Source organism: Tamandua tetradactyla, chromosome 8 (assembly GCF_023851605.1).
Source record: "Tamandua tetradactyla isolate mTamTet1 chromosome 8, mTamTet1.pri, whole genome shotgun sequence".
NCBI lineage: Eukaryota > Metazoa > Chordata > Mammalia > Pilosa > Myrmecophagidae > Tamandua > Tamandua tetradactyla.
This window is the reverse complement of record NC_135334.1, coordinates 16,110,888-16,255,066: the sequence shown is the minus strand read 5'-3', so window position 1 is coordinate 16,255,066 and position 144,179 is coordinate 16,110,888. Positions and strand designations below refer to the sequence as shown.

The following is a 144,179-nucleotide window of genomic DNA, read 5'->3' as shown; positions in this document are numbered from 1 at the left end:
CAGATAAATAACAATGGTTTTAAGTAAGAAATTGGGACCAAATTGGAAAATTGAATGGACTTGTGCTTCCCATAGACATATGGTAAAGAAGGTGCCCTGGAACCCAGGTTACACTTTTGACTCAAAGAAAGGAAGCATGTCCTTCTTCTCCTTCTCCATGCATAATGCTCTAAAACTTCCAGATGTGTTAAAAAATACATTTTTAAGTTTCCTGGATGCGGAGGTGTAAAATGGGTTTGGCCTATATGTACAGACAATGAAAATGCTAAAGAAATATTTTATACTATTTCATTATTTTGATAAAACAATTTGACCTTTCACAGGGTGCCAAAAGTTTGCTGTTTGCTATGGAATCATTATTAACCTCCCTACCAATCAGGGGAAAATGTGTGACGTTTGTTTTAAATACCCCAGGGATCAACATGAATGCAGCTACTGCCAATAAATATGTACTCTGTAATTGTTCCTTCCCTATAGTTTCAAACTACTGGGATGAAGAGCCCTAAGGGGAACATTTGCTCATAATCATCTCATTCAGGTTCAAATGGATGTAAATAAAATTTTTCCTCTCAATACTAGAGGTCTGAAGGTCAGTAAGATTACTTTTTTTACTTTGCTTGGTTGGTCTTTGATTGCTATTCTTCATCAATGTTCCCTGAATTCCTAAGCAGAATCATCTCCAGCATTCCACCAGGATTGGAAAATGCAGGGCTGTTACTGTTTGATGATAAAATTCTCTTGTAATTCTGTGTGTGTGCACTATGTGAGGCCGAAGATATACAATTATATAGAAACTGCTGCACTTTCTCTGATGAAAATATTCAAGTAAGTCACAAAATTCCAGTTGTCTTTGATAAGACGTTGCAGTTGAAACTGAATTTTGAAAGATGGTCACTGATGGACCTACTGTTTATGCCCTGTAGACAGGAATGAACAGGCAGACAGTATCCATTTCATGTTATGTGGGCACAGAGTGTGCAATGCGTGGGGCCCCTTTCTCCTTCCACTGGTTCCATAGATATATTCTTTGCCTCACACTCTTGCCTTTCTTCTCCATGTAAAGCCCATTCAAATTAATAGTCTTTCCTTTCTAGTGAACTTTGAGGTTTAAACAATTCTCATGACTTAAATAGTATAGCATTACAATGCTATAGAGAGATAAATGTCTCTTTTACTAAAAGGACACTGAAACTAACCTATTTGTATAGCAGCTCTGATTGAGTAAGGGATCAGTCTATGAGCAAACTCATGCTCTTGAATCTTATTCTACTTCATAAACTCCACAAAGGTATATTGAAGATTTTAAATGCTATCTTTCTTTACTTCATGCATTTCCAAAAGTGGATTCAGAAAAGTCCCCAAACCTACCCTTAAAAATAAAAGAAAGGGACCAACCCTAAAACCTATATTTCAACAAACTGGCTTTTGGGTTTGCCCTTCTGTCCTGGTTGCGGTTCTGGGATGAGAAACCTAGTCAGCATTTCCATTAAATCAGCTGCTTCCAACCCAAACCAACTAATGTTTATTTTTTGAGGTTTGAACATCCTGATCCTCAAAAAGACTTCTTTAATATATTATTAAATATATTAAATAAACTTCTTTAGTAATAGTCACACTTCTGGAAACACCATCACCCACAGCTGCTACCATATTAAGCGATCTTAACACTTTGTCAAGGAAATAATGATCTGTTGTTAAAGTCATATTCCACACAGAATGTGTTTAATATTTTTTTCTGAAGTTTATCAACCTGGGAACATAGCACTGAATTACATTTTGTCACTATGTGTGGTACTAATTATTTACATCTGTCAAGGAAAATCTAGACATGAATCCATCTCCAACCCTGAGCGATCCTTTCAAAGACACAAGAACATACAATATTTTACCAACTTCAAACTCTTCAATAAAGTCCCATCACAATTAGGATAAAATTCATAGTTGTTACCAAGGTCTGTACCTGATATCAAGCTCAACTGATAACCCTCCCTCCTATCATTTTCTTCCTTGGTCTCTGCTCCATCCACACTGGTCTTCTGGCTGTTTCTCAGACAGGTTAAGCATAGCCTGTCTTTGAGCCTTTGCATTTGATGGTCTCTATTACCAGAACACTGTTGGAGTTCCTCTTACGTGATTTAGGACTCACCTCAACTGTCTCCTCTTTAGAGAGTCAGCCTTGAGTACTCTCCCAAATTACCAACTTCTTGTCTTGTACAAATTAATTTACTTCACAGTATTTCCCCCGTTTGACACTAAATCCCATATCTATTTGTCTGTGTGATTAAGAGCTTCCCCCATCAGAATATAGACTTTACGAGAACAAGAATTTGTCTCATTCAGTATTGTATCATTGGCACACAGAAGACTCTCAAACCAGTGAGACTAGATAGCTGGTAAGAGAATAAATGAATGAACTGTGGTGAGAATTACAGATAGGAATCATTACCTCTGTTTTATGTACTAGGAAGCTGGTTTATACAGGAAAAGTAACCAATCCAGAGTCATACAGCCAGAAGGTGGCCATGCCTGAAAATAAATAAGATTCCATTTGACTTCAAATCCTCAGTCTTTACCACTCACAAAGACTAAAACAGAACTATAAGATAAGAAATTACAAGCTATATGCTCTAACAGAGCTTCAAAGTATCTTTGATGGGAGGGAAGAAGCCAAAGAAATATAAATTACATGGAATTTAAATTTGAGGGAGGATTAGACTCATAAATGGCTTTGAGAAAAGGTGGGTTTTTACCCAGTAATAGAATGGCAGTTAGGTTAAGAATATGAGTAAAATTAAAGAGGATGTTCGGGAGTCTGAGATACACTGATAAATCTGATTTGACCAGAGGAATGCTTTAGAAATGGTAGGGAGTAAGTCTGTTCACATAATATCCAAGAAACCTATATACAATATATGATATTTCATAGTTCCTCTACCCATTTCCTGCAATGTTTCATTGGCCTCCATCTAGTCATTGTATCCTTAGTCTTGTTACATGCAAGCCTTGGCCACTTGAGGTATATTTTAATAATCTTTTTCTTATTGTCTTGAAAGAGGCAATGTTTTCATTCACATAATATTCCTAAATTGGAGAATTAAAAGGAAGAGCTTGCATAATCAATTTTTTTGTGTTATTGCTATAGTTTTATCTAGCAAGCTTGCATTTTAGGAATTGGGCATAGGGAATCACTTTTACACATGATAACTTCGTAAGTGTAAGTATGCACATGCACATCTATCCTTCCTATTTTTCTGTGTTAAGGTTGATTGAAAGGACAATAAGATTGTACTAAAATACAAGGAAAAAACTTGTTAATATTTATTCAGTTTTACATTTTACAATTTTAGTGTCCTCAATAAAATTATGGAGAAAATGTTAAGTGAAGTGATTTAACATTAATAAGAGCAACATAATAACTTAAATTGCACAGAAGATACCATAATATCATTGGAAAAAAAAAGAGTGGTTTACAGGGCACATGAAGTTTTTAATGAACAGACAATGGTTTTAATACTTAGTGGCTGTGTGACCTTGGAAAATTCACGTAAGCTCATTTGTAAAACAAAAGCTTTATAATTTAGAGCATTTACTTAATCTCCTTTCTCTCTGTCTTTCTGTGTCAATCAGTCCATTTGCAAAATGGAGACATTAGTGGTATCTTTTCATGAGGCTTTTAATAATAATAAATGACAACATATATATAACATCATTACATCATGCTTTGCCCATGATGGATGCTCAGTCACGCAAGCAGCATGTGCTATAATCCTCAGTTTCTTTCAACACATGAAAATAGCTTACTTTCTACGATTACTTCACCTTATGACATTCGGCATGTTTCATTCCTCTCATATCTCTATGATAATAAGGGTGTAAGTAAGGAAACACAAATTTAAAACCAGTATCTCAGAGGGATATCAAAATCTTTGAAGGAAACCAAAGCTCTCTGTGATTTGGAGTTGGGGACTGAGTGAGCAAATGCAAAATGCCAAGCCTAAATAGAAAAGTCACGGGTCATCATTAAGGGCGAAGTCAATTTCTAAGATAACAAGAGAAAACATGTTGCAGATAGAAAACCAACAAAATGGTATAACTGCTCCATATAGAGTTTCTATAAAGGTGACTGAATGACTGAAGAATTATTTCTTTCATTTATAGCAGAAGCTAAAACTCAATTTATGGAGACAAAATGGTTATCACTTTTAAATACCACAAGAAATAATAAAAACTGAAGCCAAATGAAACATTACTCTTTGGATAATGGCTTCAATTAAAAGTATGTTTTATTCTCTTGTTTCAGACTCCTGAAATTCTGCCTAAGTTGGAAATTATGCCATTTACCAGATTTTGGTTCACAAAAGGTTGTCAGATGACAATGTTTGTCTAATGAGACTCTCTTCCTCAAACCACTCAACCTATCACAACTGGGAGAAGAATGGATAATAGAAATCATTCTTCAGTAGCTATGTTTGTACTTGAAGGGCTGACAGAGCAGCCGCTGCTCCAGCTCCCCCTCTTCCTCCTGTTCCTACTGATCTACATCGCTTCCGTGGTGGGAAACTTGGGCTTGGTCTTTTTAATCAGGACCAGTTCTCAGCTTCATACCCCCATGTACTATTTCCTCAGTAACTTGTCCTTCATAGATCTATGCTACTCCTCTGTCATACTCCCCAAAATGTTAGTAAACTTCGTGACAGAGAAGAATTTCACCTTTTTTCCTGAGTGCATGTTCCAGCTTTTTTCTTCTGCTTCTTTGGTATTGATGATTCCTACATGCTCACAGTTATGGCATATGATCGCTATGTTGCCATCTGTAACCCTTTGCTCTACAATGCCACCATGTCCCATAGAGTCTGTTTTATGCTGGTCTCCAGTGTGTATACAGTGGGGGCTATAGGGGGTTTGGTTCACACCAGCTACATATCTAGTCGCTCCTTCTGTGGAACTAATGTCATACACCATTACTTCTGTGATATCCTTCCTCTTCTGAGTGTCTCCTGTTCAAGGGACTATACTAAGGAGCTTTTGGTGATGATCTTGGTGGGCGTCAATGTATTTGCATGTGCTCTGTCCATCTTCATCTCTTATGCCTTCATTCTTTCCAGGATTCTGTGCATCCACTCAGCTGCAGATAGATCTAAAGCCTTCAATACCTGCAGCTCCCATCTTGCTGCTGTTGGGGTATTTTATGGTTCCATCATCTTTATGTACTTTAAACCATCATCTACCAGTGGCACCATCCAGGAGAAGGTGGCCTCTGTGTTCTATACATCAGTGATTCCCATGCTTAACCCCCTTATCTACAGTCTTAGAAACAAGGATGTCAAAGAAGCCTTTAAGAAGGCTCTGAAGGGTGGGATACTCTCCACATCTGTGTAGACAACCGCAGCCTCAAAGCTTCTGTCATGTTTTCTTTTTTTTAATCTCTGCTTTTTGTAAGTGTGACTAGGTTCAAGTCAAGGGCTGTACTAAAATAAAGTAAACTGTATGAGTGGTTTATTTCTGATGGCCTTCACTTCCTTTTTTAGTCAAAAATCAATGCCTTTTCTGTCACCCTACCCTCCTAGCCACAAAGGAAGCAGTCTATCTGTGCTGTTCTCTACTCTTCAAGTACATATATATGTGTGTGTACACACGCACACACACACACACACACACACATGTTTTTACCTCAAAGTCCTTATTCTGCTAATTGCTCTTGCTAATAAAATCTCATGGCCAAATCTATTTTAAGGTCTTAATGTCTAATAATAGCTGACTGTGAAAATTCTCAGTAATATTTGCCTCTTAATAAGGTTCTGGAATCGACATTTCTTAATACAACTTTAAAGGAATATAATTCCTAGTAAAAGTGTATTATCATGAAACTTTCAGCTCCTGCTATTATTTTTGAAGATTAGATTTGTCTTGTGAAGGTCTAAAATGGGTTAAAATTGGTCTGGAAGGTGGAGAAAGAAATAAAGTCATTTTAATTCTCATTGTAGTTTCATTTAACCTCTTTTCTTTTTAACGTGTTGCATACTGTGACTCCTCTACGTTAGATCTAAAGCTCACTTCCTCTAGGATAAGTTCTGTAATTGTTTGCTGTCCATTTTCCAACTATTCAGAATAATCCCTAATTCTTAGTACTTCATTATAATTCATTGATTCATACAATCATTCAACTAAACAGACAAAAATATTTACTGAGCAACTATATGCCAGATATTGTGAATACAGTAATGAACATAAACAGAGAAAAATCCTCACCCTTATGAGAAGCAAATAACGAACAAATGAATAAGGAAACACGTAATACAGCCAATGGTGAGAAGTTCTATATGGTAGCTAAAGTGTAGTAGAGGTTGGAGTACTATGATAGAAGGAGACTTGCTCTATTAAATATTCATATGAGGGGTTAAAAAAAGCTGATATTTGAGTAGAAACCTAAAGGAGAGGAATCAAGCTAATTGAATGTCTGAAAGAAAAGTATTTCAGGTACAGAGACAGTAAATTCAGTCTCTGAAACAGGCCTGTGTATAGTCAGTCATGGAACAGCAAGTTGGAAGATATACTTTGAGAATGGTGGACACAGGGAAGAACACAGGAGGTGCCATCTAAGAGATGGTTGTAGGAGTTGGCATAGAAACTGCAAGGTAGTAAGGGAAAGTTTCAGGCCTTGATTGTCATTGTGAGTGAAATGGGAAACCACTAGAGGGTTTGAACAGAAGAATGACTTGTACTCTGCCCATTGAAAGCACCTAAAATAATGAAATCCAAGTGAACAACAGAAACAAAACAAAACAGTACCTATCAGACAATGTTATTTGGATCTGAATACCATTTCAAGGCAGTCACATGAATTCAAGGAAAGCCTGGAACACTTTATTATTCCAAAGACTAAAACAGTAATCAGTAATTACGGAATCATGTCAAAAAGACAGTGATTCCAGCTTGAAGGGGTTCTTACTGGCCAAATTTAGAAAAATCTGAGAATCAAAATGAATGTTAGGGGGTGCTGTGATGGTGGCTCAGTGGCAGAATTTTCACCTGTCCATGCTGGAGACCCACATTCAATTCCTAGTGCCTGTCCATGCAAAAAAAAAATTAGGAATGGCTTATAAAGATCCTTGGATCCATTTTGATCCCAAAATAATGACAATGATAAAGTAAAAAGTATTAGAGAAGGGAAAGCTTTCTTTACAGAAGAAAGAAACAATAGCATTAGATCATCACTATATTGCAAGGAACATAATAATGATTGATTTAGGTAAGAATCATCAGTGAAAACTAAAATCACAGTGTAAAAAATTATCAGCCAACAAGGATAAGATAGGCATACAGTCTCACAGTATTATGTTACAGATTAGTTAATAAAAAAGGGTGAGGGATATATTTTCAATGGTGGAATTCACTGGAAACTATTTTTACTAAATAAAGTTCACCACCAATGATGGAGCAATTTCCATTATGTGCTTCCTGATATGATTTTCTATGTAGTTTCTATGTAGTTATCTGGGGAATAAAATTGTAACCTGAATCCAATAATAAGGAAACAATAATTTTAATCCAAACTAAGGTATAATCTGTGAAATAACTGTCTATGATTCTTTAAAAATGTCAGTGGCATTAAAAAAGGAAATAGAAAAAAAAGCTAGGAATGGCTATAGATTAATGTAGAGCAAGGAGACATGATATATAATAGTTGTATTGTGGTTCTGCAGGGGAATTTTCCAATTCATTGGAGACAGCAACTGAATTAGTTAAAGAGGAAGTGGCATGATGTCTGTAACCATCTCTCAAATGGTACAGCATATGTGTACATGGTATGTGTGATTGCGTATGTGCATGTGTGCGCATGCATGTGTGCTGTGTGATGTGGAAAAAGAGAAATCTACAGCAAATGTGGCATATGTTAACAATTGTTTAATTCAAATAAGAATATCTGGATGATCTTTGCAAATTCTTGCAAATTTTCTATCAGTTTTAAATTGTTCAGGATGTGGCAAGAAGAAGAGAGATCAGTTAGGAGGCGATTATGTTAATCCAAGTGTGAGATGAGAGTAGATTGGACCAGGGCAGGAACAGTGGAGGCAATGAGCAGAGGTGAGATTCTGGATATATTATGAGGATCAAGTCATTAATATTTGTCCATGGTTATGATGCAGGTTGCTAGAGAAGAGAGTAATGAAAACTGACTGATGATTTTGGCTTTAGCTACTGGAAGTACAGAGTTGCAATTTCAAGATGAGAAAAGTTGTGAGAGGAGCCAGTTTGGTTGTGTATATTTCCATAGCATGTATGATGATCACGCCTTCCTTACTAAACCAAAAACCCTTCTGAGACAGAAATAATTTAGTATATTTCATTTCCATACTGTCACTTATTATTTTAAAAATGTACATCTGAGAAATAGAGCAGAAAGAGTCTAGATTTCATAAAAAGTATCAAACATCATCAAGAAAACTAAGAAGGGGAACTGTTATTGGCTGAGTCCTAATTATAGAGATAGACACTTCTGAGAAAAATATATTACTTAAGTAGATTTTGCATTTAACACAGCTTTTCTGCTGCCAAACAGTGGGACCAAAACTAGCAAAAGACATAAAAAATGAACTGATGTTGAAAACAGGAGGAAAGGATAGAATTGAAATAATGTACTAACTTTCAGGTATTTTGGCTCTTCACTCTGGAAGGAATCAGAAGAAAATCACTATCTTGGGATTTAGAAGCCATCAACAGAGCTTCAAAATAGCTCGTTAACCACGGGAAATTTTCTATATATCTTTGGAATATAATTTCCTTAATTTCAGTAAATTCCATTCCAGCCTCCAGGTTCCTAGAAGCAAAAACTTTGAGGCCCTCAGACATAAATACATGGAAGTCCAAATTTCTCCTTCATGCCATTTGTTGCAAAAGTATGTTAACACAATGCTGACAAAGTTGCGTAATGCCTGTTTACTCCCCTGTGACAAGAGCAACCACATCTGCTTTCTATGCCGTTGTATCTCCAAAGCCTAGAACAGTAAATGACATGGTTGTTCAACAATACTTATTGAATCAATCAATAAATGAATATCTAAAGATAAGAATTATAAGCAACAACAACAACAAAATAACATAGACAACTTAGGGAATGTATCCAAATTTCCAGATACATGTATGGCTCTCATCTGGGAATATCTCTGATATGACTCTGATTTTCATGCCTTCATACATCTCCAAAGACTATCCCCCCCACCCCCGCATGACTGAAATTAAGAAGCAAGATTAAAGTGCTGCCTTGACATCTTATATGCTCACAGGATCCTAAGGGACTAAGCATGAGTTCCTCTGTTCTCACCAGATACACACCTTCACTATGGAAAGTGTCTACATCAGGCTGGTTTCCCTCTCAGTCAGAGCTGTACATCACTCAGTCCTCAACCTAATGACTTTCACATCTCTGAAGGCCTGGAAAATATTTAAACATGTCAATCACATATGCCTTCAGGAACAAAGGGACACCTCATCTTCTTTTCACCACAAAGCCCACACCCACAGTCCCTGTTGGTTCACTCTGATCCCTAGGGCAAGCCCTGTGGGGTCTTGCATGTGGGGTCCTCCTCCTCTGGGTTGTGAGTATGTGTGGCCAACAAACTGCTGCCAATCTCTTCTGTTCAGTTTTGGATGTCATGTGTTCAGCCATCCCATAATATCTGAGAGGGAGGATCCCTACTTCAATAATGAAGTGTGAAGGAGTTGGTTGAACAAAGATGTGTGGAGATTCCTGGCCACATTGTAAAGGGGAGACTGTAAGAAAAGGATAAACTCTGTCACCTAACAACTCAGTTTTAAACATGAGTAGCTAATGCATTGCACAGTTATTTTAGAGAAATTAAATTCCTAAGATTGTGGTTCTTTTTCTCATTTTTTATAGTACATAGTAGGAAAATTGAGAATCAGAGAGGATAAGTGACTTACCCCAAAACTCGCAGTTAATATCTGCAGAACAGGAACGGACTCAAACTTAGTCTCTTGGACTCTAAAGCCCAATCTTTTTACCATTGTTTTGATTAAGACTTGGAAGAACCTCTATAAAACTGTTAATTTTCTTCACTCAGGCTACATGGGGAAGAAAGAAATAGAAGCTTTCTTTGTACTTAGGGTATATCTTCAAACATTAGGATTCTTTATCTTGCTTTTTAACTAAGCCCTAAATTATTAAAACACAGAACATTCTAGAAAACTAATAAAGATCTTTAATACTAGTGAAGTGTATCTAATCTAACCTATTATTTCCTAATGATAAAACCAGAGGTTCAGAAGGGTTAACATTTTACCTAATAGAGTAAAACCAGCATGCATGCACCTGACAGATCATAAAACCAGCCATGTAAACCCAGATTGTCTGTCATCAAGACCAGAAACCCTTCCACTACTCTATGCTTACTATGCAAATTGCAGCTCATGATCACTACCTTTCTATTGATATGTATAGATGTCAAGCCTTTTCAGATGAAATTCATGATCAGCATTTCATTTCATCTTAGATACCACTTCTTCTGGCGCTGTCAATCTTTCTGCTCTCAGTTGACAATGCCCTTTCCCTATTCATGGTGGTATATAACCCTACACCTAATTTCTGCTCCTCAGACACAAAACCTTTCCAGCTTTTATACCAACCATCCTCATTTCTTATAAAACTCTGCCCCAAGATCCTCACTTGCCTAGTCATTTCTTTCTACTCAGATCCTAGTTTAAATAGCAAATGTTCAGAAAGCCCTTTCCCAATCATTCAATTTGAAAAACCTCACATTGTCATAGTATATCCTACTGTTTTCTTTTCATTTTTTCATGTATTACTACCACACATTTTCTTGTTACTTTGTTTTAGTGTTTGTCTCATCTGGCTAAGATGTAAGCTCACACTACATATTTCTTGTTCATTGCTGTCTTCACAGTGTCATGAGGATGCCTGCACCTACCTCAATTAATATATATTGAATGAATTAAAATTGTATTTACTAGAATTTAGGGCACGGATCAGGTGATAGACCAGTTTTGCAAAGCTGATTATTATGAATTATTGGAGCAGAAAGACTGGAATACATTTTCTCAGGTGCAGCTGGCAAAAGTAGAGGTGTGGGGAGAGTAAGACAAGATTACAATGGGACCTGAGTAGGAAGAGAGGATCAGTGAAATGGTAGAAATTAAATATGCCTTCAAATATCCTCTTTCCCTGTGAAAGTCATGAAGTTCTCGGTGTAATTCTTTCTTTTGACAGATTCTCAAGTTCATGTCCACAACTCACCTTTATTATTTTTTTTTAAGCATAACCCTCAGAAAAATTCTGAGTCACATTCAATCTCACTCTGTTCTGAACATATTTCTCAGATAACTGACCATAAAAGCTTTCCTTTTTTTAGATGTACAGACTTTAGGAGAAAATGGGCTCTCTATCTCTAAAATAAAATAGTTTATGCTGCTATTTTGCTTAGAATATCAGACAAAATAAAATTAATGTCAAAAGGTTTTAGAAGAGACAAAGAAGGACAGTATATGTGATGGTTAGGTTCTGGTGTCAACTTGGCAAAGTTATTATGAGCAGTTGTCCAGTGAGGCAAGCACTGGCCTCACCATTGCTGCAAAGCTATTTTGTGGCTGGTTAATAAACTGGAAGGCTGGTGTATTATGTCATTAGTCAGTTGATTGCATCTGTAGAAGATTACATCTGCAGTCAACTAAGGTGTGTCTCCCATGCCTCCAACCACTTGAAGGCTTTTAAGGAAGAAGAAAGACTCTTTGCTTCAGCCAGCAAGCCTCTCCTGTGGAGTTCATCCAGACCCTTCATTGGAGCCTCTGACTTCACAGCCTGCCCAATGGATATTGAACTCTTCATCCTCGCAGTTACATGAGATACCTTTATAAATCTTGTATTCACAGATCTTTCCTGTTGGTTCCGTTTCTCTAGAGAATTCTGACTAACTACTATATATTAATAAAAGAGGTAATCCACCAAGAAGGAATAACTATCATAAATATTTATGCACCTAACCACGATGCTCCAAAATTCCAGAGGAAACACTGACAAAACTTAAGGGAGAAATAAATGTCTCTACATAATAGTTGGAGACTTTAATCCATCACTCTCATCAATAGATGGGACATCTAGACCTAAGACCCATAATAAAACAGAGAAATTGAATCTTGAGTAATATGTAAAATAAGCTAGACATAACAGACATCTACAGAGCATTGTGCTACAGAACAGCTGATCTACATTCTTCTCAAGTACTCATAGATTGTCCTCCAGGATAGGCCACATATTGGGTTAAAAAACATTCTTGATATATTTTTAAAGACTGAAATTATACAAAACATTTTCCCTGACCATAATGGAATGAAGCTAGAAACCAAGAAGAGGCAGACAACTGGAAAATTCACAAATATATGAAGGTTGAAAAAACATACTCTTAAACATTATCAATGGGTGTTTTAGTTTGCTAGCTGCTGGAATGCAATATACCAGAAATGGAATGATTTTTAAAAAGGGGAGTTTAGTGAGTTGCTAGTTTACAGTTCTAAGGCCGAGAAAATGTCCCAATTAAAACAAGTCTAAAGAAATGTCCAATCAAAGGCATCTAGGGAAAGATACCTTGGTTCAAGAAGACCGATGAAGTTCAGGGTTTCTCTCTCAATTGAGATGGCACATGGCAAACACAGTCAGGGCTTCTCTCCCAACTGGAAGGGCAAATGGCAAATATGGCATCATCTGCTAGCTTTCTCTCCTGGCTTCCTATTTCATGAAGCTCCCCGGGAGGCATCTTCCTTCTTCATCTCCAAAGGTCACTGGCTGGTGGACTCTCTGCTTCGTGGTGCGGCAGCATTCTCTGCCCTCTCTGAGTCTCTCATTCTCCAAAATGTTTCCTCTTTTGTAGGACTTCAGAAACTAATCAAGACCCACTCAAATGGGTGGAGACATGTCATCCCCTAATCCAGTTCTTAACTAAATCTCATCAATCAGGGAGATGATCTCATTACACTTTCAAACATGCAGTATTGAATAGAGATTATTCTAAGTTTATGAAATGGGATTTATATTAAAACATGGCTTTTCTTAGGGCGCATGCTTCCTTTCAAACCAGCACAATGGGCCAAAGAAGAAATTGCAGAGGACATCAGTAAATATCTCAAGATGAATGAAAATGAAAACATAATATATCAAAACTTATGGTGTATCTCCCCACCAGGCACCCCAACCACAGGAAGGAAAAACAATTTCTTCCAGTGGTTCCCAAGAGAAGGCACCCAAAGCTCAGGGAGTACTTAGGCCACATCTATGACTGATGACACTGTAAACTGTGATAAAGGAGAGTCCTCCAAGAAAACGCTACTTTTTCTAGTGTGATAAAGAAATTGAGCACTGGAATATGGTGACGGTGTCATCATGCTTGTCTTGTTGTGATTGTAAACCCAGAAGAAGACAGTTGTCAGATGAGCTGTTAACAATGCAGCCATTGGAGAACTTGAAAGATGTAGTTATAGAATTCACTCAGGAAGAGTGAGCCATGCTGGATACATTCCAGAGAAAGCTGTTCAGAGATGTGATGCTGGAGAATACCAGTCATCTTCTCTCAGTGGGATATCAGGTCTGTAAATCAGATATAGCTTCAAAGTTGGTTCAAGGAAAGGAACTGTGGGAAGAAGGAATTGAATTGTCCCAAAACCAAAATTCAGGTGAGTTCTTGGGACATGTGCATCAGGACAAGGAGGAAACTTGTCAATGAGCAAGGAAAGTAGTTTTAAAGATCAAGAGATGTTATCCATGCATCATATCTGTAGGAAAGAGATATCTGCCATCATATCATTTGTAAGCATTATGGCTGTAACCCTGGCCTTCCAAATAGATACCTGGGAGTGGAATACATTAAGAATTCAGTACAATCACTTACCTAAGCAGAATTCTCATACTCAAAAGAATGGCATCCTATATAGTGAATTGCCAGAAGAATGTGCTTACACTCCATAGTGACTTAACATGTATTAACTCACAGGGGTAAGGAAACCCTATCTCAGAAATCTGTTTGGACAAGCCCCAAAAGACCAATCATCTTTTAACCAACAAAAGCATTTTTACACTAGAAGTAAGTAACGAATGTCATGTAATTGAGAAAACCTTTGTTCAAAATTCTGGCCATATATATTATAACGGGACTCATATTGGAGAGAAACCCTTTGAATATCATCTATGTGGGAAAGCATTTACTAAATATTCTGAACTGACAAAGCATGAGAGAACTCATATTGGAAAGAAACTATATGAATTCCATTTACGTGTGAAAGCCTTCACTGTGTTCTGCCCTTAGAGAACATGAGAGAATGCACATTGGAGAGAAGCCCGGTGAATGTCATCTATGTGGTAAAGCCTTCACTCATTATTCTAGTCTTAGATAACATGAGAGAATTCACATTGGAAAGAAACCATATGAAGGCCATCTATGTGGGAAAGCCTTCACTCTTGGTTCTTATCTTAGAGTACATGAGAGAATTCACACCGGAGAGAAACCTTATGAATGTCATTTATGTGGAAAAGTCTTCACTTGAGGTTCTACCCTTAAAGAACATGAAAGAATTCACACAGAAGAGAAATATTATGAATGTCATCTGTGTGGTAAAGTCTTCACCCATTATTCTAACCCTAGGCAGCATGAGAACACTCACACTGGAGAGAAACCCTATGAATGTCTTCTATGTGGGAAAGCCATCAGTTTTTGTTCTTATCTTAGAGTACGTGAGAGAACTCACACTGGAGAGAAACTGTGTGAATGTCATTTATGTGGGAAAACCTTCATTCAACGTTCTAACCTGAGAACACATGAGAGAATTCATACTGGAGAAAATCTTATGAATGTCATTTATGCTAGAAAGTCTTCTCCCTTATTCTAACCTTAGAAAACATAAGAGAATGCACACTGTAGTGAAACCTTAGGAAGGTCAGCTATGTGGGAAAGCCTTTCCTCAGTATCTTAACCAGAGACAACAAGTAAGTACCTTTGTCTGTAGCATTCAGCCTTGGCTAAAGGACAGTCAGTCTTCAGATTTCCCAGGTGATGGAGCTCATGCGCAAAATTGAATCCATACATAGTGCTGTTACCACAGCATCACAAAATCATTCATAACACTGAATACAAAGTGGCCATTCATATACTATTCATATACTATTCATTCATTACCTCCTTAATTAAATTCAAACTCAGTATTCCTACTTTGATTGGCATGGATTTATGTAGCTTAGTCTCTATAATAGGATTTAATCATGTTCTCCCTTAATGGCATGGTATGACATGGTAATTAATAATATTTTGAAATAATTATTGAATGTAGAGATTTTATATATACAATCTTGTAATAACAGAGAACCTCTGGTCTGCTCAAATTCCCAATGGTTATAGCTTTACTACATTTACTCCTTAACACAAAATACACGAGTGTATATTTCCTCAAAACAGGAACACTCCCCTAAGCAACCACACAAACCTAATCAGTAAATAAAGTGTTTTCCATATTATGATCCAATCCAGGGATTAAGGGATGCTGCTTTCTTCCCCATTTTTACGATCTTGTCATTCAAGTGAAAATGGCAAAAAAAAGATCTGTTTGGGGTAAGCAGAGAATGTTAGTAGTCATAAGAGGTGCCAAGTTTCCTTTTTCTCCTTCTCCATGGAGGTAACTCTCACTCTTATAGATTTATGGCTTTTAATCAGTGATTTGGGGCAGCTACTGAACCTCTCCCGGGCTTTAGTCCCTTAGTTTGGATCCTGAGACATTGCTTATGATTCACGCTGTGGCAGGTTCTAACCTGAAAGAGAAGCCAGAGCCAGATTGCTAGGGCCTCTACCTCCAGTTTTCCTGGTGAGGATGGGTTCAGGTGAAGGACGAGATGCTGAGATGAGATTGAACGATTCTGTCTGGTCCTTCTCCCCTATTCCTTGGTTTATCTATCATTCATCTTTAGTCTGGCAGAACTGGTTTTCATTTACAGGCTAATCTGGTGGTGCTCTTGGCTATATTTGGCTTAATAATATAATAAGAACTCACTGTCACTCAATATCCTGACAGTGGTAAAGGCAGATTCTATTGTTCAGGTTGAGCTAGTCTCATTCAGTCCTACTTATACATACCATCCTGTGGGAAGGGATATTGTGAGAATATCTTGGTTGCCCTCTGATATAACCCTTTTTTTCCTTATCCCACAGATACCCCAGAAGAGAATGTCTTCTGGAAATGGCTCTTTTGTGACTGAATTTATTCTGGTGGGAATAACAGAACACCCACATCTCCAATGCCCTCTGTTCTTACTTTTTCTAGCAATGTATATATTTACCTTGTTGGGAAACTTGGGTTTGATAACTTTAATTTTCCTGAATTCCCACCTTCACACTCCCATGTACTTTTTCCTCTTTAACTTGTCTTTCAATTCTTTTGAAATAAAGAAGAATAAAACCTCTTTTATTCTTTTATTCTTCTGTTTTCACATCCAAAATGCTGATCAACTTCATATCAGAGAAGAATGTTATCTCCTACCAGGAATGCATGGCCCAGCTCTTCTTTTTCTGTTTTTTTGTCATTTCAGAGTGCTACGTGCTGACATCAATGGCCTATGATCACTATGTGGCCATCTGTAATCCACTCTTGTATAACATTGCTATGTCAGCTAAAGTATGTGCCAATCTTATGTTTGGTTCATACCTGATGGCATTTTCTGGTGCTATGGCCCACACTGGATGTATGCTGAGACTGACCTTCTGTGATGCCAACACCATCAACCATTATTTCTGTGACATCCTCCCTGTGCTCCAGCTCTCCTGCACAAGTACCTATGTCAATGAGCTGGTGGTCTTCATTGTGGTGGGCATCAACATCTTCATGCCCAGTCTCACCATCTTTTCCTCTTATGGTTTCATTCTCTGCAGCATCCTTCACATGAATTCCACTGAGGTCAGATATAAAGCCTTCAGCACCTGCAGTTCTCACATAATGGCTGTTTCTCTGTTCTTTGAATCATATTCATTTATGTATCTCCAACCATCTTCTGCCACATCTATGAATGAGGGAAAAATCTCTTCCGTATTTTATACAATTGTGGTCCCCATGATGAACCCCTTAATATACAGCTTGAGGAATAAAGATGTTAAACTTGCCCTTAGGAAAACACTGCATAGGAAAAATTTTTTGTTATAAATAATATCTCCTCTGTGGACTCTTTCAGACAAGAAGGTTCAATGTGTTTATTTACAATATATTTGTTGGAAGCCTCTCATTCTATTTATTTTTATGAGGAAGTAAATTTGAGGCTTCTTTCAATCAATTATTTCCAGTGCTGATAAAGTATATTGTCATCTTTTCCTCACCATTTTTTCAATATCTTTATCTTCTACCTCTTTGCCTGTATGTTTTTTCATTATCATTGAAAATTTTCTTTCTGCTGAAATATGATGAACAATTATTGCACAATGGTTGAGTAAAGTAACACTAAGGTGACATTTTGTCCTTGAATGGGCCAATCCTTGTCCAAAAGTTGGAATGTGTCATTTGGAACATGAATCAATATGTTTGCATTCCTGTAATTCCATCTTCACTAAGCAGGATTATGTCTCCTCCAAATGCCAATGTTACATAGATATAGAAGATCCCTTATAGACAATCAACAATGAACCCCTTTGCTGATGGAAAACCATGCAGTAAATTCTTCTTCAATATTGATATTTGTTTACACCTATATACGTCCATATTCAATAGTTAATATATGCTTATATTGCTAGAACAGGAAGATGAAACCCATAGAAACTGACTTTTTAAAAAAGTAATATAAAAATAATTTGAAATGTATCCTGGTGCTTCTGTTCAGAGAACACGGTGATTGGAGGAAATTGTTAACAAGCAACATGAAATGATGCTAGTTCCCAAAGAGATGCATGGACAATAATGAGAAGCCCTTGGGTGGGAACAGTCAAAGAGGGATTAGAAACTACATTTTACTTGAATTTGTATCCTGTGCTCTAGCATGCTGTCTTTGTGTCCACTGTTCATAAAGCTTTGATAAAATGTATAATTACCAATGAGTATACATTGTTAGTACTGTTTTACAGAATGAAGGAGAAAAAGTTCTGATCACCTTTTTAGGAATCAGGTAGAAATGGATAGCAACTAGAGGAGATAAAATAGCAAGTAGTAAACAAAAATTAACTAAAAATTTAGAATGTAAAATGATGGGACATTAAAATATCCTTCTCACTCCAGCCATCTTCCTTATCGCAACACCTAGAAAGATTATGGAGATCACAGGGTTTTTCTGAATAGGATGATGGTTTGTTTATTTGATGTTAAGGAAATGTTTAACCCATAGGGCTGGAGGACCTAAGGAAACTAAATAACAGCTGCTTTTGTCAGCTTCCATCTATTACGTGTATGTATTTAAGTGATAAAAACACAAATGCAGCTGATATAGGAATATAATGCAAAAGAAGCATTTTTGAACACAATTTTCACAAAAGTCTTCTCCAGAATAGGATAGTGGATTATTTTTATTTCAAGAATAAAGGCAAAAGATAACTACTCCCATAGTCCTTAGTCTGGTCCTTTGGGGATTGATTTCTGTCCCCATTAAAGTCATATTCTAGTCTCATTCAACATTGCTGTGGGTATGAATCGATTTGTAAATAAGACCTTTAAAGATATTATAAGCTATGGTATGGACTCATTTATGAATAGGGTCTGTGAAGATCCTATTTAGAGGAGCCAAGTTGAATTGAGGTGGGCTTTAATCTACATGACTGGCATCCTTATAATCAGAGGAAATTTGAACTCAGTCAGTTAAGAGAAGAACCGGGGGCATTGTCATAGTGCCTGCTTCTGCTGCTATGTGTCTTTCGCTTTTCCTGCCACCCCTCATTGTCTTCATTCTGTTCTCCTTTTACATCTCTTCATCTTTCTTTCTAATATATCTTAGAAGAATTTTCAATGTAATGCCCTTTCTCATTTTCATTGTAACCAGGGAGGCCCTTTCCTGAGTTCCAAAGTCATCCTCAGTCCCAAGGAGCCCCAACCTGACTTCTTCCTTTCTGTCAGATGGACATCCTGCTTTAATTTTGTTACCTGTCTAAAGATTATTCTCCTTTCCATTTTTTTTTTTTTTTTTTTTTGGGTGCCTGACTCTCTCCCATCCAAGGTAAGCTGCAGATTGGGATTCTGTCTGACCAGTTCATTTCTTCTTTTCTTTCTCTGAAAAAGTTACAAAAGGCCCTTTCTACTTCAAGTGTTGTATTACTTGTAACTTCATTAAAACACAGAAGCAATTGGCAAAAAATTTGTGGACATGATACATGTGTAGAAATTTCTAGAATTTGTGAGGGTTTTGTTAGGAATGTTTCTTGTTCCAGACTCTCAGCCTCATGTCTGTAAAAGAATGGTCTCTCTTTTTGGACTCGTGTTTTTTCCATTAATTTTCATCATTTATGAGAACAGGTGAAGGTTACCACTCTGCCCACCTTCTTAAAATCCCAGCAATGATAAAGATTTAGATAGTTCTTGTGAATGCATGTATTTTATTGCATTCTTTAAATGATACATTGCTATATAGAATTGAAATTTCATCAACTTCTCCATCTATCTGTGGAAGATGTGTTATTTTATATGAAATATTTACCTCTCTATAAGTTTTCCAGAATTCATAAGGAGTGTCATGAAATATCGCACAATGATATTCTTGGCTACAGACTAGAATGCCACACAAAATATTAAGGTTCTTTGCTTTCTCAGCCAAGTATCAAGTGTTCCTCTTTGCAAAGGAAGAATGTTTACTCATTTAAAAAACAAACCAAAATATGAAAATTATCTTGTCCTATGGGCATATATTCCTTCAAAATACACATTTTATTTCTCCATCTTCCTGTTTTGTGTGATATACAGAAAATAAATTGTTCATCACTACTTTCAATGAGATTAGGGAAAGTTTCCCCTCACAGGACGTAACTGCAGAGCACAACTTCAGTGTGCATGCAATTTCTATGTTTATCAAAGATATCATGAGTTTTGAAAAGTTTGAAAGCACTGATGTATGAAAATAGGCTTAGGATATAGTGATGACAATTAAAAACATAATTTAATTCAAATTACATTTATTACTCTAAGAGCAAAGCATCAGATATATACATGTACTATAATATTTATTCTTTATAATTTTTATAAAACTATTTCTCTCCAAGTAAAATCTGAATGTATAGTATCTACTTCTCTTCGTTTTTTTGTTATACCTATTAAAATGTCTGGGTAATAACTTAAAATTGTTTGATTTGGTTTTTGCTCTATGGCACATATTTTAAAATTTTACATGTTTTCATAAAGACATAAACTAAGGGCTGTATCATCAAATTCTTAAATTCTTGGTAATTAACCACAAATGTCTCTTGAGTGGCAGATATTATACAAACCTTGTGATCTGAGTACTAGATCATATTCATTAGCATTCCCTATGAAATGTGAGTCAGTAGATCGCCTGGCTTGGTTCTGTGAAATCCACAGGCTTATTTTACAGAGTGAGTTTATATTCTTTATTGACCTTGAAAATCTAATCACTTCCGTTTTTAAATTAAAATCACATTTTATAATATTAATAAATAAAATTGATGGAATTCAATAGTAATGTTTCTAAAGTTAATATAATAAGAAAAGAAGATGTAAAATTATTCAGAATATGTAAGTTTAATTATAACTATTGAATGTTTGGAAATATTCTATCTGCAAATTGGTGTGTTTCTTCAATATATGAATATTGTCATATAACTATTTCTTATCCTCATTGTTGTATCATATATACTCACTAAACAATTTAAGTTGAAGAAACTCTGTTTTACTTACATTCAAGCCCATATTAACATATGCCAAAGCATATAAAGTATTTTTTACACATACCCTTAATTACATCAATTATAATTTTATTTTGAAGAGTTTAAATAACATTAACTTAAAAGGGCAAGATCTGCAGGTTGAACTTTCAAGGAAAACATGAAGTTAGAAATTTCAGAAACCTATTACATTGGTGATTATGGAATGGTGCTGGTTAATTAACCTAGTTAATTCCAAAACCAAGGAACTAAAATATTGGGCCTTTGATTTTATAGAACATCAAAAACGCCTTATTAATGTAAATGATTTTAGGTTCTTCTCCCCAAAGGAAGAATGAGTGTGGGGTCTTTTGACTTCTTTTTAGTGTTAATCATATTTCAGAAATTTGATGGAGGTGAAGGGCACCTGTATTTGTGAGGGATGAGGTGTACATCTCTGCTGAGTAGGGTGATCTGTGGTTAATATGAGGTCCTGCCTTACTTCATCCTTTGGTTAGCAGCCAAGGGAGTCATTTACAATTTACAGGTGGAAATTAGAAAACAGACAGAGAATGTCATATTTTGTTGGCAGATTTCATGGGTCACTGGTGGCCTATTGAAGTAGCCAATTGAGAGTGTCATAATAGTATACTGACACTTTGAATGTCATATTTGAAAATGAAAGCAAACTGAGCTTGATTTGCTTTGTAGCTTGGCATGGAATAAAACATGTTGGCTAAATAAATAATAGCAAATTAATTGGGATGCATTTAAACTTTTAATTTATGGAAAATTAATTGGAAGGATTTTGATTTTCTAGTAGAAGGGCTTTGTAAAGCATATCCTTGCTGGGGTTGGTGTAATTAATCATCAGCCTCCATTTTTACCCATGTCTAAAATATAAATCAGGCTGGTGAGTGAAATGGTAAGATGGCATATTTTAGAATACATGCTTCTACCATGTTGCATATAACTGGTCATATTACTTTTAGCTTGCTCTTTGACTCAATAGGGTACAGTGTTAACTGCATGGAGGATTTGGGGCACATTATTGGCCCTCAGAGGCATACTTGATATCATTTCAAAGAATTTCGGCTTAGCATATGTAGAGAGCTGAAGTGTCAGAATGTTCTTGACAAAATTAGAAAATGTCAGCTGAGAGGTGGGCAACAGGAATATTTGGTTATAGGAGAAAAGTAGATATTTCTTTCAAGGTGACAATGCCCGGTGTCTCAGAGTTGCCCCCTCTCAGTCCACCGCTCTGTGGAGGTGGACATTGCACTGGTGAAGGAAGGATCAGATTGGCCCATAATCCAGTGTCTAATAAGGTCATGAAAGTTTGTGGATTTTGGGATTCCCAACATAACAAGAGCTTGGTGAACAGGGAATTACTCTGTCCTTGAGTTCCTGGGAATGATATTGGACCTCCCTGTCAAGCAACAGTCAGGCCATGGTTGAAGGTTTGGAGAGTATTTCTCCTTTTTGCACTGATGCATCATGTCAGCATCAATGAGAGTCCTGAGATGTCAGAGATGAGCCAATTAAGAAGCCATCCTTGGCATTGCTGCCAGTAGAGGTGCCATGATTCACCTCTGGGAAGCTCAGCTGTAGATCCCACATATGGATTTCCCTGAGAAACATATTGCCAAATTGTTCTGGTTTGGGAGGGCTGGCAACTGTTTTGAACACCTAGAGGATTTTTTTTTTAGGGTTGTGAGTACCTGAAAGGCACGATTTATTTATTTATTTATTTATTTATTTATTTATTTATTTATTTATTTATTCATTTATTCATTTATTCATTTATTTTGGCCACAAGGCCAATAATTTTTGCTTTTCTTGGAGTGAGGGCTCCTCTCAAAAACTACCGTTAAGGCATTGGGGCCAGAGAGGCTTGTTTAGGAATTCTCTACCATTTTCCCCTTTTGGCTAATGATGCTGCTATGAACACTGTGTGCAATATTGGTTCAAGTCCCTACTTTCAATTCTTTTGGGTATATACATTGAAGTGTAATTCCATACTTAACTTTCTGAGGAACTGCCAAATGGTTTTACACAGCATCTGCAACATTTCACATTCCCGCCAGCAATGAACTAATGTTCCTTTCCCTACACCTCCTCCCTAACACTTGTCATTATGTCTTTTTTTAATAGTAGTCATTTTAGTGGGCGTGAAATGATTCTGAATTGCATTACCTAATGGCTAAGGATGTTGAGCCTCTTTTTATATGCTCATGGGAGTTTGTATATTTTCTTCTGAGCAGTGAATATTCAAGCCATTTGCCCATTATTTTTTGGGGGGGGGTATTTGTCTTTTAATTGTTGAGTATAGGAATTCTTTATATATTCTGAATATTAAAAACTTATGGGGCATGCAATTTCCGAATATTTTCTCCCAATCTGTAGGTTGTTTTTTTACTTTCATAATGAAGTCTTTCATTTGCAAATGCTTTTAAATTTTGATAAGGTCCCATTATCTGTTTTTGTGTGTGTTTTTACTTGTGCTTTTGAGTAAAATCTAAGTAATATATTGTTAACCCAAGTTCTTGAAGATGATTCCCTGCGTTTTCTTCTTATAGTTTTATAGTTCTGTTCTTATATTTAAGTATTTGATCCATTCAGAGTTAATTATTGTATATGGTGAGATATCTCTATTATTTGCATGGAGATAATGAGTTTTCCCAGCACCACTTGTTAAGAAACTATTCTTTCCCCATTGAATGGACTTGCCACCCTTCTCAAAAGTAAATTGTTCATCGATGTGAAGGTTTGTTCGTGAAATCTCACTTCAATTCTTTTTGTCTATATTTCATTTTGTTGGTGGAGGTGGTTGTTATTCTATCATCGTTCTCCTTACGGTCTATGTTCTCGTCCTCCTCTTTGTCCTCCTCTTTCTCCTTCTTCTTTTCATGGACATCTGAAAAGAACATCCATTATTATAATTATTATTATTCCAGCCTCGTTATCTTAGAGGTGCATTATTTCTCCTTTGAATTTACCTATATAATTAGTATGAATATATTGACTCTGTGTTTGCAGGTTCCTGTATGGACACTAGGTTCCATCTGATCAATCTAGCCATCTTTTTTTGCCAATGTCACACTGTTTTGAAGTTTCTTCAAAATCTTTCCCCTTTTAAAGGACTCTGGTAAATTAATCAAGACCTGCTTTGAATGGGTGGAGTCACATATCCATCGGCCACATATTTGTGGAGATAATCTAATCAGAAGGCCACACCCACAACTGTCAACATCATCTCTCTGGAGATAGTCTAATCAAAAAGGTTTCCACCCTACAATATTGAATCAGGATTAAAAGTAACAGCTGCCCCCAATAGAGTGGATTAGGATTAAATCATGGCTTTTCTGGGCTCCATAATATTTTCAAAATGCCGCCGATGGTCATTTAACAATAGCGTATTTTTCAATCTGTTGTAATAGTTTTCTGCCCATCTATATAAACTTCTACGATTATTTATATAAGCATTTTGCCTCCTGCGGTGGACATTTTATGTACATACTTTATTCGATTTTACCTAAGTACTTCACGGTTTTGGTGGGTTTCTAATGGTATTGCTTCTTAAACATTTAAGTTCCAAAATTTTCACTACTCATATATAAAATATGATTGATATAATATTCTGGGCTTTCCGTTTTTGAGAAAAATTTTTGGGATTTTCTTCATGAACAGTCATTTTATTTGCTAATAAATACAATCTTATTTCTTCTTTTATAACCTCTATGGCATTTGGTACTTTTCCTTGCTGTATTGGACTGTCTGGCAAAAAACGATATATAAGTAGTGGGAATAGAAAATCTTTCTATATTTTTGAAGTTGGTGTAAATGATTCTTTCTCTTTTAAGTGTCAAATTATATACAGATTTGTTTTATGATGTGAATAACACTGATTTACATGTCTAAATTAAATGAAGTGTTCATTTCTGAAATACACTTTAATTTGCATTAATGTTATTGGTAGATTCATTTTGGTAAAATTCTGTTAATTTTTGAATTTACATTAATGAAGAGTTTTCATTCCTTCATTCTTGTAAATGCATTACCTGCCTTTAATATCAGGGTAATGCTTGCTTCATGGATATAATTGTGATATTTTCTCTTCTTTTTAATGTTTTGAAGGAATTTGTGCCAAATAGATATTTTTTTATTTTGTAAATGTTTGGTAGAATTCAACAGCAATATTCTGAGCCTGAAGTTTTCTTTGTAAGAAGCTTTTAAAGTAAAATTTTAATTTCTTTAATAGTTGCACAGCCATTTCTTCTTAATTGAACTTTGGTGATTAGTGTCTTTGAAAAGATTTATTCATATAATTTATTGACTGATAATTAACAAAAATGTGTTTATAATATTACCTTTATTTCATTTTAATGCCTTTGGATCTATAGTAATGTCCTCTAATATTTCTGATATTTGATCATTTCTGTCTTTTCTTTTTTGCCTGATCAGTCAATGTAGAGCATTATCACTGCTGTTGATGTTAAAATCACAGCTTTTTTTTTCATTTTATGTAATGTTTTTGTACCCCATGTTACTGCTTTTGGCTGTCATTGTTTTTATTTCCTTTTCTGCTTATTTTGGGTTTAACACATTTATTTATACATGTTGATAAAAAGCTTACTTTATATATTTGACTTGAGACTTCTTTACTTTTTCAGTATAGTTACTTAGAAGCCATAAATTTCCCAGTGAAATAATGATACTACATGCATTTTCATACGTTGTATTTACAGTTTCACTGACTTTAAAATGCTTTCTTATTTTCCTCTCTGTTTCATCTTTTTGTAAAGAGATAATTTTATTATTTTCAGGTAACCATTTCACTGAGATATAATTGAATATTCACTCATTGAACATGTATAAAGGAATGATTTTAGGATATTTACGGAGTTGTGCAACCAGTCCCACAATCAAAAGTTGGAAGCAACAATGTAATGGACAGATTTCTGTTCAGAGACAAAATGGACTATAAGCATATATGGAGAGGATTTCCCACACTGAAAGTAGGGCAATTCAATTGAAGTTTTACCTAATGAATGTTGATAGCCCTAGGTTTCTTATTCTACTCAGCACTGCTAACAGGTTTCTGAAAATTGGATTTTCCATCCAGAAAAGCCCTTTGCAGGGTTTCAAACAAATCAATAACAGATCTAATGGCATTGCTGCTAGGGTCATAAACTGAACTGGCCAGAGAGGGTCACAGTTTCCGAGCATATGTCCCATCGTGGAGATGGTGGTCTCATCCAGAATCCTTTCTTAATGTTAAGGCATGCCCTAACTGCTGAGAAATTCAAAGAAATCTCTTACATAAATTAAACACACTGAACAAAGAAAAACAATTTTAAGAAAACAGACAATGCAAGGAGAATAAAACTCAAGATAAAGGTTTCACATTCCACATTCAGAAGTTTTATAGGGTTGTAGGGATGGGGGATGTTCAATGTTTATTTTCATATAAAATAAGTTCTTGACTTATAAAAAAAGATAAAGGCTTCATAAAGAGACAAAATATACTCTTAAACATTAAAAATGATACTAACACCAAAGTCAATAAACATCCTAGAAGGCAAATTTGAGACTGTGTGCTGGTGAGATTAAGTAAGAGTAAATAGAACCGAAAATGAAATACAGAAAGAAGAAGTTCCAGAATTTGACATTTTAATAATGGATAGTTAAGAATGAGAACAGGAAGAAAAATGAGGGGATAATCTTAATTTGTATAATTTTAAAAACATTTTACAGAACTGAAAGACTTACATGTCCAAAATGGAACTAATTAATTATCTTCCAAATGTATAAAAATGGGCACATACTAAGCATTGCATATACTCAGAAACAAGCTTTCAGAATGGAGAAAAGTAAGCAACTAGTGATACTCCTAAAAAGTATCAAGAATGAGAAAGGCATTGACCTTCTCCCTAATGGATTGTGTTTTCAAGCTATTGAGGTGAAAATGACTTACAAGTTAGTAGTCTATTCCCCTGCAAATGTCCAATAAACACGAAGGTACAATTAAGGCAGTTTCAGGCATACATGATCAGTAAAATGAGCATCTCATGCACTTTTTTTCAAGAATTGAAGGTGATATATGTGCCATCAAAATGGGTAAGAAATTTAAAAGTCGGCAGAGATGTGACCTAGGAAGTAGAGGACCCAGCACAAGAAAGAGAGGGAATCCCTAGAATGATGGTAAACGATCTTAAGATGTCAGATTTGCATCACAACCAGGGGGCAACCTGCCAATCCTGGAGTGGTCGGGAGTCTCTTGGAATGACCTATGTAAACAGATGAAATTGATTGTATGGCAGTGGTTGGATGTACTGAGAGAAGATTTATGAATAATGGGGTAGAAATTGGGGATGGATCAGTGAAAGTCTATGGGATAATAAACAAATGAAAGTATAAAAAATTGCACAATAGACAAGACATATTATGAAGCAACCCAATGAGAGCATATCCTATTGGGTTTTTAAGAGTAGACTTTATACTGTAACATAGTAATATTGATCTAAATTAATTTATGATTAAAACCATATTGGTAGAAATGTAAATGTGGACCAGAAAGAGAAGGTGTGTGAGTGTGCACATGTTCATGCAATAGAAGGATAGGGGAACTACAAAACAGTCAAAATTTCACTTATGTAGGACTCTAAGGTAGAAAAACCATTGAAGTAAAATGAGCCTGAGATGCTAGACGAGTGAGATGAACAGAGAGACCAGAATTTCAAGGAAATGGATTCTCCAAGACCTGGAGACTGCATGAGGATTGTTAGTGAAAAGGAAAAACATAGAATGGCAGTGCTCCTATGTTTAAGGATAGGATGCCCTGAAGGAGGTGAAAAGGACTTAGAAAATGAGGACTAGAGGATAATCAGAGCTGGGAATCAGAGAAAATGCACAATTTAGTTAGGGGCAATTTGAGCTTGAAGCAGCAGTTAAGATATAAACAGAACTGCCTGAGAGGCAGGTAGGGCCAAGTTCCAGGCTCTCCATAGAGACCAGCTCTTTTCTAATGTAGGTGATTTTGGCTCTCTGGGGTATTTGACATTGTTCCTGATAGTCTAGAATTTTTTTTTCTTTATTAGAGAAGTTATGGGTTTACAGAACAATCATACATAAAATACCAAATTCCCACACACCACCCTATTACTAACATCTTAATTTAGTGTAGAACATTGGTTACATTTGATGTAGCATACTTTTATAATTGCACTATTAACTATATTCCATGGTTTAATTTAGGGCAGAATATTTTTATTCCCATAAATGGGGCAGGGGTGTAGTATTGACATGTAGTCAATAGAGGTCAGGACGCTGTGCATCTGTAATACACAAGGCAGTTCCCTGCCTAAATTAGAAATGTCAAACAGTGCCAGATTTCAGTAGTGCCAAGGTTTAGAAATGTAGATATATAAGAGTATGGAAGAGGAGAAAGGGAAAGAGTTCTAATACTTCTCAGGCACTTTTTGTCCTGCCCAGCCTAGTACTAGTACTTGATGTGAAATAATTCATTTAATGCACACAGCAATCCTATGAGATGGATCTTAGCTTAGCCCCATTTTATAGGTGATGATAGAAAATTCAGAGATGTTAAATTACTTGTCCAAAATCCCACAGTTAGGAAGTGAAGAGGTCTGGATTTAAGTTCAGTCTGAGTGAGGCACTAACTAAATATAAAATTCGTTGCTTACAAGCTTCTGCCTTTCAACTGACATCAGAATACAGTTCTACCATATTCTCTTCGATTCTACAAGGACCTTCAGTTTGTAATCACACGTTCATCCATTTCTTCTATGGCCTCACCAATAGCAACTTTGCCATTCATGTTTCAGACATTCTGTTTATGAAATGTCTATTTTTCAAATGACAGAAACTTTACCTCTCTTCTCACTTCTTTCCGAGCACACACCAGAATTGCCGTTCAGATCCATGTGTTTGACAGTATCTTCAAGATTAATCAGACTTTTCTATCAAATGATTCAAAATCTTCTGGCTTCTACCTATTACCAAATTCCAAATGTAGTCCAAAGTTTTAGGCATTTATCACAGCAGCATCTGACAAAACTTTTCCCTTTTATTCTCTCCTAAATGTATTAATGTTTTATGCTTTACATTTAGATCTGTGATTCATTTTTGTTAATGCTAAGTATGAATGGGGTCTCCATTCTTCTCCTCTTCTTCCTTTTTCTTTCCTCCTCCTCCTCTTTTTTCTTCTTTCTTGTTCATCTGGCCTGGATATCTATTTGTTCCAACCTCACTGTTTGAAAAGTTTATTTCAAAAATTTCCCCAAGAAATTGCTTTTACACTTTTTTCAAACTCATTTGGCTCTATATGTGTGGGTTCAATTTGTGGACTTGATATTCAGCCGTGTCTTCTTTCTGTCCTTTTGCCACTACCATATTGCCTTGATTTTTGTAGCATTAATGTAATGCAAGTCTTGAAATCAGACCATGTGGTTCTTCATTTCTGTTCTCTTGCAAAATAGTTTTGGCTATTCTTATTCCTTGGCTTTACACATAAATTTGAGGTCAGCATTCCACGAAACATCCTGTTGGGAATTTAATGTAATGCATGGAATGTGCATCAGTTAAGAGCATGGACATGTAGTGAATCTTCCAGTTCATAAACATAGTTTATCTTTCCATTTCTATGTCGGCTTTGGTTCTTTTCATTAGCATTTTACACTCTGTGGTGTACAGATTATGGACATATCTTATTACATTTATACATGAGTATTTCGTGTTTTTGCTGGTGGTGTGAATGTTACTACCATTTGGAATAGCTAGCAATAGTTTGTTGATACACAATTCACATGACTTACAGATCACTAATTTAAAGTGTACAATTCAGTGTTTTCTTCTTTATTCCTAGGGTTGAACAATCATTCCCACAAACAATTTTAGAATATTTTCATTATCTACTAAAGAAACCCCTATACTATAGTTATTAATCCCCAATCCTTTCATCCACTCAGCCCTAGGCAACCAATAACCTACTTTCAGTATCTACAGATTTGTCTATTGCAGAATTTTATTTGAGTGGGATAATGGAATATGTGGTATTTTGTAACTGTATTTTTTTCCCCAATCAAAGTAATATTTTCAAAGTCCATTCATGTTTTAACATCCATCAGTAGTTCATTCTGTTTTATTGCTGAATGATATTCTGTAATGTGGATATGACTTGTTCCATTTATCCATCTATTGATGAACTTCGATGGATTATTGGTGATATTATGAATAAATATACTATGGATATTCTTATACCAGTTTTATTCAAGGGTTTTTGTTTCATTTTTCTTGGGCGTATGCCTAGGAGTGAAATTACTGCTTATATATATAAGTTCTATATCTACAATTTTGAGGAATTGCCAGACTATTTTCCAAAGCCTGAGGTAAAAGTCCAAGAGATTGAGGACAGTGGAAATGAAGAAACCTGTACCTTGATGAGACTGTTGAATCATTGAAACAACGCCATGACACTCTACCTTCAGATTTTTGGTCATGTGAGAAAAATAAGCTCCTATTTAATTGAGTTTTTAATTGAACATTCAGTACTTGAAGCTAAAACCTTATAAGTGCTAGCATAGATTTGGGGTAATTCATAAGATACAGAATTCTAAAATTACATTATTTTAATAGACAAACGCTTGGGGGAATTTCTTGCTACATTCTATAAACATTGATGCGAAAATCTGTAATTAATTATGAGAAGTATAGTTTATGCAGATTGAAAATTAAATTTGAAATACCACCTGTTTTACCTGGCTAGGGTTCATTGTTCTCTGTACTAATATTTTCTCTGAAATGTAAATATTCTCCTAAATTCTGTTTCTTATATTTTCTGAAAATGTTCAAATTTTGCACAATACCTAATTTGCTGAACACACTTAATGAAAATATTTCTGTCATGGCTTCTACTCTAACTCAAATTCTTCTTAAAATTTAATCAAGGCAGAATGACAGCTTTGGAGACTTAAACTTATAAGCTTCAAATATTTGGTAGGTGATGGAAAAACACTGAAAGGTCTTGAACTAGAAGAGACAGAGTTGTATTTTTAGAGGCTATTTTAGCAGCAGTGCAAAAGCTGAATTAGAGTATGTGGGAAATTCTAGAATAATGGTTAGAAGCCAACTGACAAGTCAGTAATACGGGTCAGCTAAAACCTAAAAAGTTCCTAAATTTGGGCAGTGGCTGTGGGAATGGGTAGAAGACATTGTCCTGTCAGATTCTATTCCTTAGCGTATAAATATGTGAAAATATGCTGAAGGTGTTTAGGAATAAATACACTGGAAGGAAAGCAGTACATTAAGCATATATGTAAATATCCTAGAAAGAGACAATAACTGAAGACATTTACTGGAAATCTTGAGAATATTCTAATAAAGAAATAAAAAAGACTGTAGGCAGAATCCATGTGGAAATAATCATAATAATGCAAGGAGAAAGAAAGAAAGAAAGAAAGAAAGAAAAGAATAAAATAGGCAGACTTCCCTTCAGAGATGAAGATGGTAGGGATATGAGATTGACATTTTAGTTTTGCATTGAGGGATGTACAATCCCTAGAGTGAAGTGAAAACTTCAGGAAAATATTGAGTCTCTAAGGAGCAAAAGAAATGTCATAGTAAATACAATCCCCTTTTTTCCCAATTGCATACAGAATCTGTTCCCTGGAGAAGGGACTAGGCAAGTTTCTAACCTGTTTATAACCAAGTGTGCAATATTAACAAACTAATATTAAATCTTCCTGATAAGAATGTTCATTTTTTATTTCACAGTTGACAGGTTCACAAATAAAATTAGAAGTTTTGATCTTTAGCTTCAAATGATTTCCAGGGCATGCTGGAAACTAATTCTGGTATGTATACTCTTAGAATACAAGGTAATAAAACCTTAGTTTGGAATTGCTTTTAGAAATCTACCTAGGTAAAACACAGCAAATAGGAAGTTCAAAGGCTTCTGACCTTAAGTTAGTGAGTTACTGAATTTCATTGTATATTTCCTCCCTATGTTGAGATGCAAATCCAGGGATTAGGGATGCTCCTTTGTCTCCCATATTTTGTTGCCCTAGTAGGTAATTGAATCAGATGGAAGAATCTGTTTGAGGATTCAGCAAGGAATATTCAGAGACATAAATACTCTCAGGGTTCCCATATATCAGTGCATAAGTTCTCTCTTCAAGAGGCTACTCACACTTCTCAAGAAATGGCTTTTGCTATGTGACTTGGGGCAGCTGCTGGACTTCTGGACATAGGTTCCTTAGTTTTGAACTAGAAGCAACGGTCATGGCTCCTACACCAACAACGTCTAATCTGCATGAAAGGCCAGCTTCAGGCTGCCAGGGCCTCTTCCTCCAGTTTACTGCTGAAGGGAGGGCTCAGGTGAATAAAGAGTGATGCGATGAGGGAGAGGATTCTGTCCTGGTTCATCTTCCTTCCGTCTTTTACTTTTATTTTTTTCCTGCTGTCATGTTTTCCCATGGCAGCACTTGCCTTACAATGTGGCATAAGTTCTAAAAGCTCTTTACTATAACTAGCTTTAAGGACTCTAATAAGGGGAAATTGGTGTCACTTGGTATCAGGGGTAAAGGCAGATTCTAAGGGTCCATGATGGACAAATCTCAGACATTCCCATTGTAGAGTCCACTCTTCCGAGAGGAGATACTCATGTGGGAAGAGCTTTGTTGCCCTCTAATGTAAGTCTTTTCTCTTGTCCCTGCAGATCTCCCATAGAAGAATGGCTACTGAAAATAGCTCTTTTGTGACCGAATTCATACTGGTGGGATTAACAGATCACTCAGATCTCCAACTCCCTCTGTTCCTCCTGTTTCTAGTAATGTATATTATCACCATGCTGGGAAACTTGGGCATGATAACTCTAATTAGGCTGAATGCCCACCTTCACACCCCCATGTACTTTTTCCTCTTCAACTTGTCCTTCATAGACCTCTGTTATTCCTCTGTTTTTACACCCAAAATGCTGATCAGCCTCATATCAAAGAAGAATATTATCTCTTACCAGGGCTGCATGGCCCAGCTCTACTTCTATTGCTTTTTTGCAATCTCCGAGGGCTATGTGCTGACATCAATGGCCTATGATCGCTATGTGGCCATCTGTAACCCACTCTTGTATAACATTGCCATGTCCCCTAAGGTGTGTTCCAACCTTATGCTTGGTTCATATTTAATGGCGTTTTCTGGTGCTATGGCCCACACTGGATGCATGCTGAGACTGACCTTCTGTGATGCCAACACCATCAACCATTATTTCTGTGACATCCTCCCTGTGCTCCAGCTCTCCTGCACGAGCACCTTTGTCAATGAGCTGGTGGTCTTCCTTGTGTGTGGCATCAACATCTTTGTGCCCATTCTTGCCATCTTTCTGTCTTACGGTTTCATTCTCTGCAGCATCCTGCAGAAATATTCCACAGAGGGTAGGGTCAAAGCCTTCAGCACCTGCAGTTCCCACATAATGGCTGTTTTAGTGTTTTGGGGGTCATTTTCATTTATGTATCTCCAGCCATCTTCTGCAGGGTCTATGAATGAGGGAAAAATCTCTTCTGTGTTTTACACCAATGTGGTTCCCATGATGAACCCCTTAATCTATAGCTTGAGGAACAAAGATGTTAAACTTGCCCTGAGAAAAACTTTGAGAAACATTTTTTATCGTAAATAGGATCTGCTTTGCAGGTAGCTTCAGGAAACGGTTGTTCACATTCTTTATTATAATATATTTGCTTGCTTTCTTACCCTTTTTATTTATTAACATGACAAAGGAAATTTCAGCCTTCTCTCACTAATTTATTTCCGCTTTTGTTAGGGTAGAACTTCTCTTCTTCATCCTCACCAGTTTTTGTAATTATTTTTCCTTCTCACACCTTTTCTTATTTGAGAATAACATAAAGGAAGGGATTTATTATATCCGTCTTTTTCATTGCCTTTTTGAACTTTTTTTTCTCCTGGGATATGATAACTTGTCCTGTAATGATTGAATAAAGAATACTAGGGTGAAATTTTGTCACAGTTCAGAATCTGTATACATATACACATATATGAATGTGGAAGAGGAGACAAGTAAGGTGTGTTAGGATTTAGGCTCTTTTCATGTGCCAGGCTTGGTCCAAATACTTTATGTGAATTAATTCATTTAATATCCACTAAACCCCATGAAATAATACTTTTATTAGGCTCATTTTACATGTGAGAAATAAAATATTGAGAATAGTTCCATAGCTCATCTAAAATCTCAATGTTAGTAAGTAGAGAAATCTTCATGAAACAGAGAGTCCTCTCTCTTAACAACTTTTATTACATCACTTTATTGATTTGAAATCCACAAGCCTATATAGTGTTAAAGCAATGAAGCAATGTTTTATTCTTACAATTCCAGAACTTTGAAAGACAGTATTAGAGATGTGACTATGCCCACAGACATTTTTTAGAGTTGTGCACAGGTCTCAGAAAATACTGAGTGGATTAACTAAGAGGGCATGTTTTATTAAAGACATAACATAGGGCATATATCATTATTAATGTCTCTAAATTCTTGAAATTTAACTGAAAATACCACTTGAGTTGCAGACATGCTCTGACCTGAGACCTATAAAATACTTAGTAGCACTCCCTGATAGTGTATGAGTCAGCGAACACCTGGGCTCTGTTCTGTGATGTGAACAGGCTTATTTGTAGCTTGAGGTTTTATTCTTATATTGGTCTAGTAAATCTAACTGCTTTGATTTTTTTTATTTGTCATATTTTATAATATTTATAACTGAAAGTGTTTCAATCAAAAATTTTTTGAAGTTAGTATAAAAGAAAATTAGATGTAAAATAATTTAGAATATATAAGCTTATTATTATTATTGAATGCCTGGAAATTTTTGATCTATAAATTGATGAATTCCTAAAAGACATGAATATTGTCATATATATGTATATATATACATATACATATCATTCTTATCTTCTTGTTATATCGTAGTTACTCCATAAGCAATTCAAATTAGAAAACCTTGGTTTTACATTCAATTCCTTATCGACATGTATCAAGGCATAGAGATATTTTTAACACGAAAGCTTAATTCCACTAATTATCATTTTGTTTTAAGTAGATTAAATAACGTCAAAGGGCACTGTCTCTCGGTTCAACTTTCAGGGAAAACATGAATTCAGAAATCTATTACATTGGTACTCATGGAATGGTGGCTGGCCAATCGAGTTTGACCTGGTAGAGTTGGAGGACTTAAATGATTACTCTGGCATTATTTTAGCACAGGAAAAGTCCTCAGGGAGGTTCAGAGTAGAGGTGGTCTAGTATCACAGATCACACCACACTTTGGAGGCTGCAAGAGAAATGAGACAAGGCATGTGGCGTGGTGCTCCATTCAACAATGAAACCAAATAGCTGGTCTACCAGCTCCAGCAGGCACAGACACAAAGGAGGGCAATACCCATTGTGGACAGGTGCCTTCAGGGCTATTAAGGGGCAACAGGAGCACAGTGTGCAGCCTCAGGGGCTGCAGTCTTACTGATGTGAGCCAGGCTGGGGATCCTGATGGTCCCTGCTCCAGGTAGGACCTCAATCTCAATTTCTCCCTATCAGGCACTTCTCCCCAGTTCCAGCTGTGGCATTTACAGTAGCTGCAGTATGACTGCTCTAATATTGCATGAGACTTCTACAAATTAGGGCTTCTTTGTTATTTTGAAATACTTGAAATTTTTTTTAAAAATTGTGAAATTTGATTTCATTTGGTTAAACATTAAATTTTTCAAGGAGGAAAAGATATTTTACATTATGTAGATATGATCTCAATTGTTTAAATTTTTGGATGGTTTAAAAATGATTTTGAACTCTATTATTTATTTTGCATTCAATATTTCTTACTGTTGGTGAGGTTTAAAATGATGTGATTATAAGTACTCTTGACTATTCACTGTTTAATTCAGAAAATATGAACAACAAATATGTTCCAGGAGCAAGAATAGATTTTCTTTAAAAATATGATGATGTTTCATTTGGAAATATCTATAGAAAAAAGTTCACATTTTTAAAATAGCAAGATGGAAAACTTTGTGTTTTGAACAATTCTTAATAATATGGTATACAGTAAAACTTAGTCCAACAGTTATATACAGGCAGGGCGTTAAGTAGCTTATTTGGTCAAACTCACTCCAAATTCGGGTAAGTGGGCTGGGTGCATGCACTATGTAGTTCAGTTTTGTAGAATGTCTTCATAACTGGAGAAATAGTTGTATATACAGTTCCTTAATGTTAAAATTGTGGGATAGTGAATACTATTGTTTTCTGAGCTTTTCCAGGTTTATGTATATAAAATATTTGGTAGGCATTTTAATTTTATGCAGAATCATTTAAATAACATATTTTTAAAATAACCTATACAAAATATTTTATGAAGAAAACATATAAGTGAGATGAGATAGAGGTTTAGTCTATATACTTTGCTCTGAATTTTCTCAAATCCATTAGATTCACCTCTGTTTGATTCTGATTATTGGAACTTTATACCTGGACACCCAGAATACACTGTTAACTGTCCAAGTCCCTACACATATTATTACTATTTTCATGATGCAACAGCTTTTTCATGCTTGATATTGCAAAAAGAAACTTTGGAGCAATAAGAAAAAGCAGAAAGTAAATACAAAATATAATTTAATACATTTAAATAACTGAAATTTAGATTTTCAGAAATGTAACCAATTTCCTAAGCTGAGTGGCTTTCTCCAGTCTTTGATGGGCTAATATAGTTTTGTAAACACTAAGAAAGATTTTTTTCTCTCAGCAGGTCCTATTGTTTTACTGTCTCTGTGTGCTGAACTGGTTTCATCTTATTTACTTTTAATTAATCCATCTCTCTTCTTGGCTTGTGTATTTGATGACAATCTCCAATTATTTGTTTGTATTAAATGGAAATTTTCATTTTTCTAATGTGTCCCTACCATCTGACTTAATCAGCTTTGTAAACAAGCCCACCAAACCTGATCATTGGTTATAATGCTTTTCCCTTGTGCACACTTGCCTCCAGGAAGTTTGGAGTCATGGACCTGTTAGTGACCATGGTGTGACCTTAAGGAGAAGCCCTATTTTGATTGGGCCCTGCCCTGAGGTGGTAGAATCAAGAAAAGGATTGAGAGGCACTAGACCTTGTGACCTCACCTGAAACGTTTAGTCAGGCTTGATCCAAATCCAGGAAAATATTTGAAATTTCCATTTTTTCAAGAAATGACTTACTTTTAGAAGGAGTATTAATATAGTGATTCAGAAGTCATACTCAAGTGTAAATCCCATTTTCTCTGTTATACCTCCTCTTTCTCCCAGTCTATAGTGATCTTTGGGGTATGACTGTTCTTTTTCATGTAATTAATTGATAATCTTGGAGAGTCTCGTCTTTCTGGGCTTCAGGATTTATCTGATTTAGGAAGCCTCTGGGAATTATATGTCCAGGAAAACAAATGGAGTTAATGAAACCTTTATAGAGTCTTAGTTGGAGTCCTAGATGTTCTTAAGAGTTAACAGGAGTGATGTTGATCAGAGTCTAGTAAACCATGGCAATTAGCACTATCTTACTGAAGCTTTCGTAAGAGTAGCCTCCAGAACAGCTGCATGACTGCATTTGATCTCTCTTGGCCACTGGTTCCTTATTTTATTACACTTCATTTCCCCCTTTTGGTGTGGAAGGCATGGTCAATCCACTACAGAAGTCAGTTTCGTAAGACCAAGCCTCAAAATCCAGAGCTTGGCCTCTTTTCTTGGGAGTCTCCAATGGTTGGGATGGTACCTGGGGTTTCCCAGATGGAAATGTTTAATAGTTACATATATATATATATATATATATAAATTTTCCCCTTCACATCCTCAAGGTACTATACCAATACTTTTTAAGTATCAGCCCTCATAGTTTGAGATGTATCCTGACACTCCACCAAGCCACAGAGAATTGCAAGGTCTTGTTCCTATTCTGGAGTCCAGGACTCTGGTCTGTCCAAATGAGCTATCCAGAGAAGTTGGTTCAGACTATGTGTTAGAGAAAATTTATGTTCTAGACATAATAAACCTCTCTGCCTTTTATTTCATCAGCAGCTGAAGGTCTAGAGTATACGCACTGCATTGTAATTTACCTTAGACTTAACCCAGTTTGACTTCATTTTAAACTCTGAGGCCTGATCTCTTTTTTGGTTACTTCAGATGCATTATAGATAGCTACGCTAAACTTTCAGGGTTGCAACACTTCATTTCTGAGACCCACGTGTCACAGAGCTATGCAGAGTCTCAGGGAAATACCAACTGGTATCGATATACCTCATTGTTTCAGAATCTAGAAATATGTTTACAACTTCAGACTAAATGTGATTGCTATAAGCACCCACAATTCAGGCTCTCATGTTTTTATAAGTATTTACTGAGACAAAACTTAGTATATCTGTTTTATTGTTTTTGGCCCATTCTGTACAGCTCATTTTCCCCAACATTTATTGAGTTAGTTGTGTGCTCCTTGGCATTCCTCCTTTTTGTAGTTGCACCAAATTCCATCATACAAATGTATCACTGTTCGCCATTTTATTTCTCAATCATTGCATCCTTCAGCTCCTTCCATCTATTGGGCATCATGGGTAATGTACAAAATAAACAAACCATGTCTTAAAGCATTTTTGTTTGGTGTACAGTCAGCCTCACTCTCAATTTTAGTCAATTTTCATTGGTCCATAATGACAAAGAGCCAGCGAGCATAATGTCATCAACTATTGAATCAAAACTACTCCTTATCCCTTGTCCATCCCCACACCGTTAGTTGCCCTTGGTAGTGCTGTGGTGCTGTGGATGTCTTCCTGTTAATTACTGGTCATAGCATACATTTTTAGTTTTCCCTCATATACCTCTACTGTTAACTCTTCGTCCATTATCAAACCAGTGAAATATTTCATATGAAAACTTATTTATAACCATAAATTTAATCATTGGAATACGTGGCAATACACATCTTTCAATCATCTTCACCTTCAATATGAACATGTTACTTAACAAACCCTCTAATTAGTTATCATCACTTCTGTCTGTTGCATTGCATTTAGATTCAACCACTTTGGGTAGTCTCTCCTCCATCTCTCACTTTTGTGTACCTCTAAGTCTGCTATAGTCTACTGTGTAACCTCTGAGATTACCTTTACCAGAGTCATAGTAACAAAATCATATAGTATCTGTCCTTTTGTGGCTGACTTATTTCTCTCAGCATTATGCCCTTAAGGTTATCCACATTGTCATGTGTTTCAGAACATCATTTTCTCTTACTGGTACATAATATTCCATCATATTTCAGAACTTATCTGGTCCAAGGACTCATCTGGAGGTTGTAGGTTTCTGGAAATTGCTCTGGTGCATGGAACCCTATTGGAATCTTACATAATGACCTGGGTGTTCTTTAGGATTGGTTGGAATGGTCCAAGTTGAGGTTTGGCAGGTTATGATAGGTAGTAATGTCTAATGACAGCTGCATAAAAGCACCCTCCAGAGTAGCCTCTCAACTCTATTTGAACTCTTTCTACCACTGATACCTTATTATTTACACTTCTTTTCCCCCTTTTGTTCAGGGTGGACTTGTTAATCCCACAGTACCAGGGCCAGATTAATCCCTGGGAGTCATCTCCCATGTTGTAGGGAGACTTTTATCCCTGGATGTCATGTCCCATGTAGGGGAGAGGGCAATTATTTCACTTGCAGATTTGGCCTTATAGAGAGTGAGGCCACATCAGAGCAACAAAAGAGGTCCTCCAGAAATAACTCTTAGGCATGGCTGTAGGTAGGTTAAGCTTCTCCACTACCTACATAAGCTTCACAAGAGTAAGTCTCAAGATCAAGGGCATGATCTATTATCTTGGGTGTCCCTAAAGTTTGACATAGTATCAAGGGTTCCCTGATGATAAGGTTTAATAATTCCATATTTTTTCTCCCATCCCTCAAGGAACTTTGCCAATACATTTTGATTATTGGCTTACTATACCCTAGGATGTATCCAGGCATTACATTAAGCTATATAGCATTAAAGGACCTTGTTCTAGTTTGATAGTTGCCAGACTACAACACACTAGAGATATATTGGTTTTTAATAAAAGGGGATTTATTTCATTAGTTCTTCAGAGGAAAGGCAGCTAACTTTCAACTGAGGTTCTTTTTTACATGAGAAGGCACAGGGTGATATCTGTGGGCCTTCTCTCTAGACCTCTGAGTTCCAACAACTTTCCCTGGGTGATTCCTTTCTGCATCTCCAAAGGCCTGGGCTGAGCTGTGAGTGCTGAGATGAGGTATGCTAAACTGTTTAGGCTGTGCTACTTTGAGTCTCTCATTTAAGCACCAGCCAATTAAATCAAACATCATTCATTGCAGCAGGCACACCTCCTAGCCGACTGCAGATGTAATCAGCAATAGATGAAGTTCACATGCCATTGGCTCATGTCCCCAGCAGTAGAACCTAGCACCTTCACCTAGCCGAGTTGATACCTGAATCTGACTATCACAGACCTCTTTCTTATTCTGGACTCACTGTGCTTCAGTTGTTCAAATGAGCTATACAGATAGGTTGAGTTAGATTATATGCTATAGAAAATTTTGGTTCCAGACCAAATAAGTCTTTCTTCTTTGATCTCAAAGAGTATGTGCAGTTCTAAAATATAGATGTCTTCCTTAGACCTGTATTTTGAATTATTTTAACCCCAACCTGATCAGCTTTGTTCTTATCTCTAAATATTAGGTTCTCTCTCTCTCTCTCTCTCTCTCTATATATATATATATATATATATATATATTTAATATTATATATATTTAATATATATTATGTATTATATATATATATTTAATATTATATATATTTAATATATATTATGTATTATATATATATATATATATATATATATAGTAAAATAGTTGCATGCCTCACAACTTTGTTCCTTTTTGTTCTGGATGTGGTATAATTCCTTGAGCAAATCAGTATATCCTCTGGTATCTGGTATGCAGCTATTGATCTGGCAAATACTTTTTTCTCAATAGCTGTTAGTAAGGACCACCAGAGACAGTTTGCTTTCAGCTGGCAAGGTCAGCAATATACTTTCCTACCTCAGGTATATTAAACTCCCCAGTTGTATGTCATAATCTTGTCCGTAGAGACCTTGATTGTTTCTTCCTACCACAAGACATCACACTGGTCCATTATATTGATGATATCATGTTGATTGGACCTAGTAAGCAAGAAGTAGTAAATACTCTGGACTTACTGCTAAGGCATTTGCATGCCAGCAGTGCAATTTATAGGTGTCCAGTGGGGTGTGGTGTGTCGAGATATCCCTTCTCAGGTGAAGGATAAGTTGTGTCATCTGACCCCCCCTACAACCACAAAGAGGCACAATGCCTAGTTGGTCTCTTTGGATTTTGGCAACAACATATTCCTCATTTTGTTGTGCTACTCTGGCCCATTTAACAAGTGACCAGAAAAGCTGTTAATTTTGTGTGGGGACCTGAAAAAGAGGAGGCTCTGCAACAGGTCCAGGCTGCTCTACAAGCTGCTCTCCTGCTTGGAACATATGATTCAGCAGAACTAATGGTGCTGGAAGTGTCAATGGCAAATAGAGATGTTATTTGGAATCTTTGGCAGGCCCCTATAGGAGAATCACAATGCAGACCCTTAGGATTTTGGAGAAAAGCCTTACCATCTGCTGCAGATAACTACTCTCATTTTGAGAAACAGCTTTTGGCCTGCTACTGGGCCTTAGTAGAGACTGAATGCTTAGCCTTGGGCCACCAAGCTACCATGAGACCTGAGTTGCCTATCATGAGCACATGCTCATGGAATTCTCTGGTTTTACCATGTTTCCCATCATCCAGAAACAGCTGGATTGGTAGAAAACTCAATTACGGTGTCAACTAGGTGGCAATACCTTGAAGGATGCGAGTAATGGTCTCCAGGAAGCTGTGTATTCTCTGAACCAGGGTCTACTGTATGGTGTGGTTTCTCCCATAGTCAGGACCCAAGGGTCCAGGAACCAAGGGGTGGAAAGGGGAGTGGCACCACTGACTATTACCCCTAGTGATCAACCAGGAAAATTTTTACTTCCTGTCTCTGCGACCCTGAGCTCTGCTGGTCTACAGGTTTTAGTTCCAAAATGGAGATTGCTTCCACCAGGAGAAACAACAATGATCCCATTGAACTGGCATCTAATATTGCCACCTGGTGACTTTGGGCTACTCATGCCCCTGGATCAACAAACCAAGAAGGGGTTTACATTACTGGTTGAGGTGATTGACCCTGACCAACAGGGGGAAATAGGACTGCAACTACACAATGGAGGTAAAAAAGAGTTTTTCTGGAATATAGGGGATCCTCTAGGGCATCTTTTGGTACTACCATGCTTTGTGTTTAAAATCAATGGAAAACTGCAAAAATCCAATCCTGGAAGGACTACCAATGGGTCTGAAACTTCAGGAATGAAGGTTTGGGTCACCCAACCAGGCAAAGAACCACAGCCAGCTGAAGTGCTTGCTGAGGGTAAAGGGAACATGAAATGGTTAGTGGAAGAAGGTAGTGATAAATATAAACTATGACTATATGATCGAGCTACAGAAATAAGGACTGTAATGCTGTTTTGTTCATGTTATACTATTTAAGTTGTAAGATATCAAGTTTAAGAGTGAATATTACCCAAGGACTTGCACCCTATTCTGGAGAGATTTAATGAGCTTTCAATTGTATGCAGGACAGTTAAGTATCATTAGGTGAGAATAAAATGTGTCTTATTGTTCTCTATTTAGAAATTAGCTATGATTTAAGATGATCATTATAGCTGTCAAGTTGACAAGGGGTGGACTGTCATTATCAGGTTCATGTGTCAACTAGGCCATGTGGTGGTCCCTGTTTGGTTGGACAAGTGCTGGTCTGTCTGTTGCTACAAGGACATTTCATAGAATTAAATCATGATCACATTGGCCAAATCTTCAGATGATTCCATTTGTATTCAGCCAAGGGTAGTGTCTTCTTTAATGAGTGACATTTAATCTAATCATGGGAAGCCTTTTAAAGAAGATTCAGAAGAGACAGGTTCTCCTCCTCCTTCAGCTAGCAAGCCTCTCCTCTGGAGTTTGTCTAGATCCTCCTCCATCAGAATAATCATCTTCACAACCTGCCCTACAGATTTTGGACTCTACATTCCCACAGTTATGTGAGACACTTATAAATTTTTTATTTATGAATATTTCCTGTTGTTTCTGTTTCTCTAGAGAACCCTAACTAATACTGTTTGTTTTCATCTTTTGGCAATTGGGAATAACACTTGTATGAATGTCAGTGTGCAAATGTCTGTTTGTATTATTGCTTTCAGCTCTTCAGGGTATATAACAAGTAGTGCTATTGCTGGGTCATAGGGCAACTTGATATTTAGTTTCCTAAGGTACTGCCAAACTGTCTTCCATAGCAGCTGTACCATTATAGATTCCCATCAGCAGTGAATAACTGTCCCATTTTCTCCACATCCTCTCCAACATTTATAGTTTCCTGTTTTATAATAGCAGCCAATCTTATAAGTGTAAGGTGGTATCTCATTATGTTTCCCTTATAGCCAATGAAAACCAGCTTCTCTTTATGTGATTTTGAGCCATCTGCATTTGTTCTTCATAAAAATACCTAATGCACATTTTAACCCATTTTATAATTGAGTTGTTTGTTCTTTTGTTGTTGAGTTGTATGATTTCTTTACGTATATAGGATATCAAACCTTTGTCTGATATGTGATTTCCCAATATTTTCTCCCATTGAGTTGGCTGCCTTCTCACCTTTTCAACAAAGATTTTTGAGGTGCAGAAGCATTTGATTTTAAGCAGTTACCATTTATCTATTTTTTCTTTTGTTACTTGTGCTTTGGGTGTAAAGTTTAGGAAGCTACCGCCTATTATTCATTCTTGAAGATGTTTCCCTCCATTTTCTTCTAGAAGCTTAATGGTGCTAGTTCTTATATTTAGGTATTTGATTAACTTTGAGTTAATTTTTGTATAGAGTGTAAGATAGGGGTCCTCTTTCATTTTTTTTTCCACTATTGATATGCAGTTCTTCCATGCCCAATTATTGAAAATACTACTTTGTCCCAGTTCAGTGGATTTGGAGGCCTTGTCAAAAATCAGTTGACCATAGATTTGAAGATTTATTTCTGCACTTTGGATTCAATTCCATTGGTCAATGCTTCTATCTGTGTGCCAGTATGATGGCTTTGTAATAGTTTTCAAAATTGGGGAGTCTTAATCCTCCCTCTTCATTCTCCTTTTTTAGGATGCTTTTAGCTATTTGGGGTCTCTTTCCCTTCCAGATGAATTTGATAACTGGCTTTTCCATGTCTTCAAAGCAGGTTGTTGGAATTTTGATTGGTACTGTGTTCTTTTGTAGATTAATTTGGGTGAATTGACATCTTAATATATTTAGCCTTTCTATCCATGAGCAGGGAATATTTTTCCACCTATGTAGAGGTTCTTTGATTACTTTTAGCAATGTTATGTAGTGTTCTGAGTACAGTTCCTTTACATCCCTAGTTAAGTTCATTCCTACATACTTTATACTTTGCTATTTTGAATGGAATTTTTTCCTTAAGTGACCCAATTAGGTCATTGTTTATGCATAGAAACATTACTGATATTTGTGCATTAATTCTATATTCCAACACCCTGCTGAATTTATTAGCTCAAGTAATGTTGCTGTAGATTTCTCAGGATCTTTCAATGATAATATCATGTTATCTGCAAACAATGAAAATTTTACTTCTATTCCAATTTGGATGCCTTTTATTTCTTTGTCTTGCCTGATTGCTCTAGCTAGAACTTCTAGCACTATGTTGAATAATAGTGGTGTCAGTGGGCATCTTTGTCTCATTCTGATCTTTTAGGGAAAGCTCTCACTCTCCTCATTGAGTATGATGCTGGCTATTGATTTTTCATATATTCTCTTTATCATATTGAGGTTGTTACCTTTGATTCCTATCTTTTGGAGTGTTTATATCAGAAAAGGATGTTGAATTTTGTATAATGCTTTTTCTGCATCAATTGAGATGATCATGTGATTTTTCCCTTTCAATTTGTTAATGGGCTGTATTGTATTGATTTTCTGGTGTTGAACCATCCTTGCATTCCTGGTATAAACCCCACTTGGTCATGGTGTATGATACTTTTAATGTTTTGTTGGATTTGATTTGCTAATATTTTGCTGAGAATTTTTGCATCTGTATTCATTAGGGAGATTGGCTTGTAGTTTTTCTTTCTTATAGCATCTTTACGTGGTTTCGGTATTAAATGGTATTAGTTTCATAAAATAAGGTAAATAGAGTTCTTGTTTTCTCAATTTTTTTTGGAAAAATCTGAGCAGGATTGGTGTTAGTTCTTTCTGGAATGTTTGATAAAATTCCCCTCTGAAGCCATGTGGCACTGGGCTTTTCTTTTTAGGAAGATTTTTGATGACTGATTGAATCTCTTTACTTTTGATTGCTTTGTTGAGAGTTTGTATTTCTTCCGGAGTCAGTGTAGCTTGTTTGTGTGCTTCCAGGAATTTCTCCATTTCATCTAAGTTGTCTAGCTTGTTGAAATATAGTTGTTCATAGTATCCTCTTATGATTTTTTTTTTTATTTCTCCATGGCCTGTGGTAATACACATTTCTGATTTTGTTTACTTGCATTCTCTCTTTTTTTTCTTTGTCAGTCTTGCTAGTTGCCCATAAATTTTATTGAATTTCCAAAGAACCAACTTTTGGTTTTATTGATTCTTTCTATTGTTTTTCCCCTCACCCCATTCATTTAACTCTGTTTTAATCTTTTTTTATTCCTCTTCTTCTATTTGCTTCGAAGTTAGTTTGTCATTCTTTGTCCAGTTCCTCCAGATGAGCAGTTAAGTCCTCAATTTTCGCTCTTTCTTTCTTTTTTTTTTAATATAGGCATTTAGGGCTATAAATTTCCTCTCAGCACAGCCTTTTTCACATTCCATAAGTTCTGGTAAGTTGTATTCTCATTTTCATTCATCTCCAGATAGCTACTGATTTCGTTACCACTTTCTTCTTTGACCCACTGGTTGTTTAAGAGTGTGTTATTTATTTTCATTTATTTGTGAATATTCTTGTTCTTTGGTGGTTCTTGATATCCCACATCATTCTGTTATGATCAGAGCAAGTGCTTTGAATAATTTCAATGTTTTTAAATTCATAAAGACCTGTTTTGTGAGCCAGTATATGATCTTTCTTGGAGAATGCTCCTTGAGCAGTAGAGAATATTCTGTATCCTGGTGTATTGGGGTGCTATGATCTGTATATATCTGTTAGGTCTAATTCAATTTTTAAGTTGTTTAACTTCTCTGTTTTCTCGCTGATATCCTATCTGGTTGCTCTGTCTATAGAGCAGAGTGGTGTATTGAAATCTCTTACTATTATTGTTGAAATATCTATCACTCCCTTCAGTTTCATCAGTGTCTGTCTCATGTACTTTAGAGCTCCTTGATTGGGAGCATAAACATTCATTTTTGTTATATTTTCTTTGAGATTTGTCCCTTTAATTAATATATAGTGTCCTTCTTTGTCTCTTATGATATTTTTTCACTTAAAGTCTATTTTGTCTCATATTAGTATAGCTACTCTTGCTTTCTTTGGGTTACAAATTGCATGGAAAAACTTTTTCCATCCCTTCACTTTCAAACTATTTGTATCCTTGTGTCTAAAATGAGTCTCTTATAAGCAGCATATAGCTGGATTATTTTTCTTATCCATTCTGCCAATCTGTACCTTCTAATTGGTAAATTTTATCCATTAACATTCAAAGTTATTACTGAAAAGGCATTTCTTGAATCCACCATCTTACCTTTTTTATTTTATTTGTCAAATATATATATATTCTGTTACCTCTTTCTCTTTTTATCATTTAAGCTACTCTTTCTGGCACTTTTCAATTCTGTGCCCCCTCCAGACTTCTCTCTCCTGTCTTTTTTTTTTTTTTTTCTGGGTGAACTCCCTTTAGTTTTTTCTTGTAGGGCCATCTCTTGATCATAAAGAGAGAAATCTTGAGTTACTATTTCATAGAACTTCAAATTTAATCTTTAAAAACCATTCTAACTGTCAATATTTCAAGGTGTCAGAAATGGGATGGTATACAGGAAAAAAAAAAAAAACAAAACGAGTCAAATCAAGCTTGTGTTAGAACAAATGGGGTTTGGTCCAGTACTCATAATCATTCAGTGAGATGAGATTTAAAGGAACTTATTATAAAGGAGGAAGGAAGAAGAGGATGGTGGGAAGCAGATAGGGGGAGGAAGGAGGAAATGGTAAAGGAACACCTTCTCCAAGAACTTGAAGAAAATGTCTACCTGAGTTGTAATGTATTTCTCCCCTTATGCTCTGAAGTTTGCCATCCCTTACTTGTCCTGAATTCTGCATTTGGCAACTTGTTTCTTCTTTGTGCCTGGTCTGACCTGCTTGCTCTTTAATGGCAGAGTTTGTGCTATAAGTTCTTTGTTGATGTAGGTCCTTGCCCTGGACAGCATTTGGCAAGAGGCATCATGAGTTGTGGCAAGGAAGAGGAGGGAGGGCAAAGGTCTCAGGCCAGTGAACCACAAATTTTGGTCATTGCTGCAGTGCGAGAGGGTGGTGGGGGCCTGAGTTTCATCCTCTGTGATCTGTCATCCCTGCCTTTTGTTTAATATAGATTTAAGGGAAGGAAGTGGGGTGCCATTTATCATTCTTAACTACTTCCTGCTGGACAGGGACAGTGTTAAGGGGCTTCAGGGATGAAGGCAGGATTTTTGATGTGATGGCAATGAGGCGCTACTTCATCCAGTTCTTTCCTTACAAGTCTTTGGTAACCTAACATGCTGTTCCCAAAAGAACTCAAGAATAATATGTTATGAACTGTCTTTTGAGTTAGTGAAGTGACTGTGCAGTGTAACAATTGATTGACAAGCTTACAGAACAAGGGTGCTAGGATAAGTAAAAATAAATAAATAAATAAATAAGTGGTCCTATAAAGCAAAATAAGTAGGAGAGCCCCGATGACATTTTAAATCAGGAAGGGTTTGTGACATGTTTTTGCAACCAAGCAAATTTGAAAGCATTTAGGATGATTGCTAACTCTGGGGACTGCAGCAGAACCTTGTAAGTAAATTTGGGGTCAGTGGCAAACAAGTTCATCTGCATGAGTGGTGGCTGCTACTTAAATGTGTTTTTTTTCATTTGGAGAGGTAGAGGAAGTAAGGAGTACGACGGCATCCTGATAGGTGAGATCACAGATTTGAGTTAGATATTTACATTTTTTTATGATATTGAGTAGGGTCGGTGGAAAAGGAACCTAAATGCTGTTTGATTTGTGAGATGTCAGAAAGAAAAAGAAACTCGAACCCTGGTTATGCCTTTCCATCCTGCTACTTTCCTAAGAGTGAAACATACCAATAGAAGGGGATGTTATTGAGGATGAGGAAGTGGAAAGTGGGGAGGGTGGGGGAGGGGGAGGCTGATGGAAGAGGGCCGAGGGTTGAAGAGGGGTCATGGGGGGATGATCGACCAGGTCTAAGGAATTGGTGAGAGGAAGTGAAAACGGGGAAGAGGTGGGAGGTTTTGGTTTTTCTTTGAAGAGGAGGAGGATTTGGTAGGTAGTTAGAGAAGAACAGAACCAGGGCTTAGCACACAGCGTCCAGAAAGCTCGGACATAGGGAACTTCATCCCATTTTGCAGATTGTCACAGGAAGTTATTAAGGTCAGTAAGAATTTTAAGATCAGAAGTACCATTTTCAGGCCAATGGTCTTGGTTGCCCAGAGGGTACTGGGACCAAACCATCATTGAGTTAAATAAAAGTTTCTTTGGTTTGGTGTTGTATTGTAGATCTAGATTTTGAGGTGGTGTAACAGACAGCCCAAGGGAGTGTCTTTAGGAGGAATAAATTGTATTGCCCCCATGGCCAGGGAAGAGAGAGAGTGAGAGAAGTGGGAAAGAACAAGAAAACTCAGTGGGGATTGAGGTGGGCAGAGGTGGGCATCCCCATGTGAGAGAAAGAGAAAGAGAGAGAGAGAGAGAGAGAGAGAGAGAGAGAGAGAGAGAGAGAGAGAGAGAGAGAGAGAGAAGAGACGAGACTCTCTCTCTTTCATGAAGTGAAAGGAGGGATGTTCAAGCTACAGTGTAGAGAATGAGGACAGAACCTATTTGAGCACCAAATAAATGTTCGAACAGTTGGGGGTTCGGTCTAACACTCATAACTGCGCAGTGAGCTGAGGTTAAAAGGGGTTTATTATAAAGGAGGTAGGGGAAAGAGGAAGACAGGGAGGGGGAAGAGGTAGGAGGTGAAGAGGGTAAAGGAACAATTTCTTCAAGAGCCTGAAGAAAATGTCCACCTGTGTTGCAACGTGTTTCTCCTTTTATGCTCTGAAGTTCGCCTTCCCTTATTGGTCCTGAATTCTGCGTTTGACAACTCATTTTTGCACCTCTTTTGACCTGTTTGCTCTGTATTGGTGGAGTTCATGCTATAAGTCCTTCTTTGATGTGGTTTCTTGTTCCGAGCAGCATTTGACAAGAGGCATCACAAGTTGTGGGATGGAGAAAGGGGAAGGGAAAGGGTCACAGGTCAGTGGACCATGAGTTTCGGCCATTGGTGCAGGGTGGGGAGGGGGGTTGGGGCCTGAATTTCATCCCCTGAGACCTGTCAGCTAGGGTCTAAAGTCAACAGTAACATTGTAATATGCTTCCACTGAATGTAACAAAGGCATTATGCCAAAACTAAACATCAGCAAGCAGGAAAAGTGGTATGGATTCTTTGCAAAGAAAAGGAAATGTCTTCATATAGATTAAGGTGGTGAAGGCATGATTATTTACTTAGGTTTGATTGTCTCTTATGTTAATAAAACTGTTTAAAAATGAGCAGACAGTAAAAGAGAATGAACAGAGAGAAACAAGTGCTAGAGAAAACATGGAGAAAGAGATATATCTTTTCACTGTTGGTAGGGAAGTTAAGAGGTACAGCCCCTCTAGAGGGCAGTGTGGTGGTTTCCCAGCAGGTTAGGAGTGGGGTTGCCATATGATCTATATCTGGAGGAACTGAGAGTGGGGACTCAAATGGACATTTGCACACTGGTGTTTATGGTGGCAATGGATGGAGATGGCCTAAGGATGCAACAACTGAGGAACAGGGTAACTATATATGTTGAACTACTGATGGGCTGCAAGCAGGAATGAAATTGTGAGGCATGAAACTAGGTAAATAAACCTGGAGGGCAGTGCGTTGAATGAAATATCAGAAACAAAAAGACAAATATTATCATGCCTCACTCATATGGGCTAACTGTAATATACAAACTTGGACAACTGAAGTTGAGAGCATGGGTTATCAGATTTGGACCTATTGTAAAGGGTCCTAGATTGTAAGCCCTTCAGCAGTCACATATTCAGGAGATGTAATTATTATTTCTAAATTCTGAGATAATGAGCTATTTGTGTATAACTTGGTCATTCCCTGGAATTTCAGGTATTTATTTGACACCTGAGTCTCAGAGTTAGAGCACTGGAGCGATGAAAGTGGGCATTATCCCAAACAGCAACTGTTGAAAAATTGATCACATTTTGAATAGAGATATGAAAGAATCTGATCTGTAAACCAGAATACAGGGTAAAGAATGGTATAATTCGTATTTTAAAACTTCAACTTCTCTGTGAGACCAAAGGAAAAGATGTTTATTTGGTGCAAAATTTATATTTTGGGTATCATATTATCTAATTTGACTTGTATGATCAGTTTATTTGAATACCGTAATTACATGGAATCTTGAATACCGTGTGAGATCTTGTTGGTTTGCCCAGGTTAGTGTGATGCCCCGATACATCCCAGAGCAACTTGGACAGAGAATAAAAAAGTATTTCCAAAGACAACGTAGGGATTTGGGGAGAAAGGAAGAAATGTTAAACTTCCCCATCTAGGGGAATCCTGATATTCTCACAAGTGGTAGGGAGAGCCAATTCAATAGGCTGATTCCACAATCTTGGTTTCACTGCTATGAAACTTATTTCTGCAAAGGAGAAGATAAGCCAACTTAATTTATGTCTAAGAGTCACCCCCAGAGAACCTCTTTTGTTGCTTAGATGTGGCCTCTCTGTCTAAGCCAACTCAGCAGGTGAACTCTCTGCCCTCTGCTGTACATGGGACATGACCTCCCATGTAAAATCTTCCTGGCAACATGTGACAGGACTCCCAGGGATGAGCCAGGTCTTGGCATCATGGGGTTGAGAAAATCTTCTTGACCCAAAGGGGTAGAGAGCAATGAGACAAAATAAAACTTCAGTGACTGAAAGTTGTCCTGGATGTTATTCTTACTCATTATATTGATATTCCTTTATAGTTATGGTGTGTTGGTGTCTTATATGGAAAGTGGTGTATTAAAATGTTTAATAACATTATATTTTCTTCTGTCTTCTTGCTTATTTTTTATGCTTTATTAATGTGGATATTCTGTTGTCAGTGTACAAATTTTGTGTCATATCTTTATCATGAATTTCAGTTTTTGCATTAAAATATGTGTATCTTTGGCAAATCTTTTTTCTTTCAGCTTAATTTCTACTTACTCCTCCATCTGTTTTCTATCACTGCTCTGCACTTTTCTGTCTCTTTTAATAACTTTATCCATCCCTTTTTATTTATCGTTTTCTGAATCACTTTGTTTCAGGTATCTTTCAAGGATAACATATATTTAGGTCTTTTATATGGTGTCAGATTGTATATATTTGTTTTTGTGTCACATGGGTTAAGATCATTCACATTTATTGTTGATTAGCATGATTAATTTCAGCTCTGTCTATGAGGAATGCCTAATTCCCAGCAAAAGGCTGCTGGCTCACTTCAGTATCCCTTAGATCCTAAAACACATCTCTGTAAAAGGTCCTAGGGTATAAAGTAACTTACCATTTCAAGTGGTTTTCTACATTCTACTGGGATTACATGAATAAATTATTGTATTACTGTTTTAACACTGTATGTGCTAGTGGATTCCAACTCAAAATGCTATAATGAAGTTCATAAATAGGCTTATTTAATGCACATTTCTCAACTTCCTATCTATAATTTTGGATGTGTTATAGAACTCCTCTGAACCTTTGTTCCCTATCTACTAAATGAGGCTAAAAATGAGCTATCCCAAGGGTTGTTGTAGGTATTAAATGAGTTAATTCACATAAAGTATTTGGACCAGGTCTGGCAAGTGAAAAGCGCTTGATAAATCTTATCACCCATTTCCTTTCTCTTCTGCCACATTCATATATATACGGAGATTCTGAACCATGATACTACATGTAGTTCGAACGTGAACGTTCCCTGTTGGGTGACATGTCTAAAGATAGGTGGAAGGAGATGAAAAAAACAACAATACATGAAGAACTTCTCAAGGTCACATTTCATTATTCATTAGGGCAATGCAAATTGAAACTTCAAAGAGATCTCATTATAAATCTATTTGAATGATCAAAGTTAGAAAAAAATAAAACTGACTATACCTAGTGCTGGTTAGACTATGGAGCAACTGGCATCCCCATACATTACTGCTGGAAATGCAATTTAATATGGCTCATCTAGAAAATTCTTTGCAGTTTCTTACTAAGTCCCAATCCAAGATATTTACAAATATTTTAGTTCACACAAACTCTGTGTGAACTTATTTTTATTTTTATTTGGTTTATTTTGTGTTTAATAATTTTTCTGCTGGTTAAAGAATAAGCAATATTGCATTCATAAACTGAAGCACATGCCACAATAAAGAGGAATGAATTCCCAATACATGCAACAATACGGATGAATCCATATTCATTGTGCTAACAGGAAGAAGTAATACTGAAACACTGCATTCTATAAGAATCCGTTTCTTATAGAACATCTTAGAAAAGACAAAACTATAGCAACAGAAATCAGACATGTCGCCTCCAAAGCTGGGAGTGGGAGGAGGGTTTGTCTATAACGAAGTATGAAGAAAATTTTCATATCTGTGGTAGTCAGACTTTACTTAATATCAGCTTTACTGCTTATGCTGGACAAAAATTATAGAACTTTAAGAATGTGAATTTTATTCTCTATAAACTGCTTTTGAGTAAGAGGAAATTGAAACACACACATATTCCTATAAAAAGTGAGATTCCATTTCCCATCTTCATGTCTACTAGAGGGTTAAAAAAAACCTGCTAATACCAAGGGTTGGAGAAGGTATGAAAAATTTCAACTTACCTATAAGTAAGGAATGTACTGGAATGTAAAATAGTGACTCACTTTGGGTAATAGTTTGAAAGATTCTAAAAAATGAAATGTATATTTACCATATGATCCTACAATTAACTCTTAATTATTACTCAAGGAAAATGAATAAAATCAAAAAATAAACACCTCTAAAATTACTGCACACACATACTAACATTGGCTTTAGTAATTATGGTCAAAATCTGATATAACCCAAGTGTATAACAACTAGGGAATGAATAAACAAATCTTCATATGTTAATTTAAAAAGGCTTATTTTTAGCAACAACATAAAAACAATTACTAAGACATGAAAAATAGTATGCTAAGGGAAAGAAGTCTAACCCAGAAGAAAATGTTTTATGATTCCAGAGTCAAGAATAGGCAGAAATGAATATGCAGTGATGGAACATCTATTAATGTTTGCCTGAGGCTAGACTGTGAGATTCACTGCAATAAAACAAGATGAAACTTACTTGCATGATGGAAAGAGTCTGCATTATGTTCTTAGCGTAAATTGGATAAGTATTTACTTAAAAGTGTACATTTTACTATATATAGTTTACAAAAATTAAATGTGTAATCATAAAGTTTTTCCATCTCAATATTTTGAACAATTTATTGTTTAGAAGAGCCATTGGGAAATATTACGGAACAAGCATGTGTTTTGGTAACACGTCTCTAATCTCTAATATTGACAGCACTGGGGCATCTAATCTGTCTCATGCCACCATCAGAGAATAATACTGTGCTAAATGAATCAGTAGTTTAAGGCAGTAAAAGATTTTGGTGTTTCCAAAAAAAAATTTTTTTTAAACCTCTGTCTTTTATTAAATCCAATTTTATTTACTAAAAATCTTAGAAAGCCAGAGAAGCTGAGGGAAATACACAAACGAAATTCAGAAAAGAAAAATTCAAATAAACTTCTGACACTTTTGGGTCCGTGAATGCCACCAATTTCTAACAACTAAGAAAAAGTAAACATTTTTAGACATACAAAGGCTGAAAATTATAATAACTAACCCTAGCACATATGCAAATATATTAGTTAGCAGAGGATGGAATGCTTTTCATTGCTTCCAATACCAAGTAATCAAAAATTCTGAGGAAATGTGATTTAAATAATTGAACACTGTGTTTCTTAGATACATCAAAGATGTGTATCTGAGAGACGTGTAAAGCACAGAATATTAGTGCTCTCAACTAGCCATATAATTAGAATAACAAAAGGAGGTGTAGCCTAAAATTATAAATCATGTATTTTTTTTACCAATTTAAATTTGCTTTTTTACTTTTTCAGTGGATTTAAGTAAGAATTCTTGCTTATCTTTTTCCAAGGAAAGGAGAATTTATAAATGCAAGCCACTATTTTTGCAGATTGGTGCGATATAATGCAATCAAATACATACCCATAGAAAGTGCACATCAAAGCCACAATTAGAGAACCAACATTCTGTGAATAAAATTGGCACTTGGAAAAAGTCATTAAATAAAATAAAGTTGTTTTCTTTAGGTAAAATTTCGAATTGTTTCCCTGGATTCAAGTGACCTTCGACCCAGGATTTCAAATGATGTCACCAAAAGAGTATTTTGTCTTGCCCCCTTACCAGCCCTGCTTCCTCAATGCAGGCTCCATTTAATCAGTTTTCCAAGATGGTCAGTAGATGACCATTCACTGGCTACCACCTTCTCTCAGGCAAGGGGGAAATACGAAAAACCTCAGACTCAGGGCCTGGTTGCCATATTTTATACTTTGCCATTGCACATATCAGAAACATTCAAAATTAGGCATTCCTCAGATGATATGTAAAGTGAGAAGAAATCACTGAGTCCCAGAGGAATCTGCTCTGTGATACAGGATGTAAACGCAGGCTCAGTAAATTTTACTCTCAAGGGGCTCATCCACCTGTGAGGTAATCATGTGGGAGAAGATAATTTTCTGCACTTGGGATCAATCTTCCCAGAAGTACAGGACATGAAGTTCATTCCCACTGAAGCCAACAGACTGTTTGAAAGGTATGTATAAGGTTGTTGATTTCCTCTTTGCAACTGAAGAGGACAAATTCATAGGAAGAAATTAAAGCTTCTTCCCCTAAAAATACCTCTTCTGGAATGTCAGAGACTGAGGAGAGTGCTGAAAGCTAGTGCTTCCTTCAGTATCAGAGATTTTCTTGGTCTCAGGACAGTGGAGACTAAGGACCCTCAAGTCCTACCTATATCAGTGAGGTCTTCAGGCAAAGGAATCATCTGTTACTTATTTCCTTCTAAGCACACAACTACATATGTCAAGGATTCTAGGGGAACAATCAAGACCTTCATATGTGACTAGGAGAAGCCCATGTCAGAGGGAGGAAATGCTGAGCCATTAGTGGGTCTACCAGCTCTCTACTCTGCACAGTGACTCAGAAACTGTGGAGGAGAGAGAGAGAAGAGAGAGAAGAACAATGTGGACTCTCAGGACAGGGGAATCCCCTCAGAATGACTTGCCCTGTGTCTTCAGACAACTTTGAACTTGTAACCTAGTAGATCCAGCTTTCCCTCTGCAGCGAAAAGACTGAGGGTGCATCAGTAACATCAGTTCCACCCTCTTCCTACAGATTATGCCTGTGCAGGGGATGGCCATAGAAAATGTCTCTTTAGTGACTCACTTTCTCCTTAGGGGATTAACAGACAAACCTGAGCTTCAGTTGCCCTTGTTTTTCTATTCTTGGTAAATTATGTGGTCACTGTGGTGAGGAATTTAATTGCAATCAAAATTATTTGCCTGAATTCCCACCTTCACATCCCCATGTACTTTTTCCTCTTCAATCTGTCCTTCATTGATCTCTGCTATCTGTCATTTCCCCTAAAATACTGATGAGCTTCAATTCAGAAAGGAATATCATCTCCTTTCCAGGATGCATAGCTCAGCTATTTTTCTTCTGCTGAAGTGCTGAGTGCTATGTGCTGACCACCATTTGCTATGTGGCCATCACTAAGCCTCTACTACACATCATCACCACGTCGCTTCAGGTGTGTTCTCTGCTGATGTCTGCTTCATATATGATGGGGTTTGCTGATGCGATGGCTCACACAGGGTGCATGATCAGGCTGATGTTTTGTGATTCCAACATCATCAACCACTACATGCATGACATCGTCCCCCTGCTCCAGCTCTCCTGCAGCAGCACCTATGCCAATGAGCTTGTAGGTTCAATTATTGTGGGCATAGTTATCATATTATTGAATGTTCCTATCTTTATCTCTTATTCTTTGATTCTTTTCAATATCCTTCACATGTCATCAGCTCAGGGCTGGTCCCATGCCTTCAGCACCTGTGGCTCCTACTTAATTACTGTTGGCCTTTTCTATGAATCTGCACTGTCCACTTATGTTAATGCATCATCTGCTGGGTCTTTGGGTCAGAAGTTTTTCTCAGTGCTTTATACAAATGTGGTGCCCATGCTGAACCCCCTTATCTATAGCCTGAGGAACAGGGATGTCAAAGTTGCTCTGAAGAAAACCCTGACGAGAATAACACACAGAACAGAACCAGTGGTTCCGCCTTATCCCTGCCTCCTTTGCTGTGCTCTTTTCTCCTTTTCTTGCCACTCCTTATCTTCTGATTCCTCTTCCGCATTTCTTCTTCTTTCCTCCTAAAGTCTCCTTTGAAGAACTTTCAGTCAAATGTCTTTTTTTTCACTTTTCAGTGAAACCATTTCATCTTCCAATATGTGCATTTTATTTATCCATATTAGTTTTTAAAGAAAAAGTTAATTTTAATCCATAATGTGTGTCACATCCTTTAGAAATATTCCTGAAAATGAATCTCTCCATACTGTATCATAGTTGCAGAAATGATTATGTGACTTGATAAAGGTCACTCACTAATGTTGCAGAACCTAGCGAAGGAATGAAATGAAAGAAAGAAGATTGTCAAAGAAGGGAGAGACATTCTGGAGATTTGTTTCAGAATGAGCCTGTAGGTGGAGTCATCACGGGAACCTTGCCTTCGACCAATGTTTCCATAGCAGAAACGGGATTGCCAGCCTCGAAATATACACGTGTCCCCAGAGAGGTTTAATTTCTGAGGGCATCATACTGAATCAAATCTTACAGAGTAAGATTTAATCACAATCTTGTTTATAATAGTGCTCTCTTCCTGTCAGGTGGAGACTTGTGGACACGTCTCCCTGGTGAGTCATGTCAACATTCTCATGTGTATTTTTTTTTTTTTTAATAGTAGTTTCAAAACTACTGTCGTTGTTTTTTTTTTTAATTTTTTTTATTAATCAAAAAAAAGAAAAGAAATTAACACAGCATTTAGAAATCATTCCATTCTACACATGCACTCAGTAATTCTTAGTATCATCATATAGATGTATGATCATCATTTCTTAGTACATTTGCATCGATTTAGGAAAAGAACTAGCAAAACAGCAGAAAAAGATATAGAATGTTAATATAGAGAAGAGAATTAAAATAATAATACTAATAAAATATATATATATATAAAGGAAAAAGAAAAAACAAAAACAAAAGATACAAACACACAAACAAACAAACAAAAAACCATATTTCAGGTGCAGCTTCATTCAGTGTTCCAACCTAGACACATTACACTTAGGTATTATTGTGCTGTCCATTTTTGAGTTTTTGTATCTAGTCCTGTTGCACAGTCTGTATCCCTTCAGCTCCAATTACCCATATCTTACCCTGTTTCTAACTCCTGCTGGTCTCTGTTACCAATGATATATTCCAAGCTGATTCTCGAATGTCGGTTCACATCAGTGGGACCATACAGTATTTGTCCTTTAGTTTTGGGCTAGACTCACTAAGCATAATGTTCTCTAGGTCCATCCATGTTATTACGTGCTTCATAAGTTTAGTCTGTCTTAAAGTTGCATAATATTCCATCGTAGGTATACGCCACAGTTTGTTTAGCCACTCGTCTGTTGATGGACATTTTGGCTGTTTCCATCTCTTTGCAATTGTAGATAATGCTGCTATAAACACTGGTGTGCAAATGTCCGTCTGTGTCTTTGCCCTTAAGTCCTTTGAGTAGATACCTAGCAGTGGTATTGCTGGGTCGTAATCCATTCTGCCATTCTATGTCTTTTGATTGGGAAATTCAGTCCATTAACTTTTAGTGTTATTACTGTTTGGATAATATTTTCCTCTACCATTTTGGCTTTTGTATTGTATATATCATATCTGATTTTCCTTCTTTCTATGCTTCACTCCATACCTCTCTCGTCTGTCTTTTCGTATCTGACTCTAGTGCTCCCTTTAGTATTTCTTGCAGAGCTGGTCTCTTGGTCACAAATTCTCTCAGTGACTTTTTGTCTGAGAATGTTTTAATTTCTCCCTCATTTTTGAAGTACAATTTTGCTGGATATAGGAGTCTTGGTTGGCAGTTTTTCTCTTTTAGTAATTTAAATATATCATCCCACTGTCTTCTAGCTTCCATGGTTTCTGCTGAGAAATCTACACATAGTCTTATTGGGTTTCCCTTGTATGTGACAGATTGTTTTTCTCTTGCTGCTTTCAAGATCCTCTCTTTCTCTTTGACCTCTGACATTCTAACTAGTAAATGTCTTGGAGAACGCCTATTTGGGTCTATTCTCTTTGGGGTGTGCTGCACTTCTTGGATCTGTAAATTTAGGTCTTTCATAAGAGTTGGGAAATTTTCAGTGATAATTTCTTCCATTAGTTTTTCTCCTCCTTTTCCCTTCTCTTCTCCTTCTGGGACACCCACAACATGTATATTTGTGCGCTTCATATTGTCATTCAGTTCCCTGATCCCCTGCTCAAGTTTTTCCATTCTTTTCCCTATAGTTTCTGTTTCTTTTTGGAATTCAGATGTTCCATCCTCCAGTTCACTAATTGTAGCTTCTGTCTCTTTTGATCTACCATTGTAGGTATCCATTGTTTTTTCCATTTTTTCTTCTTTGTCCTTCAGTCCCATAAGTTCTGTGATTTGTTTTTTCAGATTTTCTATTTCTTCTTTTTGTTCAGCCCATGTCTTCTTCATGTCCTCCCTCAATTTATTGATTTGGTTTTTGAAGACTTTTTCCATTTCTGTTCGTATATTCAGCATTAGTTGTCTCAGCTCCTGTATCTCATTTGAACTATTGGTTTGTTCCTTTGACTGGGCCATATCTTCAATTTTCTGAGCGTCATCCATTATTTTCTGCTGGTGTCTGGGCATTTGATCAGATTTCCCTGGGTGTGGGACCCAGCTGGTTGAAAGGTTTTCCTGTGAAATCTCTGGGCTCTGTTTTTCTTTTCCTGCCCAATAGGTGGCGCTCGTGGCGCTCGTCTGTCTGTGAGGCAGTCGGCCCGGGAAACCGCGCGTGGAGGCGGGGATCGCTGGCCACCGCGGCTTGGGGGAGTGCCGTTCCAAATTGCCCAGCTGGCCCCAGACGCCAAGCGTGACGGGAGGGCCCCGCTATCCAACGTTCCCAGTCAGACCGGGGAGCCACATGCATGGAGGGGACCCCAGTCGCCAGCCGCCCCAGCCGGGAAAACGCGCGCCCCTCGGGTATCTCACCGCAACGTTTTCTCCCTGCCCGTTCAGCCGTTCCAGAATGGGGTACGCTGTCTTTTTGGTCTCTGTCGTGACTCCGGGAGCTGTTTCGTATTGTTTCTGTTTCTTTAGTTGCTTTTCTGAAGGAGGAACTAAGACCCACGCGTCTTACTAAGCCGCCATCTTCTCCGGAAGTCTCATGTGTATTTTTCAATGCCTATTATATTTTGTACTATTATTTTATGTTTTGTTCAAATGAAATATTAGAATTATTCATGATAAATAAAAAATAAAAAGAAAATTTGGCTCACAAAATTTTCTTGTTTTGTGTGATATTCAGGAAAGTGACTGTCCACCACTCTGCTCAGGACTGGTGTCCTTCACAGGATACACCCATCAGGGAGCGTATTTCACTGTGTCTATAATTCCTGTAGGTTTCATGAACTTTAAAATGTTTGAAAATGTTGGTGTTTAAAAATAACCTTGAAATATAATAGTGCCTGATTTAAAAAAGAAAACCTTACTTAAATCTGATTTTTGTTATGCTATGAAAGCAAAGGATCAGATATTTACATGTATTATGATATTTAGCCCACCACTGTAATTTTTTAAACTCTTATTTCCCAAACAGAATTTGAACACATAGTATCTACGCCTCTCCTCTTTTGCCTATATCTGTTAAATTGCCCGAGTAAGTACTTTAAAATCGTTTGATTTGAATTTTGCTCTAAAGCACATAGTTTTAAATTTCACAAACTGAAAAAGACAAAAATTAAGGCATGTGCATTCAAAGTCTAAATTCTCAGTATTTAGCTAAAAATACGTGAAACAGAGACGTACCACACTTTGATCGCAGTGCTTTATTATATCCTCTAGCATACCCCGGTGGGTTATGATTCAGCAAACAACCTGACTCTGTTCTGTGAAGTCAACAGGTTTATTGCACAAGTTGAACTTATATTTTTGCATTGAACTAGCAAATCTAATCACTTTACTTTGTAATTAAAGCCACATGCTATAATAATTTGTAATTAAAATTGTTTAAATATGAATATCATTATTTGAAATTTACATAATAATAAAACCACGTATAAAAATTTAAAATATATAAGCTTATTTATAGCTGTTGAATGCTTAGAAGTTTTACATTTGTGGTTGGTGACGGTCTTAAAGCCATGGATATTGTCATATACATCTTTCTTATTCTCTTGTATATCATAGAAATTCCATACAAACTTTCACCTTGAAAATTTTTGTTTTGCTTACAGTTATCTCCATGTTAACATATAACAAGAACATGTAAAATATTTTGTGCATAAAATATTATCATTATTCATACATTGTTCCTTAGTCAATCAGTATTGGCCATGTACAATTGGAGAAGCCCATAATAGGGCTTCTGGGAGGTCAGGACAGGAAGGGCTCTGATATGACAGCACACAGTGTCCTTGTAAAGCAGGAAGAACAATGCGTAAACCGTGCAGTCAGCACCTATTTAAACATAGAGCAGCTCCCTGACCTGAAGGCCAGCTATAGCAGGCACAGGCAGAGGGGGACAGTGCCCACTGTGAACAAGTGGCCTTGGGGTTGCTGAGGGGCTCCAGGAGCACAGTGTGCAGTCTTAGGAGCTGGAGTCTCAGTGATGGGAGCCAGGACTGGGTCCTGATGGTCCTTACAACAGGCAGGACCCCAATCTCAGTCTGCCCATATCAGGCATTTGTCCCTGTTTCCAGCTGTTGTGTCCTTTTAGTGGCATCTAAGCTAGTTGCAGTGTGAGTGCTGCACACAGTTTCTATAAATTAAGGTCTCTTTGTTATTTTGAATTTAAAAAGTGAAATTTGGTTCTAAATTGGATTAACATTAAATTTGTCAACAAAAAAAAAGAGCTTGTACATTATTGAAAAAGTATTTCAACTGTTAATATTTAGATGGTTTTCAAAATAATTTTGAACTATGTTACTTCTTTTGCATTCAATATTTCTCATAGTTAGTGGGTGTAAAAATTTTGTGGGTATAATATTAAGAATTTTTGACCAGTCATTATTTAAATATACAAAACCTGAAAAAAAAAAACGTGTTTCAGAAGTAGGCCCAAATTTTCATTAAGAATATGAAGATTTTTACTTGTAAATATTATATAGGAAAAATAATAGAAACTTTTTTCAGGCTGAGGATGGATAATTCAGAATAATTCACTGTAATATGGAATATAATCAAAATGCTGATATTTTTTACCCTCTGGCATAACATACATACTGTATAGTTCACCAAAAATATGTCCTTTTATAGGTTAATTAATAATGTAAAATATCAATTTCCTCTCCACTTAGGTCATAAAATAAAATATTGCAGAATACCAATATGCTATTCAATATTTTTTGCAGTGTTATTAAATTAGTATGTAGGTCCAAATAATCTAGCCCAAAATTTCCCAATAAGTACGTAGCTAAATAATATATATAGTCACATTTGTGCCAAATCAGGGAAAATGGGCTAGATGTACCCACTATATATTTCAATTTTGATGAATGAATTCATGGTTGGAGAAATATTTGTATAAACAGACTTTAATATTAAAAATGTGAGATGCCAGATATTGTAGTTTTGTAATCCTTTTAAGGTTTGCCACCATTAGATATTTGATAGACTCATTTTAACTTTACACATAATAATTTAAATAATGTTTACAAAACATTTTGTGGAGAAAATACATAGTTGTGATAGCTGTATAGAAAATTTATATTCTTTCCTTCTGAATTTTCTCATGTCCTTTGGATTTACCTCCCTTTGATTCCGTATTTGAACCATTATCCCTAGGCACCTCAAATACACTGGTAGCCATTAAGTCTTTAACTTAGAGGATAGAATAATATTATTAGATCAATCTATGTTTGCATCCTGCCTTCTTACTTGAAAATGCTTTCATTAAATTCCTCCAAGAAATTTATGGGTCAAAAATTTTAAAACTTTTTTTCCTTTATATAAATGATGGTAGATTGATTTTAAAAAGCAGTAAAAATATTCATTTTTGGTAGCAATTCATGAGTGCCCTTTTCTTGAATCTCCACTAACAATGTGTGTGATCTCTTTTGCCAGTGTGCTGGGTGTCGCAAGATCTGTTGTTTTAATTTTCTTTTGTGTGTGCGTGTTTTAGGGAATTCAAGCATATTTTCACATATTTCTTGGCCATCTGGATTTGTTCTGTCAACTTTCTATCCATGTCTTTTTTATTTGGTTGTTTATTCATCTTTATCAGCTTGTCGATTTTTTTGACTACGATGGAAATAACCTTTTGTGTCCTCGGCTTTGTGATCTTTTCTCACGTCTATTGTTTATTTGTTGATTTTATTTCTAGTATCTTTGCTATACAGATTTTAAATCTTTAAATAGCTGAATATATTTCACTTTTTAATTAATGGCCTTTAGATTTTCAGTTTGGTTACTGAAAATGTAGGGAAATTTGCAATAGAAAATGAATTCCACAGGTAACTCAAGGATGTGCAGCTGTGGAAGAGGAAAGGATGTTTGTGATTGCTTTGCATGTTTAGTAGAGCATGATGGACATGAAAAGCATCATCATATATCTTCTCATTCTCCTAATACAACCACCAACATCACGCACATACATCAGTCTGTAGTATAGCATACTATAGTATATTGTATAGTGAAAAATAAATTCCAAAAACTTAACTAAGAAAGTATTTTCATCATGCCTAATATTGTCCTTGGAACATAGTAGGTACTTACATACTATTTTCTTTATGTGAATTTAGTTGAAAACATTTACCCCGTTGAGTTTGCACAAAAACAGGTTTTCTCTCCCACTTTAGGACCGTAATTCCTCTTTTGGGAGACAAGAAATGAGGAGAAACATGGATAAAGACAGAGCAAGTTAAGTTCTCCTGAGAGAAAATGAATTGAGCGTATCAAAAGGAGAAAGAAAGCCAAACTGCATGTCAAAGTGAGGAAACCATTTAGGCTAATGGTAGAGGGTTATTGATGGGTAATTTCAAGGAGGAACTAGCTAGGTTCAGTCTGGTGTTCAATAGTCATTCCCAAACTGAAAAGCAGGGTTGTCATTCTCTAGAAGGGAAGACAGAAAATATACTCTGTTAAAAGAATTTGCCTCCCCTTCTTCAGGGTGAATAAATAGATGACCTATGAAAACCTTCTGTGGACACATGTTTTAATTGGGTCATGGGATTCAGAGTGCCTAGATGAGGTAGTCTGCTTACTAGAAAAGATGGACAAAGATTACAATAATGATTCTTCGCTGTCATCATCATCATCACTTTCATATTATTTTTGGGTGTTTTTCATATATTATACTATTTAATTCTTCAACAAACCCATAAGTAGATACTATTTTTATTTCTGTTCTATAGATGAAGAAACTGAATTGAAGGGGGTTTAAAATTGGAGGCAGGATTTGAATCCAGGAACTTTATTGTCAGAGTCATTTTTCCTTTGCACTAGACTCTTCTCATTTTACTTAATTCATGGATTAATATATATCGTTGATATCAATTGTTTCTTAACTTATTGAGAAATCCTAAGATAATGAGAAACTACAAGTATAGGTGGAAATTTCGAGATGTTATAGAATGGTCCAGATTTCAAAACAATTCAAGGATTTTAAGTGCAAATGATTTGAAAGATCTGAAGTGTAAGGATTTAGATGTGCAACTAGTGGGGGCAAAGGTCTCATCATTCTCAACACCCTAAACACACTGAAAATGCACAAGTGATTCAAAACAAGTCTAATATTTCAGCTCTTAATTTTACCTAATATCAACTATGGCTTGGAAGAAATACCAAGGAAGGAAAAGAGATATGTTTTTGAGAGGTCAATCATCTAATAGAATACTAACTGCACAATAAAAGCTACTGTGCTGTTTTGAAAGGATGTATGGACCCTAGAAAATTATGTTTTAATCAAAATCCCATTTCATAAAGGTAGAATAATCCTATACAATACTGCATGTTTGAAACTGTAATCAGATCACCTCCCTGGATGATGTGATTTAGTCAAGAGTGGTTGTTAAACTGGATTAGGTGACGACATGACTCCAGCCATTTGGGTGGGTTTTGATAAGTTTCTGGAGTCCTATAAAAGAGGAAACATCTTGGAGAAAGGATATTCAGAGAGAGCAGAGCAGAATGACATAGCCACAAGAAGCAGAGTCCACCAGCCAGTGACCTTTGGAGATGAAGAAGGAACATGCCTCCCAGGGAGCTTCATGAAACAGAAAGTCAGGAGAAGGAGCTAGCAGATGATGCCATGTTCACCATGTGCCTTCTCACTTGAGAGAGAAACCATGAACTTCATCGGCCTTCTTGAACCAAGGTATCTTTCCCTGGATGCCTTTGATTGGACATTTCTATAGACTTGTTCTAATTGGGACATTTTCTCAGCCTTAGAACTGTAAACTAGCAACTTATTAAATTCCCTATTTTAAAAGCCATTCTGTTTCTGGCATATTGCATTCTGGCAGCTAGCAAACTAGAACAGCTACTTAAAAATATTTTCCCATAACAGCATTAAAGAGTACCCTGAGAAACTGGATTCATAGCTTAGAGCATCATTCCCTAGACAGTGATCCAGATGTTCAGTAAAAGGATGGAAGGAGAGTTAAACAGATAGATAGTTGGGGAAAGGAGAGGGAGGAAGAGGGAGGGACAGAAAGGAGTACTTTATTTCCTGGGATATGACTCTCTTGAAAGTTCATAGTGAACATTTGTGCATTAAAGGATCTGAATCTGAATTAAAGATTTTTTTTTCTGCTGGAAATAAACCCATTCAACTTTGTTGAGCTCAGTATTTCCCATATTTATTTGATGATAAAAAATTTAAATGATTTTAAAAATTGAGAAAGGCCATATCACCTACTCAACAAATCAGTGGAAAGGCTTTGGTGACAAAGCAGCCTCATTTAAGGGCTGACTTTAACTGGTATCAGTTTGCAGATCTGAACAACTTCAGTTTTTAATGTAAACCTCAGTATTCTCATAAGTGAAGTGGGAATAATAATACACGCTTCAAATAATACACACTTCAACTAAAATAATACATTTGGAAGGTCATTATATAAAAATCTTAAACAAATCTTAATGTGATTTTATATACATACTAATGTATATTAACTTATTTTACATTAAATGTGATATAAATATACATCTAATATGATTACATTTAAGAAGACTACCACATGTAGAGAGAAATATACTATCTTGATATGAAGAAAACACAGACATATCTGTTTCTTCCTCATCCTAGCTGCTTCCCTCTGGTATGCATGTTGAAAAGATTTTAAGCTTAGAGAGATACAATGGAAAGTTAGGTTTTCAAATATTTGAATCACTAGATTTAGGTATTTTGGGGAGGGTTTGGAAGTATAAAGCTTTTTGTGGAGGCGATAGGGTATTGGAGGCTCTTTAGCTCCTTTAAACTGGGTGTACCTATAACAAGTACTTCTGAGGCCAAGACAAGAAAGAAAGCAGGACCATGTAGGCGGGATCTCCTAGGGACCTGAGTACATTCATTTCCTTGAGGCCAGCTTAGCAAGATAGAGGAGAAAATAGGAACTTATGTATAATATTCTGTCCAAAAATAAATACTCTACCCTGGGATTGTGTAAGCCCTTGTAACTTTTTCTCTTAGAGACCATGAATGCAGGCTGGTGTACAAGAAGATAAGGAACCTCAATCAATATATACACCAGTCCTGTGTTAAGGAAGCAGCAGAGAGTCTTCCAGAGACCCTAGTGAGGTTCTCTGAACCAGAGTGGCATGAACTTAGACTGGGATTCACTTAAGAAAGAGATAATATGTGATGTAGTTTGTGAAGATATAACAAGATGACATTTACAGAAGACAAGAAGAGAGAACCAGAATCAAGCAATGAGAATAACAAAGGGACAGATACTCCTGGGCAAAACAAAAAAAAGTTCTTGTGGTGAGAGTTGCTAATCTCCATTCTGTCCTTCTATTGCATAATGTACATTGCCATCAAGGAAGTTGGGCTCTTACCCTGATCCCGCACAGAAAATGAAGTTCTTAGGACCTGTTTGTTTTGCTAATGTTACAGCTTCCTTTCATAGTTACTAAAATCTCTCCTAGTGCCTCATGCATATTTTTATGCATGGGTTGAATTATTTGGTTGACTAAAAATAAAACATTAAAATGCATCTACAAATTCTCTGGACCTTGTAGCAGGCTGTGCTATTGTCTTTCCCAATTTTAAAAGCAACAGTATGACAGGATATGAGACTTTAAGTTTTCCAAGCTTGAGGCCAACCTCACATCCACACTTGCACTCACACAAGTCCCCCAAGAGCTATTGAGCCCAGAAACTTACTGGAGTGTTCAAGCATTTAATAAGCATCTGAAAAGATAAACATATCGTTCTCTGGGCCCATTGCTGTCTTTTGCAAGAATAGTGAAGGTCCTAAAAGAAGTTTGTTGTTTTATATGTTCATGTTTCCAATAAGGATTCTGTATCACAGAGCAATTGGATCGATGATTTAGAAAAGCCAATCTGTATGCAATTGTTGGTTTTCGATTAAGATTTCATCAGTTGGTAGAAAAAATGGGGAGAGAAGGCGAAGTATGGACACTGTAAATTTTTCCTAAAACTGAATTTATCAATTTAAAGTTTCGCCTTTTTAAGAGGTTAACATTTCTACCTATGTTTTTAGTCTTTTTTTTTTTGTCTTCAAAATACCATTTCATTTTGTGATATGGTACTGATAGTACATGGTATTTAGATTTTTTTATTGCTTCTTGTTTTCTTGTTGTGTCTGGATGACTTTATTTGAGAATGAAAAAGTATGGCAAGGTGACGGTGGCCCATCACTGAGATTTTAGTGTTCCAGGAAATCCTGTTTGACCTTCTTATCCAAGGGCTCAGAAACTTTTAGAGGTCAGAAATCAATTGGGACCCTAGGAAAAATTTCCATGAAGTCTTTTTATATAAATCAATTTTTGATTTCCAGAATTCGGTTGTTAGTTTGCCTTCTGTTTCTATACTATGTCCTATATCTGCAGTTTGGGTCAATCAATGGCTTAAGCACACTTAGTCACTTTTTTTGCCATTAAACCTGGAAAAGGAACAATGCACTTTCCATTTTGGAATTTGAGGAGTATGTTCTACTGACTTAGAGCCACTGCCAAAGGAAATGGTATTAATTTAGGGCCATCTCAGCTTTCTTCTGCTGGACTGCCAGAAATGCAAGGCTTCTCCAGGGAAGTCCCTCCCTTAGTGCAGTTAATTTGTAAGGCATTCAAAAATGTATACTGAAGTTTACATTCCAACAGTGTATTAGTACAGTTGATTCATAACTGGATTTACTAAATATTGTTCAATTTCAAATCTACCAAATAATAAATATAACATTAACTATGATAACCACTTTTTATACTGTTATATTTAGTATAATACTAGTTATCAATGCTTGTTGTATACCTGACATCAGACATCTTACATATTGATTTGATCAAAATAACTGTGGGTCTTTGAGGGAATCATTGAAACTCTCTGGGTCTCAGAATCCTTGTTTATAACATAATAGGATTCAAAGTAACTTATTTTCCAAATCCCTTAGATCATTTTTGTATTATAAGGATGATACATCAGAATCAGAAAAACATTTCTTATGGTTCAGCCATTGTTTAATTCAGAAGTCAGGTTAAAAATTCTTTGGATATCATGCCAGGAATTGTTCATAATGAAGAAGGGGAAAGAGACTTTTGTGGGTAATTAAGAAAACCAGACCCAAGTCCTTTTTAACCTTTATTTTCTGTGGTTAAATCACTTGAAAACTATTGAATTTTGAATATTTCGTCTATAAAATAGAGCTTATAATTTTCACAAAAATGCTTCACAAGGGATAGCTAATACAAACTGTTTTGCACATTATGAGGCACTATGGAAAATAAGGGATTAATAAACTCCACAATCAAACCCAAAGACAGCCAAGAAACTATGGATAGTTCATCTTCTGATATTCGTATATCTTCTCTTATATCACTCATGCAAGTAGTCTTCACAGGAAAAATTATTCCATATGTTAGTAGTTGTTGAAGTAGATTTGTTGACTAAGAATGACATGTAAGATCTATTCTTGTCCTGTTGTAGCCTAGAAACTATATGACTTAAATAGAGAAGTTCAAAATATAGGCATGAAATTCTTGCCTGCCATGCCAGAGACCCAGGTTTGATTCCCAGAGTCTGCCCATGCAAAAAAAAAAAAAAAAAAAAATACGCACAGACACACACACAAGGCTCCAGTTCCATTCAAACTAAGAAAGCAAACTTACATGAAGAAGTGATATCATTATGGCTATCTTTGGTTCAAGTGTAATATTCAGAGGCTACAAATGTTCCTTTATGAGCTTCCAAGCTATAAAATATGAAACAAAATAAAGGCAGATAAACAAAGGGGAATAAACACCTGGAAAACAGCTTTATTCAAACCCTTCTTTTGAACCTCTAATCTAATCCACTGGGTACAATCTGGGGGCACATCAAGGAATAGAGAAAAGAACCAATGTTCATCCCTGGACCAAAAAGCAGATAAAATATTTAAAGGCACTTTCTTGATTAAAACAATAGTGGAGATGAGAATGGAGGACTAATGTAAAAACATAAGAAGTTTGACAAAGTAGAAAAATAAAACTATTGAAGGGAAGAGAGAAAGGAAAGGAAATAAACTCATCAACTGTTGTATAAATTGAATAAAGTTTACTAATAAGTGATGACCATGGTGCAAATGAATAAATAAAAGTGTAAGAGGTGAGGAACAATTAACAGGTATAAGTGTAAAGTAACCTATTTTACAAAATGCAAAACCACTTAAACACCAATCTTTTAATTAAAAGGTACAAATTTTCTAGAGAGAGAAACATAGCACACATAAGAAAACACACATAGGGGTGCAAGGGTAGTTCAGTGGTAGAATTCTTGTCTGTCATGTGGGAGACTCAGATTTGATTCCCAGTCCATGCACTTTCCCCAAAACAAACAAACAAGAATGTACAAATGGTGCAGCAATAACAAGATACTCACATGGAAAAATAATGAAATATGATGCCCCCATATATAGCATACAAAAGAAATGAAAATATGCATAGTCATAAAACATAAGACAGAGTTGAAACTAAACATGCTAGTCATCAATAAATGTGAATGACCTTAACTCATGTGACCAAAAAACAAAAATATCCAATTTGACACCATATACAAGACCTAAATATGCACTGTACATGAAAGACACCCGAAACAAAGTGATTCAGAAAATGATAAATAAAAAGGGATGGATAACGTTATTAACAGAGACAGAAAAGCAGAGAGCAGTGATAGTGATCCTGAAACTAGATATAGTAGTAAGTAGAAATTAAGCCAAAAATAAAAGATGGACCAAAGTTGGAAATTTAGCGAAGATGCTAAAATTGAAATTCATGATAAAGGTAAGACAGAAAATTTGTACACCCGACAACACAATATCCACATTTATAAAGTATATTAAATATGCAAGAATCAGAAGGAAATATACCAAACATTTTAATAGACCGTTTTTTATATAAGACAAGTCTATTGGACAAAGAAATAGAAGACACAGATAACAAAATTAATAAATAAGTTATTGATAAAAACATAGAATTCCACCCTGTGATGTTAGAAAACAAACCTTCTCAAACACTCATTGGTATTTTCTAAAATTAATTAAGTAACACCAGTTTAGTTCAAATAAAACAAAATAACAGGTTCAATAAGTACAGACATTTGAAACAATACTTATTGAATACAATTCAATAAAATTAGAAATTACTTATGGAAGCAAATAAACTATCAAAAACAGAAAGGGTCTTTCAACTGAAGATTCAAAAAGTTTCTACTTATTGATTCTGTTGTGAACAGGGAAATAAAAAGTGAAATTATAGAATGTTTAAAACCAATGACAGTGAAAATACTAAATGACAAACACAGCATAGTGTGAATTTCATAGAGGATTTTAAATATAGAATTAGGTATAAGAAGCTTTCAAAAAAATACTTGATTGTGAGAAAATAGATTACAAAAAAATAATAGAAAGGAAGGAAAAGAAGAGATGAGAAGGTGACAATGAAAGAACACAATTTTAAAACTTATTTACAAGCTACAGTAGTCAAAAGAGTATGGTACTGGCAAGAACATTTTGACCAAGAGAATCAAATTAAGAGGTCAAAAATAAACCCTCCCTTCCATGGCCAATTAACTTTTGACAATGGTCAAAATGGTCACTTAATTGAGAACAAATAGTATCTTCAACAATGTGTACTGGGAAAACTGGATATCCATATAGAAGGTTGACCTCTATCTCAAATGAACTCAAAACGAATCATAGACATAAATATAAGAACCCAAACTATAAAAGTCCTAAAACAAAATACAGGGACACATTTCAAGGACTTTGTGTTAGGTCTGGTTTTTAACATCATAAGTACAGGCGGCAAAAGAAAAACGTAGATAAATGCGACTTCATAGAATTAAAAATCTATTGTGCATAAAGGACTGCATCATGAAAGTAAAAAGACAATCTCTCCAATAGAAGAAAATATTTGGAAGCCACATATCTGATAAGGGTTTAATACCCAGATAATATAAAAAAAAAATCCTACAACTCAGTGCAAAAAGACAAGCAATTTTAAAACATGCAAAAATCTGAATAGGCATTTATCTAAAGAGAATATACAGATGGTCAATATGCACATGAAAAGATGTTCAACATCACTTGCTGTTAGGGAGATACTAAACAAATGGCTACTACAATGGCTACCATTAAAAAATAAACGGAAAATAATAAGCATTGGAGAGGTATAGAAATAAAGGAACACTCATTCATTCCTGCTGAGATTGTAAAATGGTGCAGCTATTATAGAAAACAGTTTGGTGGTTCACAAGATAGTTAAATGTAGACTTTTCATAGGGACTAGCAATATTTAAAAGAGTCAAAGAATGGAAACAACCAAGTGTCCATCAACAGATGAATGGAAAAACAAAATACGATATATTCATTCAGTGAAATATTATTCTACTCTAAAAAGGAATGAAGTTCTAATACAAGCAAAACAATGGATGATTTATGATTTCAGCAGAAAAGAATGAGGAAAAATTATAGTCAAGGTAGTATTTCTGAACAAATCAGTGTTGATGGATGATATCATGTTGATTGGTCCTTGTCAGCAAGAAGTAGTAACTAGTCTAGCCTTATTGGTAAAGCATTTGTGTATCAGAGGTTGGGAGATAAATCCTCCAAAAATACAGGGAACTTCCACCTCAGTAAACTTTCTAGGTGTCCAGTAGAGTAGGACATGTCAGATATACCTTCTAAGTTGAAGGATAAGTTGTTGCATCTGGCTTCTTCTATGACAAATAAAGAGGCACAATGCCTAGTTGGCATCTTTGGATTTTGGAGACAACATATTCCACATTTGGATGTGCCACTCTGGCCCATTTATCAAGTGATGAGTAAAGGTGCTAGTTTTATGTAGGGACTGGAACAAGAGGAGGCTCTGTAACAGGTCCAGGTTGCTGTGTGAGATGGTCTGCCACTTGGCCCACCTGATCCAGCAGACCCAATGGTGCTGGAAATGTTAGTGGCAAATAGAGATGCTGTCTGGAGCCTTTGGCAGGCCCCTATAAGAGAATCAGAATTCAGGCGCTTAGGATTTTGGAGTAAAGCATTACCATCCTCTGCAGACTATTCTCCTTTTGAAAAACAGCTTTTGGCCTTCTACCGGGCCTTTGTAGAAACTGAACGTTTAATCGCGTGTCACCAAGTTACGTGAAAACTGAGTTGCCTATCATGAGCTACGTTTTGTTTGTTCCACCAAGCCATAAAGTTGGGTGTGCACAGAAGTACTCCATCATAAAACGGAAATGGTACATATGAGATAGAGCTTGAATGGGTCCTGAGGGCAGAAGTAAGCTACATTGCTCCCATTCCTGCCACATTACCTTCTCTTTCACAGCCCAGAGCTATAGCCTCCCGGGAAATTCCTTACAATCAGTTGACTGAGGAAGAGAAAAGTTCGGTCTGGTTTACAGATGATTCTGCATGATATCCTGATACCACTCTAAAGTAGACAGCACATTCCTGCTACACTCTAGCTGCATTGCCACATATGAACACACAACCCCCTCTTCTTTCAACACTCCTCCTCCCCCAGCCCCTCTTTTCAAACCTATATGTAGTAATCTAGCCCTCTCCTCCAATCACAGTGCCCTCGGAAATCCACCCTCCCCTACCCTCTACCATCCCTATATAATCAAGTGTACTTCCCTGAAGAAAGGTCCTTGTGCGCAGTCTTGCTAACTCCACTTGGTCCCGCTGTTTGATTTCGTCTTCCGCGCGCGCTCCAATCCCTGCCGAGCCCCCGGAGGCGTAGGCCAACGCTTCCCCCTGCCGCCAGCGGCACATTGCAGCACATTTCAGGGATATCCCTGAAGGATACTAGTGGGCAGAACTTGAAGCAGGACAACTAGTTGTTGATTTTGCTTAGGAAGGAGAAATGGCCAGTGTTCCATCTGTATACTGACTCATAGGCCATTGCTAATGGCTTCACTGGATGATCAGGGACTTGGAAGGAACACGATTGGAAACTTGGTGATAAAGAGGTCTGCGGAAGAGTTATGTGGATAGACCTTTCTGTGTGGGCATAAAACATGAAGATATTTGTGTCCCATATGACTATTCACCAGAGAAAAATTTTAATGGAAGTGCATAAGATGACCTGTCCTGTGTATATAAGTCATCCTCCTTCCCCAGAGACACTCCTGTCTTTGCCCAACCTGCTCACGAACAAAGTGGGCATGCTGGTAGGGATGGAGATTATGCATGGGCTCTGCAACATAGAATTCCACTTACCAAGGCTTACCTGGCTACGGCCACTGCTGAGTGTCCAATCTGCAAGCAGCAAAGACACACAGTCCCCAGTATGGCACATTCCCAGGTGATAAGCCTGCTACCTAGTGGAAGTTCAATTACATCGGGCCACTTCCATCATAGGAGGGGCAATGGTTTGCTCTAAGTGGAATAGACAGTACTCCTGATACGGGTTTGCCTTCCCTTCATGCAATGCTTCTGCTAAAACTACCTATTCATGGACTTACAGAATACTTTATTCATCATCATGGGATTCCACACAGCATTGCTTCTGATCAAAGAACCCACTTCACAGTAAATGAAGTGTGGGAATGGGCACATGCTAATGGAATTCTCTGTTCCTCCCATCTTCCCCATCATCCAGAGGCACCCTGGTTGATAAAACAGTGGAATAGCCTCTTGAAGACTCAATTACAGTACCAACTATGTGGCAGTACTTTGCAAGGCTGGGGCAGTGTTCTCCAGGAGGCTGGGTATGCTCTGATTCAGCATCCATTCTTTGGTGCTGATTCTCCCACAGCTAGGATTCACGGGTCCAGGAATCAAGGGGTAGAAATAGAAGTGGCAGAATTCACTATCACTCCTACAGATCCATTGGATAAATTTTTGCTTCCTGTCTGCGGCGGTAATGTGTCCGGTCCAGCCGGCGCTGCCGCTTGGGGTCCGTCTCTCAGCGAACGGGGCTGGCGCGAAGACGGAGGGGCGGGAAGGAGGTTGCTAGGCCTCTCTCCGAGGGGGTCTTCTGCCGCCAGCGGTAGGGGGAAGCGTTGGCCTACGCCTCCGGGGGCTCGGCAGGGATTGGAGCGAGCGCAGAAGACGAAATCAAACCGCGGGACCAAGTGGAGTTAGCAAGACTGCGCACAAGGACCTTTATTCAGGGAAGTACACTTGATTATATAGGGATGGTAGAGGGTAGGGGAGGGTGGATTTCCGAGGGCACTGTGATTGGAGGAGAGGGCTAGGTTACTACATATAGGTTTGAAAAGAGGGGCTGGGGGAGGAGGAGTGTTGAAAGAAGAGGGGGTTGTGTGTTCATATGTGGCAATGCAGCTAGAGTGTAGCAGGAATGTAGCAAGGAGGAGGAGGAGATAGGTAGAGGCCCAATGAGAGAATTGTGTGGGGCGACGTGTCTGTTGCCGGGGAGAGGGCTGTACAGACGGGGCTCGTGGGGCAACTAGGCAGATTTAAGGTTGCGGAGAAATAGGTGCCACACCTGTCCCTGCAGCCTTAAGCTTTGCTGGCAAATATGTCTTAGTTCCAAAAGGAGGAGTACTGCTACCAGGAGATGCAACAATGATTCCATTGAAATAGAAGTTAAGACTGCCCCTTGGCCCCTTGGCATCTTATACTTCTAAATCAACAGGCAAGGAAGTGAAAAACTGTACTGTCAGGAGTGATTGATCCTGACTATCAAGGGGAAATAAGACCACAACTACACAATGGAAGTAGAGGAGATCCCTTAGGGCATCTCTTAGTACTACCATGACCTGTGATTAAAGTCAATGTAAAACTGCAACAACCCAATCCAGGCAAGGCTGCCAATTGTCCAGAGACCTCAGGAATGAAGGTTTGGATCATTCACCAGGCATAGGACCATGGCCAGCTGCAGTGCTTGCTGAGGGTAAAGAGAACCTGGAATGGGTAGTGGCAAGAAGGTAGTGATAAATTGAATTAGACCTTGTGACCAATTACAGAAATGAGTACTGTGATCATATGAATATTTTCTCCTTTTTTTATGGTATATTGTTCATGTTATAGTATTTAAGTTAGAGGATGTCACATTTAAAAGTGAATGTGGTCTAAGGACTTACACCCTATTTTGGAGAGATTTAATGTATTTCCAGTTTACACAGGACAATTGAGTATTGTTAGGCGGAACATGTATCTGTTATTGTATTCTCTTTAGAAATTAAACATGTTTCTAGATGATATGTATATCTACCAAGTTGGCAAGGGGTGGACTGTGATGGTTAGGTACTGGTGTTAACTTGGGCAGATGATGATGCCCAGTGGTCTGTTCAGGCAAGCACTAGCCCAACCATTCTGTAAGGATATTTCATGGCTGGTTAACAAGCACAGATATGACCAGAGGTATCCAGTGGAGGAAGCAATGCTAAGTGTGTTGGTAGGCATGGGGATTAGGGACAACTAGTCATGCAGCATACTGTTGATTTCTGGTTCCATTAGGAGTGAACCTGAATGTACTATTTTCATTTGCAGCCCTCATATGACATGAGTTGGAGGTCTGATGAACCCGGCTGTTAATGGGCAGGTCCAGAGGTATGCTCACTTGGTCTTTCATGCTTAAACACGCTAAATCCATCAGGACCCCAAAAACACTGAAGAAGCTGTTTTTTAAAAGGCATTTAAGTCTCCAGTGTACATGGCATGACCTTGAATCAGAACCTTAGGCATCTGATAGGAAGATAGCTCATGGGAATTTGCTATGAATTCTACCCTGCAACTTTTCCTATCACTGACAGCTACAGCAACATAAATTCTGCTGAATCATATAATCCAAGTACAAGATTATAGAGCTGCCTGCTGTAACCCTTTCCTACTTTGAGCCCCACTTCAAGTTGATAGATTTTATGTAACCTAGAATATGGTTGAGAGCTATATTCCTAAGTATGGAATAGCTGCCACCATAACACCAAAAGTCTGTCAAGCATTGTGACCTTCTTTGTGTGAGAGGATGCATGATGAATCAATTTGTCTTTTACTCTGGAGGAGATGTTCTAGAATTCCACACAGCATAGGACATGTAAAAATGTTAACTGAAATGACAGTTTCCTGAATCCTTGAAGAGTTTAATTTCATTCTCTGGTGTACCTGTTTTTTGTCATTGCCTCCAACATATAGCCACTATACATGCTTGTTATACATAATCGGCTAGAGAACACCAACAACAGACATCGATTGCATTTCTAGTGGGCTACCCAGATGGTTTGGATCTCATATGTCTATGTTACGGCAGAGACCAGCAGAGTTATAATTGCCTTAGGTAAAACTGTAAATTACTACTGTTATCCATTCCATTTGAGTGAAAACTCTCTCTGATTCCTCTGTCTGATTGAAATTTTAAAAGATCATTCCACCTGAAAGTTCTGAAAATCTTTTATTAAACAAATTTGGGTAGAAGGAGAAACACTAGTTTAATTCCAGATCTAAAAATTCCAGAAATTCTAACAATATACTACACATCAACATTTACTGGGCACCTTTAAATTTTTTCAAAGAAAAAATCGGATCAATAAACACTTACAAAATGAAAGACTGAAATATATTAATTAAATGTCCAGGTCAAAAAAACTGAAAAATAACTAAAATAAACCAAGAGAAAGCATAAATAAAGAATAAAAACAAAAGCAAAAGTGATCCATAGAAGGAAAAACCAAAGGTGGCAGTGGTTCCTTACAGCAAAGGGGAACAAAAAAAAGAAAAATAACAAAGGAGGAAGGGGAAGAAAAATAGAACAAAAGGAAAGATCCAGGGATCTGGTTCTACATCAGGCTGTGTGCACAGTTGGTAATGCAGCATTGTGTGGAATCCTGGTGCCAAATGGGCAACAATATTGATAAGAATGAGAATGTTACTTTACTATTTGCACTCATGTGTTTTACTGAATGGCATGGAGTGTTTACTTTATCTCAGGTGATAAGGAATTCACCATGCTCATCCACCTCAGGAATAGAGCATTGTGCCTCTACAATGTGTACAGAGGATCCCAAATCGCACAGAAACTTCTTTACTGATGTGGAGTGTTCAATATGGAAATTATTTTATCAGGAGAAATAACAAAGAAAAGACAAAAAGGGGAAACTCCAGCCTAAGTGTACTTTTTCTTTTTTTTTGTTTTTGTTTGCATGGGCAGGCACCAGTAATCGAACCCAGGTCTCCAGCATGGCAGGCAAGAACTCTGCCACTGCACCACCATCGCCCGCCCCAAGAAGTACTTTTTTACAACAATGAAACATACGTAAAAATCAAAGAGGTTGATATTGGGGTCAGGAAATGGAGCATGCAATGTCATTTAAACCATGGGAGGAGTTACCATGTTAAACCTCTAGAAAATAAAACAGCACAGCTGAAATAGTTACTGGATATTGAGTGGACATTAGATTAATGATAAAATACTAATGATCAAAATTACCTTAGTAAATGTTTCAGTTGTCCCTGGATACTCCATGACTTGGTTTCCCAGGACTACTAAGACAAATATCAACTAAGGTTTGGCTTCTACAATGAGAATTTATGGTCTTATGTCTGTGGATGATAGAAGTCCAAAATTAATGCGTCAACAGGTCATTCTTTCTCCTGGAGTCTGTAATAGTCTTCTTGTAACTTGCTGGTAATCTTGGGTTTCCTTAACTTGGATCTACCTCCGTCATATGATGATCTGTCTTATTTTCTGGATTCTTCTGGTTTCTTTCTTCTATTGATGTCTGGCTGCTTTTACTGACTGCACCCAACTTCCTCTGCTTAAAGGGGACACCAGTCATGTGGAGTAAGGCCCACCGTGATTCAATTTGGCCTCATTTAAATAGGATTTCAGGGATCCTACTACCAAAGGAATCCATACCTTTGGGAAAAAAAATCTTCAAATATCCTGACGACTGGGTTCATACACACAGGGGCATGGTTTAAGTCTCGAATCTGTTTCAATGGGAATAGGATTCAGTTCTCAAAAGGAACACTTACATGCCTTTAGAAAACTCATTTTTTGACTGTATTCTCTCAAGAAAAATAATTTAATGCACTATTCTAGAAAATAAATTGCCACAAGTTTATCCAAGAAATGATTCCTTCAAATTATAATTGCTCTTGTAGCTACATTTGAGGTTATATCCATTAAAATTCACAAGTGAATGACACTTGGAACCCATCAGAAACTGGTATAATTTAGTTGTTCCACAGTATCCAGCCCTGTGCACTTAACTTTTCTTTAAGATCAATAATCACAAACATCACCATACCCAAAGAATTCCTGTGATCTCTATAATATTTGTAGGGGTTATCATAAGGCAGGCTTGGATAGGAGGTTTCAAGTGCTCAACATTTTACATTCCAAGTCCAATTTGAGTTTTGTTTATGTCCTTTTTATCTCCAGAAGTTGGTGTAAAATTCTTGCAATTCCTCAGAAATGTGACCAAAGTTCTTCTCTGTCTATTCCCTAATAGAGAACTTCACTGTGAAGTATAAGTTCTTTAAAGACTTTAGGGACACTGGAGGATAATGAAAGCACACTATGGTACAGGATAGAAACTCAGGCTGAAATGTGGTTTCTAAACGCTCATTGACCATTGCTACTCAGGGACTTATTATTAACCATCTGCTATTTTTTTATTTTGTCCTAATGACACATTGCTAGTGTCCTTTCTCTCTCAAGCACCACATTTTCAGAAATACAAGCATCAGCAAATATTCCAAATTCACTTTCCTTTATTTTTCAGAACGCAGTTTTGTATTTGAGCAATCATCCCTAAAGCATACTAACCCTACAAATTTTCTCTTTCCCAAAAAAGGAGTCATCAAAATTGGGTAGATGGAACTACTAGCAGTCAATGACAGGGAGGGGTGAAAGGTATGGGATGTATGAGTTTGTTCTTTTTTCTTTTTGTTTCTTTTTCTGGAGTGATGCAAATGTTCTAAAAATGATGATGATGATCAATACACAACTATGTGATGGTATTGTGAGCCATTGATAGTGCACAATGTATGGGATGTTTGTGTGTTAAGATTTATCAATAAAAATATATATTTTTAAATTTAAAAAGGAGTCATCAAACCATTTCCATAAACAAAAGTATCGAAACACCTGAAAAAAGTCCATGTAACTTTTTCATACAAAGCAGACAATTTTAAAAATAGAAACATTTTCTCATATCCCATGTCTACTGAAATAAAAATAATAAAGCAAAATAGAAGCAAAGTACAGTGTAAAGAGCAAAAGGTTTCAGTTCCAGAGAGTATACCCTAGACTTTTTCGTGGAGAATCTGTGTGACATTAAATCATTATCCTCTCTGGGTTTCACTTCTTTTTCCTAGCAATAAACATATATTAACCATTCATTATTTAATTAAAAGTTTATCTTTGTTGAAAAAGTTTAGTGCATAGCATCTACTTCTGCAATATGCTTATTCTTGTTAGTCTTCATGAAGCCTTTCTTTGTGAAACACTGGCATTGAGCAGACATGCTCCTGCATAACTGAGGAAGGAAAGACAGAACTGACAACATATTGCTTGTTTCATGCATCCAATGGAGAATTATAACTGGTAAACAACTGTCAACTTTTTTTCATTTTGCCATTTCTCATTTTGCCATTGCCATTTCTTCATTTTGTCATTTTTCAAATGCTGTCATAGTATTGGTCATTTACTCATTGAAAAACCATTCATCTTATTCCAGGAGAGGAAAACAAAAAAAAGTGAAACATAATGAAAAACACATTAGGCATAACAAATTCTTCCTTAATGTTACTCTCAAATAGATAAAAGGTAAGAAGAAGAAATTGTGATAATGGTGGGGAAAAGAAGACTATTCTAACATAAGAACAAATAAATTATTGAGAGAAAGCTCAACTTTCCTTCACTATAATAATAAAGAAGTACGGTTAGAAAACTGTCACCAAATATATTGCAAATAAACACCCTGGACTTATTTGTCCTGAGATTACCTGTGCAGGAGATCCTATTTATGATCGAAACTTTCTCCTACTCAAGTTTTTTCTCAGGGCAAGTTTCACATCTTTATTCCTCAAACTGTAGATTAAAGGGTTCATCATGGGAACCACATTGGTGTAAAAGACAGAAGAAATTTTTCCCTCATCTGCAGACCTGGCGGAAGATGGTTGGAGATACATAAATGAACCTGACCCATAGAACATAGAAACAGCTATTATGTGTGAACTACAGGTCTTGAAGGCTTTAAACCTGCCCTCAGGGGAATTGATATGGAGGATGCTGTAGATAATGAAACCATAAGAGATAAAGATGGTGAAACTGGGCACAATAAAGTTGATACCTGACACAATGAATATCACCAGCTCATTGACATAGGTGCTCATGCAGGAGAGCTGGAGCACAGGGAGGATGTCACAAAAATAATGGTTGATGGTGTTGGCATCACAGAAAGTCAGTCTCAGCATGCATCCAGTGTGGGCCATAGCACCAGAAAATGCCATGAAGTATGAACCAAACATAAGGTTGGAGCACACATTAGGGGACATGGCAATTTTATACAAAAGTGGATTACCTATGGCCACATAGCGATCATAGGCCATTACTGATAGGAGATAACACTCAGAGATGGCAAAAAAACAGTAGAAGAAGAACTGTGTCATGCATGCCTGGTAGGATATAATATTCTTCTTTAATAAAAAGTTGAGCAGCATTTTCGGAGTAAAAACAGAAGAATAACAGAGGTCTATGAAGGACAAGTTAAAGAGAAAGAAGTACATAGTGGTTTGAAGGTGAGGATTCAGTCCAATTAGAGTTATCAGGCCCAAGTTCCCCAACACAGTCACCATATATATTAACAGGAAGAGGAAAAACAGTGGAATTTGGAGGTCAGGGTGGTCTGTGAGTCCCACTAGAATGAATTCAGTCACGAAAGAGGCATTTCCCATAACCATTCTTCTATGGGGGATCTGTGGGGACAAGAGAAAAGGTTTTATTACAGAACAATCTGATATTCCCACAACGTCTGTTACCAAGAGAAAGAGCTATGCAATCGGAATATTCAAGTCAAGCCCAACATGGCCCTTAGAATCTGCCTTTACTACTATCTTGATATTGAGTGACACTGACTTCATTCTAGCATCCTAAACTAAATATACCAGGAGCACTACCAGCATAGCTTATATTGTGAAAGTTAGTGCTGCCATGCAAATGATGACTGCTGGAAAAATCAAGGGAGAAAGAAGAATAAAAATGGACTATGATAGGATCATCTCCAATATCTCATCATTCCTTTATTCACGACTCCTTCCCAGAGCAATAGAACTTAGGGCAGAGGCTGTGGCAAATTAGAGTTGGCCTCTCGTGAAGATTAAACACTTCTGAGGTGGGAACCATGGACATCATTTTTAGTTCAAAACTAAGGATCTAATGTTTCAAAGAAATTTAGTAGCTGATCCATGTCACAGAATAAAAGCCACATCTTACAGAGAAAGAGTTCTCTTCAGGGAGAGGAAACTTAGACACTGAGATACAAGAACATTGAAGGTCCTACGTCTCTGAACTTTCTCCTCTGCCATCTCAAACAGATTTTTTCACTTGATCTATTTGCATTTAAGGATTGCCCAGTATGAGTTAAAAACAACCTGTCTTAATCCCTGGATTTTCATTTCAAAATAAGGACACAAAGTGAATGGAATTCAGGAATTTACCTCTTTAGGCAAAAGCACGTCTGAGTTTCCTGATTGCTGTTTTTTACCCAAGTGGCCTTCAAGGAGCAATTCTGAACTGAGATTTTGTTTCTAAGACGATGCAGAACAGACTTATTTCCAATATACTCTGGAAATCTTTAGGCACTATAAATTTCTAATCTCAAGTCTCCTCAAGTAGTGAAAAAGGAAGATTTCTTGAAAGATGAAGAAGCATCAATGTCTGTTTTATAATACATGGTTGATAATAAGCAGATTAGAAACTTGCTGTTTCCTCCAGGGAACAGATTTTGTGAATAATAGGGAAATAAGAGGATTGTATTTACACCCTAGACCAACAGCTTTCTTTAGTTCCTTAGGGACTCGATATTTTACTCAAGTGTTGCTTCACCCTAGGGATTTTTCATTCCCCTTTGCAGAGCAACGATGAAACTCCCATCTCACTACCAACTTCATTTCTGAAATCTGTCTATTGTATTGTTTTCTTTCCTTCTTTCTTCCCATATCCTTAGAAGTGTTTCAACATCGAATTCTGCCTACAGGCTTCCTTTTTCAGTTATTTTAAATATATTTCTTTAATTAGAGAAGCTACAGGTTTACAGAAAAATCATTAGAAAAGACAGTAATCCAGTATTACCCCCTGCCATTGTTAATACGTTGCATAGGTGCATGGTAGCTTTGTTACAATTGATGAAAGAATATTAATCTCGTATTATTAACTATAGTCCATAGTTTACATTAGGGTGTATTTTCCCCATATACCTCCCTATTATTGACACCTTGCATTAGTGTGGTACATTTGTTATAATTCATGAAATAATATGTGTATAATTGTACTATTAACTGTAGTCCATTATTTATTATAGGGTTCACTGTATTTACACTCCTGTGTTTGGCATTTAATTTTTATTCAAGTAGCATATATATGACCTAAACTTTTGCCTTTTAACCACATTCATGTTTATAATTCAGTGCTGTTAATTATACTCACAAAATTGTGCTACCATCACAACTGTCCATTTCCAAAGCTTTACAATTAACCTAAATAGAAATTCTGTACAAATTAATTCCCCATTCTTTACTCCAATCCAGCCCATGGGTAACCCATATTTGAGATTCTAACTCTAGGAGTTTACTTATTCTAATTATTTCATGTCAGTGAGATCATACAATATTTGTCCTTTGTGGCTGGCTTATGGCACTTAGCATAATGTCTTCAAGGTTCATCCATACTGTCACATGTATCAGGACTACATTCCTTTTTATGGCTGAATAATATTCCATTATTTATATACCACATTTTGTTTATCCATTCATTGGCTGATGGACACTTGGAACACTTCTATCTTTTGACAATTGTGAATAATGCCAAGATGCATATTGGGTGTAAATATTGCTTTGAATTCATTATTTCTATTCTTTGGAGTATATACTTAGTAGAGGGATTACTGAGTCATAAGGAAATTCTACACTTAGATTTCTGAGGAAACACCAAACTGTTGTCCAGAGGCTGCACATTTTATATTCCCACCAACAATGACTGAGAGTAACTATTTCTCAGATCCTCTCCAACACTTGTAGTTTTCTGCCTGTTTTTTTTAACTAGTAGTCATTGGGGTGGGTATGAAATGATATTTCATTATGGTTTTAATTTATGGTTCCCTAATGGTTAATGATGTGGAGCATCTTTTCATGTGTTTATTGGTCATTTGTATATTGTCTTTGGAGAAATATCTATTCAAGTATTTTGCTTATTTTTTAAATTGGATTGTTGTGTTTTAATTATTGATTTATAGGATTTCCTTTTATATTCTGAAAATTAAGTCCATATTGGACATGTGTAGGAGCCAAGGGTTAATAGGAAACCTGCGGATTTATTGGGAGTGACTGGCTTCAGAGTGGTCTTGGCAGTAAACTGTGGAGACTGTTATCTGCTTACTTGGAGGACAGTCTGAGAGGAATAGAATGTTTGTTTTTTCTTAAGCCCCAAAGTCTTTTTAGCTATCTCTTGTATGTAGGGAGTATTATACTGAAAAGCAGGCTTAGTCAGCAAAAGAGCTGTGAGAAAGGATATAAAATAAAGCAGCTGAAACTCTTCGGGGCTGCAGTCATCTTGTACGTCTTGTGTGTCTTTGTGTCTCATTCCGCAGGGTTGCTGAAAGACTACAACAGACATGTGGTTTCCAAATATTTTCTCCTATTGAGATTTTCTTTATACTTTTGTTTCTTTATTTCTTTATTACAAATGTTTCAAGGATTGCAGTAACTAACTTTAATTGTTGTCTCTTCTTGGAGATCTCTACTATTTTTAATGCCTTGCCTTTGTTCTATAACATTTTTGTTTCTAAACACTTATTGGAAATTTCTCACTGAGTATCCTTAATAGGTCCTTACATGTAACATTTCAGTAAATAAACTCATCAATTCATTCTCATTATAATAGATAGGAATTTGGACTCTGGAGGGAGAGGGCATATATTTGACTCTTACGTACATAATTATGGACTCTATTACCTCGAGCAGTGCATTTAAACTTTTTCTGCCTCAGGAAGTTTATGAGATAGGGAAGTGAATTGAGTTGTTGTGACTGATAAGTGAGCTACTGTAACTCAAGTACTTAAAACAGTCCCGGATAAGTGGTAAATAGTTCATAAAAGTTCCCTTTCAAATTATGTTCTCCTAGCTTCCAGTAGATGCTCCATTATAATACCCACCAGACACTTTTCTTTTGCTTCTACTTTCTGTGCCCTCCTACAAACTGTATGTTCTGTAAGAACGACTGTGTGTTTCTGGTTCACTACTTTGTTGGTGGTGCTAAGGCCAGTGGAGAGAATATAGTAGGCCACTGGTAAATATTTATGGAAATTAGTTATTCTTTGGCTGAAAACTTTTAGAACAGTTTTGACAAATCTCACATGCTGAACTGTAGAGTCTACCACCACAATATAACCCCATCTTTTCTCAAAGCAAACATGAGAATTCAGGAACTATTTAGATTTTCAGTCTAACTATGATTCTAGAATTTGCCATATATTCTAATTCAACCGTCTGTACTATTGCTAGAATCATCTAAAAACACAGCTCTGTCTCTTCCTAACTCAAGAAATTTCAATGTTTCTTCTTCGACACTGAGCATTTGAAGTTGGGATTAAAAATAATGGTATCCAAAACTATCATTGTGCATTGATTAAACTTGAGGAATTGATTGAGGCAAAGTTGTATTTGATGAATAATCATGAAAAAAATAGTCTCTGATTATATTATTTTGAGGACATTAAGTTTGTGCCCAATCTCTTTTTAATGCAATTTTATTGAGACATATTCACATACCATCTGTGATATGTGAAACTATTATGCACCCCAGAAAAGCCATGTTTTAATTCTGATCCAATCTTATGGGAGCAACTATTTCTTTTAATCCTGATTCAATACCACAGGGTGGCAACTCTCGATTACATTATCTCCACAGAGATATGATACACCCAATACTGGGTGTGATCTTTTGATTAGATGGAGACTCCACCCATTTCAGCTGGGTTTTAATGAGTTTACTGGAATCTTTTAAAAGGGAATATTTTGGAGAAAGCCAGAAATGATAGAACCAACAGAAACTTCAGGGCGGGCTGGCACAGACACAACACTTGGGGAACAGAGACACAGATGCTTGGAGATGGATAACAAAAGAGAAGCTTCCAAATAAAACTTGAAATTGAAATTTTACTCTTATAGATTAGAAATTCAGTTCCCATATAATCTTGCACACGTCTTTCTGTTAGTGATTACCATGTTTTCTCTCTCTCTCTCTCCTTCCCTCTCTCTCTCTCTCACACACACACACACACACACAAATTCACCAGAATTATGATAGCACATATCATTGATATCTTTTTAGATTCTATTTTAAGTGGCTTGAAAAGTTTAGAAGTCTTATGTTTTTTACTTACAAGGAAACTCTCTCTATATATGTGTAGCAGGAAACCTGCTGCTTATGATATACAAATAGTGTGTGTCTGTGTATTTATTTTTCATATATATATGCATGACTATTTCTATGATAAGTTGATTATCCTGAGTAGGTTAGTGATTTATAGCTAAAAAGAGTATTTACTTCATAAGAAAAGATTTTAAAATGCTATACATGTATAGTTAGTTACCACAATTTCGTATCAAAAATATATTTCACAACCTACTTTATTGTGAAAAGCAATGCTGGTGTCTCAGACTACTGTCATATGTCAGAATCTTCTTGCCATGATTAAGGCTGAAACTGGAAGATACTCAGTTTGCCAGATTTCCCTACAGATAATATTGGCATCTGACATAATTCAGACTGAAGAAATGCAAAGGGAAGTCAGGTAGTGACTTCTGGAGAAAATTGCCTTCATGATATACAGAGAAGGACATGAAGAGAGGATTCTTTTTTCTTATTTTCTTGCTTTGTTGTTGAGATATAGTTGTGTCCAGATGTGATTCTTGGAGCCACGGCAGTATTTAATGACCATGCGGTGCCACGCCTGAAGGTTAAAGTCAACAGACTGAGGACAATGGGATGGAAGGGTCTGATTCCTTCATGAGAGGGTTGAGTTGCTGAACCAACCTTATAACACTCTACCTCTGGATTTATTATTATGTGAGAAAAGTGAACTGCTATTTTAATTGGTCTCTCAATTGAGTATCCTATAAATTTAAACTAGAAACTTTCCAAGTGATAACATGGGCTAGGTATAATTTCATGAGGAAGTAAAATTTGAAAATACATTATTATAGCAGATGTATGTTTTGGGGGAAATTAGTGTTCCATTTTGGTAAACATTGATGACAATTTTAATTTCTTATGTCAAGGACAGTTTTCTTCATATTTGAACTTAAATTTGCAGTTTAATCTATTTCACCTGCCTTGTGTGCATTGTTCATTATACAAAAATTTTGTCTGAAGTATAGACATTCTTCAATGATCTCTGTTTCTGTCAGCTCTGTTAATTCTGAGGTTTCTCCAAAATGTCCCCACTTTTAAAGGATTCAGATAAGCTAATGAAAACCCACTTGGAATGGGTAGATTCTCATCTCCATCTAATTAAAAGTTATACCAACAACTGGATGTGTCACATTTCCATGGAGTTAATCTAATCAAAAGTTAACAACCTATAGCACTGAATCAAGATTAAAAGAAACAACTACTCCCACAAGAATGGATCAGGTTTAAAACATGGCTTTTCTGGGGCACATAATACTTTCATACCAGCATACTTGCTAACTCCCCAACTGCTTTTGGTAAGATAAAAGAGACTCTAGGCTCTCTTCATGGGAAATCTTGCACCAAATCCTGGCTCTCCATCCAAATAAGATTCTGACTATAAACAATAAAGCTTCAATTCAGAGTTAGGTAGTATTAAGAACTATCTATCTTCTATTTCCTCTTAGAACGAAAGTATGAAGAAGCAGAAAGGGGTATGTCAATACATGAGTTATGTGATTGGTATATTCAATTTTCATCCCTTGTCCAAATCAAATTCGCCCTGTTTGGGTGCATATTTTTCTTTTGCTTAAACTTGTGACAGGATGAAATTTATGTATAGCTCGAAAGCTTGGAAATATTGGGTGTAAGGGTAAAGATCAATGACATTTCTGAATAGGAGGGTTTAGAAATATGTCCTAATAAATACCACAATCTGGTTGTACATGCATTATTTCTAGAAAGGTGTGAAAAGCTCAGGTTTACACTACTGTGGATATTGACTTTCCTAATAACGATGTGCTTATTAGAGAAATTTTCTGCCTGTGAGAATTGCTAGAAAATACATTCTCTACATGTTCTAGAGTATAAATCATGGCATAGCAGTGAAGAAAATCTGGGTCCTTTGGGGAAGGTCTTCTTACCAATTGCAATTATACTAAGATAAGAAAACCCTTCAGCATCAAAACAATTACTGTATGAAATATAATTCTGCCTGAAATTTCCTCAAAAATAATTTAATATCAGTAGGTACATGGTCCTCATTGCACCTAAATGTACATCTCCATTATAAATTAATATTTCAGGTATAATATAGATAGAAATCTCACTGCTTTGGGACCTTTGATCAGACAAGATTTGAACAAGTTAAAAATGCTCTATGCAATATCCAAAAATAAAGGCTCTCAAAAAATATATTTAACAATCAAATTAAGATTTGAAATTTCAAAGAGGAAAAAAAAAAACCTAAAAAGATTCACTTCTTTTCTCCTCAAATGCACTCTTCTTGTTATGGGTAATAATTACAAGTGGTAAAATAGTAACTTGAACCCATTTTACAACTTCACCCATTGTTTTTAATAGTTATTATGCTGGAATGCAAAACCCTACCAAAAAGAGGCAAAGGGAGTATAAATTCATGCAAAGTACATGGAAAAGAACACCAAAGGTTACAGCGTAGAGAAAACAAATTTCCCATATTTTAATACATTAAAGTGTATGTGTTATGTATCTATAGATCTTTATAACTATATAGATATATATTTGACATGTAGATCAATGTAAAAAAACTGAGAGTACAAAAGTAAATTGTTACACTTAAAGTCAATTGATTTTCAAAGAGTATGCCAAGACAATTCAATGGGAAAAGAATAGTTTTTTCAAGAATGGTGTTGGGACCACTGAAAGTCCACATTCAAAGGAATAAATGTGGATGTCTATCTCACACCATGAAAATAATTAACTCAGAATGAGTCAGATTCTTAAACATGTAAAGCAAAAACCATAAAACCCCTCAAAGAAAATAGAGGAGTAATTTTCCATAATCTTAGGTTAGATAACGCTTTCTTAAATATGATATCAAAACCATAAGCAATTAAAGGAAAAAAAGGAGATAAATTTGATTACATCCAATTTAAAAACAGTTGTGCTTCAAAAATACAATCAAGGGAATAAAAAAGCAAAATAAAAAAAGGGAAAAATATTTTCAAATTGAATATCTGATATGGGTCTAACATCCAGAACAAAAAGAGAACACTTACAGCTCAATAATAAAAAACAAACTAATTTTATTTGGGCCAAAGATCTGAATAGACATATTTCCAGAGAAGGCATATACATGGTCAAAAAGCACATCAAGAGATATTCAATATCATTAGTAATCAAAACAATGCCAATCAAAGCCACAATGAAATGTAACCTCAAATGCACTGGGATGGCTTTCAAATACCAACAACAACAGCAGTAATGCTAATAATAATAAAAACAGATAAGAACAGGTTTTGCCAGGATGTGTAAATGTGGAGCTCTCATATAATGCTGGTGAGAACGTTAAATGCTAGAGCCTCTTTTCAAAATATTCTGACAATTCCTCAAATGGTTAAAAATGGAATTTCCATATGATGCAGCAATTCCACTCTTAGATATATATCCAATAGAAATGAAAACGTATGTCCATACTCAAAATTGAACAAGAATATTCATAGCAACTTTATTCATAAAACCCAAAATTAGAAGAGCCCAGTAGTCCATTAATTGATGGATAAATTATATGTTGCCTATCCATACAATGGAATATCATTCAGTAATAAAATAGAATGAACTAATGATATATACTACAACACAGATGACCCTTGAAAATATTGTTGTAACTGAGAAAAATAGTCACACTAGACCTCATATTGTATTAACTGATTTATAGGCAATATCCAAATTATGCAAAAATAGAGAAAAAGTAGATTGGTGATTGCCTAGGGCTGTGTGGATGAAGAATTGCTGACTGATGGTTAAAGAGTATGAGGGATGCTTCTCAGGTGATAAAAAGTGTTAAAAATTCATTGTGTGTATGACTTCATTATCCTGTGAATGAACTAAAAATCACTGAATTGTACATATTACACAAGTGAATTGTGTGGTCTTTGAATTGTCTCAATAAAGCCATCACTAGCTATTTCAAAATGTAGTACCAGTTACAACAGCACAGAAATACAGTAAGATAAATAAGTATAATAAAATATTGCTGACTTAAAACACTAATGAAAAAAACAAAAAAACATAAATGTAAAGATAAATTATGTTACAAATTAGAGATTCACAATCATTATGATGTCATTCCTCTCTAAATTAATTGCACACTTTCCATGCAATTACATAAAATTCCTAGCTAGATGTTTTGTAGAAAGCTGAATCTCAAATTTACATAGGGAGAAGAAACATTTTTCATGCAATTTAGGCTCTCACAGTGTTATTAAATGATTCGCAAATGGGGCAGCATCCCATTCAAAAGATAGAAGGAAGCTCCACAGAGGGGTGGAAAGGAGAAGTGCATGAAGTCAAATGTGGAAGCAAGTGAAGAAATGTCTGATTGGGTGAAATTGAGTTTCCATTTTATTTCGGAGAGTCTTACAAAGTGGGGAGCAAGTGCTTGCTTAGGAATGAAGAAGTTAGTTGGAGATAACTGATAAAGAACTGGTTGTATTTAAATTTGGTTTTCTGGGCATGTCTGACTTTATAGGACAGCTGCCTCCATTGTGAGTCTATTAGATTTTATCAATCAACTTGAAAACTGAAGGGACAAAAATAGCAACACAATTTTGCCTAGAAACAAATTTGGAGGATTCACACCACTTGGTTCAAGACTTACTATAATGCTACAATAATCAAGACAGTGTGGTCTGGGAAAAACGACAGACAGAACAGTAGCACAGAATATTGAGTCCCAAAATAAACCCACACAGTAGGGGTCAATTGATTTGACAAAAATTTAAAGGCAATTCAATGGAGGATACACAAGTTTTTTGAACAGTGAAATTGGTTCAGCTACATAACCATGCGGAAGTAGAAGAAAAAACAGAAGAACTTCCATTCATACCTGATGTCATTAACAGAAATGAACCATAGATCTCAATGTAAAACATAAAATATTAAGACAATCAGAAGAAAATAAGTGGTAAGAACTTTGTTACATAGGGTTAGGGAAATATTCCTAAGAAAGAACATCAAAAGGACAGTCCATAAAATAAAAAATGATTAAATTGGATCATTATCAAAGAGAAACAGTTTCCTGCTTTAAAGAAAAAGATATGTGAATGCAAAAAACAAAAAGAATGCATGCTGTAAACTGATTTTTAGATTGACTTTATTATTCTTCAAATGGTTAATGCATAAACTACAGTACATCCATAAAATTAAACATGCTCAGCAATAAAGAAGCATGAATTGCTGATACATGAAACAACATTTATAAATTTCAAATTCATTATACTAAAAGAGAGAAGTCAGACTAAAGAAGTATATTCTGTATGAATCCAATTACATGACTACCTGGAAAAGGCAAACAATAGCCCCGCAATAAAGTAACATGAATTGCTGATACGTAAAACAACATGCATAAATCTCAAATTCATTATACTAAAGAGAAAGAAGTCAGACTGAAGAATTGTATTCTGTATGAATGCATTTATAAAACAATCCAAAAAAGGCAAACAATAGTTCCTGAAAGCAGATAAGTGTCTTCCAATGGCTGGGGGTAGGAGATGGTTTGACTGTAATGAGGCATGAAGATATCTCTCAATTTTGGTAATAGTTACTTGAGTGCATATGCTTGATAAAAATTATACAACTTTAAACTAAAATCTATGAATTTTATTCTAAATTATACTTGAATAAAAGAACATTAAAGCACAGTAACACACATATGCACACACAATGAATTGCCATTTCAGATCTCTACTTCTACTAAAATGATAAAAGTTGTTAACATCTAGGGTTGGAGAAGGTATGAAACAATTTCAACTTGCCTTCATTATTGTGGGAATGTAAAATAGCAAATCATTTTGGGAAACATGTTGGAAGTTTCTTATAATTTAAACATATATGTAGCTTATGCAATTTCATATCCAAAATGAGAATAAAATCATCTAATTCCACACTCTGGAGGTTGCTCTTATGCAAGCTTCAGTTAGACCTTGCTATCTATCATAACCTGTCAATTCCTAACCAGGACCATTCTAACCAATCCTGTAGAACACATAGGGCAATATGTAAGATTCAGAAGTGTTCCATGCACTAGAGTAACTTTCCAGAAACCTATACCGTCCAGATGGGTCTCTGGTCCAGATAAGTCCTGAAACCTAGAGGGCGTAGCCTCACCACAACATCAGATATGTCATCTCCTTATCCCATATTAGTGACAGACCCTTCCAATGTGAAAAAGTTAGAATGGCCATAGACCAAACACCCCTCAAGAGAGAGATGGAAAGATCAAAAGTGATGGTGGAGTTATACTTAGAAGATAGGATTTAACAAATGAACATAAATGTTGAATCATTAAATTGATATCTCTTTTACACTAGTGCATATTTAAAAGTCACAGATAGAGAACCAATTTCCCATGAATAAAATTGGAATTTGGGGGAAAATATCTTAAATAATAAAGTTGTTGGTTTTTGTAGAACTTTATAATATTTCCCTAGATTTTAGTGAAACCTGACTCTGTATTTCAGATGATATAACCAAGGTCTAGTTTCTCTCAGTCCCTGTCTCTGTCCTGAGGTCACAATGTGAGGTTGAATTTGAACAGGTTTTCTACTTATGAGCACAAGAAGGTCATTGTCAGGGACAGTGGCTGCCAGGTTCCCTTTGGCAAGTGTAAATAATCAAAAAGATTGTCATCAATGCCTCAGATACCATGGGACTTATTACCAAAGTCAGAAAGGGCCACTTGAACCACTAAGACTCAGGAATCACCAGTGCAACTGCTCTTCAAAATGAGTGGTCAACTAGAGAATGCCTTCAGGCAGAAATGTAGAAATGAAGTCATTCTACATGGGACACATTAAGAAAAAAATCATTTTAGAAAGGATGGATAATTGGATTTGTACCTAAACAGACAAGCTGAGAAGATGAATTCATTCTAGGAAGATGGAAACAGCTTGCATGCTGAGTAATACAAAAATATTAGAGCACCTTGAGATAACCTGGGAAGAAGAGAGTCTTTCTATGACTTGCAAATAATTTGATCAGTTTCCTTTTGAAAAGTCCAGGTTGAAAATGTTGTTGTATAGTGAAAAGAAAAAAAAGTAATGAATGTAGGGTTCTATATGGACAAAATAGGTTAACAGAGCATAGTGGGTGACCAGGGGTACTGGTTCAGATATAGAAATCAAAGGTAGGTGCATCCACAGGACCTGAGGAAATTGGGATAGTGAGACTACAAGACTGTCTATACAGCTATCTTATATCATCTAGGTATTTTCTCCCTCTAATATTTTGTGATGCTAATTAAGTGATTCTGCATGCGTTAAACTAAGGTAGAAAACCAAAGAGAGCTCACAAATATTCAGTATCATATTTTTATCATTAGGTCTGTTCATACAATATTTCTTCAACAACAAAGACTCTCCATGAAAGTTGAACTATATAGTAAGAGCACTCAAACCACTTACTAATTTAGGGCAAACTGGACTGAATAAGCAATTTCATAATGTGCTTATCTTATTATTTGGCTGTGTAATTGGGATTTAAACACTCACTGAATTAAAACATAAAAATTTAAGAAAAAAAATTCATGGAACTACACTACAGAAACAGTGAACTATAAGCTAAATCACGGACTACAGTTAACAGTACAATTATGGAAATGTGCCTTTCAGCACCAACAAATGTTCCACATCACTGTTGTTAATAATAAGATCGTAATGGGAATCTTGTATTTTATGCATGATTGTTCAATAAGCCCACAACTATCTAATATAACAAATTTAAAAAATGAATGAACTATTTTGGCAATATTTTAGTTTTTAATCTGGGTGAAGAGTACATTATATTTGCTTTATTCATTAAGATGAAAACGCATGTTTGGAGAGTTTTCAATATGTATGGTATACATGATGGTAAAATATATAATTCAAAATTTTTATTATATACCATTATTAATGCAAATCATTCAAATTCTGAAATATGCCTCTTTCACTTGATTTTGTTTTTAAAGTAATTTCATGTGATTAATATTTATTGCAATAGATTTACAAATAAGAAATCTTTATTTTCTAAATGAAAATTTGTACTTGCTTCTGGAACATAATATTTTATATTATGTTTTGTGAATTAGAAATGTATTTGCAATTCCTTATCAAGAATTATAGCCACAAATGTTTTTAATATTACTTAAAAGAAGTACTTAGTATAAAGGAATACAGTGTTTAAGATAATTTTGAAAACTGTACAAAACTAAATAACAATTGAAGTCATATTTAAATAATGTAAGAGCTCTACATTCATTGACAAGTTAACAGTGATTCAATTTGAAAAAAATTACAGTTTTGGAGGGAACCTCTACGATCTAGTCCTTCAAGCAGGACAACTATGTAACAAGGAAAAGCTGTCTGAACCTACTATTTTAAAACTCCAGAGTCCAGAAGAACATTGTAGCTTCTAGGAAAGAGTAGAGGAAGAAACTGATAAATTTGGTAAAGAAGAATAAATAGCTCCTGCCATGTGGTGCTACCTGCAGGTTGCCATTGGGTAAATAAACTGGTTAGCTCACTTGTGACAAGAAAGGATGTAAAAATCCTCTTCTCCAGGCCAAGGGTGAGCACAACCAGTCCCTGATCACAGAAGGAGCCCAGGTCTCTGGAGAGGCATAGTTTTAGCCTGCCCTGGACAAAGACAACAGGCTGCTATTAGTCAACCCTGCCCAGACATTGGCCAAGGCAGAGGAGACTTTAAGACATTAGGTTTCCTCAGGGATGCCAGGGAAAGCACAGCTTTGGTGAGCTGTGGAAGAAGCTGTTGTTGCCCCTCCTGATCCTCTCCCCAGGGTACTTTGGAGCATGTCTGTGCTCCCTTCCTGAATGCCTGGCCCTGTTTGAGCCAGGAAAGACTAACTTGAGAAAGACCTCTCCCCTGGACCTCTCTTTCCAGAATTTGCCCTTCAGACTCAAGAAGCTTGAGGCAGCATAAGGAGTATGAGCAACTATAGAAGTAGATAGTCTAGAGCAAAAGATACTGACCTCAAAGACCTGGAGTGGGAGCTCTACCTCCTGGGAAACAGAGGGGGTCCCCTGAAAAGAGGGGAACTCTAAAACAAGTAGCAAGCAAAATCGCAGGACAAGACACTACCCAGAAAGGCAGGGAATGCTCTGTACACTTCACTTGCCTTGGGCAGACCGTGCTGAAAGGAGGGCTGAAGATCAAGAAAATCTCTGTCTCAACAGCAACTGGTTACAAAATCAAGAAACAGACATTTCTGGGCATGCAACCCAGGGTAAACATTTGAAAATATTAAAATGTACAGCATGCAACAAAAGAATACAAGACAAACAAAGACGCAGGAAGTAACAGCTTATCCACAAGAAAAGGAGAAAAATAAGAAAACACCACTGAAGATGAAGAGAATATGGACATACAAAGCCTTAATTAAAAAACGATCTTCACAATGCTCAAGGAGATGAAGGGAAATAGAGAGAAAGGACCAAAGGATATCAGGAAAACAAAGAAATAGCAATATGAGAATCTCCATAAAGAGATAAATTTTTTTGGGGGGGGGGGCAGGCACCCAGAAACGAACCTGGGTCTCCGGCATGGCAGGCAAGAACTCTGCCACTGAGCCAGGATTGCCCACCCAAGAGACAGAAATTTTAAAGTGAACTACCAGAGTTGAAGACCACAATAACTGAAATGAAAAATTCCCAGGAGGGTTTCAAGAACACATTGCAGTTGGCGGAAGAAACAATCAGCGACTTTGATGACAAGACACTTGAAATGAGTCTGGCTGAGGGGAAGAAAGAAGAAAGAATTATAAAAAGTGAAAATAGGCTAAGGTTCTTCTGGGACACAATCAAGCATACCAATATATTCCTTATCTGAGTTCCAGAAGAAGAAAGAAAAAGGAATAACAATTTAAAAAAAACTCCCCAGACTTTACAAAAGATATGAATATGCACATCTAAAAAGCCCAGAGAACATGAAAGAAAATGTACATGAAGAAAAATAACCTGCCATATATTGATACATGATTAAATGCAAAGAATAAAGAGAGAGTTTTGAAAGCTGCAAGAGAAAAGCAACATGATATGTAGAGCAGAGTCCCAATTAGAACGAGTGCCAATTTCAAATCAGAAACTATGGACGCAAGGAGTTAGTAGGTTGAAATACTTACAGTGCTGAAAGAAAACAAATGCCAACCCCCAATTTTCTATCCAGGAATATGAAAATTTTCTTTCAAAAATGAGGGAAAGAGTAAGACATTTGTAAATAAACAAAAGCTGATGTAATTCATCACCACCTGACCTGTCCCATTTAATGTTAAAGAAAGATCTTCAGACTGAAAGGAAAGGACTTTAGACATCACGACAAATCTGAGAAGAGAAATTGATGTATATACATTAATTGTAGAAGACATTAGTATGCAACTTTTAATAATGGATAGAACATCTAGTCATAAGATCAATGAGGAAATACATGAATTAAATGATACTCTAAATCAACCAGACCTAATATACATACATAGAACATTACACACAATTAAAAACTGAATACATATTTTATACAAATCACATGGATCATACTCCAAGATAGAGCATATGTTAGGTCATAAAAAATTTCATTAAATTAAAAAATATTGAAATAATACAATGTATAGTCTCTGATCTGAATGGAATGAACTAGAAATCAATAAAGAGGGATAAGAAGAAAATTCACAAATATGTGGAAATTAAACAAATATTCATGAACAGCCAATTGGTTAAAGAGGAAATCACAAGCAAAATTAGGAAATATATTAATGAAAATACAATATACCAAAACTTATGGGATGCAGCAAAAGCAGCTCTGAGAGGGAAACTTATAGTTCTAAATTCATAGATTAAAAAAGGAGAAAGACTTACAAATCAGAGACCCAACCTCAAGACTGAAAGAACTATAAAAAGTAGAGCAAGCTAGACCCAAATCAATCAGAAGGAAGGAATAACAAAGATTAAAGCAGAAATAAATGAAATCTATTATAAATAATTAAAAAACAATAAGGAGAATCAGCAAAACTAAAGTTTTTTAAAAGACAAGTAAAATTGGCAAAGACAAAGAAACAGAGAAGGTACAGGTAACAAAAATCAGAAATGAAAAGGAGGTCATTGCTACTGACCTCACTGGAATAAAAAGGACTATAAGAGGATACTATGAACAACTATACACTAATAAATCAGATAAACTAGATGAAACAGAAAATTTTTAGAAACATGCATCCTATGTATATTGGTAAAAACAGGGATTATCAACAAACCAATTATTGGTAAAGAGATGGAAACAGTCATCAAAAGCTTCCCAATGAAGAAAAGCCCAGGACCAGATGGCTTCTCAGTATTTATTTTACCAAACATTTCAGGAAGACTGAACTCCAATACTCCTCAAACTCTTCCAAAAAGCTGAAAAGGAAGGCTAGCTCCCTGTTTCATTCTGCAAGCCAAACATCACACCCATAGCAAAGCCAGATAAAAATATCAAAGGAGAATAAAACTACACACCAAAGTTATCAACAAAGTGCTAGCAAGTTGAATTCAACATGTTGAAAGAATTATACACAGTGATCAAGTTGGATTTATCCCTGAGGTATGCAAATTTGGTTCGACAGAAAAAGTTCAGTTACATAATACACCACCTTAATATAAGGAAAGGATAAAATAAGACATAATAACCTCAACTGATGCAGAAAAGGTGTCTGACAAACTGCAGCACCCATGCTTGGTAAAAACACTGAGAACACTAGGAATAGAAGAAATTTTCTCAACATGATAAAGGGCATATATAAAAAGTCCACAGCTAACATACTGCGTGATTGTGAAAGACTGAAAGCTTTCCCTCTAAGATCAGGAACAAGATAAGGATGTCTACTGTCACCACTGTTATTCAATACTGTACTGGAAGTTCTTGACAGAGCCTTTAGGCAAGAAAAAGAAATAAAAGCATCCAACTGGGAAGTTATAGGTAAAACATTCTCTTATTGCAGATAACATGGTCCAATATGCAAAAAAAATCCTGAAAAATCCTAGTGCTAATACATGAATTCAGCAAACTGACGGGATACAAGATCAACACCCAAAACTACGCAGTGTATATGCATAAGCAATTAACAATAGGAAAAAGAAATAATGAAAAAAAATTTACACACAGTAGTAAAAATAAGTATAAAATATCCAGGCATAAATATAGTCAAAGATATAAAGGGTGTGTACACCAAAATGATAAAACATGGCTAAAAGATAAACAAAGAAGACATAAATGAATGGACAGTCTGTATTTATGGATTGGCAGACTAAATACAGTTAAGATGTCAATTGTACCCAAGGCAATTTATAGATTCAACAAAATCATAATCAAAACTAACAATTTTCTTTGCAGAAATGGAAGATCCAATTATCAAATTTATACAGAAGGGTAAGGACTCAGAAATAGCTAAAGCCATTTTGAAGACTAATGAAGGTAGAAAACTCACTTTTCCTAATTAACTTATTGCAAAGCTACAGTAAATAAAACGTCACGGTACTGACACAAAGACAGACATATAGACCAATGGTTTCAAACTGAGACCTCAGAAATCAACCCTTACATTTATGACCAACTGATTTGGGGGCAAAAAACACTCAGTTGGGGAAAGATAAGTTTTTTCAACAAAAAGTGATAGGAAAACTGACTCTCCATTTGCAAAAGAAAAGGAGGCCCCCTAAATCACACTTTGTACAAAAAGCAACTCAAAATGGATCAAAGATCTAAACATAAGAGCCAGAACCATCAAATTCCTAGAAGAAAATATAGAGAAGTTATTCAGGACTTTTTGCTAGGAAATTATTTTTTAAGAATTCACACACAAAGCAGAGGCAACAAAAGGAAAAAAGAAAGATAAATGAGACACCTCAAAATTAAGAAATTTCCTGCCTCAAGGGAATGTACCCTGAAAGTAAAATGACAACCTATACAATGGGAGAAAATATTTAGAAACAGCTTATTCGATGAAGGTTCAATATCCAAAATATACAAAGAATGCTTTCATCTTAACCACAAAAAACACAAACAACCTGATTAAAAAATGGAGAAAATATTTGAATAGATATTTCTTCAAAGAAGATAGATAAATGCTAGAATGTTTATGAAAAGATGCCCAACATTGTTAACAACCTGGGAAATGCAAATCAAAATTGCAAGATACCATTTCATTTCCATTAGAACATTTGCTATTAAAAATGGAAAATAAGTGTTGGAGAGGATGCAGAGAAAAAGGAACACTCATTCATTCATTGGTGGTGGAAATATAAAATGGTGCAGCTGCTATGGAAGACAGCTCAGCAGTTCCTCAGAAAGCTAACTATAGAATTACTAGGTTTGTTCCTAAAAGTACTGAAAGGTGGACTCAATCAGATATTTGCACACCAGTGTTGATAGTGGAATTATTCACACTTGCCAAAAGGTGGAAGCAACCCAAGTGTCCATCAGCCAAGGAATAGATAATCAAAATGTGTTGTTTACATACCAAGAAGTATTATGCAACTGTAAAAAGTATGAAGTCCTGATACATGTGACAATATGGATGAAACCTGAAGACATCATGTTGAATGAAATAAGCCACACACAAAAGTTATAAATATAGTGTAATCTCACTGTTACAAAATTAGACTAAGCAAACATGTAAAGGCAGAATGTAGAATATAAGTTACCAGGGGCACCATGTAGAAATAGAGAATGTAACGTTAAGTTCACTTTTTATTTTCAAATATTTCAAATAACAAAGAAGACCTTATTTGCAGACTGCTTAGCTAATTTACATGCCACTACAACGACAATGGAAAGAAGTGTGTGTTAGCAGGAGACAAAGATGGGAGCTTCCACCTGGAGCAGGTACCATCAGGATTCCTGACATGGCTTCACCACCACAGGCTGATGACAAAGGCTGCTCACTCTGCAGTTTGGGCACCTGAATCACACACTCATTCGCAGCCCCACTGAAATGAATCATGTAACCCACCAAGTCATGTTCATGTCCTAAAACACTGGTTCTGTCGATATGCCTTCATTTTTAAAGAGAACCTTCAAAGAGCCTGTTGAGATGTTGTCAAACCACATCAGAGTGGGCCTTAAGCCAATATAACTGTGTCCTTATAAGAAGAGAAAATTTGAAGAATAGGAGACAGAAGTACACAAATAGCCAGAGGATGGAGGTAGACGTGACTTATGGATTTGCATCAAGTTATCAGCAGAACACTACAAAATTCAGAGAAAATATTCCCCTACAGATATACTGATGTTGGCTTCTGGCCTCCAAATCGTGAGACATGAATTCCAGTTGTTGAAACTAAATAGTCTGTGGCATTTGTTAAAATAGTCCTGGCAAACTAAGACTGTTTTCGGGTACTGAGGATTGGGGTGCTGCTGTGGTAAATACCAAAAAATGCAGAGTAGATTTGGAATTCAGTAATGGGTAGAAGCTGTAAGAACTCTGAGTCAATTGATAGGAAAAGATTGTCTTGAAGAGACTGTTAGAGCAACATAGCAACATGAACCTCTGCCTTACCTGCCTCCTGGACAGTTCTGTTTATGTTTTACCAAAGCCTTGAGCTCAAAATTTCCCAAATGGTTTTACATTTTCTTCTGGTTTCTAGCTTTGCTTTTCTTCAGGGCATCATTTTGAAATTCTTTCCACCTCCACCTAAGTAACAAATACACACACTGTGTTCTCCTCATGTCCTTTCTTCTCCCTAACCATCTCCATCCAGTCTTCACCTCTTAGGGAATAATCTCTTTGGAATCCTTGTCTGTCCTTTCCTCATATATACAGCTTGGTAGTCTTGCTGGTTCTTGGATATGGATTACTCTAATGGTCTTCTGACCTGGGCTTCTATGGAAAATGAGAATTTTGCCTCTTTCCACCTACTTCACGCACATGTGCATAACCCCTCCCTCCACTCATACATATACACTCACAAACACACACAAACTTTGTCATTCTAAACCCCATTCACCTTCCTATCAATACGATTATATTCATAAATCAGTTTATATCAGTATTTCTTGTTACAATGTTATGACTCCTTTTAAAACTACTCAGAACTAATCCATTCTATTTGACTGTTTTTTTTTTCCGTAACTTTTTTCTGATTATTCATATTATTTTGTTGAACTTTCATTTGCTATAAGTACAAAGATTTTCTCCGATGAATCCCCAAATCTTTCCCTATTGTTTTAAAACCTCTTTCAGTGTATTTTATGTCTGCTATTCTGACAATTTGTCAGAACTCATCTTCTTGAATGATCTTACTAGGAGCTTTCTAATGATCTTGCCAGGAGGTTTCTAACCACTCCAATCTTGATAGATTGTCCTCTGGCTGTGATGTAAATCTGAAATCTTAAGATGTTAATTAAGAATATCATTAATTCTTATTATTCTTGGGATTTTCTCTCTTCCTTGTGTTAGGCCCTCTATTGTATTGCATTTCCCCCTTTCTCTCAATTTCCTTACTCATTTTGGTACAACATCTTGACTTCTTAAGTAAAGGAGTATGAAATACAACTTTAACTGGCCATGCATGTCTGAAATTGCTTTCACTGACCTTCCTAATTGTTAGACTATTGCAAGGGGAAAGACTACTAACTTGTAAGATAGTTTGCTCAAAAATTTGAAAGCACTGTTATTGTTTGCTTAGTGTGTCTATTTTATGTTTATATTCTCTTTAAATGACTCAGCTTACTTACTTTACACCTTAGGATGGTGCAAAGAGCAAAAATGTGATACTGGGAACATATAAATACTAATTATTGCAAAAATACCAAACAACCATAGAATTTGCTAAATGAAGGAATATTTCCAAATTTTTCTATCTCAGAGGAGAAGCTCTATAAGGATTAGTGCTTGGAAGAATGAGGGCTTGGACGTGTCCCACAGCTGGTCTGAGGATTCTGCATGGTGCAGTATTTCTTGTAATCAGTTCATCCCTGGTCAAAGTAGTCGCTCCTATACTTGCTTCACTCTGAAGTGTTTTCCAGGCTACAAGCTTACATGTGGGAGAAGTCAGGTTTCCAGGCTACAGGCTTACAGGTGGGAGAAGTCATGCCTAAGGATTAGGCATTCCAAGAACATTCAATTAGTGATGTTGGCTGAGCTCTGCAGGCAACAGTAGCAAATGCATACATGATATTGATCTATTAGAGAAGAAGTCTCTGGCCTTTGCAGAATGTAAGACCCACTGCAGGTAAATGTTGGTTACTGGAGGAATAAAGAAATATCAAACCTTAGTATTTGTCTCAGTTGCTGACATTTTGGATAATCAGAAGCAGCATTAGCTATTCTATGATAGGAAAATATGAGTCTCTGCTGCTTGACCGTGGGTAGTCACCATCTCTGAAACTGAAATTTCATTCATATGCTATTGTATGGTTTCTGGATGTCTGGTGATGAATATTGGCTACTGACAACTGGATAAATCATTTTATCTTGCTGGTTTTTACTGCCCTTTACAGTGATTACTTTCTGGTGGGTATTAACATGTGATACAAAAATCTTCAGTCTTCATTCACACTATGATATGTCCATCGACACGTATCTATATGATAGTGTCTTGCCTCTAATATTTCACTCTTTCTACCTCCAGAGCCCTGTATAGCTGGCCTATCAGCCAATGCCAGGAATTTGTATATATTCTCATGTTGGGCCACACCCTTTACTAAAAAATTGTGAATAACTATGTATCATAGTTATTCTGTGAAAAAACAGTATCATACAGAAGGATAATTATCTCTCTCTACTGTGTTTCACGGACACCCTTGAATGTCTTTTCACCTTGTACCTCACACAGCAAGACCTTTCATAAACTGACTACAGATTTGTCCTTCTTCAGCTGGCCATATTGGAATACAGAGGTGGCCATAAGGATGAGTGGGCACAGAGCGGATGGTGCAACAGTTTTGGATGGCATCAGACTCTAGACCTCCCGCTCATGCGATCTACTACTATTCACTGATTTATTTGGGGGATTGTATTGAATGTATTGTTTCCATCTGCTGGTCCTATATGATTTATGAATTGAGAATCTGATAGAACCTCGATTTTAAAGGGTAGTTTTAGATGTTTGTTCAATTTGTATCTCATAGTCAAATATTCTAAATATAGCACAAACAAAAACATTGAATATGCTGTTGATTAAAAGGCACATAACCCTTCACTGCACATAGCATGGCCATGAGTCAGAACCCCAGGGGTCTGCTGGGGCAATTCTTTCAATGGGTTTACCACGAACTTCATATTGCATCTTTTCTATCACTATCAACTCCAACAGCATAGTGTCTATGGATTATATTTCCAATATGCAGGACTGCATAATTGCCTATCCATGCCTGAGTCCAAGTCACAGTAGGCTAATTTCCTGTTGCCCACTGTATGGGAAGAACTGCCTTCCTATGAATAGAATAGGCTGACTCCGCAACCCAAGACACCTTCCAGATTCTGTGTTCCCATGAGATCTAAGATGCAAAAACATCTATTTGTCTCTACTTTGGAAGGGATGTCCCAACATGCCTCTGACCACAGAAAACTTAAGAATTTGACTGAAAACGCAGATCTCTTTATATTTTTAGGTAACGCTTTCTATTCTCCAGAATGCATGTGTCTTACCATTGTTTCCACATACTAGTCACTTTGTCCTGGTTCTACGTAACCAGAAAAATAATATCAATACAACAGGAAAAAAATATTTTCTGGATATCGTAGTTCGGATTTCTTTAGTCATCTAATGAGAAAAAGAAGGGAATTAACACAGACTAAGATAAAACTTAAATGAGTCCTGGTATCTGTTCCACTTAAATGAAAAGTTTTTCTGATCTTCTTTTCTAAATAAATGACCAAGTGACATGCATCTGGACATTATTTATCTATTCCAGCAACCACTCCAGCTTTGTACAGAGGCTGGGGTAAGAACAGTGGCGGGTGCTTGATTCAGCCTTCAGCTGTCTACTGTCATTTTCCAGAATGTATTCAATTCCTGGAGAGGACAGAATGGCAAGTGAAAAAAATACATGAAGCCAACATTTCTGCAATGTTTATGACATTAATGGTGACATAATGGCACAATCCCCATTCCTAAAATGTGACATTATATTTTATTCAGTAATGTTGTGCTCCATGGACAGTTTAAGAGGCCTTTATTTGGCCTTACCTACTGTAATAGTACTTACTCTTCAGTCCCAGGACCCAACGTGAGGTTGTCCATCTGCAAATATTTTAATCTCAATTATATAGTTGGGAACCAAGGAAACAGACCCTTAATGTATACATTTCAACTTGGCGTACAAAGGAGAATCAATTCAATTATATGCAAACTATGAGAGGCACACCTAAAGCAAAGTGATTGGGAAAAGATAAGAATAAAATTAAGGCAAAAAGAAAACAGGGGTAGCAATCTTGGTAGAGAAAGAAAAGAAGCTCAAATTAAAAAAACACTAAATTTAGCAACAAAGAATATATTGAATACAAAAAATCTTCAATTAGAAATGGATAAATAACACTTGGGAGTATCCATGAACCTGTAAACAGCAACCAGTGAACACTCTTAGTAAGCAAAAACGACAGGAGATTGAAGGTGACGTTTGTAGAATCACTTTTAAAACAGCAGGTTTTAATGCACCATTCATCATTAAAGTTAAAGACAGATCAAAATTAAGACAATGGAAGAGATAAAAATCATAATCAAAATTAGATTTATATATATAGTAAACATATAAAAATTAATATTACACTATACATCAAAATTGATGGAGTATCTTATAAACAGTTACAAAGGAAAATCATAACAATTAGTACCTTTTAACAAAAATGAGTCATTGAAATCAATGAATTAAAAGTCTAGATCAAAAATAAAATTGAAAAGTTCAAAAAAGTAAATGAAAGAAAGCACAAAGAAAGAAATAATAAAGATAAAAGAAGATTTAAACGATTCGTAGAATAGGAAAACTGTAGAAACATTTCAAAAATAAAAAAAAGTCAACCTCCCTGATGAAGAAAGGAATGTTATTTCTTTATATATTAACTAATAAATACACATTAATAAATAAGAGGCAAACATTAAACATTACCAAAAATCCATAAACTTAACAAAGAAGTCTATGGAAATAAATTTGTAAGCTGAGGTGAATATCTTGGGGAATTAAGAGTTTAATCTTAGGGACGTGCCACTTATCCTTGAGAGAATGTTTAAAAAGTTTAAAAAGATTAAATTTCATAAAAGAAAGTATGAAAGTCACTAAGGAACAAGTCTATAAAATATCACCAAGCCCAGATCATTTCATTGCGGAACTCTATGAAACTTTGAAATTCTAGATAGTCTCAATGCTCTATAAATTCTTTCACATCATTGAAAAATGAAGTGAAAGTTTCAAATTCTATTTCTTAGAGTAAGTGTATTAAAACCTATACTTGATAGCAAACAGTACTAAATACAATATTCTAGATCACTATCATTTATGAATGTCAAAACTGCTAAATACTATATTAGCAAAGAGACACACACAATACTAAGAAAATAGCATAATGTGATTAAGGGAGATTTATTCCAATTGTGCAAGACTGGTTCAAGATTAGGACATCCATTAATATCAATGTCATATTAATAGATCCAAGAGTAGATCATGATTCTCTTCACAGATGTTTAAAGGGCTTTTGATAAAATTCAAAAGTATTTCTAATTTAAAAAAAATAAAGAAAACAGAAATTGATGGAAATTACAGATACTTTCTTAGTATGATAAGGTAAATGAACATTCATCCTAAGACCAGAATCTTATTTGATGGAACAACATTAGAGGCACTTCTTTTAAGATCAGGAAGAAAGAAATCATGCTCACTTACCCATATTACCATTCACTGTGCTAGAAGACTTAACCCATGGAATTAGACAAGCAACAATTAGACATTGATTAGGGGAAGTAAAGTCGAACAGCCACTTTGAAAGCAGTTTGGTAGTTCCTCAAAAAACAAAATACAATAAAAAAAACTTTAAATTAAATGCAGAGTTACCATATGACCCAGTGACTTCACTCCTAGGTGAATACATGAAACAGTAGAAAAGGTTTTCACAGAAAAACTTCTACACAAATGTTCATGGTAGCATTATTCATAATAGCCAAAAACTAGACACAACCCAAAAGTCCATCAACTGATGAATGGACAAGCTGCAGTATATCCATAAAAAAGAATAAAGATTAGCCATCAAATGGAATGAAGTACTGATAAATGCTCCAACATGGAAGACTCCTGAAAACATTATGCTATGTGGAAGAAGCCAGACATTCACACATTGAATGATTTCATTTATGTGAAATGCCCGCAGCAGGCATTAGTGTTCATGTGGCTTTAGTGAGTGGGGATGGAGGGAGACTGCTAACGGCCCCAGGATTTCTTTTAGAGGTCAAGAGAATATCCTGTAAATTTTAGTGGTGATGGCTGCACAACCATGTAAATATAGTAAAAATCCACATTAAAAGCGTGAATTTTATTGTATGTGAATATATCTTAATAAAAATGTCACCTATAATATATTACCCTTTACATACCAAAAAAGGAAAAAAAAAACTCAGTATATATTTTTAATCTGTGCAAAAACAATCTCAGGAAAGATTAACCAGATACTGATCAGATTGGTTACAACACAGAATAGATGAACATAAGGTGAAAAAGTTGAAAATGAGACTGGTTATATAATTCTGAGTATTCCTCTCTGTATAATTCTAACACATAAAACCTTTTTCACCTTCATGTATTCAATGAATGATGAGTGATTAAAATCAACCAGGATCCTGGAAATCCCCAAATTAAATACCAACAGTAACAAATAAACTTAACTGTACTACAAATAAATAATATAACCATCCTCAGTATATTGGGGGATGGGGGAAATGAACAAAACCACTTGGGAAAATGTTATCAGACAGCAAAAGACATTAAACTCCCAAATTACTTGTTTCCTATTTATTATTGTCATAGTTATTTTTACTATTAATTTTTATTAAGCATTACTTTAGTATAATAAATATTTTATTATTGTTATTACTGAAAGAAGATAATCCCATTCAACAATGGGATTTTTTTTTTGTCTACCCAGAATGTCTGACATCCTAAATATAAAAAGCAGGCAAAGCATTAGAGATAAAAAGATATTATAGCCTCTAGCTCAAATCTAGTCACCATCTTAATGAGACATAGTTAAGTAAATTCACAAATGTTTCTAGGAACATAATTCATTATCATTAATATACACCTGTTTTTTTCATGATAAACCTGATTGATAAAGTAAAAAAAAAAGTCTTAAATGTTTCATCTTACTTCATGTGCAGTAATTTAAGTAACAAAATTAATAACATAACTCACAGTAAGATATATATATGCTCTTTTGCAAAAGAATTGCTTCTATTTTAGGCAGTAAAGCATGCAACTTTTATTGTGGTCAGCCCTTATTTCAATCTGAGATACATGTCATTACTCTGTAATCATCCTTAGTTAAAACTCTTGGCAATAAAATGTGGAATATTAAGCATTTTTTGAAACTGTTAAAGATGGATTTTAAATTTGTGACTGGGTGGAGGTCAGGCTCAACAGAGTGGGATACTGAGGCCACTGTGCATGAGGGAGAGAGCATGTTACTCACAGGTCCAGGGAGAGAGGATGGTCAATAGGGATCCACGGGAAGTAGGAGAGGCTCGGGCTGCTCAATCATACAAGCAGAGGAAGAGGGATTCGCGGGCTTATAGCAGTATTGTGGTTCCGTGATCGAGGTTGATAGATTTCCCAAGGGAGTAAGAATCAGTTGGCTTAAAGCAAAGGCCCTACAAATGGAAAAGAACTGGTAGTCAGAGAGCTGAGGGTATGGTCAGCTTATCATTTGGGAACATCTGTGGGTTTGAGGTAAGGTGTGAGTGGTGGCCACAGATGGGTGAGCTTGTGCCCCAGGAGTAGAAAGCCACTTAATAACTAGACCACAGTTCAGTGTTGAGGCAAGTGGCTTACCCAAAGCAGGATGGATGCCGAGGCAGCACACAAAATAATTTGATAGTTATAACACATGTTTTATGAAAAATATCAGATTTACAAAAATATAACTAAAATGATTAACTAAAAATTATCTGGGCTGCTCAATAATTACTATTTTATTATGTAAACGCCCCCTTATTTTTCTAATTAAACTGGTTGTGAAAAAATATCTAGTTCTTTTTGATGGAAAATAAAATACCTAAACTTTAAGGCAATAATGAAGATTAAGTATGTGAATGTGATTAAGAAAGCAGATGGATTGCAGAGGATCATTACTAATATATGTAGAAACCAAGTTGAAAGGTTTCTACAAGTTAACACTCATATAAAACATTAATGATGTTGGAAACAGGAAGACAGAGGAAAAGGAAATCACTTTGCCTGATTTCTCTGGGAATCCTTGTTGCTTTGGGCACTGTGAGATTTACTAGGGGAAAAAGTTCTGTGGGGAATTTCTCAAAAATAAATCACTTCGTTCTCAGACTATGTTCTTTATCAGTGTCTAATCTTCTCAAGAGAAAGAAGAATCCCTTTGCAAGAAAATAAAGCCTAGACGTGAGCTTGAAACTGAAGTCTCAAGGCCACTGTGTGCAAAGGTTAGACTGATTGTGAGAGCCTATGACAATAGACAAACTATCTAGCTCTATTTTTGGAGAAACCAACTGGAGTTTCTTATAAATTCTGGTTATAATCCTTCTGTAGAACTGCATCAAACCAGTCAGGAATATATTTAGTAAGAGTTGAATCTTCCTGTCTGGATTATCATTCCCACTTCTAGAATGTTTACCCTACATTCCAGGAAAATATACTTTAATTGAATTTAGTTACAGCACAAAGAGTTGAAAATCAAAAAGTTACTGCCTCAAAAGATTTTGTCAAAAAGATGAAGAGACAACCAACACAATGGGAGAAAATATTTGGGAATTGTACATCAGATAAAGGTTTGATATCCTATATACATGAAGAAATCGTACAACTCAACAGCAATAGAGCAAGTAACCCAATTATAACATGGGCTAAAGATATGAGTAGACATTTTACTGAAGAGCAGATGCAGATGGTTAAAACCACATAATGAGATGCTCATTATCATTAGCTGAAAGGGAATGTATAGACTACAATGAGATACCACCTCACACCTATAAGAATGAGTGCTACTAAACAAACAGGAAATTACATATATAGGAGAGGACGTGGAGAAAATGGGACACTTATACACTGATGGTGGGAATGTACAATAGCACAGCCAGTGTGGAAGACAATCTGGCGGTTCCTCAGAAAATTATATATTGAGTTGCCCTATGACCTGGCAATACCAAAACTCGGTATATACCCAGAAGAGTTTAAAGCAGTTTCAAAAGCAGAGATTTTCACACTGATGTTCACAGCAGCACCATTCACAATTGCTAAAAGATGGAAACAAGCTAAGTGCCCATCAACAGATGAGTGGATTAACAAGATGTGGTATATGCATACGGTGAAATATTATGCAGCAGTAAAACAAAATGAGGTCCTGAACTACATGATAAGAGTGATAAGCCTTAAGGACATAATGTTGAGAAAATAAGCCAGACACAAAAGGACAGATACTGTATGATTCCACTTTTATGACATGGTAAAGGTAAAATCAGAGGCTTATAATACAGAATATAGGGGACCTAGAGATATACAGTAGCTTGAGATGGGTGAACAGTTTGCTAATGAGGCTTAATTTAATTATAAGGGAATAGACAGAAGTGAAGGCAGTTCACTAGTAGTTCTATAAGTAATATTACCATATTGAAGCCAAACATGATTGAAAGGGGTTGTACAAACTCATGTGTTCCAACAATTAACATTAGAAATATAAGTTCTTGCATGAACTACTGCAAACATATGAATCTTGTACGAAGAGTGTATAATTTCAAGTTATAGGTGGAAAAATGATAGTACATGCTTTGGACTGTGTTTAATAGGAAAACATTAGCAGTACCACAGCAATACCAAGGGTACATAATGGGGGGAGGGACAAGCGGTAGGGGGAGGTTTGTATGGGTGTGTTTATGGGTTATCATTCTCTCGGGACAATGAAATTATTTAAAATTTAGAGTGTTGGTAGACTGTTGACTTTGAACATCAAACATGAGCCCCAGTATATAGAGATGGCTGAAGGATGCACTAACTGAGAAGTACTTTGGTGAATAATCATGTATACATATGATTGCAGGTGTATACATTCCTGCAAAAAGGAATGAAGTTATGGGTCATGCACCATTGTGAATGAATCTGTGGAACATTTGGTGAGGCAAAATAAGCCAGAAACAAAAGAGCAATTATTGTATGATCTCATTTAGAAAATACTTATAAGAAAACAGGGGCCTAGATTGTAAACTCTTACAGCAGTGACATTCAGTGCAGAGTGGTAATTATTATTTCTGGATTGTGAGAGAGGCTGATTTATATATGTATAACTCAGTTTTTAGAGATAAGAATGAAGCAGATCAGGTCAAGATTCAGATAATTCAGAACACAGGGGTAAGGAAGACATTGTCTATATTTTAGAACCTCACCTACTCTTTGAGACCAAAGGAAGAAAGGGTTATTTTCTCTGGAACCTAAATTTTCTGTAGCACATAATCTAACTCAACCTGTCTGGATGGCTCATTTAAACAATCCAAACACAGGGAGCCCAGAATAAGAATGAGAGCCTTTAAATGTATAGTTTAAGGTAATACTTGGATATATTCTGGAGTATATTAAGCAGATAATCAAAAAGTATTGGCAAATTCAGTGCAATGGTGGCTCTGTGGCAGAATTCTTGCCTGCCATGCTGGAGATCAGGATTTGATTCCAGGAGTCTGCCAGTGAACACCCAAGAACAAGGTATTGGCAAAGTCTTTGAGATTGGCAAAGTCTTGAGAAATAGGAGAAAAGTTATGAAGCGGTTAAACTTTACCACTAGGGAAACCCCAGATACTGTGCCAAACATTAAGGGCACACAAATCAATAGGCCTAGCCCTTGATCTTGAGGCCTGCTCTTGTGAAGCTTATGCGTGCAGTGGAGAACCTTAGCCTACCTATAACTATGCTAAGAGGTACTTCTGAAGGACATCTTTGTTGCTCAAATTTGGCCTTTCTGTCTCTATGCCCAACTCTGCAAGCAAAACCATTGCCTTCCCCACTACATGGGACATGACATCCAGGGATGAAATTTTCCTTGGCAGCATGGGAGATGACTCCCAGGGATGAGCCTAGTTCTGGCACTGAGGGATAAACAATGCCATCATGACCAAAAGGGGGGAAAGAAGTGTAACAAATAAGGTATCACTGGCTGAGAGAGTTCAATAGAGTCAAGAGGCCACACTGGAGGTTGTTCTTATGCAAGCTTGAATTAGTCATTGCTACCTATCATAACTCGCTAAACACCAACCAAACCCATTCCTGCCAATCCTAAAGAATACCTAGGGCATTATATAAGATTCTACAAAGTTTCCATGTATTAGGGTAACTTTCCAAAACCTACAACCTCCAGATGGGTCCCTGTATCAGAAAAGTCCTGAAATGCAAAAGCCTTTCTAAAACAACAACTAGTTCCATTCCCCTATCCTATATTATTGACAGTCCTTCCAATAAGAAAAAGTTAGAACGGCCATAGCTCAAATGCCCCTGAAGGGTGGCAGAAAGATCAAAAGTGATGTTGGAGTATTACAGAGACGGTAGGGTTGAACAAAATGAGTATGAGTTCTGAATCATTATACTGGTTTTTTTTTGCCTCCAGTACCTTAGAGAAGCTAGAAAAAACAAAAAGCCTAAAAAAATGGAATTGTAACCCATACAAAACTCTGAAATCTGTTCTACAACTAATTGCTGTGATGTACTTTGAAATTTACTGCTTTTATGTATATGTATTCTTTTTTACAAAAAAGAAAAAAAAGTCAATTGTGATGATAAAAAAATATTATTCCTTCTAGCCTCCTATATTCTGGAGCAACTAGAAAGAAAAATCTGAAAGGATGGTATGGTAGCCGATGACAAATTCTGGGATCTGTCCTGTAACTACTTTGTTGAAGAGTGCTTTGAATACTAGTGCTTTTTTCTTTCTTTGTTTTGTACATATGTTATATTATATAATATACGGTACAAGTACACAAGAAGTGAAAAGAAACTCGGTGGAAAAATAGGAAAAAGGCATAAATAGGTGAGGCACAGAGCAACAAAAACAAACAGTTTGTAAGTTTATGAAAAGTTCAAGCTTGGGAATAGCAAGGGGAATGGAATTTAGAGTAAGTGTGACAAATACTTTGCACCTTACAGATGGACACGACTTTAGCCAAAATCAATACCACTTTTACTGGTAGAAATGCTGAGAAAAGGAAAGGTAGTTTCATGCATTGCTTGTGGGAATGCAAATTATTATAAACTTTGAGAAAATCACACTAAGCTGAAACACAACATTCTGGTCATTTAGCCCATCAGAGTAGAAGTTCTTGTATGTGAAGATGTACGCGGCACTGGGAACCGAACTGGCATGGCAAGCGAAACTCTTGCCACTGAGCCACTATTGCTTGCCCTCTCAGCATTGCTTTTAATGGTAGAAAATGGGAAAGAGTGAATTTGTATTAACATGGAGAGATTGGATAAGTTGTCATATAGCAGAGATTTCAGTGAAGTGTTATTAAATGAAAATTTTAAGAGGTTGAAAAATCTGTCTTTTTTGCAACCAGGTCAAATGTCTATAAATATAATTGGTTGGATGTGAGCAAGTCAGAAAACATGGGAGGGAGCATGCTAGGTTATAAACATGATTAAGTGGGGGAGATGCGATGGAAAGTTGCTGAATAGAATAAATCTAAAGGATTAAATCTTAGGATAAGAAAATATATACATATTTAAGTGTTATAAGTTAACATTAAATATATGTCAGAAGGTGCATGTGCACATGTAATATTCTTTTGAGAGGTGTTTCAAATAAGTCATTAGCTAGGTATTAGATATTGTAAATAAATGTCAGAACAGACCTAGGAGAAAGAAAATATTTCTACCCCTTTTCCCTGAGGGGATATTCAGTCCCTGATGTCAAATTTTGAGTAGGATATTGAACCTCCAAAGGCAACATGATAGAGCATCTTCTTCAATGTATAAACAACTTCATAATTCTGCCTTCCCTAAAGGATTGGAATTATGGAGGGGCTCCTGGGTAAGGTTCTACATCAAACCTCTGAGATCTTGATGCTTAGAAATAAATAAAGTAGATCATGCTATATATTATTTCATTAAAAACAAAGGGTTTTATTCAGATTCCATTTTATAGGGTAATGCTTCCATCTAGAAAAAATCATAATTAAGCATCATGATCATGACCTGACTGACTCTCAGTATATACATGCCCTGATACTCTCCACACAAAAGGAAGAGGAGAGAGTTTAAGTGAAGATTAATACTTCCAATAACACTTCCAGTTATTTTTCTTTGGGAAACAATGATGGAGAGGAAACCAGGACAATTCTGATGCTTCTAGCTGGAAGAAGGGTGAGCACTGAATTCTTTGCATTTTTATTCCCTTCAAAACCTAGAGCCATAGAGAGTTAATGGACCTTTTTGCTTTCTCTGCTTCTGATCCTGAAGTGTGAATGGCTAAAGGGTCCCTGTCAGAGGAAAGTAGAGGTTACAATTAGTGTTGTGTTTGCAATGTCTCCATTCCCTCTGCCCCTTAGAGCATTTCTGTGATAGAGCCACGTTCTAATCAAGACTTAATGACTTTCTGGTTGTGCATCCTTAGGAAGCAAAATGACTTGTGTGAGCCTCTATTTCCATAACTCTGCTATGGACCTAGTGTTCATGATCTCCACACTATGCAGCATCCAATCTGAATTGGTGGCCATTCAGGGTAGCTGAAGTATGCTGAGTAGAGGTTAACAAACATAAACTAGAGTTAGGAAGGGAGTATACTTCATTAATGGAAAATTAAAGCTGAAACAAGATGAGAAATCCCTGCATGTCTTTCTCCTCTAATGCATTTTGCTCAGTATTAGCTGGTGCTCCACTCATGCCTCCCAGGTACCTGACCTCCTTGTCCAAGCACAGCCTGATCCAGCTCTCCCTAACAGTCAATGCCAGCTGAGTCTCTGGGCTTCTTTCCCCTAGAATGGATAGGATATGGTCTTGCACAGGAAAACTGGATTCTATCTCAGATATGACCGTACTTCCCTGTCTTCACAGATTCCATTGGAAGAAAATGGAAATTGGAAACAGATCATTAGTAAAAGAGTTTATTCTTGTGGGTTTAACAGACTACTCAGAGATCAAGCTGCCCTTCTTCTTCCTTTTCCTAGGAATCTACACTGTCACTGTGGCCGGTAACCTAGGCTTGATCACTCTAATTGGACTGAATTCTCTGCTCCACACTCCTATGTACTACTTCCTCCTTAATTTATCCTTTGTGGATCTTTGTTACTCTTCTCTCATCACCCCCAGACTGTTGGTAAACCTTGTGTTAAATATGAATGTCAACTCCTATTGTAGGATGCATGACTCAGCTCTTTGTCTACTGTTTCTTCGTCAGTGCAGAGTGCTATGTGTTGACGGTGATGGCCTATGATCGCTATGTGGCCATCTGTAGGCCCCTGCTTTACACAGTCACCATGTCCCCTCAGGTCTGCTCTCTGCTGGCCGCAGTTGTGTATGTGGAAGCATTTGTTGGTGCCTGGGCTCACACGGGATGCATGCTGAGGTTGACCTTCTGTCATGCCAACACCATCAATCACTACATGTGTGAAATCCTTCCCCTCCTGGAGCTCTCCTGCACCAGCACTCACGTCAATGAACTGGTAGTTTTCATGCCCATCCTCACCATCAGTGTCTCTTACACTTTCATCATCTCTATTGTCTTCCACATTCGCTCCACTGCGGGGAGGCCCAAAGCCTTCAGCACTTGTAGCTCACATATTATTGTTCTTTCTATTTTTTTGGGTCAGGGGCATTTATGTACCTTCACCCTTCTTCTGTTTTGTCCATGGACCAAGGGAAAGTGTCCACCATGTTCTATACCATGGTGGTACCCATGCTTAACCCTCTGATCTTCAGCTTCAAGAACAAGGAGGTTAAAGTTTCCCTGAAGAAAAGCTGGAGTAGAAAAACATTTTCTTGAATTGAAAAAGTGTTAACTATGGTAAGAGAATACAGGTCTCTCTTTATCTTGCTTTCTTTTCCTCTTGTGGACTTTTTTCATACAGAAAGAAGTGAGATATAATGTATTCATCATTGGATCTGGAGTGTTCCTAGGATAAAGCTCTGAAAAATAGTTGCATGATATTATCAGGATTTTCAGGAAGAATAAGTTAATGCAAATGAAAATGTGTAGCACAGTATTGGAGACTTTTTCACTTGCACACTTTTCTACAAGCCCTTCCCTCTGACTGAACACCTTCCCATACTCTCTTCCTTTAACCAGCTCAATCTACCCATCCTTCTAGCGTTAAGTTACTGAGAACCTCTGGGAAATCTTTCCTTAACAGAAAGACCAGGTTAGAAGAGCTTCAGCTATGTTCTCCTAACATTCTGTGCTTACCCCATTGTCTTGAAATTCCTTTTTTCCTTCAATATCTGTTCCCCCTGAATGTGGGCAGAAACTTGATGTTGTTCACCATGCATCACTTCACCTAGCACTGTCCTTAATTCCCTGACTTAGAGAAATACATTTAGCAGTGTGATTCTATTTACTTGAATTATATAAATTTTAAGAAACTCATGTGCAGGAAAACGATCACTTTTCTACAAAGGAGTATAGTGTGTAAGAAAAACTTACAGCTTTTTCACTTCAGCTTTACAAAAATGGTGAGGGAATCACTTGAAAATATTAATAGTGTATGTGTAGTTTGCCCATGTTTTCTTTTGCCTACTTTTCTTTGAAGATACAGCTTGTTCATTGAACAATGTTGCTTCCTCTAAGATAATATTTGTTTTTATTTTCCTAGAGCACTGTAAAAAATAAATAACTATTTGATTCCTGGTGCCTGCCCATATAAAAATAAATAAATAAATAAATTTTAAAAGGGCAGTACAACCCTTTTAAACCTTTTAAAAGGGAGGTACAGCAGAATTCTCACCTGCCATGCCCAAGATCTGAGGTCGATTCTCGGTGCCTGCTCATGCAAAAATAAATAAAGAAACAAGCAAACAAGCAAATAAATAGAACACTGTCATTTCTACTTCCTGTCCTTTTGTGTTATCTATTAACATTTTAGATATGAGCTGAAGGGAACTATGCATAATCTGTCTTGCAAAATTTAGATGCTCCTATCTTGTCTTATATACATTGCAGTGGTTGGATTGGACATAAACTAAAAGTCATCATAATTTTGATTTTCACATTTTTATAGTTGCCTGATTAATTCTTTATTTTCCCTGTTAGACTTTATGTAATGTGAGGGCAGCCACTACCTGTGTAGTACTCACTAACACACTGTCAGTGTTTAGCATAGCCTCTGCACTTAGAAGGAGTTCAGAAAATGTTGAAAGAATAAATGAACACTTGTTATCACTTTACATCCCAAGTGAGAAAGAGGGGGTGTTTTGATAAAAGAGTTACTTAAAGATTTTTACCACTTTTCCTAAAATGATTTTTGTAAAAATTTATTTTCATCAGGACTGTATTCCCATTCTCTGTATTTCCACAGTAATGGAAACAAACTTTATTTGGTATATCCAGGATGCTGTTTGTGCACATGAGTGGGGCAGACTTCTAGTTGTGAAGCAGAGCAGTGGGGAAGCCCATGGTCACTGATGATGGAGCTACCTGGGTTTGGTTTTCAGCTCTGTCATCTGTTAAATATGAGACTTTGGAAAAGGTATGGGTCTTTGTTTCCTCATCTTTAAAATGAGAACAGTATCTGTCTCAATGGAATTTTGTAAGGAAGATTGTACTCTGCTTGCTTTGGATTCAAGCTACAGTAAATGGAGTACAATTGTGAATTTGCTCCTATATTTCAGTGTTCTTTACCATTTATAACTTACAAATTAACAAGTTTGGCTAGATTACATCCAGTGTTTGATCCATTTTTCAAATCTGTGATAACTGCCTTAATTTTTTCATTTATACAGAACTAGGGCTGGGCTGAATCAATTATTCAAAACCTGGCTATGAGTCAAAACCATCCAGGGAACATTTAAAATTATGAGCTCTGGTTCCATCTCAGGGCTACTGCATCAAAACATGTTTGTGGACATGTACAATTTAAAAGATTGTCATAAGATTATGATGTTTCTGTTTGAGTAACTGATAATTTAGAATTTTCCACCAAAACATTCTATGATTCTAAAAATGTATCTGGAACAGGGCATGTGTGGGAACTTGCGCATTTTACCAAAATGGAGATCTCCTGATGTTAGAAAAATTAATAAACTCATTCTTTATTAAGTGAAAAAGGTCATGCTATGTATTGCAGTGCTAACAATTGAAGAGTGGTTTGATGGGGTAAGCATCAGATCATCATGCCCTTTGTACTGGAAACTCACAATTTTGTCAAGAGAAGACATGACAGTGGTCTTGTCTTCTTATAGAAGACACGTAGAAGCAGAAACGTGATTGCAATTTATTACAGAGTTTGGGGAAGAAAGCAACTAGACAAAGTATACATATATTACTGATTCAAAATGTATTAGAATAATAGACAGATATTTGGTAAGACAAAAAGAGCCCAGAAATAATCCCACATATATATACACTAAAGAAAAGATTGCAATTCAAATCAATAAGTAATTGACCATTTACTAAATAGTGCTGGAGTAATATTTTTGCTATTTAGAAAAAATGCATATCTAGTTAGATAATTATATTCCACAAACCAAAATAAATTCTGTGTGAATTAAAGAAATAAATTAAAAATAAAACTTTAACCACAAATGATCTAGAGAAAATATATGTGACTATTCATCTAATCTCAGGCAGAAGAAGTAAAATAAAACATTGTTTTATCTTTCAATGCAATTTTATGGAGATATATCCACACACCCTGTAATCCATCCAAGGTATGTAGTCAATGACTCACAGTATCACCATATAGCTGGGCTTTCATCACCACAATCGAGTTTAGAACATTTTCATTACTCAACAAAAGAAATAAAAGAAAACCCAAACATACCATACCCTGTATCTGCCCCAGAATTATATTTTTGTCTTTGTTTTATTACTCATCTATCCTTACACTGGATAAAGCAGGTGTCAGTCATGAGGTTTTTACAATCACATGGTCACATGAAAAAAGATCAGTAGTTATATGATCATTATCAAAGATCAAGCTTACTGAATTATAGTTTAAACAATTTCAGGTGTTTCCTTCTAGCTATCTTAATATACTAGAAATAAAAAGAAATGTATTTATAATGAGTCAGTCATCATAATCATTTGTTAAATCTTAATTTCTCAGTTACACCTCATCCCTCTTATTTGATCATGCTCTCAGTCTTCATGGATATCTGTGTAATGACCATTCAACTTCTTCATGCTGGTGGAGAGCTGACCTTATGGGGTAGAGGAATCAAACTGGTTGATGTTCTTGGAAAGACTGGTCCTTCTGGGTTTCAGGGCTTATCTGGCATAGGAACCATCTGAAAACCTTAAATTTCTGAAAAAATAAACTTGCTAAGGCAAAGTTTTTTTTGAGTTTTAGATTGAGCCCAGGGTATTCTTTAGGGTGTCCAGGAACACTGTTAGTTGGGGCTTGGCAAACTATGGCAAATTTGCAATATCTGGATGAGGCTTTGCATAAGAGTAACCAGAATAACCTCTCAATTCTATTTGAAATCATTTAGCCACTGAAACTTCATTTCATTTCATTTATTTTCCCCTTTGAATCAAGAAGGCATTCTCTGATTCCAGGGCCAGGGTCATCCCTGGGAGTCATGCCCCACATTTCCAAAGAGATTTATACCCTTGGAGGTGATTCCCCAGGTAGTGGGGAGGGTACTGGGTTTATTTTCAGGACGGTTTAGAAAGAATGGCCACATATAAGCAAAATATGAGGTTCTCTGGGAGTGGGGGGTGACTCAGCCATAATTATAAGGAGGTTTAGCTTCGCCATTGCAGAAATAAGTTTCATAAGGGCAAACCTCAAGATAAAGGGCTTTGTTTTTTTTAAAATTGGGAGTTCCCTAATACTTGAGAAAATATCAGGAATTCCCACAGTGGGGAAGTTTAATGGTTCCACATTTCACCCTAGTCCCTCAAAAGGGCTTAGTGAATACTTTTTTTATTTTCTGCCTCAAATACTCTGGAGTATTGGGGTATTACATTAGCCTGTGCAAGCCAACGCGATCTCACTCCCAATTCAAGTTAATTAAGTTGTTTAAATAATTGACCAGACAGGTTAAGTTAGATTGTGAGCTACAGAAAATTTAAATTTTGGATCAAATAAACATCTCTTCCTTTATTCTCACCCAGAAGTTGAGGTTTTAAAATTCAGACAATATTATCTTTTACCCTGTATTCTGATTTACCTTAGTCTTAACCAGGTCTGTTTAATACATATCTCTAAATTAAGTTGAATATTATTTTCACCTTCTTTAACAGTGCCTATATGGAGTACTGCTCACTTTCAAAGCTACAGAACCCTAACTCTGAGTCTCAGGTATCACAAAGATACCCAGAGTACCCAGGAACGATGCACCTCAGAATTTAGGAATAACAAATAACACTCAGGAATATACATGAATGCTGTAAAAGTTTACAATCTAGGTACCTTTCCAAGGAGACTTATTGGACATCTACTCTGTAATTGTCAATGTCCAATCCCTGCCCACTTTCTATCCTCTGATAGCCTATGCTCTAGAATTCAATTCTCAGAGTTTGCTCATTATTGTTAGTTTATATTAGTGAGACCATCCAATATTTGCCCTTTTGTTCCTGGCTTATTTCACCCAACATCATATCCTCAATGTTCAGTCACCTAGTTGCATACCTCATGACTTCATTCATTCCTGCAGCCTCCCTATACTCCAACAAATATATACACCACAGTTCACCCTTCCATTTATCAGTTGAATGCCCTGAGGCCACCTCAACCTTTTGGCAATCATGAATAATGCCTCCATAAACATCAGTGTGCAAATGTCTTTTCCTGTCCCTGCTTTCAATTCTTCCAAGTATATACCTAATAATGGGGTTACAGGATCATATGGCAATCCTCTACTTAGCCTTCTGTGGAATCACCAATCTGCACTCCAGAGGAACTGTGCCATTCTAATTCCCTACCAACAGTAAATAGGTATATCTCTACTTCACATGTCCTCCAGAACTTGTATCTTTCTGTTTATTTTTAAATAGTTTTACTCACACACCATACAATTCATCCTGTGTATGATTAATATCTTCTTGTATGATTACATAATTATGCATTCAACACTACAATCCTTATGGGAACATTTTCATTTCTTCTGCAAAGAAAGGAGAGAAAAAAAGAGAAATATGAAAAATCCCATATTCCTCCCTTATATCCCCCTCTAATTGACATTTAGCTTTTGTATATTACCTTTGTTACAATTAATGAGAGAATATTACAATGTTACTGTTAACTGTAGACCCTAGTTTACATTAACTGTATTTTTCCATATACCATCCCATTTTTAACACCTTGAAATGGTGACATTTTTTTGATTTCCCTTAAGAAAAAACTTTCTGATATTTGTACATTTAATCACCACCATTGTGCACTCTAGGTTTTGCTAAATTGTTATACAGTTCTAGTTTTTATCCTCTATCTTTTGTCCTATTGTCATACATGCCACTAGACGTTTAGAATTGCCATATGATCCAACAACCCTGTTACTAGGTATATAAACAGAAGAACTGAAGGTAAGGCACAGAAGGACATTTGTAAACCAATGTTTAGAGCAGCATTCTTAGCAGTTGCTAAAAGATGGAAATATGCATAGCTTACTCATTCATAATGATGTAGAGTAATAAATAGATCACTGAGAAAAGAAAAACATAAAAAGCCCAGAAATATTCTCACATACCTATAAATTTTTAGAAAACAGTAAAGAAAAGAATGCAATTCAAATTGATAAGGAAATGGTAAATCATTTTAAAAAATAGTACTAGAGTGATGTATTTGTTATTTAGAAAAAAATATATAGAGCTAGACAATTATATTCCACATACCAAAATAAATTCCATATGGATTAAAGGATTAAACTAAAAAAAAAACTTTAACCATAAAGATCTACAGAAAATATATGTGAATATTCATTTAAGCTCAGGAAGAAGGAAAAATTAAATAAAACATGTTGAATAATAAAATCAAAACATTTTAAGTTAATAATAATACATTTCTGTAAAGACAATCATAACAAATAAAAGACATTAACTTTCACTTATTGCTTTTTCTTAAGTCTGATACCCTAGTAGACCACCTTCATCCAAAATAACTAGATCCTGCATAAAACCTAATATTCCTTAATGTGTTATATGTAATGGATTGATGGTAAATGGCAAGGACAATGAAAAAGAAGGAAAGAAGAGAAGAGGGAAAGAGAGAAGGAAGGAAACAACTTAGACAAACTTAAAAACGAATCACTGAAACTGCAGTAGCCTCATTCAACACAAGCTAGAAGAATCTAAAGAAATTACTTAGACTGCAGCTCAGAGACACTAGAAGACAGAAAAAATGAAAGAGGGTAAGGATTATGGAGTTAGGATGGTTGTATCTCATTAGAAGGAGAAAATAGAGAACATGATAGAAATAATCTATTTGAAGTGATGAATGCTGAGCATTCTTCAGGACAAATGAAAGATTTGAATCTGGAAAAGGCTTATGTAGCTGGAGCAGAGCAAATGATGGGGCATCAGTAGGTAAGAAGTGCAAAAGGTAAAGGGGGATGGGCAGATCATGTATTGATGCAGGAAGCACAACATGGATGGAGGGGGAAAACAAAAATAAATACATCCTTAGATGTATTATTGATATTTAGAAAAGAAAAGACCAAGAAAATAATCTATAAGTGTACAGAGAGAATCCAGAGCACTTCGAAAGGAATAACAAAATAACAGAAAACTATTAAAAGCAATAATAAACTAGAAGACAGGAAAATAATCTAATCATGCATTTATTCATTCTTTCATACAGCAATTATTTCTTTTATTCCATGTAATGGTTCTAGGCACTAAAGATACACCTACCAATGAAACAAATTCAAATGTCTGACCTCGTGCTACTTACCATGGTCAAAATAAATAATTCAGTTATATAATATAAAAGGTGGTAACCATGGAAAAAAAAACGATGTGCTCTCTAATTATAATAAAATCATTCTAGGCATCATTTGCTGAAAATAGACGCCATCATTTACAATTATAGACTTAAAAATTAAGAATTCTTCTAAATAAGCTATGAGTTAATGGGAAGGAATAATATGACTCTATTACATACCAAGATGAGTGAGATGCAGTAGAAGTAGTTTATAGACAGAAATGAGAACCCTGAGTGTATGCAGTACAAAAGTGAAAACGTATAAAATTAGTCCATTAGAGAATTACAAAGAAATAAACTAAAGGAAAAATAGATAGAGGTAATACAAGTACGAGCAGAAATGATTGATAAACAACATATAGAAAAACATAACTGTGCTCTTTTGAATATTGTCATGCTTTGTTAGGACCATTTTTAAAGGATTTAAAGTTGCTGGTTTCATGCCCTTTTCATGTGCAGAAAGTTGTTTTGGATTTAAGCATTTTATCTCCCTGGTTTGTGCTTACTACTGGTATAAGGGATTTGGGAATTTATAATTCAATAACCCCTTTTCAAGATTTATTTGAGATCAATGAGAATCAAAAAACTCTGTAAAAATCAACTCTGAAACTGAATAAGTAGCTAAAAAAGCTGCAGTCTGTGTGGGTGGCCCAATATAAATGTAAAAAGAGACCAGGTAGAATAAGCAAAAAGAAAGTGCATATACTGTAATAGCCACTGCTACTGCTGACTGGGACCCTGATAAGTGAGATGGTCATGTTTGGGGTGACACAGAGGGTGGTGATTATGATGATGATGATGAAAACATAGAAATATTTTGGATGAGAAGGCTTATCAGGAAAAAGAGTAAACATCCCCCAGAAATAGGAGGTTGCCCAATACAAAGATGAAAAGATGAGAAACAGGCAATCAGGTTACTTTCAAAACCACTATAGACAATTTCACACAATAAGAAATAACTGGCATTTTTAGCTGTTTTACTTAGAAAACCAGTGAGCCATTAATTTCCTGGATGGTCAGAATTGCTGAGTCAGGGGCTGGAGGAGTGGTGCTAAACTATGCCAATTGAATGGAATTTGTTAAGACATCACCTCCTTCATGTAAACATTAAATAGTAACTTTATTATTAGGAGAAATAGGCCATCCACTTAATGGGGTTTTGGATAAACTGGCAGAGCTTGGGAACTTGCGAGACTGGAACACAAGAGAAGGAAAGACAAAAAACACGAGGCGAGTCAATTTCCCAATACCAGTAAGATTTCCTGCAGAAACATGTCCTAAGCTAGCTGTGATAAACTAAGAAATGGTTTGCCAAATAATGAGATAGAGAGAATGTATGAAAAAAAATGTAAACCAAATTATAATCATAAAGTAAATACTAATAATGCTCCTACTCCTGACAAGGCAGAAGACCTGTGTCCAACTCTCTTGGCACCTCTGTACCAAAGCCCATTATCTGTGACCCCAAATTTGTGGGTCCCTTTGGTTTTATATTTTATATTTTTGAATTGGAGAAGTCATTTCATATTAAGATGCTCCTTGCTTGCAAGTTTTATCTTCACAGTTTTTCTTTACTTCTAAGTTGAAAAATCTGTTAACTTTCCATTGTATAAATAAATTGAACCTTGGTGAAAAGTAGCCTAAGAATGAAACTTTAAATTTCAATACCATCTTGTAATTGCATTTATTTTGTAAGAGAAATAACAAATAAGATGAGGTGCCTTATATTCAAGTTTTTTTAAAGAAAATTATGTGGTAATCATGAAACTTAGAAAAAGTGCAATTTTTTAGAAAACACATGCAATATCTATATGTGCCATTAATTGCTATTAAAAATTGTTTATTGATGTTTCAAATATGCATTGACTAAAGCATTTTAAATATTTGACATTTTCTAACAAATTTGATTTTGTTGATAATTATATGCAGTGAAGTGTTTGCTTGAAGACAGTTTCCAAAATCATTTTGTTAACTTAAGTATGAAAGATATAAAAGATGTGTTTTCATTAAAAGGAAAAAGAGAGTGGTTTTGTTCTAAGATAAAATAAATGGCTGTTACAGAATAAGGGCAATGTATGATAAAGCTGAATAGATATAACAAGTTGCCAAAGATTTGTGGAAAAGGAAATTATGGTGCAAGTTGGGAGAAGATTTGATGGGTCTATTATAAAAAATTTTTGAAAACTTTATTATCAAATAATATACTGATGCAAGACTAAAATTCATTTTTCTCTGTTAAAATAACAAAGTTTTCTTAGACTGCTGGCCTGTTTTAGTGAAAAGTTAAATAATCAGTGTAAAAAACAGAGAGTCTGTGTTTTATCAGAATAACTTCATGTACTTTATGTTAACTTTATCATGTCCTTGGCTGTGTAAGAAAAATGAATCATCTCACTGTTTGAAAGGCTGTTTTTTTTCCTCAGTTTTAATTAAGTAAAGAACCAAATATTGTTTCAAGCCTGACAACTTTTAACATTTTGCTTTCTTAAAGTCAAACTTTAAAGAATCTTTTTATTCCAAACAGTTGCACAACATTTGTTCCTTAACTTTGTAAAAATGAAGTGCTAAAAATAAACTTCATTTTACATGTTTTAGGTTGCATAAAAACTGCTGAAATACTTTATAGAAATTAAGATGTTTTCTAATCTTCGGTCAGTAATTTATCTGCATAATATTAGGCAACAGAATAATGACTTGTTTAACCAGACCTTCTCAGTTTATTTACTGATTCATGGGCAGTGGGCAATAGATTAACTTCTAGGATGCTTAACTGAAACAAAATAATTAAAATAGATACAGAAGGGAACTATAGAGAAAAACGTTATGGGAAAATATGTAAAACTGTTCAATGTACTATTGCATCTTTTCATGTAGGTGTCCATTCGACCCTAAATTCACCTGAATGTGAGTATATGCTACCACAGACACCTTGGCAGAAATTGATGTCAATGCTATTGCTGAAGAAGACTCCACTCTTGCACAATATGTGCACTGGCAGCCTGAACATTTGGATTTACAAGCTATGCACAAGTGGGCACAAGCCAGAGGGATTGATTTACCTTTTTCTATTTTAAATCAGATTCAAAACCAATGTGAAATTTATTTAAAAGATGCTTTACAAACAATATTGAAAATAGTAACAGGGGAATTGGAAGGAGAAACACTCCCTGCTCAAATATGGCAAAGTGATGATATTGAACTGTTGCCTCATAATAGAGGGTATCAATACATATGCACCTGGGTAAGCACCCATTCTGGAATACTGGTTGCCTGTGCATACCAACGAGCCATCCCAAAGGAATGCTTATAAAACCTTAAATATTATTAAACTATATTATGGATCCTCTTTTACCAATCCAAACTGTCAATGGTTCCCATTTTAAAGGCAATTAAGAATTACTCCTTATAAAAAAGGAAACTGGGAAAATGTTCCTAAATTATGGCTCCACTGATATAAAAATTAGCTCTAAAGTCTAAATTAAGAAAACACAGTCAAGACAGACCAAGGGCTTGTTTAAATAACAGCAGAGGGAAAATAATAATCCCCATGCTGGAAAGGATAAATTAAAAATATTACCCACTAATCAACTTTTTCTTCATGAGTAAGTATGTTACAGTGTTCATCATCTTCAACTGGATGATTACCAGAAGAATAACAGTCTGATCCCGTGGCTCATGCCTATGCCTGCATGCACGACATCTCTCCCTGCTGGATCTTTACGGAACTCCTGACTGATGCAGCTGAAGGACTTCCATGGTGAATAACACCAACCACTGAACAAAGCTGGACTTGGCTGAATCTAACAACTGCTCAAACATACAGTTGTGCTGTTATACATACAGAATGTTGTGTATACATATATTCTTAATAATCAAAATTCTGTTAAAAATACTTTACAAGAAACAAATGAGGAAATAAAAATCATACACACCTTTTCCCTAGGCCCTTTGCAGTTATGGTGAACCTCTCTTCCTGGTACCTGGCATTCAATATTAATAACATCAGCTGTTATAATAGCATCTTTAACTCTACTCTATTTCTTCTAATGTATATTCTTGTTGTACCGGCTAAGTAACGTTCAAATCATATATATACCTGAATTCCTTTATGCCAGTATAAAAATATTTTAATGCTTTGTCTTGTATTTAAATGAAAATATATGTATAAATTAAATTTATACCAAAAATGACCATAGTCTATATCACGAATAGATCATACTCTAAAGGCTGAATGAAAGGGACAATTAAATTTATAGCATCTTTTCTGTTTAACTGATGTTTCCATTGCTTGATTTTGGTAATAAAATTGTTGAAATATGCCCTCCAGCTGGGAGGACAGGCTATCCTCCCAGAAGGAGATACACTTTGATAAAGATATCTAGGTCCCAGGAAGCGTCTCTCAGTCCCTAGCCAGTTCCCAGAGGACCACCTGGGCCCGGTAACATAAGCTAAATGGAATCTGGCCACTATAGTGTAAAGATATTATATAAACTGCATACAAGCAGTTAGACTTGAGAATTTCATGAGAGAGATTCTCATGAGACCCTAAATGCTGTCTCTGGGATTCCCCAAGCACCCCTCTTCAGGTGTTGGTGTTGTCCTATCTGGTGATATAACTATGTCATATTTTTAATAATCTTCTAATTTTCCTAATAAATGTTTTATATCACTGAAGTCTGTGTTGTCTGCAAATCCGAGCATATAAATTAAGTGGCCACAAATATCACATTGCCTTTTGTGCAGCAGTATCAGTGGATGAAAGAGTTCAAATAGAGTCAAGAGGCTATTCAGGAAGCTACTCTTATACAAGTTTCAGCTAGATATTGCTATTTACCATGGTTTGCCAACCCCCAACCAGAACCACTCCTGCCAACCCTAAAGAACACCTAGGGCTCTATGTGACATTTTACAAAGCTTCCATGCACTATTATTACTTTCCAGAAACCTGCAACCTCCATATGGTCTCCTAGGCCAGATAATTCCTGAAACCCAGAGGGGCCAGACTGTTCAGAACATCAGATAGTTCCATCCCCCTATCACATATTGTTGACAGCCTTTTCCAACACAAAAACGTTAGAATGGGTATAGCCAAATACCCCTAAAAATAGGGTGAAAGATCAAAGGAGAAGGTGGAGTTATAACAGAGAAGATAAGATTTAACAAATGAGTTAAATCATTATATTAATATTTCTGTTGTCTCCAACATCTTGGAGCAGCTAAAAGAAAAAAATGAAAACTCGTGGAACTGTAACCCATACCAAAGTTTAAAATATGTTCTATAACTACTAGCTAAAATGTATTTGGAAAATTATTGCTTTTTTGTATATATGTTATATTTCACAATTTTAAAAAATGTTTAAAAAAAGAAAGTTGCTAGGCTCTATTTTTGGAGACAAACAGAGATGAGAGAAAGCACCTTCACCAAACTGCTGCGCATCTGTTTGTGATAAACCATCAATCTTCAAGACAGGACTCATTCTTCTTTTCTACACAAAAGAGTTTTCTCATTCCAAGAAATGAAAGACAGAAATTTTAATTCTGAACATTGGAAAGATCAGTATTCTGGGAACTTATTATTATGAGTGCAAGGATGGCTTAGTCAATGCTTTTTTCTTCTTGGGAGAATTTAACCTCTAAGAATCTCCCCTGAATTTTGCAGCCCTAAGTGAATATTGTATTCATCCTTCCCATTTTAAAATCCTGCAAACAACTAATCAAAGCATTCCCTTGTGTAGAAAATGCTGTGGAGAATATGGGGGTAGAAGGGGATCTTATTACTGCCCATTTAGGGTAGAATCAGAGTCATTCGATCTTAAGAGCTGAAACAGACCTTAGAGATAATTGGCCCAACCTCACAGAAGCGGAAAGGAAAAATACCTTTCTCAAAGTTACACAAGGAATTAGTGACAGCCGGTACAGGGACTGTAGAGATGGTAAGAGATGGTAGAGATGGTAAGAGGGGAGTTTACTTCTTCATGTTCCAGTATCGTTAGAATTTTTGATATTAGGTGCTAAAAAATATTACCCTTTAAAGTAGATCAGCCAGATACTAGACAGGTAATGTTTGCCATGAAGCTGGCTATGTGAATTTATCCAACATTACAAAATAGAAAATGTAATTTAAGTAGAAACCACAACTCCACTATACTTGACAACATGCAAGTAAGTTTGCAAATTCTGAGCATTCTTTCCAAAAACATTCGCTGTAGAGTAGAATTATTTAAGGTGAATCACAACTTTATATTCCAAGAAACCTATTCTTGGTCCAAATATGCATGGCTATTACTTAGCCCAAGAAACTGAAATTGGAGGAAAAGGACTTTCTGTAGATGGCAGAGTGTGCAGTGAGTGGTAACAGAAAAATGTTGCTTCTTCTCTGTTTTTTTAAGATGCACCAATGTTAGCTTTAAAGTTCTTCCTAAACCTCTTTCCAGAAAGAAAAAAAAATACATCATGGAGTAGTCACCCATTCCAATCAAGAGCTCCAGAATGAAGTTGAATTAATTAAACTGTTAGTGAATTAACTTAGTAAGTAAGTACTTCATTTGGAACATCATGAACTCTGCACTTCTTTTTGAGACTAGGAATCCTGACCCTAAGATGTGATTTCCCTGACCAGTTTCTCCTTGATGAGTATTCCGTGTCCCATGAGAAAAAAGAATCATCAAAAAGGCCCAGCACTGACCCTGGAGTTACCTTCATATAATTTCACATTGAGTTATCAGCACGTAGTGAACCAGCGTTGCAAGTGGTAGTCCCAGTGAAATCTGTAGCTGCTGAGTTCCTGCTGGCTCCTGATAAAATATCAGAGGGTTCAAAAATATTATATTGACAGCTTTGTCTTAATGAGATATATTCTGATTATATTAAGGATCTTATTGTATTTATTTTTTGTTTCTGTATACCTAATGATGGTCTTTGGCTAAAAGTTACACCATCCTGAAAAAAAAACATAATTCCCAAGTTTTTATTGACAAATATTGAAGTGTTTTAGTTTTCAATCGGGGAAAATAACCAGAAAAAAATTATTCCATAGAGACTGAGTTTGTCCTTGAGGGATTAACAGATGAACCAGAACTTCAGCTGCCCCTCGTCCTTTTATACCTAGGGATCTATGTGGTCACTGCAGGAAACCTTGGTTTGGTCCTCATACTTCTTTTTAATTCTAAAATCTACTCTTCTATATACTTTTTTCTTGGCACTCTGTTATTCCTAGATTTCCTTTATTCCTCAATTGTTACCCCAAAATCATGGGAAACTTTATATTGCAGCAAAATTGTATTTCCTGTTGCATTCTCTTTGCTTGAATTCTCAGTGGGCAGAAAAGATGATGAGAGTTTCTACCACAAACTGCCCATAGTTATTTTCCTTCACACTTACTTTCTAAAGTTGCCATTTTACTAACCTAAGGAGACAGAGTAAATTTCAAGCTCGGCCAGTATATGATTTTCCTCTCTGTCCTACCAAATCTCCTGAATTTAGCTCAGTAGAGTCTGATTAAGCTATCTGTGCTTACCAGGAAGACTGTTCTGCTGTCTAGACAAGTGCAGGCACAGATATGCTTCTATCACAGAGTGCCAAGTCCCCTTTGTGAATCCAGTTTCTTGGATCTCTATCATGAGGTAGGATAGCTAAAACCATCTCAAACAAAATTTAGTAACAAAGATCTGTGATGTGCATTGTAATCACATTTTTAAGGAATTGTTCACAGGTGATTACAGCTTCAATTGTATTCATTTATACTTCTATCTTATGGGATTCCAAGTTCTCAGTTTCCTGATATCTAACAACTTCTTGTGTAGGCTAGACAAATCAATGTTAGTATTAGAATTAATTAAGGATAATCTTAGGTAACTTGATAAATACTTTGTATAAAGAGAGATATTTATTCTAAAATCTGTAACTTGTGTAGATAACAACCAAAGAGAAACATAACTAAACTCAAAAGATTGAAAATTATAATCTTATCTTAAAAGGAAGTTTAATTACTTAATAGCAGAGTCATGGAAAGTTGTTATTCTCCATTATGAGTTATCATAACACAAATGAGATGAATAAAACCTATAATGTATGTTTAAGAAAATATTTATACTAGCATAAAGTAGATTACAAACTTCTCCATATTAATCGGTCTATGCAAATTAACTATATATGGTGCACACAAACACACATAGGCATCCATGCGTTTCCATATTCTTATAGAAATTAGATTCTTACAAAATTGACAAAAACTGTTCACCTGTCTGAGGAAGAATAAATGAAAAAGATTCAATCCTTTGAAAAATATATATTATGGAAGACTAGGTTTCCCTTAGAAATACTAGATAGAAAATAAGACCTTCAGGAAATGGCCTTTATGTCTACAGACTAATTTATTCAAGGAATGATTTAAGGACTATTAAATAATCATACTGAAGAATCTCACTCACTCAAGGTATTAGTTTCTAGCCTCTCTCCTAGCCTCCACCAACAAAAAGGGAAATTCATTTCCAGAGCCACCTTACCTCCTATGGAGAGACTTAACAGAGAAACATCCCTTTCTATTGATCCCACACAACTCTCAATAGTCCCTGGAAAAACAAGAGTAACTATTTGAAAACTGAGTTGATAGTTTTTTCTTTTTCTTTATCTCTCTCTCTTTTCTTTCCTTCCTCTCCCCTTCCCATCTCCTCTCCCTCCTTCCCTCACACTCTCTCTTCCCTTCATTTCTTTATTTCTAAATTTTAAATATGTTTTTTGAGGAGTAATTAATTGACATACAATAAACTAAAAGCGTACAATCTGGTGAGAGCAGACCAATGAACACATCCATGAATACATCACCAAAACAATATAGTGAATATATCCATCCCCCCAAAATGCTTCACCATGCTTCTAGGGTGATCCCTCACCAAACACTTCCATGTCCTCACCTGCCAGATAACCACTGAGATGGTTTTTGTCACTACAGATTATATATTTTTCAGAATTATATATAAATTACATCATATAGTAGGTACTCCTTTGTATAGGCAAATTTCACTGAGCATAATTACTTCCATATTCACTCATGTTTTTGCATGGAATGGTTCATTCACTTTTATTGGTGAAGTAGTATTTCACAATATTTTCATCTATTTACCTGGTAAGGGATGTGGCTATTGTCTCCAATTTTGGGCTATTGTCAAAAAAATATGCCATGATAATTTGTGTGCAAGACTTTGAAAAGGGACTAAATATACTATACACACACATACACATTTTTATATTATTAATTACATTGATTGATTTTCAAGTGTTGAACCAATCTAGATTTTCTGGAATAAACCTACTTTGATTTACTATATTATCTCTTTAGCATGTTGTTGGACTTGATCTTCTGTAGGAATTTGCATTTGTTAAAGAAGGATACTTATTGGTAGCTTTTATTTTGTCAGTTTTGGTATCAGGGTAATTTTGGCCTCATAGAAAGATTTAAGAATTTCCCCCCTTCGTCAATTTTTGAAATCGTTTTTGTAGAGTTGGAAATTTTCTTCCTTAAATGTTTGGTAAAATTTATCATAAAATCACCCAGAAAAGCCTGGAGTATTCTTTGTAGGGTGATTTTCTACAAAGGTATGGGGTAATTCAGGTTATCCATTTCCTCTTGAATAAACTTTGGTTGTGCTGTCAAATTCTTCATCAATTTCATCTGAATTATATAATTTTGTCATAATAATATTCACTTGTAATTATTTTAATGTCTTTAGATTTGTAAAGTTGTCAACTCCCTCATTCTTAATATTGGTAGTTTGTGTCTTCTCTATTTTTTAATGCAGTTTTATTGAGGTATATTCACACACCATACAAACCATCTGAAGTATATAATTACTGGATCACAGTATCATCACATGCTTTTGCATACAACCACATGATCAATGTTAGAACATTTTCATTGCTCCAGAAAAAAAAGTAAAAATTAAAAAAACAACAAAAAACAAATCATCCCATACCCATTATTCCTCCCTATTTTCACTCATTATACTAGTTTAGTACATTCGTTACTGTTGATGGAAGAGTATTAAAATACTACTGCTAACTATAGTCCATAGTTTGCAATAGGTACATTTTCACCCCCCCTCCTTAACCCTTTAATATTAGCTCCTTGTAATAGTGCCATGTATTTGTTCTAGTTCATGAAAGAACTTTTTTATATTAGTACACTTAATCCTTGACATTGGCATAAGAGTCACTGTGTTACACATTCCCATATTTTGCTCTCCATCTTTCCTTTGTAACATACATGACTCTAAATTTCACCTTTCCATCACACTCACAGTTATTCTCATAGTAGTGTCCACCATCACCTCTGTCCATCTCAAAACGCTTAAGTTCAACCTAGTTAAGCATTCTGCACATATTAAGCAACCCCTCCCAGTTCTTTAGACACAATTCTGTTCCAGTTATGTGGGCTTGGGAGCCTTTTCAAAAATCAATTGACCACAGATCTGAAGGTCTATTTCTGTACTCTCATTTAATTCTGTTGATTAATGTATCCTAGTAATCTATATTTTATATTTAAGTCTATGAGTTCACATATCACAGGTAGTTCATATCAGTAAGAACATATAATATTTATCCTTTTGTGTCTCACTTATTTCTCCTAACACGATATCTTCAAGTTTGATCCATGTTGTTGTGTGCTTCAGGACTTCATTCCTTCTTACTGTTGAATAATATTCCATTGTATGTATATACCACATTTTGTTTATCCATCCATCTGTCAATGGACATTTGGGTTTTTCTATCTTTTGGTAATTGTAAATAATGCCACTACAAACTTTGGTGTGCAAATGTCTGTTCATGTCCTTACTTTCATTTCTTCTGGGTATATCCTGAGTGGTGGGGATTACCAGGTCATAAGGCAACTATATACTTAACTTCCTGAGGAACCAACAAATTTTCCTCTGCAATGACTGTACCATTTTACATTCCCACCAGCAGTGAATAAGTGTTCTAATTTTTCCATGTGTACTCACCCTAATACTTGTAGCTTCATGTTTGTTTAATAGTGGGCAGCCAGGTAGGTGTGAGATGATATCTCATTGTAGTTTTGATTTGCATTTCCCTAATAGCTAGTGAAGCCCAGCATCTCTTCAAGTGCTTTTTAACCATCTGTATTCTCTCTTTGGAAAAATGTCTATGCATGTCTTTTGCCCATTTTTAAAATTTGGTTGTTTGTCTTTTCATTGTTGAGTTGTAAAATTTCTTTATATATTCTACATATCAAAACTTATCAACTATGTGGTTTCTAAATATTTTCTCCCATTGAGTTGGTTGGTTTTTCACCCTTTTGACAAAGTTCTTTGAAGCACAGAAGTATTTGAGTTTGAGGAGTTCCCATTCATGCAGTTTTTTCTTTCATTGCTTGTGCTTTGATGTAAGGTCTAAGAAACTACCAACTGTCACTAGATATTGGAGATGTCTCCCTACATTTTCTGCAAGGAGTTTTATGGTACCTTTTCTTATATTCATGCCATCAATCTATTTTAAGGTAATTTTTGTATAAGGTGTGATACGGTACCTCATTTCATTCTTTTGACTATAGATATACAGTTCTCCTAGCACCATTTATTGAAGACACAATTCTGTTCCAGTTATGTGGGCTTGGAAGCCTTGTCAAAAATCAATTGACCACACATCTGAAGTTTATTTCTGTACTCTCATTTAATTCTGTTGATTAATGTATCTATCAAGTGCCACACTGTTTTGAGAAATGCTGCTTTATAGTATGCTTTAAAGTCAGGAAGCATGATACCTTTCAGTTCATTCTTCTTTCATAAGACATTTTTAGCTATCTGAGGCCCATTAACCTTCTGTTCTAGTTTGCTAGCTGCCGGAATGCAACACACCAGAGATGGATTGGCTTTTAATAAAAGGAGATTTATTTTGTTGGTTCTTCAGAGGAAAGGCAGTTAACTTTCCACTGAGGTTCTTTCTTACGTGGAAGGCACAAGATGGTCTCTGCTGGTCTTCTCTCCAGGCCCCTGGGTTCCAACAGCTTTCCCTGGGGTGACTTCTTTCTGCATCTCCAAAGGCCTGGGCTGAGCTGCTAGTGCTGAGATGAGGAATGCCGAGCTGCTTAGCAGTGCTACGTTGCAATCTCTCATTTAAGCACCAGCCAATTAAGTCAAACATCACTCATTGCAGCAGACACACCTCCTAGCTGACTGCAGATGTAATTGGCAACAGATGAGATTCACGTACCATTGGCTTATGTCCACAGCAACAAGACTAGGTATGCTCACCTGGCCAAGTTGACAACTGAATCTAACTAACACATGTCCACACCTTGTCAACTTGGCAACTTCAAGCATCACCTTACACAGATGTAAAAAATTCTCTTGCTGTGGACCTGTGAATCTCAAAACAAGTTGTCTGGTGCCAAGATGCAAAGGAGGATATTCACAGGATATAGAATGTCATTTCCATAGGGAGAAACTGGAACACAGATGTAAAACCTGCAGGGCAGGCGCCATGGGATCTCAAAGTCTGAAAGTCATTTATCCTTCAGCTTTAGAAAGTGCAGTCCCACCTCTTTCCAGAGCCTATGCAGTGGCCCGCCTCTTTCCAAATCAACCTCGGGGAACATCGAGGAGACCACCTCTGGGCTCCACTCTCTCCAGGCATCAGGGCCACCCCTGGGCTCTCTGCCATTTCTGGGGCACACGCTCAACCCCTCCACATGGTGGCAGCCAGGCTCTCCCAGTCCCCCAAGGAGCATGCTCTGCCTTCTCCAAGGCCTGAGGCTGCACAACTCTTCCACTGCAATGAGAGCGGAGACTCATCCTCGCCCTTCAGGGTAAACTCACCCTCTCCACGCATACAAGTAGGTCCACTCTCCTGGCCGAGGTTTCTTGGCTTCAGACCCAAACTTCCATGGTTCTCACTCTGCAAACTCCAATCTCTCCCTTTTGTGTCCTCCTTTGTCAAGATTGGTAGTAGTTCCATTTACACCAACAGTCTCTTCAAGCCCTCCAGGACTTCTCCATCAATCTCTTCACGCTTCCTCCAAAGTCTTCCCTTTAGCCATCCAAAAACTGTTCCAACATATCTGGTATTTGCAAACCGCAGCAGCACCCCACTCTCCAGTACCAAATCTGTTCTAGTTTGCTAGCTGCCGGAATGCAACACACCAGAGATGGATTGACTTTTAATAAAAGGAGATTTATTTTGTTGGTTTTTCAGAGGAAAGGCAGCTAACTTTCCACTGAGGTTCTTTCTTAATGTGGAAGGCACAAGATGGTCTCTGCTGGTCTTCTCTCCAGGCCCCTGGGTTCCAACAGCTTTCCCCGGGGTGACTTCTTTCTGCATCTCCAAAGGCCTGGGCTGAGCTGTTAGTGCTGAGATGAGGAATGCCGAGCTGCCTAGCAGTGCTACGTTGCAATCTCTCATTTAAGCACCAGCCAATTAAGTCAAACATCACTCATTGCAGCAGACACACCTCCTAGCTGACTGCAGATGTAATTGGCAACAGATGAGATTCACGTACCATTGGCTTATGTCCACAGCAACAAGACTAGGTATGCTCACCTGGCCAAGTTGACAACTGAATCTAACTAACACACCTTCCAAATAAAATTGATAAATAGCTTTTCCATTTATGCAAAGTAGTCTATTGGAATTTTTATTGGTATTGCATCGAACTTGTAGAGCAATTTGTGTAGAATTCACATGTTAATGACATTTAGCCTTGCAATCCACAAACATAGAATACCTTTCTATTTATTTTAGTCTTCTTTAATTTCATTTGGCAATGTTTTGTAGTTTTCTGTGCACATGTCCTTTCCATCCATGGTTAAGTTTATTCTTAGATATCTGATTCTTTTAGCTGCTGTTTTAAATGGAATTTTTTTCAGTCTATTTGTATCTTTGGGTCAAGAATGAGACTCTGGTCTACAGCATATAGATGCATCATATTTTAAAATCCATTCTGCCAATATGGGTCTTTTGATTGGGGAATTTAATCAATTAATATTAAATGTTGCTACTCTAAAGACAGTTCTTAATCCAACCATTTTATCATTTGATTTTTGTCAGTTCTAATTTTTTCTCTTTTTATCCTTTAAGTTACTCATATTAATATTCTTCTATTCTCTACCTTCTCCAGACCTTTCTCTCCTGCCTTTTCTTTTCAGCCAACAGCATGCCTTTTAATTATTCTCATATGGTCTGTCTCTAATTAATGACATCTCTGAGCTTCTTTTTATCTATGAATATTTTAAACTCTGCCTTGTTATGGAAGGACAGCTTTGCTTGATAGAGAGTTCTTGGCTGGCAATTTTTCTCTTTCAGTATCTTAAGTATATTGTACTAATTGCCTTCTCACCTTTGTGATGTCTGATAAGAAATTAGCACTTAGTCTAATTTGGCTTTCTTTGTGTGTGGTAAATCATTTTTCTCTTGCTGCTTTTAGTATTTTCTCTTTAACACTTGGCAGTCTAATTAGTATGTATAAAGGAGTGGCTCTATTTGGATCTATTCTGTTTGGAACATGTTGAGCTTCTTGTATTGCTTATTTATATCATTTACAAGCATTGGGAAAGTTTCAGCCATTATTTCTTCAAATATTCTTCCTGGCCCTTTTCCCTTCTCTTCTCCTTCTGGAACACCCATGATAAGTATATTTGTGCACTTTCTGTTATCAATCAATTTTCTGAGACCCTGCTCCAAATTTTTCCATCTTTTTCCTCATTATTTTTTGTCTCTTGGAATTTGGTTGATCTGTCTTTAGGCTTGCTGATTCTGTCTTCACCCTCTTCAAATCTTCTGCTGTGTGTTTCCCATATTTTTAATTTCATCTACAGTGTCTTTTATTTCCATAATGTCTGTTATTTTTCTATGCATTCTTTCAAATACCTCTTTATGTTCTTCTAATGTCTTCTTAATACCCTTTATCACTATATATACATTTTCCTTTACATATATATATATACATTTAATTGATTCAGGATATTTGTTTGAACATCTTTGATTAGTTGTTCCATATTTTGTGTATCCTCTAACTTTTTGATTTGTTCCTTTGGGCCATTTCTTCTTGAGTATTAGTATGCCTTGTGATTTTTTTTGCTGATATCTTTTCATTTGATTATCTTGATGGGCCTATTTCTGAAGGTCTTTTCTCTTTCTTGGGTAGGATTTTGCTGTTGGTCTGGGTTTGTATTAGGACAGTGCTTTGACAGTTGGTCATCAGTATTTCTCAGCCAAGACAGGACTGGGTACATGTGCAGGGGGAATAGACCAGCCCAATATGCTTGGGATAGAATGTGGAGAGGCTCTGAAAAGCTCTGCAGTTTCCCTGCATTTTCCAGCCTGCCTAGCAGATGGTAGTGTTTGGTGACTTAATCATCCTGAGAAGAAGCTGTTTACCTTCTCAAGACCCAGCACAGTCTGATTGGGCAGGGCAGAAACTGCAGGTTTTCTTTGCACTCACTTCATTGACCAAAATCTGGCTCAATGTGGGTATGTTTCCCCCAGTTCACTTGCAGCAGAGAAACTCGCCAGGTGTTCCAGTGTGCAGCCATCCCCCAGGCAAGGATTAGAAGCTCACTACTGTTTCTTTCATGGGTAGGTGATGGGTACCATGACCCAGAGCTAGAATTTCAGTCTCTGTTCATTTTTTCTCAGACTCTCTGTCCCTCACTGACCTGGACCTTGAGACATCCCCTCCTATCCTCCAGGTCCCCAAAGAGTTGATTCAATCAGTTTCTGTCTGGATACTTGCTGCTTTGCAGAAATATTCTGCCATTCTCAAACTAATCCTCAATTTTAGAAACTCCTTCTTCTTGCCCTTTCTATCCTGTCCTTCCCAGTGGCTTAAATCCTATTATGGATTCCCTGTGGGCTCGAGACTCTGTGTTCATATATAAGAGAGATCTGTCTCACTGCTGTGAAGAGATTTATATTCTAGTCTGTGTCCCCAGAGAAGGTGGGAAGGATCCTGGTTGCTGCCTCTGTGTACTTCCCCAGGTTTGTGAGACAGAGAGGGAGAGAAGAGGATCAATTGGTCCAGATGGGTTGTCTACCTGATTGCTTTCTCTTTCTTTGATTCAGCATTTGTGGTATCCTTTTTGATCTTTACCTCCTTACAGAGTTCTGAACAGAAAAGAGTTGTCCTTTTATTCACTGAGTTTCTGAGGAAAGGTTTTCAGTAGTTGTTTACATCACCACATTCATGAAATCACCTCTTCTCTCTTTTTAACTGAACATCTTCCTATATGTTAATTGAGTTTTCTTGAATTCTGCATAAATAAAATCTGTTGTTACGATTCTATGTAAAATGGAGCAAATATGGGCCACCTCTTCTCTCTGGCTGCGACCATAAAATTTGCACAACTATTCTTCTTTAAATGACAAATAATAAAATTGATGATATGAACAATATGCTCTTTAACAAAATATTTGAAAATTTTCCATAGTGCTGAATGCAATTTGATGATGTAAACCTTCCTCTTCCCTTGTTATAATTTGAGATACATCATCTCATACTTGTTATTACTTCATTAATCATCCCTTGTTAATTCTGTTTTGGCAATAAAATGTGGCTTAATAAGGGTGTCCTTCAAATTGAACACACTGGGATGCTGGAGGGCCAGGAGGTATGTGTGTATATTTTAACTATTCTCAAATGAGAACAAGTGTAGTCAGAATAACAAAAGGAGGGGTGGTAAGAAAGACAGAACAGAAGGATAAGAATCAGGGATCTGGTTCTATTAAACTGCATACACAGTGTGTAATGAAGGCATTTCATCAATTACTTCTTTTAACACCAGTAATGATATCAATATGAATGAGAATATTTCTATATTATTTGATACTCATATGCTCACTGAGTGGCTGTTGTGTTCACTTTACCACAAGTGAGAAGGAACTCGCCATATTTGTAGAGTTTAAGAATGAATCTCAGTGCCTTTCCAGTGTCTATAGAAACTCCCAAATAACACAAATACTTCTTACATATTTAGAGCTATTTCTTCTCAGTGAGGAAATACTTTTATAAAAAAGGATGCAAAGAAAAGAAAAAAAAAAAAAAACAAGGGAAACTCCAACCTAAGTGATGTTTATATAAATTGATATTAAGTGGAAATCAAGCAAGTTCATAATAGTGGTCATTAAAACTAAAAGAGAAGGATTCAGCAATGCTACACATCTAGAAAGCAAATGAGCAAATCAAGGCTAAAATTCACGATGACAATACTGAGTTGATATTAGAAAAATAGTAAAATAGAAAATATTAAAATTTTCCTTAGAAAACATTTCACTTGTCTCAAGACCATATCTTGGTTTGTCAGGGTAGCTATCACAAATAGCACACAATGGGTTGTCTTATCACACCAGAACTTAAAACATCATGGTTTTGGTGCAACAAGTCTGAAATCAATGAGGCCCTGATTTCTCATGGGGTCTATTGTATTCTGGTGGTATCTTGTTGAAAATCTTGGAGTTTAATAGCTTGTAGCTCTGTCTTGTTCACATTAGTTTCTGCCACGCTGCCTTATTTTTCTTGATTCTTCGGGTTTTGGCCTTTTACAGACTATGGCTTCTCCTGACTGCATCCAACTTTCTTCTGCTTTAAGTAACTCAGCCCTTGGATTAAGGCCCACTCTGATTCAATTAGGCCTCATCTAAGTAGGATCTTCAAAGACTCTACTCACAAATAAGCCCATACCTTCACTAACAACAACAACTTCAAAAGTCCCATTTTCAAATAGGTTCACAATCATAAGAATGTCAATTAAGCCTGGAATATATATATCTTACTAAAGGGGGGGTCAGGATTTGATCCCCACCGACCACATTGAGGATTTTTAAACTGTTCTTTTGCCGGTCTTCTCAAAAGAAAAAATAAACAGATAGCATAGTCTAGAAAAGATCTTGTCACAATTTTTTTTTTCAGTTTTTATTACAAAAACTGGTTTTATTACAAAACAAGCAACAACACAGTTTTAGAAAATTATTTTTTGCTATATACCAATTAAGAGATCACATAAAATGAGAAGCATAACAGTTTCCATGCACTCAGCTCAGTGCTTACAGCTAGTGCATTTCATAGCTGAAAAATACTGATTCAAAACACAAAATCATGCTGCATCCTCATAAGCTATGGGGGAAGCAAACTATGTTTTTGCCAAACATTTGCTTTATTCAACTAGCATAAGTGACTGTAATTGACTGCTGTAGGCAAAAACACAGAAAGAAAAAGAGAATAAGAAAAAAAAAGTGATGCCAGTAGAAAATATTTAATAAACCTGGCCATTTCTGACATGTTTAAAGTTTATAAACAAGCTGATTTGGGAAATCCAATTTCTAAATGCTTTTGCCTTTATGTGCCTGCTATCTGATTAACAATGAAAACAAAACATATAAAATCCCATTGCTCAACTACTTATTGGGCTGTTTTACCCCATATCAAAGTGAACTATTATTATGGGAAAAAACTTTTGTTTCAAGTGATCTAAGAGGCAGAACCTTAAATCTACTCTCTTTTTCTTGGGAGCTGAGCATTCTAATATTGTGACTTGAGGTCACTCTACACAACGTACTCCTCAGTACTCTTGAGCCTCATGGAATGCAAAAAAGCCAAACTACTTTTTACTAATCATCAAAGCTTTCAAGTGTGGTGGATGGTAAATAGTTCCTTTATATGAAAACCCACCTGAAATACCCTTACACATAGCCAGTCAAGACCCACTTCAAAAGCCTTATGGAAACATACAACTCAGAGAAGCTTTTCATTCAGCAAAGAAAATACAGTACCCCTCCACCTTTTTATTTTTTTAATTCTGATTTATTCTAGAGTCCATGCACTTAACCACTAACCTATACTGCATCCTTAGTCTACTTTTTCCATTTGGTTCCACCTTATAGTTAAAACCAAATAAATGCTTTGGCTGTATATGCACTATCTTTGGCCCATACATGTGGTGACATTAAAAGTTTGTGGTGTACGATTGGTCAGAAAGTAAGAAATATGGGAAGAAAAAGAATTGTGAAATGTGGTCTACAAATGTGAATGCTTTTAGGCTTCATGGAAGATAATTAAATAGCTGATTCTTAAATTACATTAACAATGTTCTAACTTGGAATTCTGAAGTATTTGCCCATTAGCATCCTTGCTTTCCCTCTATCAAGATAATACAATCTGGACTTAAATGTATGTTTAAATTCTCACATTCCCAGGTTTGATTCCCAGACCATGCACCTAAAAAAAAAAATTCCCAACGAAGACTTTCCTGAATAAAAAACAGATCTGCTTGCTAAGTGGCCAATTAATTTAGCAGTATCAATCTAGCAGACACTTTATAAGAGAGAGAAAAGGGTAGATTTTCACAATATAAACACCAAAATATGACATCTTTTCCTTGAGTCAGTGAAGGTTGAGAGATCTCACAAGTTCTTAATTTATTTTTATTAGTTCAGCATCATATATTGTATACCTTCTTTGACTAGCCCAATAATTTTCTTGAGGATAATTTGAAGATGAAACGAGAGATGAGGAGTTTTAAGAATTTGGAATGGTTTCTTGAGAATCGGGCTGCTTGAAGTATGTTGTAATCTTGATAGTTCATAATTAAATAATGACCAAACGAAGATTTCTGAGGACAAAACACATGAGAGTCTGTAGAAAAGATGGAGAAAATTAAGAGAGAAAGAGAGGTCCAGTAGTAGATTTTCCTTTTTAACACCAGGATCACTAGGCCAAGCAAAGTTTAAGTTAAGGATAGGGCCAATGAACAGTGTGTCAAGAAATGTTCCCCATGTGATATAAGCATTAAGGAAACTACACCATCTGAAAGAAAGATAAGATTCCCCTCAAGCAGATCTTGTCACAATTTAATATAAAAAAAATATTACTTTCAAATAATGGATTCTCTCCCAGCAGCGTTTGTGTTTTTAGCTCATAAAACCTATATGGGGTAACATATGGGAGATAGCAGACAGGCTGAGGTTTTTGTGGGACCATGAGTCCTATGCCTTTAACCTTTTCTTAACATCAAAAATCAAAAATATCATCCCACCTAGAGAAGACATGTGCAATCCAACCTTCATTTCTAAAACACACTCATTTTGAAGGATAAGTTTTCACATAGCTTTATGGCAGTGAAAAAAAACAACAGCATGGTATAACAGCAGAAAAAAATCAGAGTGAAATAGTTTCTGAACCCTCATTGACCATTAACACCCAAGTATTGGTCCTATTATTTACTGTATGTATCTTATTATTGACTGTGCATCTCTTTGGGTCCTGACCAAATGGCATATTGCTAGAACGTTTCTCCCCCATACCAATCCTCTCTGAGCTACATCACCAGAAAACATTCCAAATTCATTTTATTTTATTTTGCAGGAAAAGTCACCTTTGTTATTTGAGTCAATCATCTGTAAACTATACTAAGCCTAAAAGCCACCTCATTGCTCAAATTGTTTTTCAGGTGTTTTCCGTGAGAGAAAACCATGTATCCTGTCGGAACAAGCATAATCGATTTCAAAATAGAGTTGTTTTCTCATACTGAATGTCTACTGAAATAAAAAGAATAAAATAAAATAGAAGCAAAGAATACAAGTAAGAGCAAGACACTTGAATCCAGGAACTTATGATTTACTCTAGACTGTTTTAGTGAGAAGTTGTATGTTTTTTTAATGAATCATTAGCCTCTCTAAGTTTCACTTCCCTGTGCAAGTATAAACATATATTGACATATATTTGTTTGGGCATAAATATGAAAAAGCAGAGTATGTGGTATTGCATCTTAAAAGGGTTTTATTCTTGATAGTCTTTATGGAATGTTCTGTCACTGTGAAACACTGGTATTTGAAAGAGACACAAGCCTGCTTAGCTGGGGGATGGAAAATCAAGAAAGCAAACATATTTTTTGACTCATTCTTTCAAAAGCAATTTACAATACAAAAAAAGCAGCTCCCTCTCCAATAACAAGATGTCTTCTTGGTTTTGCTTTGTTCATTCATTGCAGAACCAATCATCTGATTATAGAAAAAGAAAAGAAAGTTCAAACAGATAATAAAAGAGATATTACTTTCTTAATGTTTTTCTCAAAAAAGGAAAAAAAAAAGGTGATAGATAAAAAATGAGCAAATGTTGAGTAAAAGAAGACCTATCTAGCAAAAGTGGGAATAAATTCTTAGAGAGATGCTAAGATTTCCTTCATCATTATAAAAAAGAAATAGCATAAGAAAGCTACCAACAAATATACTGTAATTACTCTGAATTATTAAAATTCAGAACCCACCTTTCCTGATACTACCTACACATTTCTGAAACATAGCCCTATCAGTATTTTTCTCAGGGCAAGTTTAACACCTTTATTCTTCAAGCTGTAGACTAAGGGGTTCATCATGGGAACCACATTGATGTAAAAGACAGAGGATATGTTTCCCTCATTTATAGGCAATTCAGAAGATGGCTGGAGATATGCTAGAGTCTGATCCGAAAAAAACAGACTAACAACAATAATGTGGGTACTGCAATGCAGAAGGCTTTGGCCCTGTCCTCAGTGGAATTCATGTGCAGAATGTTGCAGAGAATGAAACCATAAGAGATGAAGATGGTGAGGATGGGCACAAAGGCATTGATGCTCGCTACAGTGAACAGCGCCTTGACATAGATGCTTATGCAGGAGAGCTGGAGCACAGGGAAGATGTCACAGAAATAATGGTTGATGGTGTTGGCATCACAGAAGGTCAGTCTCAGCATGTATCCAGTGTTGGCCATAGCACCGGAAAAATGCCATGAAGTATGAACCAAACATAAGATTGGCACACACTTTAGGGGACATGACAATGTTATACAACAGTGGGTTACCAATGGCCACATAGCGATCATAGGCCATTGAGGACAGAACAAAGCACTCAGAGATGGCAAAAAAAAAAAAAGAAGAAGAAGAAAAACTGTCAGACATCCCTAGCAGGAGATAATATTATTCTTTGTTAAAAAGTTAAGCAGCATTTTTGGGGTAAAAACTGAATA

General features: G+C 36.2%; 4 protein-coding genes and 4 pseudogenes across 4 annotated transcripts; 6 read left to right on the top strand and 2 right to left on the bottom strand.

Moving 5' to 3' along the window:
- Positions 1–2,966, bottom strand: part of LOC143645019 (mortality factor 4-like protein 1 pseudogene) — a 4,580-nt pseudogene extending 1,614 nt beyond the window's left edge.
- A 1,469-nt stretch (positions 2,967–4,435) lies between these two features.
- On the top strand, positions 4,436–5,379 carry LOC143645018 (olfactory receptor 8D2-like). The gene is given in 2 exon segments (XM_077114681.1): positions 4,436–4,736; positions 4,739–5,379. Coding segments are annotated over 2 exon segments (942 nt in total).
- An 8,953-nt stretch (positions 5,380–14,332) lies between these two features.
- LOC143645017 (olfactory receptor 8B3-like) lies at positions 14,333–17,202 on the top strand. The gene is made up of 3 exons (XM_077114680.1): positions 14,333–14,380; positions 16,218–16,446; positions 16,478–17,202. The coding sequence occupies exons 1-3, from the start codon at positions 14,333–14,335 to the stop codon at positions 17,200–17,202; spliced, it is 1,002 nt and encodes a 333-aa protein (XP_076970795.1).
- Positions 17,203–32,568: 15,366 nt separating this feature from the next.
- Positions 32,569–33,534, top strand: LOC143645016 (olfactory receptor 8B3-like). The gene has a single exon (XM_077114679.1). The coding sequence runs from the start codon at positions 32,596–32,598 to the stop codon at positions 33,532–33,534; it is 939 nt and encodes a 312-aa protein (XP_076970794.1). The 5' UTR covers positions 32,569–32,595.
- Positions 33,535–37,559: 4,025 nt separating this feature from the next.
- On the top strand, positions 37,560–75,217 carry LOC143645015 (uncharacterized; annotated as a pseudogene).
- LOC143643826 (olfactory receptor 8C8-like) lies at positions 55,741–56,764 on the top strand (annotated as a pseudogene).
- Positions 75,218–80,254: 5,037 nt separating the features above from the next.
- LOC143643258 (olfactory receptor 8B3-like) lies at positions 80,255–81,202 on the bottom strand. The gene has a single exon (XM_077112005.1). The coding sequence runs from the start codon at positions 81,191–81,193 to the stop codon at positions 80,255–80,257; it is 939 nt and encodes a 312-aa protein (XP_076968120.1). The 5' UTR covers positions 81,194–81,202.
- Positions 81,203–114,168: 32,966 nt separating this feature from the next.
- Positions 114,169–115,080, top strand: LOC143643257 (olfactory receptor 8B8-like; annotated as a pseudogene).
- The last annotated feature ends 29,099 nt before the right edge of the window (positions 115,081–144,179 follow it).

Coding starts and splice junctions, on each gene's coding strand:
- LOC143645017 (XM_077114680.1), top strand. CDS start 14,333: ATGAGAGAATGCACATTGGAGAGAAGCCCGGTGAATGTCATCTATGTG. Junction 14,381..16,217: donor CGGTGAATGTCATCTATGTG/GTAAAGCCTTCA, acceptor CTTATCCCACAG/ATACCCCAGAAGAGAATGTC. Junction 16,447..16,477: donor CTTGTCTTTCAATTCTTTTG/AAATAAAGAAGA, acceptor CTCTTTTATTCT/TTTATTCTTCTGTTTTCACA.
- LOC143645016 (XM_077114679.1), top strand. CDS start 32,596: ATGGCTACTGAAAATAGCTCTTTTGTGACCGAATTCATACTGGTGGGA.
- LOC143643258 (XM_077112005.1), bottom strand. CDS start 81,193: ATGGTTATGGGAAATGCCTCTTTCGTGACTGAATTCATTCTAGTGGGA.